The sequence below is a fragment of the Rhinoderma darwinii genome, chromosome 8 (assembly GCF_050947455.1).
Source record: "Rhinoderma darwinii isolate aRhiDar2 chromosome 8, aRhiDar2.hap1, whole genome shotgun sequence".
In the NCBI taxonomy this organism is placed as follows: Eukaryota; Metazoa; Chordata; class Amphibia; order Anura; family Rhinodermatidae; genus Rhinoderma; species Rhinoderma darwinii.
The window spans coordinates 7,009,683-7,153,861 of NC_134694.1; the positions used below are offsets into that span (position 1 = coordinate 7,009,683).

The window sequence follows — 144,179 nt, forward strand, 5'->3', positions numbered from 1 at the left end:
ATAAACCGTTCACTGGCCCTTATCACAGCGCAAATGTGTAATATTATACTATGCAGCAGGTACAAGATATATATATACATGTACTTTTATTATAATATTCAGCCAAGAAAAATATAAGTATATTCATAGAAAATAAAAATAGATATTTCTATCTATCTATCTATCTATCTATCTATCTATCTATCTATCTATCTATCTATCTATCTATCTATCTATCTATCTATCTATCTATCTATCATCTATCTATCTATCTATCTATCTCATATCTATCTATCTATCTATCTATCTATCTATCTATCTATCTATCTATCTATCTATCTATCTATCTATCTATCTATCTATCTATCTATCTATCTACCTCATATCTATCTATCTATCTATCTATCTATCTCTCTCTCTCTCTCTCTCTCTCTCTCTCTCTCTCTCTCTCTCTCTCTATCTATCTATCTATCTATCTATCTATCTATCTATCTATCTATCTCATATCTATCTATCTATCTATCTATCTATCTCATATCTATCTATCTATCTATCTATCTATCTATCTATCTATCTATCTATCTATCTATCTATCTATCTATCTATCTATCTATCTATCTATCTATCTATCTATCTATCTATCTATCTATCTATCTCATATCTATCTATCTCTATCTATCTATCTATCTATCTATCTATCTATCTATCTATCTATCTATCTATCTATCTATCTATCTATCTATCTATCTATCTATCTATCTATCTATCTATCTATCTATCTATCTATCTATCTATCATCTATCTATCTATCTATCTATCTCATATCTATCTATCTATCTATCTCATATCTATCTATCTATCTATCTATCTATCTATCTATCTATCTATCTATCTATCTATCTATCTATCTATCATCTATCTATCTATCTATCTATCTATCTATCTACCTATCTATCTATCTATCTATCTATCATCTATCTATCTATCTATCTCTCTCTCTCTCTCTCTCTCTCTCTCTCTCTCTATCTATCTATCTATCTATCTATCTATCTATCTATCTATCTATCTATCTATCTATCTATCTATCATCTATCTATCTATCTATCTCATATCTATCTATCTATCTCATATCTATCTATCTATCTATCTATCTATCTATCTATCTATCTATCTATCTATCTATCTATCTATCTATCTATCTATCTATCTATCTATCTATCTATCTATCTATCTATCTATCTATCTATCTATCTCATATCTATCTATCTATCTACTATCTATCTATCTATCTATCTATCTATCTATCTATCTATCTATCTATCTATCTATCTATCTATCTATCTATCTATCTATCTATCTATCTATCTATCTATCTATCGTAAAACTCTGTTCACATTAGTGTCTTCAACTTGCCATCAGGGATTCTGGCATTTTTTATGGCAAGAATAGCGCAGTACCGCAAGCCAGGCAAGAAACCTGACAGAGTCCACTATAAGTCAACAGGATCCATCAGGATTAGTTGGAATATTTTCGCAGACCTGTTGACATCACCTATAAGTAATCTGTCCAGTCCATGTGTCCGCCACGTCTTCTATAAATGAACATTTAATACATTGATAAATATGGCGCACGTTCCGCCTGTCATATTTCTGAACCATCTGCGCTATTCTCCCGCAGTAGGTAAGACCCCTGTGTGCACATCTTGTCATGGTCATATAAGGGGCTGGGACCTGTGATATCATTGTTGTAGAACTACAAGTCCCATCATTGCTCCTGAGCCTTCCTGGTTGGCATTTGGTAATATGCACTGCCCTCATTGGTCATTGGGACTCCGTTAGTCCTGTAGGGAGGGGTTGGTGGTCCGGTAATGATCTGACGGCTTCTCCTTGGTAACTTTGTAGTAACATTTCAGCTTTGTCACCGTCTTCACGGCTCCTCCCAGGGGTTGTCTCCTTCTACCTGGGGACAGGTGCAAGGAACAGGCTGCAACCATATCCAGATCTTCTCTCCAGGGTCCTGCTCTCCTCCAGGATGTCCCATCCAGACTCTGTTCCTGGAGACCACCAGCTTCCACTATGGGCGATCACTGGATCTCATTCCTGGAGTGGATCGGGAAAGCTGGACAGTCCTCAGGATCCTGACAGGGACAGGAAGTCTCCTTTTGCCGTGGAGTGGATCCCTGATGGTCACCTGGCCACCTTATCCCTGGAGGGCTCCAAGGAGGAGACCATTGATCTTGAAGACCACCCATGTCCGGATGAAACGCCCGGAAAGATTGCAATGCAACAGGGACCAGTAGACTGTTCAGTGCCAGACACCTGCAGGGATCATGGGCAGGGACTCAGTCTCTTCTGTTATCAGGAAGACAAGCTCGTCTGTGCCCAGTGTAAATCCCTGGGCACCTGCCAAGCACACAGGACCAAGCCGGTGGAAGAGAGGGCATCTCAGATCAGGGTGAGTAGTGGTCCTGTCCCTGCTGCATTGCAGAACTGTGCCCCTCTGAGTTTAGTGCCATCCTGCAGAGGAGGAGAGCTGTTGGCTATTCAAGGGTTAAAGCTTGAGCACCCTTGTGTGGAGACAGGAGGAGGGGAATGTGTTGCAGCAGAGACCTGACTCATTGCCGCAGAGAGAGAGATTTATTTTCAAGCGATCAAATCATACCAGCCAGGCAGTGCCCATGCCAGCTGGAGGGGGCACACTGTGCGTGGATGCGTGACAGTGGATGTGTACTGGGCAAACTTCTTGTTTTGCAGGTTATATTATCTGTGATGGGTCATATCAGTTTTATCCGTCCCTAGGAAAGCTGGGTGACGTCCAATATGGTCGCCAAAAGGTTGTCACCAGCTTTTCCAATATGGTCGCCAGCTTTTCCATACTCTTGAATGGTGAATCTGTCTATCTATGGGGCAGTGTTGGGATAGGAGTGCATGACTTTGTATCTAGGCAGATTTGCTATTCAGGACTCTAGGAAAGTTGGGTGACAGCCTATTTATAGACGGCAATAACGGGAGAGTAAGAAAAGGAACCACATTGATTTTTCCCTCTTAAATCAGAGTAAATATTCAGCTTACATACCGCTTCCTGGGTGTACGCCCTGATGACACCAGCGGTGCCCGCCTCTGACTCATTCCCTGCACCTTTTAAAATACTTGACTGTCACTTAGGAGCGTTGGGAACGGGCGATGTAACCGTCCAAATCCTGCGCCGGCCAGCAAGTAAAGAGGATGCCATCTGGAAATGCCAAAGAGGGACCGATTTTACCACACTGACACCCACAGTGCCCCCATTACTGTGATAACAGTTCTCCAATAACAGTGACAGCCACAGCACCCAACAACAGTGACAGCCACAGCACCCAACAACAGTGACAGCCACAGCACCCAACAACAGTGACAGCCACAGCACCCAACAACAGTGACAGCCACAGCACCCAACAACAGTGACAGCCACAGCGCCCAACAACAGTGACAGCCACAGTGCCCAACAACAGTGACAGCCACAGTGCCCAACAACAGTGACAGCCACAGCACCCAACAACAGTGACAGCCACAGCACCCAACAACAGTGACAGCCACAGCACCCAACAACAGTGACAGCCACAGCACCCAACAACAGTGACAGCCACAGTGCCCAACAACAGTGACAGCCACAGTGCCCAACAACAGTGACAGCCACAGCACCCAACAACAGTGACAGCCACAGCACACAACAACAGTGACAGCCACAGCACCCAACAACAGTGACAGCCACAGCACCCAACAACAGTGACAGCCACAGCACCCAACAACAGTGACAGCCATAGCAGGCCCACAACAGTGGCAGCCACAGTGCCCCCATAACAGTGACAGCCAGTGCCCTTCGCAACAGTGACAGTCACAGTGCCCCCATAACAGGGACAGCCACAGTGCCCCCATAACAGTGACAGCCACAGTGCCCCCACAACATACACAGCTACAATGCCCGCATAACAGTGACAGACATAATACCCCCCAGAACAATGCTTGCAACAGTGTCCACATTTCAGTGAAAATCACTGCGTCACCATAACATCAGCCACAGTGGCATGAAGGTGGAATTAAATTAATGTGGAGCTCCCCTTTATATAGACAGTAAGGTGGAGCTCCCCTTTATATAGACAGTAAGGTGGACCTCCCCTTTATATAGACAGTAAGGTGGAGCTCCCCTTTATATAGACAGTAAGGTGGAGCTCCCCTTTATATAGACAGTAAGATGGACCTCCCCTTTATATAGACAGTAAGGTGGAGCTCCCCTTTATATAGACAGTAAGGTGGAGCTCCCCTTTATATAGACAGTAAGGTGGACCTCCCCTTTATATAGACAGTAAGGTGGTCCTCCCCTTTATATAGACAGTAAGGTGGAGCTCCCCTTTATATAGACAGTAAGGTGGACCTCCCCTTTATATAGACAGTAAGGTGGAGCTCCCCTTTATATAGACAGTAAGGTGGACCTCTCCTTTATATAGACAGTAAGGTGGACCTCTCCTTTATATAGACAGTAAGGTGGAGCTCCCCTTTATATAGACAGTAAGGTGGAGCTCCCCTTTATATAGACAGTAAGGTGGTCCTCCCCTTTATATAGACAGTAAGGTGGAGCTCCCCTTTATATAGACAGTAAGGTGGACCTCCCCTTTATATAGACAGTAAGGTGGAGCTCCCCTTTATATAGACAGTAAGGTGGACCTCTCCTTTATATAGACAGTAAGGTGGACCTCTCCTTTATATAGACAGTAAGGTGGAGCTCCCCTTTATATAGACAGTAAGGTGGACCTCCCCTTTATATAGACAGTAAGGTGGAGCTCCCCTTTATATAGACAGTAAGGTGGACCTCCCCTTTATATAGACAGTAAGGTGGACCTCCCCTTTATATAGACAGTAAGGTGGACCTCCCCTTTATATAGACAGTAAGGTGGAGCTCCCCTTTATATAGACAATAAGGTGGAGCTCCCCTTTATATAGACAGTAAGGTGGACCTCCCCTTTATATAGACAGTAAGGTGGACCTCCCCTTTATATAGACAGTAAGGTGGAGCACCCCTTTATATAGACAGTAAGGTGGACCTCCCCTTTATATAGACAATAAGGTGGAGCTCCCCTTTATATAGACAGTAAGGTGGACCTCCCCTTTATATAGACAGTAAGGTGGACCTCCCCTTTATATAGACAGTAAGGTGGAGCTCCCCTTTATATAGACAGTAAGGTGGACCTCCCCTTTATATAGACAGTAAGGTGGAGCTCCCCTTTATATAGACAATAAGGTGGAGCTCCCCTTTATATAGACAGTAAGGTGGACCTCCCCTTTATATAGACAGTAAGGTGGAGCTCCCCTTTATATAGACAGTAAGATGGACCTCCCCTTTATATAGACAGTAAGGTGGAGCTCCCCTTTATATAGGCAGTAAGGTGGACCTCCCCTTTATATAGACAGTAAGGTGGACCTCCCCTTTATATAGACAGTAAGGTGGAGCTCCCCTTTATATAGACAGTAAGATGGACCTCCCCTTTATATAGACAGTAAGGTGGACCTCCCCTTTATATAGACAGTAAGGTGGAGCTCCCCTTTATATAGACAATAAGGTGGAGCTCCCCTTTATATAGACAGTAAGGTGGACCTCCCCTTTATATAGACAGTAAGGTGGACCTCCCCTTTATATAGACAGTAAGGTGGACCTCCCCTTTATATAGACAGTAAGGTGGACCTCCCCTTTATATAGGCAGTAAGGTGGACCTCCCCTTTATATAGACAGTAAGGTGGACCTCCCCTTTATATAGACAGTAAGGTGGACCTCCCCTTTATATAGGCAGTAAGGTGGACCTCCCCTTTATATAGGCAGTAAGGTGGAGCTCCCCTTAATATAGACAGTAAGGTGGGCCTCCCCTTTATATAGACAGTAAGGTGGACCTCTCCTTTATATAGACAGTAAGGTGGAGCTCCCCTTAATATAGACAGTAAGGTGGAGCACCCCTTTATATAGACAGTAAGGTGGAGCTCCCCTTTATATAGACAGTAAGGTGGACCTCCCCTTTATATAGACAGTAAGATGGACCTCCCCTTTATATAGACAGTAAGGTGGACCTCCCCTTTATATAGACAGTAAGGTGGACCTCCCCTTTATATAGACAGTAAGGTGGTCCTCCCCTTTATATAGACAGTAAGGTGGAGCACCCCTTTATATAGACAGTAAGGTGGACCTCCCCTTTATATAGACAGTAAGGTGGACCTCCCCTTTATATAGGCAGTAAGGTGGACCTCCCCTTTATATAGGCAGTAAGGTGGAGCTCCCCTTAATATAGACAGTAAGGTGGGCCTCCCCTTTATATAGACAGTAAGGTGGACCTCTCCTTTATATAGACAGTAAGGTGGAGCTCCCCTTAATATAGACAGTAAGGTGGAGCACCCCTTTATATAGACAGTAAGGTGGAGCTCCCCTTTATATAGACAGTAAGGTGGACCTCCCCTTTATATAGACAGTAAGGTGGACCTCCCCTTTATATAGACAGTAAGGTGGTCCTCCCCTTTATATAGACAGTAAGGTGGAGCACCCCTTTATATAGACAGTAAGGTGGACCTCCCCTTTATATAGACAGTAAGGTGGACCTCCCCTTTATATAGACAGTAAGGTGGTCCTCCCCTTTAAATAGAAAGTAAGGTGGACCTCCCCTTTAAATAGACAGTAAGGTGGACCTCCCCTTTATATAGACAGTAAGGTGGAGCTCCCCTTTATATAGACAGTAAGGTGGAGCTCCCCTTTATATAGACAGTAAGATGGACCTCCCCTTTATATAGACAGTAAGGTGGAGCTCCCCTTTATATAGACAGTAAGGCGGAGCTCCCCTTTATATAGACAGTAAGGTGGAGCTCCCCTTTATATAGACAGTAAGGTGGACCTCCCCTTTATATAGACAGTAAGGTGGAGCTCCCCTTTATATAGACAGTAAGGTGGACCTCCCCTTTATATAGACAGTAAGGTGGAGCACCCCTTTATATAGACAGTAAGATGGACCTCCCCTTTATATAGACAGTAAGATGGACCTCCCCTTTATATAGACAGTAAGGTGGAGCTCCCCTTTATATAGACAGTAAGGTGGACCTCCCCTTTATATAGACAGTAAGGTGGAGCACCCCTTTATATAGACAGTAAGGTGGAGCTCCCCTTTATATAGACAGTAAGATGGACCTCCCCTTTATATAGACAGTAAGGTGGAGCTCCCCTTTATATAGACAGTAAGGTGGACCTCCCCTTTAAATAGACAGTAAGGTGGAGCTCCCCTTTATATAGACAGTAAGGTGGACCTCCCCTTTATATAGACAGTAAGGTGGAGCTCCCCTTTATATAGACAGTAAGGTGGGCCTCCCCTTTATATACAGTAAGGTGGACCTCCCCTTTATATAGGCAGTAAGGTGGACCTCCCCTTTATATAGACAGTAAGGTGGACCTCTCCTTTATATAGACAGTAAGGTGGAGCTCCCCTTTATATAGACAGTAAGGTGGACCTCCCCTTTATATAGACAGTAAGATGGACCTCCCCTTTATATAGACAGTAAGATGGACCTCCCCTTTATATAGACAGTAAGATGGACCTCCCCTTTATATAGACAGTAAGATGGACCTCCCCTTTATATAGACAGTAAGGTGGAGCTCCCCTTTATATAGACAGTAAGGTGGGCCTCCCCTTTATATACAGTAAGGTGGAGCTCCCCTTTATATAGACAGTAAGGTGGACCTCTCCTTTATATAGACAGTAAGGTGGAGCTCCCCTTTATATAGACAGTAAGGTGGAGCTCCCCTTTATATACAGTAAGGTGGAGCTCCCCTTTATATAGACAGTAAGGTGGACCTCTCCTTTATATAGACAGTAAGGTGGAGCTCCCCTTTATATAGACAGTAAGGTGGAGCTCCCCTTTATATAGACAGTAAGGTGGGCCTCCCCTTTATATAGACAGTAAGGTGGACCTCCCCTTTATATAGACAGTAAGGTGGAGCTCCCCTTTATATAGACAGTAAGGTGGGCCTCCCCTTTATATAGACAGTAAGGTGGACCTCTCCTTTATATAGACAGTAAGGTGGACCTCCCCTTTAAATAGACAGTAAGGTGGACCTCCCCTTTAAATAGACAGTAAGGTGGAGCTCCCCTTTAAATAGACAGTAAACAGGACACGGCTGCGTTATATCAGGATGAGTGACAGGAATGTGGAGCAGGTTCTCAGATAAAACTCCACCCGGAGACAGATCCATAGCGGCTTCTTATTGTCTGTGCTACAATACGACATTCTCTGCATCTGGGACGCGCACAATGGCCTCTTTATACCCGGCCTGAATTCTTGGCTCCTGCAGTTCATACCATGGGAAACCTTAGGAGTTGGGTTACTGGCCCTGGCATGTGGCGGCAATTCCCGGGTATCAATTCCATGTAACGACCCGACATAAAAGACTAATCACAGAGCAGAGGCGGAGTATATACTCAGCTGGATGTGCACGGAATGATGGGTACAGGTGTCTGATGTGTCGTCCTTACAGGAAAACTCCAGGCAAACCTAGTGCAGGGTCTGAGGGGGCGGAGCATGACACAGTTTCTCTCTTTGGTGTTCATTGTGTCATGCTCCGCCCCCTCAGGCATTGCTCTTTTTTTTTATTCCACAGAGCTGCTATGTTTGCCAGGGAAACCACCGGTGACCACCTTGATGCCTCCATGTTACAGACAGCTCGAGGAGCCTCCATTTAACTCCTCATATCCTGGATCCCTATGTGTATGACATGAAGGGAGCAGTATATTGGAGAGAACAGTCAACTTAAAGCGTAACTAAACTTTTATAAAACTTTAGACATGTCATAGTGACATGTCAGAAGTTTTGATCGGTGGGGGTCCGAGCACTGAGACCCCCACCGATCGCTAAAAGAAAGCGCCGGAAGCGCTGTGCCGTTTAGTTTCTGATCGGCTTTCCTGGAACTTTCTGTTGAGCTCAGACACCACTCCAAGGAAAGCCGATCAGAAACGAAGCGGCACATCCCTCACCCGAGCGCTTCTGCAGCTCCGTTTCAGCGATCGGTGGGGGTCTCAGTGCTCGGACCCCCATCGATCAAAACTTCTGACGTGTCAAATGTTTTTTAACAGTTTAGTTACCCTTCAACAAGTAAAGCTTGATCATTGTATAATGGAAAGTTCTTCAACTTCAATTCCTCACCACTCAGGTTCTCTGCATGCTGTCAGTGAATGGAAATTTTTTTCTTTAATTTCAGAGACTGAAAACCTGTCCTGATCATGTCGAGCTGACCCAGGTGCAGCGCTCGTGATAGCAGGCGCTTACATAGAGGTGATGGGGCCCCATAGACATGATTCAAATGGGGCCCCCCATCTAGTGTCGGTTAACACCACTACACCCCTAACCACCTGAGACAGGAGGACTTGATGCTTACTTGCCCCATTGCCTTGGATTAATTCCCCACACCCTTGTTTGTAATATCTGTGGAAAAAAGAATCCCTATACAGGTTCTCACCCCCAAACCTGGTCTGGGCCCCGTCTTTCCAGGGGCCCCATAGCCACGTGATCTACCACCATGGTATGTATGCCCTTGCATTAAGAGTGTATCAAACCTCTTTCTTGTAATAAGCCCTACACCTGAGCAGAACATAATCAGGACTCGAATGTTCCCATTCACTGACCAGAAGCAGAGATCTTGAAAACGGTGTAGAATTGAAACACAAAGCATATTAGAAATTGTCAGAACTTTTCCTTATACAACGATTGAGCTTTATTATAATACAGCATTGCTGGTTTCCAGTGAATTTGTCAGGTCTGTGCGCTGCTTGCTATGAAAGGGTTAACAGCGGCGGCGAGATGTGCTGTATTGATCCCGCCGTTATGTGCGGTCGTCAAAGACGTTACTAACGAGGCGCTTCCTTCTCAGAACAAGATAGTCGATCAGTGCGAAAAGCTGCAGCTACACACAGCCGGAATTGAGAAGTTTCTCGCTGACGCGCTTCCAGCCAAGATCCCACGAGTGGCGGTAATTATAAGAACATATCACAGCCGCGTTATCCTGTGCTACGCCATATTCAGGACAGCGCTAGAGTCCTGTGTGACAGTCAGCATGGCGGGAGAGGGAGGGGTATTGATTAGAAATGCATCGGCCGATCAGAAACAGATTAGTATCATATAAAGGGAATTTATAATATTGTCAGCTATGAAAGCACCATAAGCCTGGACTAACACAATGAACTGCGTGATTCAACTACAGCCTGTATTATACTCCAGAGCAGAAGTCACAATTCTGCTAATGGAAACAATCAACAAGCTTGCGGTCAGGCACCCCTAACGGCTTAGGCCTGATTCACATTGCGTTTTAACTATTCCGTCGCAGGTATATGTCAAGAGGATTCCCAATGTATACCTTCGACAGAAGTTAGCGACGTGTTTCAATGTATAGGCATACAGTGAGATACGTCGCCCGAACTCAATGGGCACAGCGCTACTTGAAGCGCTGTGACAGGGGGACCCCCTAACGTCACTGTCCATATATGGATAGTGATGTCAGGGGCTTTCAACTACGGAGTCCATGGCTAGAGAATCGCAAGCGCTCTAGCCGGGGATTCCTATCCTGAGAAAGCCCTTGACGTCACTGTCCATATATGGACAGTCACGTTAGGATCTTTCATCTGCCGGAATCTTTGGCCAGAGCGTCGGCAACGCTCTGGCCAGGGATTCTGCTCCCAGAGGGAGCCCCGGACGCCACTCTACATATATAGACAGTGGCGTCAGGGACGTCTCCAGTCCCAGGGTCCCTGGTCAGAGCACTACCAATGCTTTGGCCAGGGACTCCATAGTTGAAAGCCCTTGACATCAATGTCTATATATGGACAGTGACGTCAGGGGCTTCCCCAAGGCCCGGAATTCCCAGACCGAGTGTTACTTAATGCTCTTCATGGAGACTCCGGCCCTGGGGAAGCCCCTTGGCTATAGCTTTACAGCGGCATCCGTCACACATAGGCTCCCATGTTAAAATAAATGTATACCGCACGATATACGTTTTTTTAGCGTGACCCCTCAGGATGGAATAGCGTTGTCTATGGACATGTTTATCGTGTATGTTGGGAGCTTTCCTGACGTACATGATAAATGTAAGGCACAGACGTGATGTGAATCAGACCTTATCTGAGATTTTTTTCGTATATCAGGTTACTGTGTAAGGACGAGCCAGAATTTATATCACTAGAGCAAGACACTGAACAAGCAGGGGATGCTGGGAGATTTCAGCCTGCAGAATTATCAATACAGCTCTGGATTCACCTTCTTTACAAACTAACAAAAAAAATGATACAGGATTCTTCATTATTTGTGCGTTTGTTACAAGAGAGACGTCTGTAACACTGTAACGAGCCCTGCACCTGTGTTACAGAGCACGGCCAGGGCTGCCCGCGAGCTGATCATCCAGCGACTGAACTTTATTCGTAACGTGTGCGACAACGAAGAGCAGCGCTTGCTGGAGGAGATCCATGCCGAGGAGGAACGGGCGCAGCAAGGGATTCTCACCCAGAAGGCCCACTGGACGGAGTCCACCAAGAAGCTGTCTGGTATCAGGAACTACCTGGTGGACATGCTGACCAACATGGACGACCTCAACCTCATCGTACGTAATAATAGTTAATAATAATATAACATTATACACGAAATTCCTTTAATCCGTCATTAAGTGTTCTGGATTATTGGACGGTAATAAGAGAAGTTTAAAGGCTGAGTCCCCAGTTTGATTTATCATTCTGAGTCAAAAAACATGTGCCGGATTATTAGAATTTCTGGACTGCTGGATGCCGGATTAAAGGAATTTTCTTGTATTTTCTTTCCCTGCAGTAGAGATAAGTAGGTGGGATGGTTCTACATTTCTGTACAGTCCACATCATTACAGTGGTCTCCATTCCCATTTGTCTTTTCTTCTCTCCAGGTTTCCGAAAATAAAATGGATGACAGGTCAGTTCTCAAAAGTCATCACTTTAATATATTGTACTTGTTTAGAGGTCTGTATAAAAGCGTCTGAGGTCTGTATTTAAAGGGCCTGGGGTCTGTATTAGTTTAGGGGTCTGGGAGTCTGTATTAGTTTAGGGGTCTGTGAGTCTGTATTAGTTTAGGGGTCTGTGAGTCTGTATTAGTTTAGGGGTCTGGGAGTCTGTATTAGTTTAGGGGTCTGTATTTAAAGGGCCTGGGGTCTGTTTTTAAATCGCCTGGGGTCTGTATCTAAAGGGCCTACGGTCTGGATTTAAAGGGACTGGGGTCTGGATTTAAAGGGCCTGGGGTTTGTATTTAAAGGGCCTGGGGTCTGTATTTAAAGGGCCTGGGGTCTGGATTTAAAGGTTCTGGGGTCTGTATTTAAAGGGTCAGGGGTCTGTATTGGTTTAGGGGTCTGTGGGATGTATTTAAAGGGTCTTTATTTGTTTAGGGGGTCAGGTCTGAGTTCTGTATTTGATTAGGGGTCCGGTCTAGAGTCTGTATTTAAAGGGTCTTTGGTCTGTATTAGTTTAGGGGTCTGTATTTAAAGGGTCTTTGGTCTGTATTAGTTTAGGGGTCTATATTTAAAGGGTCAGGGGTCTGTATTAGTTTAGGGGTCTGGGGCTGTATTTAAAGGGTCTTTAGTTGTTTAGGGGTCAGGTCTGAAGTCTGTATTTGTTTAGGGGTCCACTATAGGGTCTGTATTTAAAGGGTCGGGGATCTGTATTAGTTTAGGGGTCTGGGGGCTGTATTTAAAGGGTCTTTATTTGTTTAGGGGGTCAGGTTTGAGGTCTGTATTTTCTTAGGGGTCCGGTCTAGGGTCTGTATTTAAAGGGTCTGGGGTCTGTATTAGTTTAGGTGCCTTGGGTCTGTATTCATTTAGGGTGTGATGAAGAAGGGTCATATGCCCTATTTGTGATATTAATGCTGTAGTTTGGAGGCGTGTCCAGTATAAATGGGCGGGGCATATGGTAAAACTTTTCAGAATCCACCCGACGTCCCAAAACTTGGCGAGTATGTTAATAAGTGACCGTAATCTGTGATCGGATTTAACCCCGGAGACCATCTGCGGCTCATACTGACATGTTCTTCGGCTTCTGCTGTAGTGAAATGATTGACTAATTTCTGGCAATCTCTGACAGCGCGTTTCCAAGGTTACAGCAGCAGATTTCAGGCAGAAGTTAATAATATTCTTAAGTGATGTAAGAAGTGGGGGTGTAGCTATAGGGGGTAACAGTCCAACCAGGTCCGTGGCCCCCCAGCCACATAAGACGACATCAGTTTAGAAATAGCACATGGTAGGTGGGGCCCTGCTACAAATTTCAGGGGTGTCTCAGGGTGGACAATAACACTGCTACATGTCTTGAAAACACCCATATCCTTCATTTGTGTTATGCAGTTATGCCCCAGGCTGAGACCTTACGGTCGGCCTTACGTTGGATGTTTCCCTTTGTGGTACCTTCACTTGGCGTGCGGTACAAATAAAGCAGTGCCTAAATATAAGCGCCATACAGTATGGTGCCCTAATAACCATATGTTAGCCAAAAAAAACGTCCATACAGGTGCCTAAGTGACAATACTATAGGGTGCCATCACCGCCGTACACTGGAAAAATAATATACTGTAACGTGCACAAATAGCAGTGCCATACAATGTAAATACCGCCACACTGTGCTCAAATAATACCAACACACAGTGACCTCATAAAGTAACCCAATATACAATTCATATCCAGGCCATCGGAGGAGCCCCTCCAGAAGTTAGCTACTTCCTCCCCCCTCTCTGGGATCACCGTTGTACTACACCTCCCAGTATGCCTGGTTAGTAAGCAATAAATGCTGGAAATTATGGTGACGGCTCTGGGCAGGGGCTCCACGGGAGGCCGAGGAGGAGACAGTAGGTGTATGAACGCACTCAATTAATAAAAAAGCTGAGACTTACCCCGGCCGTAGTCCTAGCAACGCGCGCAGCCCGGCCTCCTGGGATGCTGTTTTATCCCATGTGACTGCTGCAACCAATCAAAGGCTGCAGCGGTCACATGGACAACAAGAGGCGGGGCTACGCTCAGAAGAGCGGCACGTGTCACTAGGACTACAGGATTACCGCAGCGGACATACCACCCGAAAAACTGCACCACTATTTGGTTGCGGTTTTTCAACTTGAATTTCCTGCGGCTTCCAGGACGAATAAGCTGTGTACTTTTACGTAGCGTATCCACCTAGTGTGGTCCGACCCTAGGTGCGCAGGAGGGGAACATAAAAGAAATCATTGCACTGAAGCTGCTTCTTTTACACAGAGTCACTCACCAAGATGCAGTTCTGGCTGATCCTGGCTCCTGCAGGCACTACAGACTTCCAGCGCGGCGGCACATCTGTATGGAGTCTCCGCCTCAAACGTCGTACCCATGTCACCTGCGTAGACACCAGACACAAAATTATTCATATCCCTGACCAAACCCCTAAATTTACTTACACGCCCAAATTAATTCATACTCCCAGCCAGATTCCCAAACTAATTCAGACCCCTAAATTCAGACCCCAGGCCCCTGACTTAATTTACACACCCCATAAGACACCACAGACAAAAAAATAATTCAGACACCTATATACTTAACGCTTCCGGGTCTTCTTGCCTTCACTTCCAGTCAGGGGTCTCTTCCCCTCGGGTGATGGGTGCCTGCTTCACAAAACGGACGCTGGCCTAGTGTCACAATATTTTGTGCGGCGGGGCATATGTCATAATGTCAGCGTCAGTGGGGCCCGTTCTTTTCCCAAAATGAACTTTGGCAGAAGCAGTAGCAGCAGTGGACATTGCTGGCAGGCTGGCCCCTGACGGGAGTACCAGTTGTACTGCCCTGATGGTGGCCCTGACTTCTCTACAGGCATAGATTTAATCAAACATGTCTCTGAACAGTGAGAAGGGAGATCGTTATGTGATTGCCAGGAAAAGCTAAGAGAAGGAGGAGCCTCTGAGTGACCGGGTGACAGAGAAAATAGCCCCATTACAGCTAATATGGCTGGTAATGGTAGCTGGCAGACTGCTACTTTCTGGCCTAGAAACTGAAGAACACACAGCTGAACTTACAAGAGAGAAGCTGCAAACAGTTACTGTACAAAAGTATCTGGACTACAGAACAACTTTGACCTGGTCTTTGTGACACATTGATATGTCATTCAGTTCTTCGTAAACTTAGTCCAGGGTATCGTAGGGACAAGATCCACAAAAAAGCCTTCCGCTTTGAAGTAATTAGTAATGATATAAGCAGAAAAAGCCGCCCTTGGTCCTGAATATATCAAATTTCCACAGCTCCTATGCAGACCTATGTGTCTCCATGGTAACAGACAACAAATCATTTTTGTACCTTTCACTGTTAATAATAAATGTCTTATCAAGTATGTATCATCTAATTGTAGAACAGAAGAAGCAGAAGGAATTCTGGAACCTCAAGAGTCGGAAAAGTTAAACTTTAACATGAATTGTTGTCAGAGTCCATTAATAAATAGATTGTGGGCGCTGTCTGCTCTCTGCTGCACCACCGGTCAGTATAAGACACTTCACCTTCATATATCTTCTCCTCCTGTCCTCTCCTACACCACCGGTCAGTATAAGACACTTCACCTTCATATATCTTCTCCTCCTGTCCTCTCCTACACCACCGGTCAGTATAAGACACTGCACCTTCATATATCTTCTCCTCCTGTCCTCTCCTACACCACCGGTCAGTATAAGACACTTCACCTTCATATATCTTCTCCTCCTGTCCTCTCCTACACCACCGGTCAGTATAAGACACTGCACCTTCATATATCTTCTCCTCCTGTCCTCTCCTACACCACCGGTCAGTATAAGACACTTCACCTTCATATATCTTCTCCTCCTGTCCTCTCCTACACCACCGGTCAGTATAAGACACTTCACCTTCATATATCTTCTCCTCCTGTCCTCTCCTACACCACCGGTCAGTATAAGACACTTCACCTTCATATATCTTCTCCTCCTGTCCTCTCCTACACCACCGGTCAGTATAAGACACTGCACCTTCATATATCTTCTCCTCCTGTCCTCTCCTACACCACCGGTCAGTATGAGACACTACATCCTTAATATTTCTTCTTGTTCCGTTCTCTACCACATCTTCATATATCTTCTTCCGTCTTCTCCTACATCTTCATATATCTTCTTCTCCTATCCTCTCCTACACCACCGGTCAGTATATAACACTACATCTTCATATATCTTCTTCTCCTGTCCTCTCCTACACCACCGGTCAGTATATAACACTACACCTTCATATATCTTCTTCTCCTGTCCTCTCCTACACCACCGGTCAGTATATAACACTACACCTTCATATATCTTCTCCTCCTGTCCTCTCCTACACCACCGGTCAGTATATAACACTACATCTTCATATATCTTCTTCTCCTGTCCTCTCCTACACCACCGGTCAGTATATAACACTACACCTTCATATATCTTCTTCTCCTGTCCTCTCCTACACCACCGGTCAGTATATAACACTACATCTTCATATATCTTCTTCTCCTGTCCTCTCCTACACCACCGGTCAGTATATAACACTACACCTTCATATATCTTCTTCTCCTGTCCTCTCCTACACCACCGGTCAGTATATAACACTACATCTTCATATATCTTCTTCTCCTGTCCTCTCCTACACCACCGGTCAGTATATAACACTACACCTTCATACATCGTCTCCTACACCACCGGTCAGTATATAACACTACATCTTCATATATCTTCTTCTCCTGTCCTCTCCTACACCACCGGTCAGTATATAACACTACACCTTCATATATCTTCTTCTCCTGTCCTCTCCTACACCACCGGTCAGTATATAACACTACATCTTCATATATCTTCTTCTCCTGTCCTCTCCTACACCACCGGTCAGTATATAACACTACACCTTCATATATCTTCTTCTCCTGTCCTCTCCTACACCACCGGTCAGTATATAACACTACATCTTCATATATCTTCTCCTCCTGTCCTCTCCTACACCACCGGTCAGTATATAACACTACATCTTCATATATCTTCTTCTCCTGTCCTCTCTTACACCACCGGTCAGTATATAACACTACACCTTCATATATCTTCTTCTCCTGTCCTCTCCTACACCACCGGTCAGTATATAACACTACATCTTCATATATCTTCTTCTCCTGTCCTCTCCTACACCACCGGTCAGTATATAACACTACATCTTCATATATCTTCTTCTCCTGTCCTCTCCTACACCACCGGTCAGTATATAACACTACACCTTCATATATCTTCTCCTCCTGTCCTCTCCTACACCACCGGTCAGTATATAACACTACATCTTCATATATCTTCTTCTCCTGTCCTCTCCTACACCACCGGTCAGTATATAACACTACACCTTCATATATCTTCTTCTCCTGTCCTCTCCTACACCACCGGTCAGTATATAACACTACATCTTCATATATCTTCTTCTCCTGTCCTCTCCTACACCACCGGTCAGTATATAACACTACACCTTCATACATCGTCTCCTACACCACCGGTCAGTATATAACACTACATCTTCATATATCTTCTTCTCCTGTCCTCTCCTACACCACCGGTCAGTATATAACACTACACCTTCATATATCTTCTTCTCCTGTCCTCTCCTACACCACCGGTCAGTATATAACACTACATCTTCATATATCTTCTTCTCCTGTCCTCTCCTACACCACCGGTCAGTATATAACACTACACCTTCATATATCTTCTTCTCCTGTCCTCTCCTACACCACCGGTCAGTATATAACACTACATCTTCATATATCTTCTCCTCCTGTCCTCTCCTACACCACCGGTCAGTATATAACACTACATCTTCATATATCTTCTTCTCCTGTCCTCTCCTACACCACCGGTCAGTATATAACACTACATCTTCATATATCTTCTTCTCCTGTCCTCTCCTACACCACCGGTCAGTATATAACACTACACCTTCATACATCGTCTCCTACACCACCGGTCAGTATATAACACTACATCTTCATATATCTTCTTCTCCTGTCCTCTCCTACACCACCGGTCAGTATATAACACTACACCTTCATATATCTTCTTCTCCTGTCCTCTCCTACACCACCGGTCAGTATATAACACTACATCTTCATATATCTTCTTCTCCTGTCCTCTCCTACACCACCGGTCAGTATATAACACTACACCTTCATATATCTTCTTCTCCTGTCCTCTCCTACACCACCGGTCAGTATATAACACTACACCTTCATATATCTTCTTCTCCTGTCCTCTCCTACACCACCGGTCAGTATATAACACTACATCTTCATATATCTTCTCCTCCTGTCCTCTTCTACACCACCGGTCAGTATATAACACTACATCTTCATATATCTTCTTCTCCTGTCCTCTCCTACACCACCGGTCAGTATATAACACTACACCTTCATATATCTTCTTCTCCTGTCCTCTCCTACACCACCGGTCAGTATATAACACTACATCTTCATATATATTCTTCTCCTGTCCTCTCCTACACCACCGGTCAGTATATAACACTACACCTTCATACATCGTCTCCTACACCACCGGTCAGTATATAACACTACATCTTCATATATCTTCTTCTCCTGTCCTCTCCTACACCACCGGTCAGTATATAACACTACACCTTCATATATCTTCTTCTCCTTTCCTCTCCTACACCACCGGTCAGTATATAACACTACATCTTCATATATCTTCTTCTCCTGTCCTCTCCTACACCACCGGTCAGTATATAACACTACATCTTCATATATCTTCTTCTCCTGTCCTCTCCTACACCACCGGTCAGTATATAACACTACACCTTCATATATCTTCTTCTCCTTTCCTCTCCTACACCACCGGTCAGTATATAACACTACATCTTCATATATCTTCTTCTCCTGTCCTCTCCTACACCACCGGTCAGTATATAACACTACATCTTCATATATCTTCTTCTCCTGTCCTCTCCTACACCACCGGTCAGTATATAACACTACACCTTCATACATCGTCTCCTACACCACCGGTCAGTATATAACACTACACCTTCATACATCGTCTCCTACACCACCGGTCAGTATATAACACTACATCTTCATATATCTTCTTCTCCTGTCCTCTCCTACACCACCGGTCAGTATATAACACTACACCTTCATATATCTTCTTCTCCTGTCCTCTCCTACACCACCGGTCAGTATATAATACTACATCTTCATATATCTTCTTCTCCTGTCCTCTCCTACACCACCGGTCAGTATATAACACTACACCTTCATATATCTTATTCTCCTGTCCTCTCCTACACCACCGGTCAGTATATAACACTACATCTTCATATATCTTCTTCTCCTGTCCTCTCCTACACCACCGGTCAGTATATAACACTACACCTTCATACATCGTCTCCTACACCACCGGTCAGTATATAACACTACACCTTCATATATCTTCTTCTCCTGTCCTCTCCTACACCACCGGTCAGTATATAACACTACACCTTCATATATCTTCTTCTCCTGTCCTCTCCTACACCACCGGTCAGTATATAACACTACATCTTCATATATCTTCTTCTCCTGTCCTCTCCTACACCACCGGTCAGTATATAACACTACATCTTCATATATCTTCTTCTCCTGTCCTCTCCTACACCACCGGTCAGTATATAACACTACATCTTCATATATCTTCTTCTCCTGTCCTCTCCTACACCACCGGTCAGTATATAACACTACATCTTCATATATCTTCTTCTCCTGTCCTCTCCTACACCACCGGTCAGTATATAACACTACACCTTCATACATCGTCTCCTACACCACCGGTCAGTATATAACACTACACCTTCATATATCTTCTTCTCCTGTCCTCTCCTACACCACCGGTCAGTATATAACACTACACCTTCATACATCGTCTCCTACACCACCGGTCAGTATATAACACTACATCTTCATATATCTTCTTCTCCTGTCCTCTCTTACACCACCGGTCAGTATATAACACTACATCTTCATATATCTTCTTCTCCTGTCCTCTCCTACACCACCGGTCAGTATATAACACTACATCTTCATATATCTTCTCCTCCTGTCCTCTCCTACACCACCGGTCAGTATATAACACTACGTCTTCATATATCTTCTTCTCCTGTCCTCTCCTACACCACCGGTCAGTATATAACACTACATCTTCATATATCTTCTTCTCCTGTCCTCTCCTACACCACCGGTCAGTATATAACACTACATCTTCATATATCTTCTTCTCCTGTCCTCTCCTACACCACCGGTCAGTATATAACACTACACCTTCATACATCGTCTCCTACACCACCGGTCAGTATATAACACTACACCTTCATATATCTTCTTCTTCCGTCCTCTCCTACATCTTCATTTATCTTCTTCTGCCCTTCTCCACCACCAGTCAGTAGAATACACTATATCTTCATCTCCTGTCCTCTTTTACACCAGTGATAGAAATCTTCTCCTTTAACAATAGATTTTAACCTCTCAACACGATGGGACGTAACTCGTGACACTTCTTATTTTCAGCTTGTGAAAGCCTCACGTTTGATGAGAAGACCATGAGCCCCTTACTTTCCTTATCAGACAACAGCCTTAAGTTCCTCCCCAAGAAGGCAAAGGACTATCCAGATGGACCTGAACGATTTGACCATTGGCCAAACTGTTTGGCAGTAGAGTCTTTCCAGAAGGGCATCCATGTGTGGAAGGTTAATGTGGAGACGTGTTGTGCCTACAAGCTTGGCATCACCTACACATCTATCGCACGCAAGGGCTCGGGCAACGATGCCCGGTTAGGATACAATCCCGTTTCCTGGATCTTCTCCCGCTACGATAAAGACTTCCGTTTTTCCCATGACTCTCAGCATTATCTGGTAGAACTTCTCAAAAGTCCCAAACAAGTTGGCATCTTGGTGGATATGGATGCCGGAGAGTTGATATTCTTTGACCCTTGTTCTTGTGTTATTTTGTACAGTCACCAAACACGGTTTTCTGCTCCAGTCAGTCCAGTCTTTGCGGTGGCCGATGAGAACATCAGTCTCGAGAAGTGACCTCAGAAGGAAAAACCAAAAGGTTCCTCAGACCATCCCCTGCGTAAACCTCAAGCTCCTGCGGTGTGCCTGGGCCTCCAACCCCTTGGGTCCCCGTGCAGCTGAACCGGATGCATTGGCATTACGTCCACCCCATTGGTTCTTATTTATAGAGTTACTTGTATACAAGAAACTATTGATGTTTTTTTATATACCGTACCGTTTCTGTGAAGTTCTTACATACGTAATAGAAAAAAGATGAAAAGTTTTCCAGAATTAGAAAAACATGGCCGCTTTCTTCCATAAACAGCGCCACATCTGTCCATGGGTTGTGTCTGCCATTGCAGCTCAGCTCTATTGAAGTGGAGCCGTAATACCAGGCACAACCTGTGGATAAGTGTGGCGCTGTTTTTCTTATCCTATACAATCCCTTTAATGCAGAAGATTACCCTTTTAGGGTTTGGTGTCCTATCTAATGGTTGACAACAGAGCTGCAGAGGATTTTGTGTGTCCCATTATTATCGTCACAGTCTAATAGAAATCTATGTAAATCTTGCGTGACTATTTATGTCCTACAATGTTTACGCAACATTGACATCTGTTCAAAAACTAGTAAAAATGGCATAACGCAAGACTCTGTAGCTTCAATATTCGGGTCAAACTTCTTAGAAGTAGAAGAAGGCTTCCTGATATCCCAGGCAGACCAGAAAAAGTTGATGTTTATGGGATACCACCTTTAAGGGGTTGTCTGGGATTAGAAAAGAGGGTCTGCCTTTTTTTTTTTTTTTTCAGAAACAGTGCCACTCTTGTCTACAGGCGGTGTCTGGTATTGCAGCTCATCTCCAGTCAAGTGAATGGCAAAGCTTCAATATCACAATCCATGGGCAGGAGTCAATGATACATGTCAGAAGATAGCATCCCTTATTGATCTGGAGTTCAGTAAAGCGTTAATATGGCCCCATTTGCTGAAGTGGAACATTGGCCATAGAAAGTTGCATGAATATTTCCTAATTAGGCTTTGTTTAGACAACCTATTTTCAGCCGGCTAAAAATACGGCCTCCAAACATCTGCCCATTTCAATGGGAAAAAACGGCGTTCCGTTCCAAAGCGGCGTTTTTTATTCGACCGTTTTTAAAAACGGCGCGTAAACAAACGCCCCGTAAAAAAGAAGTGCAGGTCACTTCTTGAGCCGTTTTTTGAGCAGTTTTTAATTGGGTCAATAGAAACAGCTCCAAAAATGGCCGTAAAAAAAACGCATAAAAAACTTGATGCTTAAAAAACGGCTGAAAATCAGAGGCTGTTTTCCCTTGAAGAGCTCCGTATTTTGCAGCCGTTTTTTGTTTGCCGTGTGAACATAGCCTTAGAATACTGGTCACGTTAATTTGTATGTTGGTCGCCTTTAAAGGGGTTGAACCAAAATCACCAATGATCACCTATCCACAGGATAGGTGATAATTGTCTGATGGCGGGGTGCCTCACCACTGGGGCGCCCACTGATCGCGAGAAAGGAGATCCCAAACCCCCCCTGTTCCTTCTTACTGAACTTACCGCAGGGATCCATTTAGTGTCTATGAAACTGGCGGAAACAGATGTACGCCATTATTCCCATGGACCTTGATTGGAGCGGCAGTGCGCAGGTTTGACCGTCGCCCCATTTAATATCCCCCTATCAATAAGGAGGAACAGGAGTTTTGGGACACCCATACTCGCAATCGGTGGAGGTCCCATTGGTGGGGCCCCTTGCGATCAAACAATTATTATCTATCCAATTACTCTTCGAATAAAAATATTTTAGCGCCCCCTCCTATCCGCTGTCGCCTTGGAAAGCATAAAGGCCGGGTTCACACAGAGTTTTTTGCAGGCAGAAAATCTGCCTCAATAATGTTTGGAATTTTGAGGCAGATTTTCCTCTGCCTGCACGCCGATTTTCGTGGCGTTTTTTAACCCGCGGCCATTGAGCGCCGCGGGCAAAAAACGCAGCGAAATACGCTTTCTTTGCCTCCCATTGATGTCAATGGGAAGTCAGAGGCGTAAACGCCCGAAGATAGGGCATGTCTCTTCTTTTTCCCACGAGCTGGTTTTTCCGCTCGCGGGAAAAAAGCGCCTCCACCTCCCATTGAAATCAATGGGAGGCATTTTCGGCTGTTTTTTGGCACGTTTTCCGCGATAAGATATTGGGACTTTGTGAAGATTTAATTCTGGAATGAGAAAGCTGGTCTAAATATATTTTCACAAAATGTATAAAAACAAAAAGTGTAATAATGTCATGTAAATGATGTCACGTTGGGCGCATAGTGACGTCACTATTAAACATGACACCGTTTTATTTGGATGACTCATATTTCTATTAGTTATATTTCGATTATTTGTAACGTACGAAGCGACATTTTGGGCATATGATTGAATAATTTTGGAAAACGGCTCGGGCATCCGCCTAGTAACGACAGGGCGCCATGCGGTGGCACATCAAAGGAGAGGTGGAGGTCTTTGGGAACTGTTGCATCCATAGGAAAATATTGGGTGTTACCATTTGATGACGTGTATGAGAATTGCGCCAAAATTGCATGACCTGGGAGAGTCCTGTTATGGTCAGTATGAGTGAAGGAAGACCGGGCTGTCATGTGACTGTCATCCGGAATGGCACGGCCAAAGTTGACCTTTGCCCAAGGAGAAGACCCGCCCAGGGTAGGAGGTTTATGGGTCTCTGAAAAAAATAGTTTGCCAGTTTTTATTTTTCTTACCGCCGATGCCGCCCGCGCATGAACGTGTGATTTGTTTTTTATTGGACTGCCCTCACCTTTAGCTCCTCCATGGTAGAAGAGATAGTAAATCTCTGATTTCCGGTATTTACACAGCAGCGCCCGTCAGCGCTACGAGCCCGGACCTTGTGTGCATTTACTGTTCACTCACCCAGTACTTGACTCAATCCTCTGCAAATAAAAGTCTGATGAAAATGGCCGACTGAGATTTATCTAACCGTGCGTAGGAGAATAACCAAGCCGGACTTTGCCCACGACAACAGCGATAAAGGGCGCCTTCGAAAATAAAAAACATTGACAGTAAATCCTCTATGAGCAGTCTCTTATCTGTATCTGGGAACGCTGGGTGACATGACATATGGCTCACACTGAGTTATCACTCTGCTTTTCCAGACTCCTGAACAGCAAACACGCCTAGCTGGGACATAACCTTGCCCTTCTGGTCTCGGGGAAAGCTGGGTAACAACGGAGGCCAAAAAGGTTGTCAGTTAGATCAATATTTCATTTATTGGATTTTTTAAGAGATTCTTCCCCTAAATTAAATGTCAGATTTATACGGCAGCCGTTCTCCTCTTCTCAGTCTACCTTTGTCTGACAGTCTGGTTGCTACGATACACTGCCTAGTAACCAGTCTTTTCAATAGGGTTGTCAGGCAGCGCATCCCTAGCAACCAGGTCCCCGATTACTCAGGTCTTCACAAATATTTTCATTAAACTGGCAGCAGAGAAGGGGCAAGGAGGCTCGGCCGTGGTCATGTTATGCCTTTGTCTTCATCATGTCTTTAGGCGGAGAACCCCTTTAAGATTATTTCATAAGCCCATGTAGTCTGAGGATGAGCTGATCTAGTGACTGGATCAAGTGACCTGGAGGTACGGCCTCCCTAAGATGTCCAGTGTCCGGCTGGAGGAGAAGGCTAAACATCCCGGCTTCTCTCGCTGCCTTATAATCGTTCACATAATCATCCCCGATGTGAGCAGCGCACTGCGGCAAGACGTCCGCCATCTTAAGAGCCTTGTGAAAAATTCCTAAATCCGGTTTAGATACACCGGCACTCTCGGAGGTCAGCACAAAGTCAAAATGTCTGTCTAAGTCAACCTGCCTGAGGACGTCCTCCAGCCTCCGGTCAAAGTTGGAGATCACCGCCATCTTGAGACCCAGATCACCACATCCTTTCAGAGCTTCTCTGGCGCCGGGCAACACCTCCCAGTACTTGGCGGTGGAGAAGTCTCGGTAGAGCTTTTCAGCCAGCGGTTGTAGGATCTTCTCGTCTCGGACGCCGGAGAGGCGGAATGTCTGAGATACCACGTCCAGCCACCACCGGTGGGAAGTCATGCCCTGGGACGAGCCATAGTTGGGAAACAGACGACAATGGTTACGGTAAACTTGTCGAAAGGAAGACTCCAGAGTGGCCGAGTCGACTCGAAGGCCATTGTTCTTGGCCTCGGCCTGGTACTGTTGGCCAACGGGAAGACGTAGACGGAGCAAAGTGTCTTTCACGTCCCAGGTTAGAAGCTTGAGTTTCATGTTTGATCTTCTTTTCAATCTGTGAACTGAAGCGTATAAGAAATAATACGTGCAGGATCCCAATGTAGCAGAGTTACTATTTAAAGGGCCACCAACCCTCATAAAAAGTTCAAGGTTCTCAGCACTGGAGATAAGTGACCATCAACGTGCCAGATCAGCGTCAGGGTATGTTCACACGCAGTGTTTTCAGACGTAATTCGGGCATTTTACGCCTCGAATTACGCCTGAAAAAGCGGCTCCATTACGCCTACAAACATCTGGCCATTGCTTGCAATGGGTCTTACGATGTTCTGTTCCCACGAGGTGTAATTTTACGCGTCGCTGTCAAAAGACGGCGCGTAAAAAGACGCCCGCGTCAAAGAAGTGCATGTCACTTCTTGGGACGTTTTTGGAGCCGTTCTTCATTGACTCCATTGAAAAACTGCTCCAATAACGGCTGTAAAATACGCCGCGAAAAACGCGAGTAGTCACAAAAACGTCTGACAATCAGGAGCTGTTTTCAGGCGAATAACAGCTCCGTAATTTCAGACGTATTTTGCTGCTGCGTGTGAACATACCCTAAGAAGTGTGCGCCCGCGCAAAGTGGCAAATGATCATCCGTAAGTGTCCGCTCACTCCATACACGTTTAGTTTCAGCCGATAAGGGACGAAAAAATCCAACACCACTGATCACATTTTGGCAGAAGGGAGTCAGCCGCCGGGAACGATCGCTCGTGTATAAATCTAAATCGATGGTCATGATCGGCTATTTCGGCTGACTTTCATCTTGCGTGTATGTCCCTTTAACACCATACTGACTGCCAATCCTCTGATAATGGGCGATACTACCGAGGTATGGGATGTTCTCAATGGCCCAACCTGTCCCCATTGTTTCTGTCTCTCGGCGATGAGAGAAGGTGGAACAGTCACCTTTCCTAAATTACACGTATACTCTGGAATTTACCCGCTCCACCTTATTGGACTCCACCCTCAATTCCCATAAATTTCATCGGTCATAAACATTCTGGTTCTCCTATAGGAGTCGCCAGGCTTTATCCCTGCGCTATAAACTAATTTCCCTTCTCAATGGGCACAGGCAGATCTCATGGTCGCCGTCATTGTTGGGGTGGCGGGGGGATGCTTACCCCTATATCCAGATCATATGACTCTATGTATGTACAGACTCCATCTTGGCGCATATCATCATCCCCGTCCCAGTCCTGTAACCCCCCCCCCTCCTCCGGTTATGGTGGCGGCAGTATGTACCTAGTGTATAGTTATGATACGAGTGCCTACAGCCTGAGTGACAGCGCGCTGCCAGGTGCGTAACCAGAGGATTAACTGTTGGAGAACATTTTTTTTGTCTGAGGTGCGAGCCCCAACACCTTCCCCGCTATAGTCAGGATAAGGTATTTCTATTTCTATACAGCTATGTAGCGTCAAAATAAAAGATATGGCATATACGTGGTACTTGAGAATCTTTATGGTAGCAACTTATTTAACCATGTAGTCACCTCTCCCCGATCCTGCAGACATCGTCACTCCCAGGCGCCGCCGCCGCACACAATGTCCCGACGCAATCCTGGGTATCTACACGTCTGTACTGTTCTGTCATTATTTAGTGGGTTTGGTCTGAGGTCTGCATTTATTTTGGGGGGGGGGGGGGGTCTGATCTGGGGTCTGCATTAGTTTAGGGGTCTGATCTGGGGTCTGCATTAGTTTAGGGGTCTGATCTGGGGTCTATATTAGTTTATGGGTCTGATCTGGGGTCTATATTAGTTTAGGGGTCTGATCTGGGGTCTGTATTAGTTTATGGGTCTGATCTGGGGTCTATATTAGTTTAGGGGTCTGATCTGGGGTCTGTATTAGTTTAGGGGGTCTGGTCTGGGGTCTGTATTAGTTTAGGGGTCTGATCTGGGGTCTGCATTAGTTTATGGGTCTGATCTGGGGTCTATATTAGTTTAGGGGTCTGATCTGGGGTCTGTATTAGTTTAGGGGGTCTGGTCTGGGGTCTGCATTAGTTTAGGGGTCTGGTCTGAGGTCTGTATTAGTTTAGGGGTCTGGTCTGGGGTCTGTATTAGTTTAGGGGTGTAGTCTGGGGTCTGTATTAGTTTAGGGGTCTGGTCTGGGGTCTATATTAGTTTAGGGGTCTGATCTGGGGTCTGTATTAGTTTATGGGTCTGATCTGGGGTCTATATTAGTTTAGGGGTCTGATCTGGGGTCTGTATTAGTTTAGGGGGTCTGGTCTGGGGTCTGTATTAGTTTAGGGGTCTGATCTGGGGTCTGCATTAGTTTAGGGGTCTGGTCTGAGGTCTGTATTAGTTTAGGGGTCTGGTCTGGGGTCTGTATTAGTTTAGGGGTGTAGTCTGGGGTCTGTATTAGTTTAGGGGTCTGGTCTGGGGTCTATATTAGTTTAGGGGTCTGATCTGGGGTCTGTATTAGTTTATGGGTCTGATCTGGGGTCTATATTAGTTTAGGAGGTCTGGTCTGGGGTCTGTATTAGTTTAGGGGTGCAGTCTGGGGTCTGTATTAGTTTAGGAGGTCTGGTCTGGGGTCTGTATTAGTTTAGGAGGTCTGATCTGGAGTTTGTATTAGTTTAGGGGTCTGGTCTGGGGTCTGTATTAGTTTAGGGGTCTGGTCTGGGGTCTGTATTAGTTTAGGGGTCTGGTCTGGGGTCTGTATTAGTTTAGGGGTCTGGTCTGGGGTCTGTATTAGTTTAGGGGTCTGGTCTGGGGTTTGTATTAGTTTAGTAGGTCTGGTCTGGGGTCTGTATTAGTTTAGGAGGTCTGATCTGGAGTTTGTATTAGTTTAGGGGTCTGGTCTGGGGTCTGTATTAGTTTAGGGGTCTGGTCTGGGGTCTGTATTAGTTTAGGGGTCTGGTCTGGGGTCTGTATTAGTTTAGGGGTCTGGTCTGGGGTCTGTATTAGTTTAGGGGTCTGGTCTGGGGTCTGTATTAGTTTAGGGGTGTAGTCTGGGGTCTGTATTAGTTTAGGGGTCTGGTCTGGGGTCTATATTAGTTTAGGGGTCTGATCTGGGGTCTGTATTAGTTTATGGGTCTGATCTGGGGTCTATATTAGTTTAGGAGGTCTGATCTGGGGTCTGTATTAGTTTAGGGGTGCAGTCTGGGGTCTGTATTAGTTTAGGAGGTCTGATCTGGAGTTTGTATTAGTTTAGGGGTCTGGTCTGGGGTCTGTATTAGTTTAGGGGTCTGGTCTGGGGTCTGTATTAGTTTAGGGGTGTAGTCTGGGGTCTGTATTAGTTTAGGGGTCTGGTCTGGGGTCTGTATTAGTTTAGGGGTCTGGTCTGGGGTCTGTATTAGTTTAGGGGTCTGGTCTGAGGTCTGTATTAGTTTAGGGGGTCTGGTCTGGGGTCTGTATTAGTTTAGGGGTCCGGTCTGGGGTCTGTATTAGTTTAGGGGGTCTGATCTGGAGTCTGTATTAGTTTAGGGGGTCTGTATTAGTTTAGGGGTCCGGTCTGGGGTTTGTATTAGTTTAGTAGGTCTGGTCTGGGGTCTGTATTAGTTTAACGGGTCTAGTCTGGGTCTGCATTTATTCAGGGATCTTTCTGGGGTCTGTATTAGTTTAGGGAGACCGGTCTGGGGTCTGTATGTGCTTATGGGGTTTAGTTGGGGTAGGGTCTGCATTTATTTACAGGGTCTAGTGTCGGGGTTGTAGTGGGATCTGTATTTATTTAGGTGGTTCATATTAGTTTAGGGAGTCTAATGTCTGAATTTAGAGGATCTGTATTTGCGTCAGTGATCTGGTCTAGAGTTTCTATTTGTTCAGGGGGTCTGTGTGTGTATATATATATACACATACACATACATACAGGGTCCAGTCTCGTGTCTGAGGTCTGAATTTATGTGGTTCGTATTATTAGTTTAGGATGTCCGGGGTCTGTATTATTTTTGGGGGTCATATGCACTAATTGTGATTCAAATGTCGCGAGCTGGGGCGTGTCCTATATAAATGGGCGGGGCATACGGTAAAACATTATGCTTCATCCATCGCTTTTCAGAATCTCCCTCATGTCTCTTCTCGTAAGTTGGCGTGTCTGATTATTTAAGTGTTTGCCATGTTTTGTGTCCTACGCAGTCGGACATATTACCCCATTGGTGTGTATCACAGCACACAGTGTTGTCTATCCTGACACAATACAATTCTGCATATGTGCTGTTGCCCATAGCAACCAATCAGATTACAGCTCTTATTCCCTTAGAGCAGGATACGAAATACAAGCCGCCTCCTGATTGGTTGCTATAGGCAACACGTTGCCCCCCCCCCCCGCCCTTACCAGCTCACATGTACAACCCCCAGCCCCGTGTATCAATGTGCGAGCCCTGTCACATGACCTCTCTGTTCCCTCAACCTCACTTACCGGAAACAGCTTCTGGAACTGTGATGAGAGGACTTGGGTCCGGAAAAATAATCTTCCCCCCCTGCACTGGAAACAAGAGCAGTGAATATGGTTCCGCCTATTCTTTACACAGAGGAGAAATGTGATCCAGTATATGCAGCGTCTCTCCTCTTATTAGATAATAATCCCCTATCATGTAATAATGATCAGAAGAAATCCATATACAAGTCTAGACGGATTATTAGGGTATGTTCACACTACAGCGTCCGTAACGGCCGAAATTACAGGGCTGTTTTCAGGAGAAAACAGCCCCATCATTTCAGCCGTAACGGCATGTGCAGGCGCTTGAACGCCGCGTCCATTACGGACGTAACTGGAGCTGTTTTTCTATGGAGTCCATGGAAAACGGCTCCATTTACGTCTGAAGAAGGGACATGACACTTCTTTGAAGCAGGCGTCTTTTTTACGCCCCGCCTTTTGACAGCGGGGCTTAAAAAAAATGACCGTCTGAACAGAACATCGTAAGACCCATTCAAATTAATGGGCAGATGTTTGCCGACGCTATTGAGGCGCATTTTCGGACGTAATTCGGCGCTAAAACGTCCGAATTACGTCCATAAATAGTGTGTGTGAACATACCCTTAGGCTCACATGTAGCGTAAATACTGTGGATTGTCCACAACGGATTTCGTTGTGAAAAATCTTCAGCATAAGGCGAGATTCACACGAACGTGTGCGTCTTGCGCGCGCAATAAACGCAGTGTTTTGCGCGCGTTGCAGTTCCGTGTGTCAGAAGTGTTTGGTGCGTGGCTGCGTGATTTGAACATTTGCATAAACGCAGAGCGGAAAAAAGTCAATTCAAATAGGAAAGTAAAACCCGCAACAAATAGAAGATTTCGTGTTTTTTTTTGTGGCGTAAAAGCAGCAAAAATCGCAATGCTTTTCCGGAATTCTTTGCTTCTTCGTCAAGGCCGGCCTCCTGGGATGACGTTTCATCCCATGTGAACGCTGCAGCCAATCACAGGCTGCAGCGGTCACATGGGATGAAACGTCATGTCAGAAGGTCGGGCTGCAGGACGGCAGAGGGTAAGTATGGACGGTTCTTTTTTTCTTATGTTCTCCGCAGCGGACATTCTGGCCGAAAAACTGCACCACAATTTGGTGCAGTTTATTGTCCGAAATTCCCTGCGGCCGCCAGGGCGGATACTCTGTGTACCTTTCCGTAGCCTAAGGCCCCATGCACACGAGCGTAGCCATAAACCCGGTCTGTGATCGCAGCCCTGGACAGCCGTGCTCCCTTTATAAAGTATGGGAGTATGGTCTGTAAAATATAAAAATAGGACATGTCCTATTTTTTACGGACGCTTTCTACGGCCCGGACATCTTCCCGTCAATACATGGTAAGGTGTCTGTCGGCCATAGAAATGAATGGTCCCGTAATTACGGAGAAAATCTACGGTCGTGCGCATAATGGAGCAGTCACACGCGGCAGATTTTGTTGCAGAAATTTCTGCAACAAAATCTACCTCATGTAACTGCACCCCGACAGTTTACCGATTATCGAATCTAATTTCCCCCATCATCCTGTGGTGGGTTCAGATTGCTCCTGCAGTTTATAGGAGAGATTATAGTAATAAAATTCCCTCCAACATAGGTATATGGTCCTATACCACCAAAATCTGCAGAGTAAGGCCTCATGCACATGACCTTAGCCATGTGCACGGCTGTGATTTTCAGGTCAGCCGGGGGCGGAGTGTCACCCGCGAGCCACCCCACAATTTGCGGGCCATGAACACGGCCGAGTCCATTATTTTCTATGAGCCTGGACCGCAGAACACGGCCGTAATAAGACAAATCCGTTCTTTCGGCAGTCCAGGGTCCAGGGTCCTGGGCCATGCACGGACCGTGGAAACCATGGTCGTGTGCATGGCCCATAGAAAAGAAAGGGGCCGCAATTTTCCCGTGGATTTTCAGGGGAATTGCGGCCACAAAAGCACATTCGTGTGCATGGGGCCTAAGTCCTCATCCAGATGGCCGCATTTTAGCGTTCATGTTACGCTCGCAAGTCCCAGACGACCGCGGGCCTATTAAGACGAAGTAACAGCATCATAGAGATCTAATGCTGCTAAAATGCGGCCACAATGCAGTTGTCTGAATGAGGCCTTAGAAGGTACCACATATTCGTTAACTGCCATATAATCATATCTCGCCAATTTACTCGCACCGCATGACAATAAACCTGGCTTCATGCGTATTACACTGGCACTGCTCATTTACAAGAAGCCGGTTTCAAATATTTTATCCGCGGCTGGCCGTAGCCGTAATCTCGACCGTAGATTTCGTCCGTAATTACGGCCCCATTCATTTCTATGGCCGAAATTAAAACAGGTATAAAAAGGTGATAGCGAAGAAATGAGCCCCATTCACATCACTGTTAAACCTACATCAGGAGATCTAAGTCCATTAATCATCCAGAATTTTTTCCGGAAACTGTTTTAATGTAAATAAAGTTCTATCACGATATAATGAAAAGTTCTGCAACTTTGTGATATATTCTGTGTTTCAATTTATCAATACGCACAAGATCTCTGCTTGCTGTCAGCGGATGGGCAGACCCATCCTAAATTAATATTTTCACAGCTGAGGATTTGTTTCAATTGTATCCAGTCTAGATAATCATCTGTTCACTATCAGACTCACAATTCTCTCCCTAAGGGTATGTTCACACGCAGTAGAAAATACGGAGCTGATTTTCAGACGTTTTTGCAAGTACTCGCATTTTTCATGGCATATTAAACAGACGTTATTGGAGCGGTTTTTCAATGGAGTCAATGAAAAACCGGCTCCAAAACATCCCAAGAAGTGACATGCACTTCTTTGACGCGGACGTCTTTTGACAGCGACACGTAAAGAAACAGAACATCGTAAAACCCATTGAAAGCAATGGGCAGATGTTTGTAGGCGTAATGGAGAAGTTTTTTTCAGGCATAAAATGCCCGGATTACGTCTGAAAACAGTGCGTGTGAACATACCCTAAAAGAGATCTATACCAGTGGCCCCCTGGTGATAAAGGGCTTTGTTTTCAAGGTCATTAAGATATACCATTACTTTCTGATCAGTGGGCATCCAGGCTCTGGGACCCCCACAGATCCTGATGGGGGGGCCACAGCACTGGTTTTACTTGAATGGCACTATGTTGCATTTCTCTGCACAGCGGGTGGCTACACAACTAGCAGCAGTTTCAATCTCAGGATTAGTGGGGGTGCCAGAGGTCAGACCTCCACCGATCAGAAACCGCTGGCATATCCTAATGAGCATGCAAGAAGAAAGCCACTGCCAGACACCACTAGGAACCGCTCATTTCCCACGAGGACAAAGTATTGCTGAAATCCAACATGCCCGATTCCTCCCCGACATCTGTAGCTGGGGAGAGCCGGATGGCCTTCATACACAGAAAATTGTTGTCCAACCCCAGTAACATTCGCCGACTTGTGTACGGCCAGCTTTAAAAGGGGTTTTCCACCTTCTGACAACTAACGACCTATCCCCCAGATAGGTCATCAGTACATGATCTGTGGGGGCTGACACCAGGACCCCGCACAGATCAGCTGGTCCAGTGCCTCTGTGCACCGGACGTACATGTCGGAAGCAGTTGGCTCCGGTCACGGATTAGCGGCCGATCTTCAGTATTCAAGTGAATAGGAGCAGAGCTGCAGTTCTGCAGCACGGCCACTATGCTATGTACAGAGAGCCAACTGCTTCCGGCTCCATACATAGCAATATCTGCCATAAAATCCGGTGCCCGCAGCCCACCGGAGCGGCTGATAGGTGCGGGGTCCGGGTGTTAGACCCGCACTGATGACCTATCAGTTGTCAAAGGGTGGAAAACCCCTTCAATAACAGAGTGATAAGTTTACTGTGCTGCCTGAACCAAGATAAGCAACTTTTACAATGACAACAACAAAGGGCTGAAACTGAGCAGACTGAGAGGGCAGGGTTATATGTAAAGGGCTGACCATGCCACGGGCCATCTCCAGACCCCAGTGCTTCTACTGTAAAAACATGCCTCTAATGTAAAGGGAGGGTAAGGCAAGATTCATGCAGAACAATGAGGCAATTTTTATTTTTGCCAGAACAAGGGGATAAAAGAAAAATAACTGCACCAAAGTGCCCGGCCTGAATCTGTGCCAAGGCAGCAGTTCTATTAACCATATACGCTCAGGAAGGAAATAAAAGCAAACACAAAAACGAATAGAATTCCAGAAAAGTTTACAGCCCCATTATTTATTTAACTATTTAAAGAAAATTGGTGCAATAATACAATAATTTATAATATTTATTATCTTATTTTATAAACCGACTGCTGCTTAGAAGACCTTTGTAGCACAACATCCTACTCTCAAATAGACAAAACAACGCAGTAAAATGAAAGTATAATATCATCTGTATTTACACTAAAAGCAGACTTAAAAACAAAAAGCAGCATCTGAACGCGCCACGTGTGAATAAGGCCTTAGTTTTTACTTTACCAACTAATAAAACAAAAACAGATTAAAAAGGAACACTCCAGGCCAAACCGAGTGGGCAGTGTTAATTCTAGTGCAGTTCCTGAGGGGGCGGAGCATGGCAGGGATTCTCTGAATCAGTGTCATGCTCCGCCTCCTCAGGTCCTGCACTAAGCATTACACTATCATTTTGCCCTGGAGTTAACCTTCAAAGTCTAAAATTTCCAAAATTTGTAAAATAAAAATTAGCATGACCCAAGTATTTGGCAACGGTCCACACGTTACGAACCAATTCTCAAGTTTTCTATTGTAATTGAGAAGTCAGAGTTTTGCGACATCTCTTCAGGCGGCTGCTTCGCAACGGGTGACGCAACCCACAGGAGACCACGCGGGATCTGAACACCATTGTAGGGACCCGGCGTTGTCACTCATAGACCACAAGTGCTGGTACAGTTCATTTATAATGGCTAACAGAGATTTAGATCGCGGCTGCCAGGAAGGGAGCAAGATGGCGGCCGGTCTTCGGAACTAGATCACCGAGTGGTCAATTTATGAATATGCTTCTATTATCGCTATTTTAGATTTCGAGGTTATTTGCCAGTCCCTAATAGTGAAATGACCCCAGTAATATCAGGAATGGTCAGTCTGGTAATTATATCTCCGGGCTGCAGCTGGATGCGGGTAGGTTGGTTCTGTTTCCTCACAATTCCTTGAACCATTTGAGGAGTTGTGGGGTGTAATAAGTTATTATTATATCAGCGCCTGCAAAAAAAAATAAAAAAATCTGTACAATGATAGTTACTTGGCATTAAGAAGAAAGCATAAACTAAAAAATTATTTTGTCGATCGAAGTGATCCGATATGTCCTTAGAGACGTTGTACATGATTAACAGCGCCACCCTTATCCACAGGCTGTGTGTGGTATTGCAGCTCACTCCGATTTACTTTAATGGAGCTAAGCTGCGATACCAGACACAACCCATGGAGAGGCGTGGCACTGAAGGGGCTTACCTGCAATAAAGCAGCCATGTTTTTCTCTAATCATGTACAACCCCTTTAAAAGGTAAACAGAAAAAAAAAAAAAAGCTGGGTGACAACCAACATGGCTGCCATGACAGATTTCACAGGGAATCAGTCTACATATGCAGCAGTACATCCCCCCACTCCATTGTCACTGCATAACTAGAAGCCTATAATCAGGATAAATCAAGGACTTGTATGCACTGGGGATCTTTATATATACACAACGATGAAGTGGCCATTACACTTACCCGCTCTCCTGAATCCAGTCATGGTTTCTAATACCGCCACCTTGAGGTCAAAGGCTCCGGCCTGGGCTCCGTGCCACAGCATGGCATACTCCCCTGACACGTGATACACGGCTAGTGGGTGGTCAGGGTGCTGAAATATTGAGATGAAACAGATTACTTACATGAAGTCTGCCGCTCCCATCATTACTGAAAACACGTAACAACGCCGTTTTCAGGTCAAGTATTCCTTAATATATCTACATAGTGGTTGGAGTCTTTTTTCTGATACAGAGATCCAAATCCCCCGCATAGACAGAGCTAACTAATACAACGCTTTATTCCTGCAGCCACCACTAGAGGGAGCTTACTGCATGCGGTGTTAATACGGAGCTCTATGTGCAAGCAATACGCAGTGAGCTCCTTAGCTCCCTCTAGTGGTGGCTGCAGGCAGCTAGAATTTTATCATGTAACGGTCTCTGCAGGGGATTTGGCGCTATGTACCAGTATAAAGATATATTATGTAATTAACCAACGCAGAATTATGGTCCCAAAAACGACATGTTATAAGGCGCCGTTCATGCTTGAGATTGTGCATTGCTGTTCCGTTTTTGGTCACAAGAGTCCTACCTTGTCCTTAACTTCTCTAACAAGGTCCAAATACGGCATTCCGGGCTTCACCATCAGCATGTCGGCACCTTCACGAACATCACGGTCCTGTCCGGAGGAGAAAACATGGTCAGAAGAGCCTAGTTTGTGCGCGCATCTTATAACTGGGTGCTCACTGATACGTATTCACTTGCACGTCACTTTAAATAAAAAACGAGACTGGACATTCTGGTAAATGAATATTGTGGCCTCCTTACCACCGCCCTGCTGGCCAGTCCCCTTGCTCCAGGAGGTAACTGGTAACATTTCCGGTCACCGGATGCAGGTTTGGACTGAGCTGCGTCTCTGTGATTGAGAAAAAAAAAAAAAGATAATGAATAAAAATATCTAACCCCGTGACAGCACACAAACTCCCTGACCTGGTGCCGGTCTTAGGGGAACCCCACTAATTATGATTGCAGACATATCTCTCGGATCACATGTGATCGGGGTGGATCTGCTGTCCTGTGTCTGACGAAGTACCAGGTGGAGCAGCATCGTTATTCTCACGATCGATTGTGGTCCTAGAAGTTGGACTATGCAGAGAGACTATAGGGAGCAAGAAGCTTCTGTCCACAGGTAATATATGGAAGCAGAGGGAGGGGATTTGGCATCACGTGCCGCCATGACTGCCCTGAATTACCCTAATAAGTCAGGCTCAAATTTCACTCTTGTATATTTTACAAGGCACTGACAACTGATGACCTAGCCACAGGATTTTGGACCCCCACTGATCATATATTCATGACCAATCCTGACCACGCACCGATCAGCTGCTCTGGCTGCCTCTGGGCACCGGATGTCCATGCCGGAAGGAGATGGCTCCGGTCCACGCCCGGACTACTCCTTTAAAGTAGCCAGACTATTCTTGGAGATACACCTCCATAAAAAAAAAAAAAGTTACGTGACCCCCATCGATCAGCTGTGATCTGTGGGGAATCCTGTCAGTAAATGTTCTATTTCCCTGCAGCGCCACCACAGGGAAAATAAAGCATTACAGTGTCTATTCATATAAATGGCTATAATACAGGACAGGAGATATATGTAACTGCTCTCCACTCGGTCCAAGAGATTAGGACCCCCTCTGTTACTCGAGAATACCCTAATAGGGTGTAGAATAGGTTTTCTAAACTGGACAACCCCTTAACTACAACAAACCGCTCAGCAGGACATTGGGACAACCGCTGTCCGTATGCCCTGTTAAAGTATATGGACGTCATAGAGGAGGTGGCCCCACTCAGGACCCCCTCTTTATAAGGCAGAGTGTAGAGCAGCGTTTCTCCCTCTAGTGGTCAGCTTAATAATACATTCCCCTGCAATGCTAAGGAGGTGAAAATAATCAGCCGGCCGCAACATCCCCCGCCAAAATCAGCTGTATGGCGGGGTCTTAGGATTGCGCTCCGTGAGTTTAATAACAGCATTGATTGTCTCCAACAGCTTCCCCGTCCTTTACAGCTCAACTACTCGGAGTATAAAGTCCACCAGGGCACAGCTAGGCGGTTAACCCTCTATTCACTGGAGAACCGAAACGCACTACGAAATAAAGATGGCTGCACGCAGAAGTGAAAGTACAATCCCAATGTCAGACAGGAAGCGTTGTCATTATATAGAGAATTATTTTTAACGTGACCCAGTGGTTCTCCCCTACACCCTGGACGGCAGAGATACGGCCCAGTGACCCCAAGAATCCCCAGAGCGACAGTCTAACACTTACCGGAACGGGCCATAGAAGCAGGAGGCAAATTTTGCGCTGTAACTTAAAACCGAAACCTGGGTAAAAAAAATAAATAAAGAAAATGGTTTCTTCATGTCATTTACCGCCAAGAGATTTTCTGTGATAAACGTTAGACCTCGCTTTTTCCAAAAACAGCACCACTTTTGTTCACAGGCTGGGTCTAGTATTGCAGGTAAGCCCCTTTAAATGAGATGGGACTGACTTGCAATACCAGACACTGCCTGTGAACTAGGGTGGCGCTGTTCCTGGAAAAAGCAGAGCCTTTTAATCTCCACTTAAAAAAAATTGTCCAATGAAATCTGATTTGTTGTTAAAGGCAACTCCCATGATGCTTTGACCTACATTTTTATTTTTATTTTTTTTAAAGTATTAAAAAAAATATATATACACTCACCCTATTCCCGAAGTCATTGGATATTAAAGCCTTCTTAATGGCCCCAATTCTCCCGTCCATCATATCGGAGGGCGCAATTACGTGACACCCTGTAGTACAGAACAATACATTGAACCGGGAAATAGTGAGGGGGGAGGGGTGTGGAGGGAAAAAAACAAACAAACACTTCTTTACTGTACCTGCACGTGCATATGCCAGTGCTACCTCTGCCAGTCGCTGACAGCTGCTCTCGTTCTGGATGCTGCCATCATCTCGCAGGATTCCTACAGAAACAGAGAACATGGCATTTAAAGGGCACGGACGTAATACCACCCTGGCCTGAAGAGGCATTATGGGAACGCTGTACGGGGCACTATCCGCAGCCATCATTGCGGGGGTACCCGAACCCATAAAATATTAGACTTGAAGCCGAAGGCCGAGACGCACCGCAATGCCCATGGGACGTGTAGGGACACAGGCACACATCACAAGCTATGAGCAGCTGAGGGAAGACTGCGCGGATCTTCCGGATAGCCAGGATCGCTGGTGTGTCGTCTGCGTCAGCCCCAGATCCTCGATCATCCTGAGAACGGAAAATAATAAATTGCCATTATTGTGAGCCACTAACCACTAGGACCGCTCCCAATCTTCAGGATGAAGGGGTCGGGATGTACCGGAATATGGTACTGCACTGGTCTATACATCTGAACGGGGCTGAGCAGTGATATATTCAGCAGCGTAGCTATAGCTATATCAGGATTGCTTGTGTGACGACCAACATGGCAGCCAATACCGATCAAACAGCTGCTGTCGCCCATCTTTTCCACATTCATGACAGGAAATAAGGTCCCCCCTCATCTATAGCCCTGAACTCCATTACCTTTGTGATGTTGCCAGGGACACCAAAGATCAGCACGCACTTAAGGCCATCCTCCACCAGGGGGCGCAGCATCGCCTCCAGTTTGTTTACTCCATATCTGCAAAGAAAAACACAAAAATTCTCACCCAAATATCTACCAGTCACGTCCCCATTAATAGATGAATTAGGACACGGTTGTATATCAGAGCCAAGCAGCCGGGCTCCTGGCTCCAGTCGCCTTATCTGTAACCACGCCGGGGAGGGCGAACACGCTCAGCAGATATCAGGGTGTACATTACAGCCGATGCAGGAGGAGGATTGATAAGACCTATGATCCTGACCTACCGAGCTTGCAATCAAATTCAGTAACATCACGAATTCCTATGAGAGTTAGGGAAACAGCCGAAAATATCACTGTGCACCCCCCCCCCCCCCCATTAACAAGGGAATGGTAAAATGCAGTTGTCAATTTATTCCTGCACTTCCAGGAGGAGTGACAGAGGAACAGCACAATACATGCTAAACGCTGACAGCTCCTCTATACTACACCACACAGGAGAGCTGACAGATCCTCTATACTACACCACACAGGAGAGCCGACAGATCCTCTATACTACACCTCACAGGAGAGCTGACAGCTCCTCTATACTACACCACACAGGAGAGCTGACAGATCCTCTATACTACACCACACAGGAGAGGGGACAGCTCCTCTATACTACACCACACAGGAGAGCTGACAGCTCCTCTATACTACACCACACAGGAGAGCTGACAGCTCCTCTATACTACACCACACAGGACAGCTGACAGATCCTCTATACTACACCACACAGGACAGCTGACAGATCCTCTATACTACACCACACAGGAGAGCCGACAGATCCTCTATACTACACCTCACAGGAGAGCTGACAGCTCCTCTATACTACACCACACAGCAGAGCTGACAGCTCCTCTATACTACACCACACAGGAGAACTGACAGATCCTCTATACTACACCACACAGGAGAATTGACAGATCCTCTATACTACACCACACAGGAGAACTGACAGCTCCTCTACACTACACCACACGAGAGCTGACAGCTCCTCTATACTACACCACACAGGAGAGCTGACAGCTCCTCTATACTACACCACACACGAGAGCTGACAGCTCCTCTATACTACACCACACAGGAGAGCTGACAGCTCCTCTATACTACACCACACAGGAGAGCTGACAGCTCCTCTATACTACACCACACAGGAGAGCTGACAGATCCTCTATACTACACCACACAGGAGAGCTGACAGCTCCTCTATACTACACCACACAGGAGAGCTGACAGCTCCTCTATACTACACCACACAGGAGAGCTGACAGATCCTCTATACTACACCACACAGGAGAGCTGACAGATCCTCTATACTACACCACACAGGAGAGCTGACAGCTCCTCTATACTACACCACACAGGAGAACTGACAGCTCCTCTATACTACACCACACAGGAGAACTGACAGATCCTATATACTACACCACACAGGAGAGCTGACACATCCTCTATACTACACCACACAGGAGAGCTGACAGATCCTCTATACTACACCACACAGGAGAGCTGACAGCTCCTCTATACTACACCACACAGGAGAGCTGACAGCTCCTCTATACTACACCACACAGGAGAACTGACAGCTCCTCTATACTACACCACACAGGAGAACTGACAGATCCTATATACTACACCACACAGAAGAGCTGACAGCTCCTCTATACTACACCACACAGGAGAGCTGACAGCTCCTCTATACTACACCTCACAGGAGAGCTGACAGCTCCTCTATACTACACCACACAGGAGAGCCGACAGATCCTCTATACTACACCACACAGGAGAACCGACAGCTCCTCTATAGTACACCACACAGGAGAGCTGACAGCTCCTCTATACTACACCACACAGGAGAGCTGACAGCTCCTCTATACTACACCACACAGGAGAGCTGACAGCTCCTCTATACTACACCACACAGGAGAGCTGACAGCTCCTCTATACTACACCACACAGGAGAACTGACAGCTCCTCTATACTACACCACACAGGAGAACTGACAGCTCCTCTATACTACACCACACCGGAGAGCTGACAGATCCTCTATACTACACCACACAGGAGAACTGACCGCTCCTCTATACTACACCACACAGGAGAGCTGACAGCTCCTCTATACTACACCACACAGGAGAGCTGACAGATCCTCTATACTACACCACACAGGAGAACTGACAGATCTTCTATACTACACCACACAAGAGAACTGACATCTCCTCTATACTACACCACACAGGAGAGCTGACAGATCCTCTACACAACACCGCACAGGAGAGGTGACAGATCCTCTATACTACACCACACAGGAGAACTGACAGATCCTCTATACTACACCACACAGGAGAGCTGACAGATCCTCTATATTACACCACACATGAGAACTGACAGATCCTCTGTACTACACTACACAGGAGAACCGACAGCTTCTCTATACTACACCACACAGGAGAACTGACAGCTCCTCTATACTACACCACACAGGAGAGCTGACAAGCCCTCTATACTACACCACACAGGAAAACTGACAGATCCTCTATACTACACCACACAGGAGAACCGACAGCTCCTCTATACTACACCACACAGGAGAGCTCACAGATCCTATATACTACACCACACAGGAGAGCTGACAGCTCCTCTATACTAAAACACACAGGAGAGCTGACAGCTTCTCTATACTACACCACACAGGAGAGCCGACAGCTCCTCTATACTACACCACACAGGAGAACTGACAGATCCTCTATACTACCCCACACAGGAGAGCTGACAGCTCCTCTATACTACACCACACAGGAGAGCTGACAGCTCCTCTATACTACACCACACAGGAGAACTGACAGCTCCTCTATACTACACCACACAGGAGAACTGACAGCTCCTCTATACTACACCACACAGGAGAACTGACAGCTCCTCTATACTACACCACACAGGAGAACCGACAGCTCCTCTATACTACACCACACAGGAGAGCTCACAGATCCTCTATACTACACCACACAGGAGAGCTGACAGCTACTCTATACTACATCACACAGGACAGCCGACAGCTCCTCTATACTACACCACACAGGAGAGCTGACAGATCCTCTATACTACATCACACAGGACAGCCGACAGCTCCTCTATACTACACCACACAGGAGAGCTGACAGCTCCTCTATACTACACCACACAGGAGAGCTGACAGATCCTCTATACTACACCACACAGGAGAGCTGACAGCTCCTCTATACTACACCACACACGAGAGCTGACAGCTCCTCTATACTACACCACACACGAGAGCTGACAGCTCCTCTATACTACACCACACAGGAGAGCTGACATCTCCTCTATACTACACCACACAGGAGAGCTGACAGATCCTCTATACTACACCACACAGGAGAGCTGACAGATCCTCTATACTACACCACACAGGAGAGCTGACAGATCTTCTATACTACACCACACAGGAGAGCCGACAGATCCTCTATACTACACCACACAGGAGAGCTGACAGATCCTCTATACTACACCGCACAGGAGAGCTGACAGCTCCTCTATACTACACCACACAGGAGAGCGGACAGCTCCTCTATACTACACCACACAGGAGAACTGACAGCTCCTCTATACTACACCACACAGGAGAGCTGACAGCTCCTCTATACTACACCACACAGGAGAACTGACAGCTCCTCTATACTACACCACACAGGAGAGCTGACACATCCTCTATACTACACCACACAGGAGAGCTGACCGCTCCTCTATACTACACCACACAGGAGAGCTGACAGCTCCTCTATACTACACCACACAGGAGAGCTGACAGCTCCTCTATACTACACCACACAGGAGAACTGACAGATCCTCTATACTACACCACACAGGAGAGCTGACAGCTCCTCTATACTACACCACACAGGAGAACTGACAGATCCTCCATACTACACCACACAGGAGAACTGACAGATCCTCTATACTACACCACACAGGAGAGCTGACAGATCCTCTATACTACATCACGCAGGAGAGCTGACAGCTCTATACTACACCACACAGGAGAGCTGACAGCTCCTCTATACTACACCACACAGGAGAGCTGACAGCTCCTCTATACTACACCACACAGGAGAGCTGACAGCTCCTCTATACTACACCACCCAGGAGAACTGACAGCTCCTCTATACTACACCACACAGGAGAACTGACAGATCCTCCATACTACACCACACAGGAGAGCTGACAGATCCTCTATACTACACCACACAGGAGAGCTGACAGCTCCTCTATACTACACCACACAGCAGAGCTGACTGCTCCTCTATACTACACCACACAGGAGAGCTGACAGAAGGCAATTTCTACGTTAGACACAAGTCAGCGACTACTCACCTCGCTTGCCCCGGTAGACTGTTGATTGGTTCTACAGCATCAGCATTACCTCTGTAACATAAACATAAAAAGCAATAAAGTACAAAATAACCACAAGAGACAGATCACCGGGGGGGGGGGGGGGGGGTCACTCACGTGATGAAGATGGGGTAGATGAGATTGGAGGCATTGAGGCTGGTCGCCGTGGTTTGCCAGGCCCGGAGGACAGGGTGGAAGTACCCACTGTGTAATTTGGAGTCGACTTGCATTCTGTCTGTAACGATGCTGTGAATCAATGAAGGAAAAACTATAAAACTACGACTCTGATAAAGAATAAATAGAAGATGTCCCCGGAGGAGATAAAGTTTGTTATTTTCACTGCAGTTTAGAAAATGAAAGCAAAATTGTTGCTATGGGCAACTACTCGTCTTCCTGCACCCTCTTCAATAAACTTTATTTATACAGTCCCGGAATGAACAGATGACGATTCTCCCATGGAAATGACCCTGAATCTGAGAATATTCTGGTTTACCAGACAAACAAGGTCAATGAAGAGTTCATCTAAAGTAAACAATCAGTTTTGGGCCCAAATTTTTTTTACCCCCCCCCCCACGCAAAAAAACAACATATTTAAAGGGGAAATGCAGAAAAAAAAAAAAAAAGGAGTAGCCCATTCTAATCAATCATTAGGGACTACCTGATTAGGCTCCGCGCCTTTGCCGAGTTTGTCGCATATCGACGACACACGCAGGTCTCCGTAACCCGTATTTACTCGGCAGTTATGATGCACCCCCAAAACTGAAAAAAAGCAATATGGCTGCCATCCCCCAACTCAGGATTGAGGATATTTTAGTAAACCCAGGTTGCCATGCGAGTTGGGTGGGCTCTGCACTTTTCTATCATCTTTCCAACAGAGGTTACGTTCTGGAGGGATTAGATAAGGGAAATGCTGAGTGCGGGGAATTGCATGAACGGTTAAAAGATTAGACGCGGTGCAGGCTCGTGACAGGGGGAGGGGCGGTTATAAAAGCGGCTATTGTCAAAATGTAAAAATTTTTATAATAAAACGTTGAAATTATAAATAAAGTTTTAGTACTTTGAAGAGTTTCCGATGCGTCTAAGAAACCACGTTTTCCATTTAATGCTGCATGCGGCGCTATTCTGCCCGTGAAAACGACGGAAACCACGCCGGAAGCCGACGAACCTCATAAATTAAACGTTTCCCATTCGGCGCTGGTGACCAGAAGTGTGAACTTGACACGCAGACCAACGTGACGCAATAACGAAAAAAGCTGTGGTTTACAAACCACGACGAAAGGAAACGAAACTGCAATAATGTCACATCTGTAAACGAAGCGGCGTCCGATAATCCAGAAAGTCTAATAAACCGGACAGAACTGCAATACAATGTGGCGTTTTTTTGCAAATCGCGCGTTTTACCATCTGGGTTTGTTGTTTTAGGAGTTTTTCACATTGCAAATCATGTGACGCAAAGATTCTGCTACAAACAAACGCCACAAAAAACGGGACGCACATTGACATTTAGGGTATGTGCACACACACTAATCACGTCCGTAATTGACGGACGTATTTCGGCCGCAAGTAGTGGACCGAACACAGTGCAGGGAGCCGGGCTCCTAGCATCATAGTTATGTACGACGCTAGGAGTCCCTGCCTCTCCGTGGAACTGCTGTCCCGTACTGAAAACATGATTACAGTACGGGACAGTTGTCCCGCAGCGAGGCAGGGACTCCTAGCATCGTACATAAGTATGATGCTAGGAGCCCAGCTCCCTGCACTGTGTTCGGTCCGGGACTTGCGGCCGAAATTCGTCCGTCAAATACGGACGTAATTAGTGTGTGTGCACATACCCTTACGTTTTAAAAAAAAAACAAAACAAAAAAAAACCTAAGCGGATCTATGTGAGAAAAACGCTGCAGAAGAAATATGTGATGATTGTGGGTGTCCCAGCACCCGGACACCCCATCCTACACGACCCCCTCTATAATTATATACCCCCCGCATGTCACTGGGCTTTACAACGTTTCTATATAGGAACATATAGAGCAGGTATAGAAGTATGACACAGCGGACATGCGCAGCACACTCACCCGCTCCCTGCAGAGATCACCGTCCACTGACTGCACTGACATGTCACCCGGAAACTGCCTGCAGCCCCTTTATTACCATACACCACGCCCCCTAACCCAGCACGTGTCCTCACCACTGACACCCAGTGGCCATCTGCGGGTACTGCATCTCAATATCAACTAGTTACAGCAAAAGTACAAACTCTCTAGTAATATCTATCTATCTATCTATCTATCTATCTATCTATCTATCTATCTATCTATCTATCTATCTATCTATCTATCTATCTATCTATCTATCTATCTATCTATCTCATATCTATCTATCTCATATCTATCTATCTCATATCTATCTATCTATCTATCTCATATCTATCTATCTATCTATCTATCTATCTATCTATCTATCTATCTATCTATCTATCTATCTATCTCATATCTATCTATCTCATATCTATCTATCTCATATCTATCTATCTATCTATCTCATATCTATCTATCTATCTATCTATCTATCTATCTATCTATCTATCTATCTATCTATCTATCTATCTATCTCATATCTCTCTCTCTCTATCTATCTAGTGTGGCAGCTCCTTTGGACAATCAGTGTCATTAAAAGAACTGTCACTGTCACTGATTGGTTAATGAAAAGTTCCAAGTATTTTTCAGTGCGGCACCAACCACAGTACAAACCCCCAGAACACTTGTAGAGGTTGTTTAGGATTAGAAAAACATGGCTGCATTTTTCCAAAAACAGCACCATTATTGTCTACAGGTTGTTTCTGGTACTGCAGCTCATCTCCATGGAAGTGAAAGGAGCTGAGCTGCAATACCACATACAACCTGTGGACAAGTGTGGCGCTGTTTTTGAAAAAATGCAGAAACAAAGACCCAATAGGAGCTTTACTACAAATCTTTTGGTATTCGTGGGTACAGCTGCAACAAGACAGGTCACGTCTTCCAGTTACAGGCGTGGTGGTAAATCTTTCGCGATGCCGGAAAACTAGAACCAGTTTTCCCACTCTAGATTATAACCTAGGATTTATGGCTGCAGACAGAACATAGTGGGAGTGGTAGTTCTACAGCAAATCCAACCGAACACAGATAATTGTATAATTTGGGAGATTTGGCACTGGTTGACAACCTGTGTGGGAGTCGGATAGGCAGCCATACTGGTGGTCACCCAGCTTTCCAAGCATCCTGCATGGCTAATAATCAGTAATAAGGACGCGGGTGACAAGACTTGACATAACTAGGCAGATTTACTATTCAGGAGTCTGTGACAGCTGGATGACAATTGCCGTGGGAGAATAGTTGTCAGCCAGCTCAGTTTATTTTAGCAGGAAACCCTCATTAATCCTGTTTTCTGAGAACATGAGGAATCTGCTGACAGATCAAAATACAAGCGGCGCTGCATTTGGTTCAGATGACTGGATGTGAATGATGGGAACTCCGAGCAGCCGCTGTGCCCAGAAGAGTTGTCAGATGGGATTAGGAGGTGCGCGTGGTCACATTATACACAAACACAATGGGAAATAAAACATGGGAACCCACTGGGCAGGATTCATGATGTCGGTGCGGAAAACATTATAAAAACCGTCCAGAAAGTTGCCCCTCCCCCTTTGTTGTAGCCGGAGTTAGTAGAAATAATGGCGCTTCCTTTATAGTGACAGGTAATACTCCGACCTTCCCCATGGGGACTGACATGTAGCTTTTCATGCCGACCATTGAGATCGGGTGCTGCTATCCATTCTGGCTTATAGAGCCGGGCCCGGTTTGGGGGACCCCCTTAAAGGGGTGCTTCAGGCATTTTATATTTATGGCTTATTCTTAGAATAGGCCATACATTTCAGATCGGTCAGCTGATCTGCGGGGGAGCCGGGCCACAACCGATCTGACATTGATGATCTATCCGAAGAATAACCCTAAATATAAAATGCCTGGACATCCACGGCCCTAATCACATGATCCCTCTGAGCCAATCAGCAGTTCTGAATAAGATCATACAGGTGATGCAGTCTGTGCCTCCTGGAGATCTTGTCATATGATCCTTAGCAATGCTGCTGACTGGCTGAGAGGAAACATGTGATGCATCATGTGACTCCACAGAACCAGGAAGTGCTCATTTCACCCCCCCAATTGGCACTTTCGAGGGGGGCTGTTTAGTGGATATAATTAGTTATTAGGGCATCACACTGATACGTTATCAGTCATAGTGCCTCATCCGAATACATATAATGGGCATCACCAGCCGCACGCCCAAAATTAAGCCCACTTTTGGCATATTTCCTAAAGCGATCGTCCAGTTATGGAAATAAAACCTAATCATTGTATAATAAAAAGCGACACTACTTTCCAATTTATTTCTGGTATCAATTCTTTAGCATTTTCAAGATCCCAGCTTGCTGTCAGTGACCAGAAAAATTCTTGCTTGCAGCCAAAGGCTGAAAAACCCACCCAGATCATTACCAAATCATTTTCAGATCCCAAGACATCACCTGACAACCCACCCTCCCCCATAACAAAGCCGCACGGATAACAAGCAGGGCAGTAAAAATATTGCTTTCATATGAAGGCAGTGACCTGGTGTGAGGACGTCGGGTCGATGGCAATTCCCTACATGAGGATATTTAAGGGTCGGTCCTGCAGTTCTGATTCTAGGCATCTATTAGGTCTGCAAGCTGTGGCCCTCCACCTGTTGTGGAACTACAACTCCCAGCAGGAGGGGCCACAGGTTGAAGATCAGTGCCGTAGTGGTTGATGTTCTACCTGCAGGCTGAATACATAAATACATATAGCAAACATCTCCTCCGGGTTTATTAACGAACTTAATATTATACCAAAAACCACATTGGAAGGTCTGACTGTGGACAAACCTATTATAGCAACCCTGTATTTACTCCCTAAGGCTCACAAAAATCTAGTGGATCCCCCGGGTAGACCGATAGTCTCGGGCAATGGGAGTTTGTATGAAACAGTGTGTCGCTTCATTGATCATTGTGGCGTCCATGACCGCGGGCCGTCGGGTTTACTCACCTCCCGACGCCCGCAGCCATGAATCCGTGAGCGCTGATCCCCATTTCCTTCCTAGGAGACGCCAGCGCTCACTTCCGCTCCGGTCTGCTGTGTCCGGTAGGGTGCGCGCGCACGCTCGTGCCCGGCCTTAAAGGGCCAGCGTGCGCACCAAGGAGATCGTCATCATCATCAACTGCCACGATTTCCTGGTCTATAAGAAGGCCCCAGGCCTTCTGATCCTTGCCTGAGCGTTGTTAGTTTTCCCAGTCTGCCTTGCAAATGGTCCCTTAGTGTTTCCCGTTCCATTTGTTACCCGTGCCTTGTTTCCTGTTCCTGTTTCCCGTGCTGTGCCTTTAGTATCAAGTCTGCCACGTCCGGAGGAATCCGCCACGCCCTGTGTCATCTGCCACGTCCGGAGGAATCCGCCACGTCCTGTCATCTGCCACGTCCGGAGGAATCCGCCACGTCCGGAGGAATCCGCCACGTCTGGCGCAACCTGCGGCACCTGAGTCATCCGCCACGTTTGGCGTTATCTGCTGAAACCGTCTCCATCTGTGCCAGAGCTGTGGCCACCATCTGGACTATCCAGGTACCCTTGTGCGTGACATTGTATTGCTGGGGTTTCCTGTTGTTTGGCCAGCTGCCTCCCCGCAACGGCGGTACGGCCTAGTGGGTCCACTACCTGCTTCGTGACAGTCATTATCTTAAACCCCTGGTAAGTGAATTACCCTCATACATTCGGGATTCTACGGATGTTCTTAAAGGGAATGTGTCGCTATACATTTTTTTTTTTTTTTGTTGTTAAACAGTTAGTATATAAATGATTACACATTGTTCTAATTTTTTCACAAGTCAGGAAATATTATAAATTAGATTGTAATTCATAACATTTCCATGTGCTGGTCACTAGGGGGAGCAATTCCCAAAATTGCAGCATTGGCATGTGGTAAAGCAACCGCATTGCTTTATGCTGCAAAATTGGAGAAGACACACTCGCTCTAGTGAGCTCACAGAATCCCCCCTCCTATATCCTGGCTAGTGCCAGGAGAAAGGAGGGGGTTGAATGTTCAAACCTCCTACACTGTGTGCCGCCATTTTTTGAGCGAATGCACAGTGTAGGATTAGATACAGTGGTAATCAGACAGTATAACACGAACATACACAAACACAACTTACCTGCTCCTGCCGCCGCTCCCTGTCCTTGCTTCTTAACATATGGACGGAAGCCGCGACCAGAAGTAGTCATCTTACTGTCCGGCCGCGGCTTCCGGTCCACATGAAAATGGCGCCGGATGTCGCCCTGCCGAAGACCTTCCTTTTGGTCTGTGTGGGAGCGGCGTGACACCTTCCCTTTAATAGATTAGAGGGGGTTTTCATGGGACATAACGACTTTTTTGTGACATGTGAAGTGGAGTCACTTTATACTGCAATCGAACACAAACATGATATTGAAGCTGCTAGGTTTTATTGAAATGGGACCAATTTAGAACCTGATCTCAATGAACTGCTGATGATATTGTTGGATTTTATATTACATCGTAACCTATTCCTATGTAAAGATCGCTATTTTTTACAGAAGAGCGGTGTGGCAATGGGGGCGACTTGCGCGCCCTCCTATGCCAACCTTTTTCTTGGGTATTGGGAACAGAGTTTACAATGACCTGATGCTGATGATGGAGGAGTCCTGATTTGGATGCGTTTCATCGATGACATACTTTTCCTTTGGCATGGTGAGAGAGAAAAGTTGGATAGTTTCCTTGCGGGTCTGAATGTCAACTAGCTTAATATCCGCCTGACTTCCAATGTGACTCAGACGGATATTGAGTTTCTTGACATCAGATTTACTAGTGATATAGATGGATTGATGGTCACTGACATCTTCAGAAATACAACATCTGTCAATTCGTTCCTTTATGCCATCTCATCATCATGCAATCATCTCATCCCCCACAAACCCCGATGTAAGTTCCAACGGGACAATTCCTAAGAGCGCGTCGGATTTGTTCCACTGAGTCGGCTTTTGAGAATCCGGCCTCTGACCTTTCAAAGAGATTTCGTGCTAGAGGACATAAAACTATGGATATTGAGCAAGGATATGTGAGAGCTAAAAATATGCAAGGAAGTGATTTAGGGCCTGTTCACATCACCTATCGCTTTCTGTTGCGGGGTTCGGTCGGAGGTTTCCATCGGGTGAACCCCCGCAACGGAAAGTGAAACCACAGCTTCCGTTTCAGTCACCATCATTGATCTCAATGGTGACGGAAACATCGCTAATGCTTTCCGTTCGTCACCATTCCGGAAGGTTTCCGGTTTTCCGACTGACTCAATAGCGCAGTCGACTCCGCTATTGATTCCGTCGGAAAACCGGAAACCTGCCAGAATGGTGACGAACGGAAAGCATTAGCGATGTTTCCGTCACCATTGATATCAATGGTGACTGAAACGGAAGCTGTGGTTTCACTTTCCATTGCAGGGGTTCACCCGATGGAAACCTCCGACAGAACCCCGGAACATCCTCTGGACAAGTAAGTGGGGTTCACTCTCAGCTGTGTACGGACTATATAAGTCCTCCTGTCACACTCCCTCAGCACCCCCTGAAGAAGCCAGGTGCGAAACGCGCTTTTGGGTATTCTGACAGTGTTGTGGCAGTGGAATGGCTCATGGTGGGTTAAGTATTGCGTGTCATGAGGTTTCATGGTTCACTTATAATTGTTGCCATTTATGATATTGTGGTTTTACGCCTTATGATCAACACTGTCTATTTCTTGTACATTGTTTTTATGGAAAATAACTTTTTCAATAGTCTTGACGAACTATATTGTTTGTCTTCAATAAAGATTGTTGTATTTTTCGATGATACGATTGATTTGGTCTTATTGCAGCATTTGAGGAAAAAAATTTTGGGTGTTTATTAACAGACAGGCCTCAGGATACGAACCAGCGCCTCTCACCACCACGGGTGCCAATCCTCTCACACGTGACTCCAACATGGCCAGTGAGCAATCCGGGAGGACGACGGGTCTGGCGGGTGAGGGGGCTGCACCGGACACAACGCCGGGACCATCAAACTCAGTCACCGCAAATGTCCTGCTATACATAGACGGAGTCCCGGCTCAGTTCTCCGCCTCCTCGTCTTCTACCGCCTGATCCTCCTCCATCTTCCCCTCCTCGTCCTCCGCCTCCTCTTCTCGGCTTCTGTCCTGGTCCTCTCCATCCGTCTTCTTGTCTTTGCTGTCCTTCTTCTTTAATTCGGTGGCCTCTTTCTTTCCTTTCTGTTCCAGTCTGTAAGCTGCGGGGGAAGGGAGAGGATGAAGCTGCGACGTGGAACTGACCGCAATGCGATAGTCTTAAAGCGATAGTCCGGGATTGGAAAATCTATCTTTCTTAATGGGGGCGCCCCTTCCCTCTACCACCCATCTTTCTTGTCTATGGAAATATGAAAGCTCGGCCGCACTGTATTGGGCCCTGTTCACACAGAGGTTTTTGACAAGGTATTTTCAGCGGAAACCGCGGCAAAAAACGGCCGAAATTGCCTTCCATTGATTTCAATGGGAGGTGGAGGAGTTTTTTTCCTGCGAGCTGAAAGAAAACTCTCGCGGGGAAAAAGGAGCAGCATGTCCTATCTTGAGGCGTTTTGCGCCTCAAAAAGCTATTGGGAGACAGAAAAAAAACACTGCGAGCTGCCACGGTGATTTTTGACGCGTTTCATGGCAAAAACCTTTTGAAGAGGTAAAAAAAAAAAAACGCCCAAAAAATTTACATCAAAACGCGCCTGTGGTGCAAAACATGTAAAAAAAAAAAAACCTAGCTCGTTTTTCCAGGCGGAATTTTCTGCCTGCAAAAAAAACTCTGTGTGAACAGGGCCTTAGTCTCAACCGATGCAAATATTGTGTCGCGCACACTCGCCCATAGACACGTCTTGCCCTTTAAAGATATAGGGGTCTTCGGAGGCCTCCTTTTCATTGAGGTCCCCCAGCAAGTAGATGAATGTGGGGCGCTGCTGTTACCCATCACCCACTGAAATCAATGTTTATCCATGTAATGCGCAGACCCCCATAAGGAAAGCCGCTCTGTGCAGTGATTAGGGGGACCCCTCTCTATTGCCTCTATTTGCCCTAAGAGAAGGACCCCCCCCCCACCCCAATAATAAGGAAGTGAATGAGAACTTGGACTCCGCAGCGCTCACCTTCCAGGGCCTCTTTTAGTGGAGCGAGGAAGCGCTGAAACTCCATCTCCTCCATGGCGGCCAGCACGTCCGTGACGCTCAGGGTCTTCCTCTTCCCCTTCATTGCAAAATTATTGGCGCTGTAAACATAACAGAATGGGAGGGGAGTTGGGGCATAAGCTTTACAATACGATCACGGGGGTCTTCCTGTCATTTTGCAGAGGGCTTCAACTTGTGGCACTTCAGCTGTTGCAAAACTACTACTCCCGGAATGATGGAAGTTGTAGTTCTGCAACAGCTGGGGGCCGCAGGTTGTAGACCATTGCTACACAGCCCCTCTACATTCCCCGAGGCTTTAAATAAAGTTCTACAACTTTCCAACAGACTGTGTGTCAATTCCTCTCCATCTGTAAGATCTCCGCTTGCTATAAATGAACGATAAAACGGGTTTACACTCAGAGGCAGCAAACCTGTACATAGCGAGCGCATGCACTTGTATCAGTCTGGACAATGCTCTGTAAACTCAACAGCCTGGGCTGCACTGATACATTGTAGCAAAATACCAGAGTTCTGTTCAGATCACAGAGCATTGTCCGGACTGGTACAATTATCACCACTTCTCAGCAGGACTAGATCTGTACCTGTTTGTAGCCTCGGAAAGTAAACAAAGTTTTCATTCACTGACAGCAAACAGATTGTAAATTTCAGGGAAAATATATTAGAAAGTTGAAGAACATTTTATTAATAGTGACCATGCATTACTTCTATAAAACCCCTTGAAGTAGGTGCTATTCACTTCTCCCCAATCCAGTGGGGATTTCTGTTGGCAGCCCCTCTGCCTCCAGTTGCCGTGGCAACAGGTGGACCCTGACGACGTCGGACGTGGTGGGCTATTTTAAAGAGGAATTCGGCCCACACCATCACAAGTGCATTAAATGGGTTTCCCCACAAAACACACGCATCCCCGATCCATAAGATCTGTGTGTGATCGCTGGGGGTCATCCGCACCAGCGTTACATTCTCATGGGGGGTACTCAAGTCTCCCATTCTCTTCATCACTGGGGGTCCCAGTGGTCGCACATGTATCCCCTATATTGTGGATAGGGGGATACATGTGTTTGTGGGAAAACCCATTTAACCCCTTAATACCGAAGGTATTTGAAACCTTAAAGGACCAGTGTCACGAAAAAAAAATTTTTTAGACCAATTTTACTTTAGTGTGTTATTAAACATTTTTTTATTCATTTGTGTGTTTGTGTTTTACTTTTTCTTATTTTTACACTTTTTCTTCCCTATGGGGGCTGCCATTTTTTTTCCATTTCTGTATGTGTCGATTAACGACACATACAGACATGGAATACGGCAGCTCCAGTCCCATAGTGAATGCGAACGGGGCCCGTTCCATTCACTATGGTGTACGCCGTCTGTGTGGGAACTGCGCATGCGCCGCTCCCACACAGTCCAAATTGAACTGTGCGACGTCCGGCGCCATTTTCCTGTGGACCGGAAGTCGCGGCCGGACAGTAAGATTACTACTTCCGGTCGCGGCTTCCGGACTTGTGCACTTGGAGCGGGAGGTAGCAGATGGAGCGGACGGACCGGCGGCGGCGGGAGCAGGTAAGTGATTTCTATGTATGTTCGTGTTTCAGTGTGTGTTTACTACTGTATGTAAACCTACTACACGGTGTGTTAGCTCAAAAAATGGCGACACACAGTGTAGGAGGTTAGACCGTTGAAACCCCTCGTTTCTCCCGGCACTAGCCAGGATAAAGGAGGGGGGGATGCTGAGAGCTCACTAGAGCGAGGGATTTTTACCCAATTTTGCAGCATAAAGCAATGTGGTTGCTTTACCACATGCAATGCTGCAATTTTGGGTATTGCTCCATCTAGTGACCAGTGCTGGGAAATATTATAAATTAGAATCTAATTTATAATAATTCCTGACTCGTGAAAAAAATTAGAACAATGTTTAATCACCTACACACTAATTGTTTAACTAAAAAAAAAAAAAATGTTTTTCTAGCGACACTTTCCCTTTAATGACCAAGCCATTTTTTAAGTTTTTCCATCTATAACTTTTTTTTTTTTTGATCACTTTTTTTTGAAGGCTGGATGAAGAGAAAACAGCAAATCTTGCATTGTTTGTTATTTTATTTTTTACAGCGTTCACCGTGCGGGTTAAATAACGTAATCGTTTTATAGTCGGGGTCGTTACGGACGCGGCGATACCAAATATGAGTAACTTTTCGCTTTTTTTCGTAATAAAGCATTTTGTAAGGGGAAAAAGTGGCTTTTTAATTTTTTTTACTTGGGTTTTTATTTATTTATTTCAAACTTTATTAAACTTTCTTTTGAGTCCCGCTGGGGAACTTTACTATGTGATCTTTTGATAATAGCCGGAAATACTTCTGTATTGGAGTGTATTATTGCCTAACGGGCATTAACTACAGGTAGACCTGGGGGTCTTTGTTAGGCCCCCAGGTTGCCATAGAAGCCATTGGCACCCCACGATACACTTGGGCTGCCAGTGGGGTGAGAGAGGGAGCACCCTCCCTCTAAAACCACTCAGATGCGGCGCTCGCTATTGAGCGCCGCATCTAAGGGGTTAAACCAGAGACCACTGATCGATGCCCCGAAGCCCGAGGCTCTTAGCAACAGCCCGGGCTTCAGGAGATCACCGCCCGATGCAGGAAAACTTATTCTGAAGCGCCGACGTGAAAAGCTGGCGCTTCATACGAACTGCCCTGAACGGCCGACGTAGAAACACTATACACCGGCCGTTAAGGGGTTAAGGTATATTCTACTCTAGGGTTTATATTGAACCGGACTGACCCGATCCTCGTCTCCGGACTTGGTCTGAGATCTGGGTTAAGAATATGTACTCGGCACACCTTGCTTGTGTTACAAAAATATATTTTTATTTTTATTATGGATGCCAGAGGCTGTATGTGCGACGTCGACGTTTCGGTCAGACAGACCTTCGTCGGGCACTGAGCCGTGCTGGGGACTGGATCGGTACAAAATTATGCGTGTATAGCGCTGCTGTGGTCAGTAACCGGCGGCTTACCGCTCTGTGTTGGCGCTCTGTGTTGGGACCCTACCTCGAGCACCCAAAGAAACCAGTGCCATCTGAACACAACCATATATTGGTCTGAGATCTGTCGCCTGGGACTTGTAGTTCCACTTTCTGGCCCGTCTTCTGCTCAACTGTTACCGACTCCGTTCTGGACTGCGCCTCAGCGATTCCCATAGCGCACCTACCAGCAATCAGGGACTACTCTGGGGACCGGGACATCTGACCAGCACAGTCCACACCTCCTCGCAGGGGTTCTAGTGTGAAGAACGCGGACAATTCTTAGACTTGGCGCCAAACCGGCAGCGGAACAAGGATCCACTTCTGTTTTGGTTCTCACCGGAGAAGGGCATCCGATGGGCGTCCGAGTCTAAAGAGCACGGCCCCAAGACAAACCCTTAAATCTTCCCAAGCGGTCACGATGTAAGACACAGAGGCTCAGGATCGTGACCGCGGTCACACGTCTTCTAGCTCTGACAACCTTGTTATATACGTATTACAGTGAAATTCCTTTAATCTGGCATCTGGTAATCCGGAAAGATAATTAGTAATCACAGACTCCAGCGCCATCCTCCGTGCTACGGTCCCGGTCATCTCCATCCGGCCCCTCGTCCTGCTCCTCCATAGTTTCCTACGACTTCCAATAATCCGGCATCTCCAAGTCCCTGCTAAGGGACGTTTACTGTATTATTACATAAACTCACCAGGACGTGGCGTACAACACGAAGACGCTGGCTGCCCGCGATATGGCACTGCGCGCTTCCTTGGACACGTTGACCCCGTCTGGAATCTGAGGAAAAAGCAGAACGTCCATCAAATGTCGGAAACCTGGGAAAGCGGGAGGAGGGGGGACGCCGGCGGAGATGGGAGAGGATCGGGTGCCGACGAAGGCGGGATTGGGGGCTCTTCTAACAACATGATAACACTTACGGCTTCCTTAATGATCCGCGTGATAACGGCATTCGGTAAATTCAGATCCTCTGGTCTCTCCGCCATCTTGTTCGGCTACAAGAAGAGTTGACATGGGGATTATTTATTTCATGAATGGTTCTGCACCTTTCTAATAGATTGTGTGTTTCAATTTCTGATTTCAAGATCTCTGCTTGTTGTCAGTGAATATAAACAGTCATGGATAACATTCAGATGCTAAAAACCATCCAGCATGTCCAGCACCAGGGCTCGTTACAGTGTATAAGAACTCTCTCCTGACCTGGGTCTACTAGACGTTGGAGGTTTTTAGTCTTTGAATGTAGAAAAAGGGTTGCTGCTTCTATGGGAGGTTCGGAGACAACTTAACAGTGAGCTCAGAGGTTTGTGTAATTCCCGGCCACCGATCCATTGATTCTCCTCCTGGACACGGCAGGACGGGGTCCGGGCACCTCCATTCTGGAGAGGGGTGCACATCACACAGGTGCCATAAATGTAGAAGATTGGTAAAGCCCTTTAAATTGCTGTGACTGTTGCATAGCAACCACTCATACATGATCTCCATCATCGGGTGTGTTCAACAGTTGTCACCGAGAAATCCAGCAACATTAGGACCAAGGGGTCATGTGATTGGCTGAGAGGTCATGTGATTGGTTGAGGAGGTCATGTGATCGGTTGAGAGGGCTCGCAGATCCGCAATGTTAGAAGAGCCAACATGTGAACGGTTTAAGGCTTCTGATTGGCTGAGACAATTACCATAAAGTACTTGCCACCCCCCACCATTAGTGTCCGAATATTAAAACTATCCCAATTGACTTATTATGGAGATAAAATGACCTGTACACACTTATCACAGACTACTGCGGCACTACAAGTCTCAGCATGTACTACAGAAGATATGCTGGGACTTGTAGCTCCTCATAAGCTTATGCCCGGAACTACTGACCCTCCCCGACAGCGACACAGAGCGGCGTTACCACCGTGAAGTCATACCCGTAATACAGTGAGCGTCGGTTCAGTTCTGCTGGATCACAGTTCCCGCCAAGACCCTCGAAAGCGGCTTCCGTACACCACGTGTTCTGCAGGCCCCACCCCTTCACGTTCAGCATGCGTTCCACGTCGCCATCTTCTTGATATGCGTTCCACATCTTAGCCGCCATTATACGTCAGAAAAGAGCAGCCAATCAGCATGAGTGAGGCGTGGTCAGTGTATCCGGAAGGCGTGTCGGCGTCCCCTGTTGTCATGGTGACCAGGGCTTGGTAAGTCGTTAATGATTATCGAGCGTTATCTCTCCATATTAGTGGGGTGCACAGGAAAGTGTCAGGGGACTTGGGGGTCTACGTCAGCATGGGACTTCCTAAAGCTTGCTGGGATTTGTAGTTACATCACAGAAAGAGAAGTGCATGTGTCTAATATGTTGAAAAGTTTTCAATTTTTAAGATCTCTGCTTAGTGTCAGTGAATTGAGACATTCTTGTTTACACCGGAGACTTAGATCTAAGGATCTGTACACATCTGTGTTGTGGCGTTGCATCCGTCATACAAAGAAAACTAATAGCGGCCATGGGACCCCATTGTAAATCAGGGGGTTCATCGTGGTGTCCTTCGCTTTGGCGGGAAGAATAACGCTGTTTGGAGTCTGTGATCAGAGCCTAACGCATCTCACAGCTGAGGGTTTGTTACAGTCTAGATTCTAGACATACCTCCCAACTGTCAAGTATTGCAGGGGGACAACAGACGCGGCGCACAAAAATATTTCCCCTTTAACATGCCTCTAACCCCGCCCACACAGCCGATTCAGTATAATACCCCATAGTGCCCCCCACAGTATAATGCCCCATATTGCCCCCCCACAGTATAATGCCCCATAGTGCCCCCCACAGTATAATACCCCATAGTGCCCCCCACACAGTATAATGCCCCATAGTTCCCCCCACAGTATAATGCCCCATAGTGCCCCCCACAGTATAATGCCCCATAGTGCCCCCCACAGTATAATGCCCCATAGTGCCCCCCACAGTATAATGCCCCATAGTGCCCCCCACAGTATAATACCCCATAGTGCCCCCCACAGTATAATGCCCCATAGTGCCCCCCACAGTATAATGCCCCATAGTGCCCCCCATATTGCCCCCCCACAGTATAATGCCCCATAGTGCCCCCCATAGTGCCCCCCACAGTATAATGCCCCATAGTGCCCCCCACAGTATAATGCCCCATAGTGCCCCCCACAGTATAATGCCCCATAGTGCCCCCCACAGTATAATGCCCCATAGTGCCCCCCACAGTATAATGCCCCATAGTGCCCCCCATAGTGCCCCCCACAGTATAATGCCCCATAGTTCCCCCCCCCACACACAGTATATTGCCCCATAGTTCCCCCCCACACAGTATAATGCCCCATAGTTCCCCCCCCACACAGTATATTGCCCCATAGTTCCCCCCCACACAGTATAATGCCCCATAGTTACTCCCACACAGTATATTGCCCCATAGTTCCCCCCCACACAGTATAATGCCCCATAGTTACTCCCACACAGTATATTGCCCCATAGTTCCCCCCCACACAGTATAATGCCCCATAGTGCCCCCCACACAGTATAATGTCCCATAGTGCCCCCCATACAGTATAATGCCCCAGTGTCCCCCCATACAGTATAATGCCCCATAGTTACTCCCACACAGTATATTGCCCCATAGTTCCCCCCCACACAGTATAATGCCCCATAGTGCCCCCCACACAGTATAATGCCCCCATAGTGCCCCCCACACAGTATAATGCCCCCATAGTGCCCCCCACACAGTATAATGCCCCCATAGTGCCCCCCACACAGTATAATGCCCCCATAGTGCTCCCCACACAGTATAATGACCCATAGCTCCCCCACACAGTATATTGCCCCATAGTGCCCCCCACACAGTATATTGCCCCATAGTTCCCCCCACAGTATAATGTCCCCATAGTGCCCCCACACAGTATGATGCCCCATAGTTCCCCCCACACAGTATAATGCCCCATAGTGCCCCCCACACAGTATAATGCCCCATAGTGCCCCCCACAGTATAATGCCCCATAGTGCCCCCCATATTGCCCCCCCACAGTATAATGCCCCATAGTGCCCCCCATAGTGCCCCCCACAGTATAATGCCCCATAGTTCCCCCCCCACACACAGTATAATGCCCCATAGTTCCCCCCCCACACACAGTATAATGCCCCATAGTTACTCCCACACAGTATATTGCCCCATAGTTCCCCCCACACAGTATAATGCCCCATAGTGCCCCCCACACAGTATAATGCCCCCATAGTGCCCCCCACACAGTATAATGCCCCCATAGTGCCCCCCACACAGTATAATGCCCCCATAGTGCCCCCCACACAGTATAATGCCCCATAGCTCCCCCACACAGTATATTGCCCCATAGTGCCCCCCACACAGTATATTGCCCCATCGCTCCCCCCACACAGTATAATGACCCATAGTTACTCCCACACAGTATAATGCCCCATAGTGCCCCCCACAGTATGATGCCCCATAGTTCCCCCCACACAGTATAATGCCCCATAGTGCCCCCCACAGTATAATGCCCCCCCACAGTATAATGCCCCATAGTGCCCCCCACAGTATAATGCCCCCCACACAGTATAATGCCCCATAGTGCCCCCCACAGTATAATGCCCCCCCACAGTATAATGCCCCATAGTGCCCCCCACAGTATAATGACCCATAGTGCCCCCCATACAGAATACTGTCCCTATATTTCCCCCACACAGTATAATGCCCCATAGTGGCCCCCCACAGTATAATGCCCCATAGTGCCCCCCACAGTATAATGACCCATAGTGCCCCCCATACAGAATACTGTCCCTATATTTCCCCCACACAGTATAATGCCCCATAGTGCCCCCCCACAGTATAATGACCCATAGTGCCCCCCATACAGAATACTGTCCCTATATTTCCCCCACACAGTATAATGCCCCATAGTGGCCCCCCACAGTATAATGCCCCATAGTGCCCCCCCACAGTATAATGACCCATAGTGCCCCCCATACAGAATACTGTCCCTATATTTCCCCCACACTGTATAATGCCCCATAGTTCCCCCCACACAGTATATTGTCCTATAGTTCCCCCCACACAGTATAATGCCCCATAGTTCCCCCCACAGAGTATAATGCCCCATATTTCCCCCCACACAGTATAATGCCCCATAGTTCCCCCCACACAGTATAATGCCCCATAGTTCCCCCCACACAGTATATTGCCCCATAGCTCCCCCCACACAGTATAATGTCCCATAGTGTCCCCCCATACAGTATAATGCCCCATAGTGCCCCCCACACAGTATAATGTCCCATAGTGCCCCCCATACAGTATAATGCCCCAGTGTCCCCCCATACAGTATAATGCCCCATAGTTACTCCCACACAGTATAATGCCCCATAGTGCCCCCCACACAGTATAATGTCCCATAGTGCCCCCCATACAGTATAATGCCCCAGTGTCCCCCCACACAGTATGATGCCCCATAGTTACTCCCACACCGTATAATGCCCCATAGTCCCCCCCCCCCCCCACACAGTATAATGCCTAATAAAATAAATACTCCCCTAGCCCTGTTCCCCTGACGAGTGGAGGTTGTCCCTCTGCTCCTCCGCTCTGTACTATGAGCGGCTTGGTGCAGACATGTGTGATGATGTCACTGCATCGCGCCTGTTTTTGCCGAGCTGGTCACACAGTGAGTGCTGAAGCAGGAAGCTGACAGCTACCTGCTCCACCATTGGGTTCAATGGGTCCTGAGGACCCAGATACAGTTAAAACCGTGCCGACCAGGATAGTGGGACACCGCCCAGAATCTGTGACTGTCCTGCCGGATCCGGGACGGTTGGGAGGTATGTCTAGACAATCTATTTTATCTGCACTGATACATTGTAGCAAACTGTCAGCTTAGGAGAGAGATTTCTGTGAAACAGTGTATGGCTGCATTATAGCTCCAGCTGTCCCAGACTCCTGAATGGTACGACATTTTAGAAAGCCTGGTACAATTCATTGTATGTCCCGTTATTTCAGAGGTGCGGTGCGGCAGGTGTAGTGCGGGCTCCGTGGATATGTCACATATAGGCATACAGATGGAGCTGGATGAGACGATATGTAAGAGACCTGTGTGCCCACATCCGCAGTGCTGGGTGACCCTGCGGAGGATAGAACAGGGCAACCCCCGATACCGGACGCCCCCATCTATCTCCAGACATCCCGTCCAACATGAAGGTACAGTGTATACTGACACCACGGCATTACGTTCTGAGCAGTTACTGATCATCAGCTGCTTCAGTCATGAATGAGAAGTAGAAATCACTTATTCCAATCATATAATAATATTCCTGATGTAGATAAAGCGGGAGGACTCCCAGTCCTGAGTGTGACCACCCTGCCGAGCAACAGAGTCCTGAGTGTGACCACCCTGCCGAGCAACAGAGTCCTGAGTGTGACCACCCTGCCGAGCAACAGAGTCCTGAGTGTGACCACCCTGCCGAGCAACAGAGTCCTGAGTGTGACCACCCTGCCGAGCAACAGAGTCCTGAGTGTGACCACCCTGCCGAGCAACAGAGTCCTGAGTGTGACCACCCTGCCGAGCAGCAGAGTCCTGCATAAAAGAAGAGACAGTCAGCACAGCCTGCTAATAGACCGCACAAGAGAAACCTCCCCAACTACAGTGTACAATATGTATAACAGTGCTGCCACCTGCAGGTGTGTATAGGAAATGTAACATCTATCTATCTATCTATCTATCTATCTATCTATCTATCTATCTATCTATCTATCTATCTATCTATCTATCTATCTATCTATCTATCTATCTATCTATCTATCTATCTATCTATCTCATATCTAATCTATCTATCTATCTATCTATCTCATATCTATCTCTCTATCTATCTATCTATCTATCTATCTATCTATCTATCTATCTATCTATCTATCTCATATCTATCTATCTATCTATCTATCTATCTATCTATCTATCTATCTATCTATCTATCTATCTATCTATCTATCTATCTATCTATCTATCTATCTATCTATCTATCCATCTATCCATCTTTGTGTTCTTAGTATGGAGCAAGTCTTCTTTCCGGGTGGGAGCTCATACAGGGAGATCACTGCACCTTCGATGAGTTCGGGCTCCTTCTTCTCCCCTCGGAAGGTAAGTAACAAGATGGCGACCCGCCTGTAACATATTCCTTGTAAGACCTCTGCCCGTGCTGTCATGTCCCTTCTTTCAGGGATCTACTTGTTGTTAGGGATCTGGCTGCTGATTATTTGCTCAGGATACAGCATCACCGCCACTAGATCTCAGATGGGGGCTGCCACCCAGCTTTCCCAGCATCCTGAATGGCATATCTGACAATACAGGATCAGGATTAGGGGAAGGAATGTATAATGGCATAGCGACATAGATTTCCCATATGGAGATACACACGTGGCTGCTTTATTTAGGGTTACCCACAATGCATTGCTTTTTCAGGTGGAGATCCTTCATCCTTCCTTTCAGGATACCAGCAGAGACCTGACTATGGTATGGGTGCCAAATACCCAGCAGAAGCCTCCGAAAACAGAAGACAGGTATGTATGGGGGATCCTGCGCAGGTATAGATCACATGGAGATCTGTAGTCATTGATAACGACCAATCACAGTCTGGAAAAGCCTGTCAATCACTTTTGTAGCAGAGGTTGATTGGTTGGTGTAGTTGAGATCACACTCCTCCTTGGAGATCTAGTAACCAGATACTCCTGATTCCATATGAGACTGCAATTAACCCCAATATCCCATTCCCCTCCCCCATGTCACATTCTGGGGGTCCGGGAGCTGAGATACGGGGTGCTGTTTGCTGGGTCTTCAGACTGTAGTGCTGCTTAAGCCGGACTTGGTAACCGGGAGTTTGACAATTGGGAGGGGGAGGATTAGGATATTGAGGTTCACTGCGGGATTTTTCGGATCTTGAGCTGGTTTGGCTTCAAGGTTTGAAACTTGAAAAAGATCCAAGATACGAAAATCATGAAGATCAGAAAATCAGGGTGAAAAATGTTCTGTCCGCTCTGTTCTCAGAGGAAAAACACTGAAAGTTTGGATCAAAGATCTTTCACTTACCGATCCATTGGGAGGAAAGAAGAGGGAAAAACAGAATCCAGGACTGGTGAGAAAACCCCAAAGTGTAATATCCTGCAATACATCAACTACTCATATTCTTCTACGTAGGGGGCAGTATTGTAGTAGTTATATTCTTGTATATAGGGGCAGTATTATAGTAGTTATATTATTGTATATAGGGGGCAGTATTATAGTAGTTATATTCTTGTATATAGGGGGCAGTATTATAGTAGTTATATTCTTGTATATAGGGGCAGTATTATAGTAGTTATATTCTTGTATATAGGGGGCAGTATTATAGTAGTTATATTCTTGTATATAGGGGCAGTATTATAGTAGTTATATTCTTGTATATAGGGGGCAGTATTATAGTAGTTATATTCTTGTATATAGGGGGCAGTATTATAGTAGTTATATTCTTGTATATAGGGGGCAGTATTATAGTAGTTATATTCTTGTATATAGGGAGCAGTATTATAGTAGTTATATTCTTGTATATAGGAGCAGTATTATAGTAGTTATATTCTTGTATATAGGGGCAGTATTATAGTAGTTATATTCTTGTATATAGGGGGCAGTATTATAGTAGTTATATTCTTGTATATAGGGGAGCAGTATTATAGTAGTTATATTCTTGTATATAGGGGGCAGTATTATAGTAGTTATATTCTTGTATATAGGAGCAGTATTATAGTAGTTATATTCTTGTATATAGGGGGCAGTATTATAGTAGTTATATTCTTGTATATAGGAGCAGTATTATAGTAGTTATATTCTTGTATATAGGGGCAGTATTATAGTAGTTATATTCTTGTATATAGGGGAGCAGTATTATAGTAGTTATATTCTTGTATATAGGGGGCAGTATTATAGTAGTTATATTCTTGTATATAGGAGCAGTATTATAGTAGTTATATTCTTGTATATAGGAGCAGTATTATAGTAGTTATATTCTTGTATATAGAGGCAGTATTATAGTAGTTATATTCTTGTATATAGGGAGCAGTATTATAGTAGTTATATTCTTGTATATAGGGACAGTATTATAGTAGTTATATTCTTGTATATAGGGGTCAGTATTATAGTAGTTATATTCTTGTATATAGGGACAGTATTATAGTAGTTATATTCTTGTATATAGGGGCAGTATTATAGTAGTTATATTCTTGTATATAGGAGCAGTATTATAGTAGTTATATTCTTGTATATAGGGGCAGTATTATAGCAGTTATATTCTTGTATATAGGAGCAGTATTATAGTAGTTATATTCTTGTATATAGGGGGCAGTATTATAGTAGTTATATTCTTGTATATAGGGGCAGTATTATAGTAGTTATATTCTTGTATATAGGGGCAGTATTATAGTAGTTATATTCTTGTATATAGGGGCAGTATTATAGTAGTTATATTCTTGTATATAGGGATAGTATTATAGTAGTTATATTCTTGTATAAAGGGAGCAGTATTATAGTAGTTATTCTTGTATATAGGGGCAGTAATATAGCAGTTATAATTCTTGTATATAGGGGCAGTATTATAGTAGTTATATTCTTGTATATAGGAGCAGTATTATAGTAGTTATATTCTTATATATAGGAGGCAGTATTATAATAGTTATATTCTTGTATATAGGGAGCAGTATTATAGTAGTTATATTCTTGTATATAGGGGGCAGTATTATAGTAGTTATATTCTTGTATATAGGGGCAGTATTATAGTAGTTATATTCTTGTATATAGGGGGCAGTATTATAGTACTTATATTCTTGTATATAGGAGCAGTATTATAGTAGTTATATTCTTGTATATAGGGGGCAGTATTATGGTGGTTATATTCTTGTATATAGGGGGCAGTATTACAGTAGTTATATTCTTGTATATAGGGGCAGTATTGTAGTAGTTATATTCTTGTATATAGGGGAGCAGTATTATAGTAGTTATATTCTTGTATATAGGGGTCAGTATTATAGTAGTTATATTCTTGTATATAGGGGGCAGTATTATAGTAGTTATATTCTTGTATATAGGGGGCAGTATTATAGTAGTTATATTCTTGTATATAGGGGGCAGTATTATAGTACTTATATTCTTGTATATAGGAGCAGTATTATAGTAGTTATATTCTTGTATATAGGGCAGTATTATAGTAGTTATATTCTTGTATAGTGGAGGCAGTATTATAGTAGTTATATTCTTATATATAGGAGCAGTATTATAGTAGTTATATTCTTGTATATAGGGGGCAGTATTATAGTAGTTATATTCTTGTATATAGGGGGCAGTATTATAGTAGTTATATTCTTGTATATAGGAGCAGTATTATAGTAGTTATATTCTTGTATATAGGGGGCAGTATTATAGTAGTTATATTCTTTTATATAGGGGGCAGTATTATAGTAGTTATATTCTTGTATATAGGAGCAGTATTATAGTAGTTATACTCTTGTATATAGGGGGCAGTATTATAGTAGTTATATTCTTGTATATAGGGAGCAGTATTATAGTAGTTATATTCTTGTATATAGGGGCAGTATTATAGTAGTTATATTCTTGTATATAGGGCAGTATTATAGTAGTTATATTCTTGTATATAGAGAGCAGTATTATAGTAGTTATATTCTTGTATATAGGGGCAGTATTATAGTAGTTATATTCTTGTATATAGGGACAGTATTATAGTAGTTATATTCTTGTATAAAGGGAGCAGTATTATAGTAGTTATATTCTTGTATATAGGGGCAGTATTATAGTAGTTATATTCTTGTATATAGGGGCAGTATTATAGCAGTTATATTCTTGTATATAGGGGGCAGTATTATAGTAGTTATATTCTTGTATATAGGGGGCAGTAATATAGTAGTTATATTCTTGTATATAGGGGCAGTATTATAGTAGTTATATTCTTGTATATAGGGGGCAGTATTATAGTAGTTATATTCTTGTATATAGGGGGCAGTATTATAGTAGTTATATTCTTGTATATAGGGGGCAGTATTATAGTAGTTATATTCTTGTATATAGGAGCAGTATTATAGTAGTTATATTCTTGTATATAGGGGGCAGTATTATAGTAGTTATATTCTTTTATATAGGGGGCAGTATTATAGTAGTTATATTCTTGTATATAGGAGCAGTATTATAGTAGTTATACTCTTGTATATAGGGGGCAGTATTATAGTAGTTATATTCTTGTATATAGGGGGCAGTATTATAGTAGTTATATTCTTGTATATAGGGGGCAGTATTATAGTAGTTATATTCTTGTATATAGGGCAGTATTATAGTAGTTATATTCTTGTATATAGAGAGCAGTATTATAGTAGTTATATTCTTGTATATAGGGGCAGTATTATAGTAGTTATATTCTTGTATATAGGGACAGTATTATAGTAGTTATATTCTTGTATAAAGGGAGCAGTATTATAGTAGTTATATTCTTGTATATAGGGGCAGTATTATAGTAGTTATATTCTTGTATATAGGGGCAGTATTATAGCAGTTATATTCTTGTATATAGGGGGCAGTATTATAGTAGTTATATTCTTGTATATAGGGGGCAGTAATATAGTAGTTATATTCTTGTATATAGGGGCAGTATTATAGTAGTTATATTCTTGTATATAGGGGGCAGTATTATAGTAGTTATATTCTTGTATATAGGGGCAGTATTATAGTAGTTATATTCTTGTATATAGGGGGCAGTATTATAGTAGTTATATTCTTGTATATAGGGGGCAGTATTATAGTAGTTATATTCTTGTATATAGGAGCAGTATTATAGTAGTTATATTCTTGTATATAGGGGGCAGTATTATAGTAGTTATATTCTTGTATATAGGGGGCAGTATTATAGTAGTTATATTCTTGTATATAGGGGCAGTATTATAGTAGTTATATTCTTGTATATAGGGGCAGTATTATAGTAGTTATATTCTTGTATATAGGGGCAGGATTATAGTAGTTATATTCTTGTATATAGGGGGCTGTACTATAGTAGTTATATTCTTGTATATAGGGGAGCAGTATTATAGTAGTTATATTCTTGTATATAGGGGTCAGTATTATAGTAGTTATATTCTTGTATATAGGGACAGTATTATAGTAGTTATATTCTTGTATATAGGAGCAGTATTATAGTAGTTATATTCTTGTATATAGGGGGCAGTATTATAGTAGTTATATTCTTGTATATAGGGGCAGTATTATAGTAGTTATATTCTTGTATATAGGAGCAGTATTATTGTAGTTATATTCTTGTATATAGGGGGCAGTATTATAGTGGTTATATTCTTGTATATAGGGGGCAGTATTACAGTGGTTATATTCTTGTATATAGGGGCAGTATTGTAGTAGTTATATTCTTGTATATAGGGGAGCAGTATTATAGTAGTTATATTCTTGTATATAAGGGTCAGTATTATAGTAGTCATATTGTTGTATATAGGGGGCAGTATTATAGTAGTTATATTCTTGTATATAGGGGGCAGTATTATAGTAGTTATATTCTTGTATATAGGGGGCAGTATTATAGTACTTATATTCTTGTATATAGGAGCAGTATTATAGTAGTTATATTCTTGTATATAGGAGGCAGTATTATAGTAGTTATATTACTGTATATAGGAGCAGTATTATAGTAGTTATATTCTTGTATATAGGTGCAGTATTATAGTAGTTATATTCTTGTATATAGGGGCAGTATTATAGTAGTTATATTCATGTATATAGGGGCAGTATTATAGTAGTTATATTCTTGTATATAGGAGCAGTATTATAGTAGTTATATTCTTGTATATAGGAGCAGTATTATAGTAGTTATATTCTTGTATATAGGGGGCAGTATTATAGTAGTTATATTCTTGTATATAGGAGGCAGTATTATAGTAGTTATATTCTTGTATATAGGAGCAGTATTATAGTAGTTATATTCTTGTATATAGGGCAGTATTATAGTAGTTATATTCTTGTATAGTGGAGGCAGTATTATAGTAGTTATATTCTTATATATAGGAGCAGTATTATAGTAGTTATATTCTTGTATATAGGGGGCAGTATTATAGTAGTTATATTCTTGTATATAGGGGGCAGTATTATAGTAGTTATATTCTTGTATATAGGAGCAGTATTACAGTAGTTATATTCTTGTATATAGGGGGCAGTATTATAGTAGTTATATTCTTGTATATAGGGGGCAGTATTATAGTAGTTATAGTCTTGTATATAGGAGCAGTATTATAGTAGTTATACTCTTGTCTATAGGGGGCAGTATTATAGTAGTTATATTCTTGTATATAGAGAGCAGTATTATAGTAGTTATATGCTTGTATATAGGAGCAGTATTATAGTAGTTATATTCTTGTATATAGGGGGCAGTATTATAGTAGTTATATTCTTGTATATAGGGGGCAGTATTATAGTAGTTATATTCTTGTATATAGGGGGCAGTATTATAGTAGTTATATTCTTGTATATAGGGGGCAGTATTATAGTAGTTATATTCTTGTATATAGGGGCAGTATTATAGTAGTTATATTCTTGTATATAGGGGCAGTATTATAGTAGTTATATTCTTGTATATAGGGGGCAGTATTATAGTAGTTATATTCTTGTATATAGGGGCAGTATTATAGTAGTTATATTCTAGTATATAGGGCAGTATTATAGTAGTTATATTCTTGTATAGTGGAGGCAGTATTATAGTAGTTATATTCTTGTATATAGGGGGCAGTATTATAGTAGTTATATTCTTGTATATAGGAGCAGTATTATAGTAGTTATATTCTTGTATATAGGGGGCAGTATTATAGTAGTTATATTCTTGTATATAGGAGCAGTATTATAGTAGTTATACTCTTGTCTATAGGGGGCAGTATTATAGTAGTTATATTCTTGTCTATAGGGGGCAGTATTATAGTAGTTATATTCTTGTATATAGGGAGCAGTATTATAGTAGTTATATTCTTGTATATAGGGAGCAGTATTGTAGTTATATTCTTGTATATAGGGAGCAGTATTATAGTAGTTATATTCTTGTATATAAGGGCAGTATTATAGTAGTTATACTCTTGTATATAGGGGGCAGTATTATAGTAGTTATATTCTTGTATATAGGGGGCAGTATTATAGTAGTTATATTCTTGTATATAGGAGCAGTATTATAGTAGTTATATTCTTGTATATAGGGGCAGTATTATAGTAGTTATATTCTTTTATATAGGGGGCAGTATTATAGTAGTTATATTCTTGTATATAGGAGCAGTATTATAGTAGTTATACTCTTGTATATAGAGGGCAGTATTATAGTAGTTATATTCTTGTATATAGGGAGCAGTATTATAGTAGTTATATTCTTGTATATAGGGGGCAGTATTATAGTAGTTATATTCTTGTATATAGGGCAGTATTATAGTAGTTATATTCTTGTATATGGAGAGCAGTATTATAGTAGTTATATTCTTGTATATAGGGGCAGTATTATAGTAGTTATATTCTTGTATATAGGGACAGTATTATAGTAGTTATATTCTTGTATTAGGGCGGGTTCACACATAGCGGAATTTCACTTAAATTCCGCTGCGGACACTCCGCAGCGTTAATCCGCAGCGGAGCCGTTTCTCCATTGACTTTCACTTTAATTTAGCATTGTTCGTTTACACGATGCGTACAATTCCGCTGCGGAGCATAGGCTGCGGAGCGGAATTTGGTGTCCGCAGCATGCTCTGTCTGTTGCGGAACAGTGGCGGACTGGTTGCGGACTCATGGCGGAATTTCTCCATTGACTTCAATGGAGAGTCAAAATTCCGCAATGAAGTCCGCAGATCTTATGTGTGCTGCGGAGCGTATTGTTTTTACTACCATGACATTTCTTCATTCTGGCTGGACCTATGTATTTCTAGGTCTACAGCCAGACTGAGGAAGTCAATGGGGCTCCCGTAATGACGGGAGCGTTGCTAGGAGACGTCTGTAAATAGTCACTGTCCAGGGTGCTGAAAGAGTTACGCGATCGGCAGTAACTGTTTCTGCACCCGGGACAGTGACTACCGATCTCAATATACATGTATCTGTAAAAAAACATATAAGTTCATACTTACCGAGAACTCCCTGCGTCTGTCTCCAGTCCGGCCTCCCAGGATGACGTTTCAGTGTAAGTGACGGCTGCAGCCAATCACAGGCCAAGCACAGGCTGCAGCGGTCACATGGACTGGAGCGTCATCCAGGGAGGTCGGGCCGGATGCCGAAAGAGGGACGCGTCACCAAGACAACGGGCGGTAAGTATGAATTTCTTTGACTTTCACTAGGGAAAGTGCTGTCCCTTCTCTCTATCCTGCACTGAATAGGGAGAAGAGAAGCACTTTTCCTGCAGTCCGCAGCGGCCAGTCCGCATCAATTTTCTGCACATTTTGTGCAGATCCGCTGCAGAATCTGCAACGCAGATTCTGTGCGGCATTGATGCGGACAGTTGCGGAGGAATTCCGCCATGTGTGGTCATGCCCTAAAGGGAGCAGTATTATAGTAGTTATATTCTTGTATATAGGGGCAGTATTATAGTAGTTATATTCTTGTATATAGGGGCATTATTATAGGAGTTATATTCTTGTATATAGGGGGCAGTATTATAGTAGTTATATTCTTGTATATAGGGGGCAGTAATATAGTAGTTATATTCTTGTATATAGGGGCAGTATTATAGTAGTTATATTCTTGTATATAGGGGGCAGTATTATAGTAGTTATATTCTTGTATATAGGGGCAGTATTATAGTAGTTATATTCTTGTATATAGGGGGCAGTATTATAGTAGTTATATTCTTGTATATAGAGAGCAGTATTATAGTAGTTATATTCTTGTATATAGGAGCAGTATTATAGTAGTTATATTCTTGTATATAGGAGGCAGTATTATAGTAGTTATATTCTTGTATATAGGAGCAGTATTATAGTAGTTATATTCTTGTATATAGGGCAGTATTATAGTAGTTATATTCTTGTATAGTGGAGGCAGTATTATAGTAGTTATATTCTTATATATAGGAGCAGTATTATAGTAGTTATATTCTTGTATATAGGGGGCAGTATTATAGTAGTTATATTCTTGTATATAGGGGGCAGTATTATAGTAGTTATATTCTTGTATATAGGAGCAGTATTATAGTAGTTATATTCTTGTATATAGGGGGCAGTATTATAGTAGTTATATTCTTGTATATAGGGGGCAGTATTATAGTAGTTATATTCTTGTATATAGGAGCAGTATTATAGTAGTTATACTCTTGTCTATAGGGGGCAGTATTATAGTAGTTATATTCTTGTATATAGGGAGCAGTATTATAGTAGTTATATTCTTGTATATAGGAGCAGTATTATAGTAGTTATATTCTTGTATATAGGGGGCAGTATTATAGTAGTTATATTCTTGTATATAGGGGGCAGTATTATAGTAGTTATATTCTTGTATATAGGGGCAGTATTATAGTAGTTATATTCTTGTATATAGGGGCAGTATTATAGTAGTTATATTCTTGTATATAGGGGGCAGTATTATAGTAGTTATATTCTTGTATATAGGGGCAGTATTATAGTAGTTATATTCTTGTATATAGGGCAGTATTATAGTAGTTATATTCTTGTATAGTGGAGGCAGTATTATAGTAGTTATATTCTTATATATAGGAGCAGTATTATAGTAGTTATATTCTTGTATATAGGGGGCAGTATTATAGTAGTTATATTCTTGTATATAGGGGGCAGTATTATAGTAGTTATATTCTTGTATATAGGAGCAGTATTATAGTAGTTATATTCTTGTATATAGGGGGCAGTATTATAGTAGTTATATTCTTGTATATAGGAGCAGTATTATAGTAGTTATACTCTTGTCTATAGGGGCAGTATTATAGTAGTTATATTCTTGTATATAGGGAGCAGTATTATAGTAGTTATATTCTTGTATATAGGGAGCAGTATTGTAGTTATATTCTTGTATATAGGGAGCAGTATTATAGTAGTTATATTCTTGTATATAAGGGCAGTATTATAGTAGTTATACTCTTGTATATAGGGGGCAGTATTATAGTAGTTATATTCTTGTATATAGGGGGCAGTATTATAGTAGTTATATTCTTGTATATAGGAGCAGTATTATAGTAGTTATATTCTTGTATATAGGGGGCGGTATTATAGTAGTTATATTCTTTTATATAGGGGGCAGTATTATAGTAGTTATATTCTTGTATATAGGAGCAGTATTATAGTAGTTATACTCTTGTATATAGGGGGCAGTATTATAGTAGTTATATTCTTGTATATAGGGAGCAGTATTATAGTAGTTATATTCTTGTATATAGGGGGCAGTATTATAGTAGTTATATTCTTGTATATAGGGCAGTATTATAGTAGTTATATTCTTGTATATGGAGAGCAGTATTATAGTAGTTATATTCTTGTATATAGGGGCAGTATTATAGTAGTTATATTCTTGTATATAGGGACAGTATTATAGTAGTTATATTCTTGTATAAAGGGAGCAGTATTATAGTAGTTATATTCTTGTATATAGGGGCAGTATTATAGTAGTTATATTCTTGTATATAGGGGCATTATTATTGGAGTTATATTCTTGTATATAGGGGGCAGTATTATAGTAGTTATATTCTTGTATATAGGGGGCAGTAATATAGTAGTTATATTCTTGTATATAGGGGCAGTATTATAGTAGTTATATTCTTGTATATAGGGGGCAGTATTATAGTAGTTATATTCTTGTATATAGGGGCAGTATTATAGTAGTTATATTCTTGTATATAGGGGGCAGTATTATAGTAGTTATATTCTTGTATATAGAGAGCAGTATTATAGTAGTTATATTCTTGTATATAGGAGCAGTATTATAGTAGTTATATTCTTGTATATAGGGGGCAGTATTATAGTAGTTATATTCTTGTATATAGGGGGCAGTATTATAGTAGTTATATTCTTGTATATAGGGGCAGTATTATAGTAGTTATATTCTTGTATATAGGGGCAGTATTATAGTAGTTATATTCTTGTATATAGGGGCAGGATTATAGTAGTTATATTCTTGTATATAGGGGCAGTGTTATAGTAGTTATATTCTTGTATATAGGGGGCAGTATTATAGTAGTTTATATTCTTGTATATAGGGGAGCAGTATTATAGTAGTTATATTCTTGTATATAGGGGTCAGTATTATAGTAGTTCTATTCTTGTATATAGGGACAGTATTATAGTAGTTATATTCTTGTATATAGGAGCAGTATTATAGTAGTTATATTCTTGTATATAGGAGCAGTATTATAGTAGTTATATTCTTGTATATAGGGGGCAGTATTATAGTAGTTATATTCTTGTATATAGGGGCAGTATTATAGTAGTTATATTCTTGTATATAGGGGCAGTATTATAGTAGTTATATTCTTGTATATAGGGGCAGTATTATAGTAGTTATATTCTTGTATATAGGGATAGTATTATAGTAGTTATATTCTTGTATAAAGGGAGCAGTATTATAGTAGTTATTCTTGTATATAGGGGCAGTAATATAGCAGTTATATTCTTGTATATAGGGGGCAGTATTATAGTAGTTATATTCTTGTATATAGGGGGCAGTAATATAGTAGTTGTATTCTTGTATATAGGGGCAGTATTATAGTAGTTATATTCTTGTATATAGGGGGCAGTATTATAGTAGTTATATTCTTGTATATAGGGGCAGTATTATAGTAGTTATATTCTTGTATATAGGAGCAGTATTATAGTAGTTATATTCTTATATATAGGAGGCAGTATTATAATAGTTATATTCTTGTATATAGGGAGCAGTATTATAGTAGTTATATTCTTGTATATAGGGGGCAGTATTATAGTAGTTATATTCTTGTATATAGGGGCAGTATTATAGTAGTTATATTCTTGTATATAGGGGGCAGTATTATAGTACTTATATTCTTGTATATAGGAGCAGTATTATAGTAGTTATATTCTTGTATATAGGGGGCAGTATTATGGTGGTTATATTCTTGTATATAGGGGGCAGTATTACAGTAGTTATATTCTTGTATATAGGGGCAGTATTGTAGTAGTTATATTCTTGTATATAGGGGAGCAGTATTATAGTAGTTATATTCTTGTATATAGGGGTCAGTATTATAGTAGTTATATTCTTGTATATAGGGGGCAGTATTATAGTAGTTATATTCTTGTATATAGGGGGCAGTATTATAGTAGTTATATTCTTGTATATAGGGGGCAGTATTATAGTACTTATATTCTTGTATATAGGAGCAGTATTATAGTAGTTATATTCTTGTATATAGGGCAGTATTATAGTAGTTATATTCTTGTATAGTGGAGGCAGTATTATAGTAGTTATATTCTTATATATAGGAGCAGTATTATAGTAGTTATATTCTTGTATATAGGGGGCAGTATTATAGTAGTTATATTCTTGTATATAGGGGGCAGTATTATAGTAGTTATATTCTTGGATATAGGAGCAGTATTATAGTAGTTATATTCTTGTATATAGGGGGCAGTATTATAGTAGTTATATTCTTTTATATAGGGGGCAGTATTATAGTAGTTATATTCTTGTATATAGGAGCAGTATTATAGTAGTTATACTCTTGTATATAGGGGGCAGTATTATAGTAGTTATATTCTTGTATATAGGGAGCAGTATTATAGTAGTTATATTCTTGTATATAGGGGCAGTATTATAGTAGTTATATTCTTGTATATAGGGCAGTATTATAGTAGTTATATTCTTGTATATAGAGAGCAGTATTATAGTAGTTATATTCTTGTATATAGGGGCAGTATTATAGTAGTTATATTCTTGTATATAGGGACAGTATTATAGTAGTTATATTCTTGTATAAAGGGAGCAGTATTATAGTAGTTATATTCTTGTATATAGGGGCAGTATTATAGTAGTTATATTCTTGTATATAGGGGCAGTATTATAGCAGTTATATTCTTGTATATAGGGGGCAGTATTATAGTAGTTATATTCTTGTATATAGGGGGCAGTAATATAGTAGTTATATTCTTGTATATAGGGGCAGTATTATAGTAGTTATATTCTTGTATATAGGGGGCAGTATTATAGTAGTTATATTCTTGTATATAGGGGGCAGTATTATAGTAGTTATATTCTTGTATATAGGGGGCAGTATTATAGTAGTTATATTCTTGTATATAGGAGCAGTATTATAGTAGTTATATTCTTGTATATAGGGGGCAGTATTATAGTAGTTATATTCTTTTATATAGGGGGCAGTATTATAGTAGTTATATTCTTGTATATAGGAGCAGTATTATAGTAGTTATACTCTTGTATATAGGGGGCAGTATTATAGTAGTTATATTCTTGTATATAGGGGGCAGTATTATAGTAGTTATATTCTTGTATATAGGGGGCAGTATTATAGTAGTTATATTCTTGTATATAGGGCAGTATTATAGTAGTTATATTCTTGTATATAGAGAGCAGTATTATAGTAGTTATATTCTTGTATATAGGGGCAGTATTATAGTAGTTATATTCTTGTATATAGGGACAGTATTATAGTAGTTATATTCTTGTATAAAGGGAGCAGTATTATAGTAGTTATATTCTTGTATATAGGGGCAGTATTATAGTAGTTATATTCTTGTATATAGGGGCAGTATTATAGCAGTTATATTCTTGTATATAGGGGGCAGTATTATAGTAGTTATATTCTTGTATATAGGGGGCAGTAATATAGTAGTTATATTCTTGTATATAGGGGCAGTATTATAGTAGTTATATTCTTGTATATAGGGGGCAGTATTATAGTAGTTATATTCTTGTATATAGGGGCAGTATTATAGTAGTTATATTCTTGTATATAGGGGGCAGTATTATAGTAGTTATATTCTTGTATATAGGGGGCAGTATTATAGTAGTTATATTCTTGTATATAGGAGCAGTATTATAGTAGTTATATTCTTGTATATAGGGGGCAGTATTATAGTAGTTATATTCTTGTATATAGGGGGCAGTATTATAGTAGTTATATTCTTGTATATAGGGGCAGTATTATAGTAGTTATATTCTTGTATATAGGGGCAGTATTATAGTAGTTATATTCTTGTATATAGGGGCAGGATTATAGTAGTTATATTCTTGTATATAGGGGGCTGTACTATAGTAGTTATATTCTTGTATATAGGGGAGCAGTATTATAGTAGTTATATTCTTGTATATAGGGGTCAGTATTATAGTAGTTATATTCTTGTATATAGGGACAGTATTATAGTAGTTATATTCTTGTATATAGGAGCAGTATTATAGTAGTTATATTCTTGTATATAGGGGGCAGTATTATAGTAGTTATATTCTTGTATATAGGGGCAGTATTATAGTAGTTATATTCTTGTATATAGGAGCAGTATTATTGTAGTTATATTCTTGTATATAGGGGGCAGTATTATAGTGGTTATATTCTTGTATATAGGGGGCAGTATTACAGTGGTTATATTCTTGTATATAGGGGCAGTATTGTAGTAGTTATATTCTTGTATATAGGGGAGCAGTATTATAGTAGTTATATTCTTGTATATAAGGGTCAGTATTATAGTAGTCATATTGTTGTATATAGGGGGCAGTATTATAGTAGTTATATTCTTGTATATAGGGGGCAGTATTATAGTAGTTATATTCTTGTATATAGGGGGCAGTATTATAGTACTTATATTCTTGTATATAGGAGCAGTATTATAGTAGTTATATTCTTGTATATAGGAGGCAGTATTATAGTAGTTATATTACTGTATATAGGAGCAGTATTATAGTAGTTATATTCTTGTATATAGGTGCAGTATTATAGTAGTTATATTCTTGTATATAGGGGCAGTATTATAGTAGTTATATTCATGTATATAGGGGCAGTATTATAGTAGTTATATTCTTGTATATAGGAGCAGTATTATAGTAGTTATATTCTTGTATATAGGAGCAGTATTATAGTAGTTATATTCTTGTATATAGGGGGCAGTATTATAGTAGTTATATTCTTGTATATAGGAGGCAGTATTATAGTAGTTATATTCTTGTATATAGGAGCAGTATTATAGTAGTTATATTCTTGTATATAGGGCAGTATTATAGTAGTTATATTCTTGTATAGTGGAGGCAGTATTATAGTAGTTATATTCTTATATATAGGAGGCAGTATTATAGTAGTTATATTCTTGTATATAGGGGGCAGTATTATAGTAGTTATATTCTTGTATATAGGGGGCAGTATTATAGTAGTTATATTCTTGTATATAGGAGCAGTATTACAGTAGTTATATTCTTGTATATAGGGGGCAGTATTATAGTAGTTATATTCTTGTATATAGGGGGCAGTATTATAGTAGTTATAGTCTTGTATATAGGAGCAGTATTATAGTAGTTATACTCTTGTCTATAGGGGGCAGTATTATAGTAGTTATATTCTTGTATATAGAGAGCAGTATTATAGTAGTTATATGCTTGTATATAGGAGCAGTATTATAGTAGTTATATTCTTGTATATAGGGGGCAGTATTATAGTAGTTATATTCTTGTATATAGGGGGCAGTATTATAGTAGTTATATTCTTGTATATAGGGGGCAGTATTATAGTAGTTATATTCTTGTATATAGGGGGCAGTATTATAGTAGTTATATTCTTGTATATAGGGGCAGTATTATAGTAGTTATATTCTTGTATATAGGGGCAGTATTATAGTAGTTATATTCTTGTATATAGGGGGCAGTATTATAGTAGTTATATTCTTGTATATAGGGGCAGTATTATAGTAGTTATATTCTAGTATATAGGGCAGTATTATAGTAGTTATATTCTTGTATAGTGGAGGCAGTATTATAGTAGTTATATTCTTGTATATAGGGGGCAGTATTATAGTAGTTATATTCTTGTATATAGGAGCAGTATTATAGTAGTTATATTCTTGTATATAGGGGGCAGTATTATAGTAGTTATATCTTGTATATAGGAGCAGTATTATAGTAGTTATACTCTTGTCTATAGGGGGCAGTATTATAGTAGTTATATTCTTGTCTATAGGGGGCAGTATTATAGTAGTTATATTCTTGTATATAGGGAGCAGTATTATAGTAGTTATATTCTTGTATATAGGAGCAGTATTGTAGTTATATTCTTGTATATAGGGAGCAGTATTATAGTAGTTATATTCTTGTATATAAGGGCAGTATTATAGTAGTTATACTCTTGTATATAGGGGGCAGTATTATAGTAGTTATATTCTTGTATATAGGGGGCAGTATTATAGTAGTTATATTCTTGTATATAGGAGCAGTATTATAGTAGTTATATTCTTGTATATAGGGGGCAGTATTATAGTAGTTATATTCTTTTATATAGGGGGCAGTATTATAGTAGTTATATTCTTGTATATAGGAGCAGTATTATAGTAGTTATACTCTTGTATATAGAGGGCAGTATTATAGTAGTTATATTCTTGTATATAGGGAGCAGTATTATAGTAGTTATATTCTTGTATATAGGGGGCAGTATTATAGTAGTTATATTCTTGTATATAGGGCAGTATTATAGTAGTTATATTCTTGTATATGGAGAGCAGTATTATAGTAGTTATATTCTTGTATATAGGGGCAGTATTATAGTAGTTATATTCTTGTATATAGGGACAGTATTATAGTAGTTATATTCTTGTATTAGGGCGGGTTCACACATAGCGGAATTTCACTTAAATTCCGCTGCGGACACTCCGCAGCGTTAATCCGCAGCGGAGCCGTTTCTCCATTGACTTTCACTTTAATTTAGCATTGTTCGTTTACACGATGCGTACAATTCCGCTGCGGAGCATAGGCTGCGGAGCGGAATTTGGTGTCCGCAGCATGCTCTGTCTGTTGCGGAGCAGTGGTGGACTGGCTGCGGACTCATGGCGGAATTTCTCCATTGACTTCAATGGAGAGTCAAAATTCCGCAATGAAGTCCGCAGATCTTATGTGTGCTGCGGAGCGTATTGTTTTTTACTACCATGACATTTCTTCATTCTGGCTGGACCTATGTATTTCTAGGTCTACAGCCAGACTGAGGAAGTCAATGGGGCTCCCGTAATGACGGGAGCGTTGCTAGGAGACGTCTGTAAATAGTCACTGTCCAGGGTGCTGAAAGAGTTACGCGATCGGCAGTAACTGTTTCTGCACCCGGGACAGTGACTACCGATCTCAATATACATGTATCTGTAAAAAACATATAAGTTCATACTTACCGAGAACTCCCTGCGTCTGTCTCCAGTCCGGCCTCCCAGGATGACGTTTCAGTGTAAGTGACGGCTGCAGCCAATCACAGGCCAAGCACAGGCTGCAGCGGTCACATGGACTGGAGCGTCATCCAGGGAGGTCGGGCCGGATGCCGAAAGAGGGACGCGTCACCAAGACAACGGGCGGTAAGTATGAATTTCTTTGACTTTCACTAGGGAAAGTGCTGTCCCTTCTCTCTATCCTGCACTGAATAGGAGAAGAGAAGCACTTTTCCTGCAGTCCGCAGCGGCCAGTCCGCATCAATTTTCTGCACATTTTGTGCAGATCCGCTGCAGAATCGGCAACGCAGATTCTGTGCGGCATTGATGCGGACAGTTGCGGAGGAATTCCGCCATGTGTGGTCATGCCCTAAAGGGAGCAGTATTATAGTAGTTATATTCTTGTATATAGGGGCAGTATTATAGTAGTTATATTCTTGTATATAGGGGCATTATTATAGGAGTTATATTCTTGTATATAGGGGGCAGTATTATAGTAGTTATATTCTTGTATATAGGGGGCAGTAATATAGTAGTTATATTCTTGTATATAGGGGCAGTATTATAGTAGTTATATTCTTGTATATAGGGGGCAGTATTATAGTAGTTATATTCTTGTATATAGGGGCAGTATTATAGTAGTTATATTCTTGTATATAGGGGGCAGTATTATAGTAGTTATATTCTTGTATATAGAGAGCAGTATTATAGTAGTTATATTCTTGTATATAGGAGCAGTATTATAGTAGTTATATTCTTGTATATAGGAGGCAGTATTATAGTAGTTATATTCTTGTATATAGGAGCAGTATTATAGTAGTTATATTCTTGTATATAGGGCAGTATTATAGTAGTTATATTCTTGTATAGTGGAGGCAGTATTATAGTAGTTATATTCTTATATATAGGAGCAGTATTATAGTAGTTATATTCTTGTATATAGGGGGCAGTATTATAGTAGTTATATTCTTGTATATAGGGGGCAGTATTATAGTAGTTATATTCTTGTATATAGGAGCAGTATTATAGTAGTTATATTCTTGTATATAGGAGCAGTATTATAGTAGTTATATTCTTGTATATAGGGGACAGTATTATAGTAAGTTATATTCTTGTATATAGGAGCAGTATTATAGTAGTTATATTCTTGTATATAGGGGACAGTATTATAGTAAGTTATATTCTTGTATATAGGAGCAGTATTATAGTAGTTATATTCTTGTATATAGGGGACAGTATTATAGTAAGTTATATTCTTGTATATAGGGGCAGTATTATAGTAGTTATATTCTTGTATATAGGAGCAGTATTATAGTAGTTATTTCTTGTATATAGGGGACAGTATTATAGTAAGTTATATTCTTGTATATAGGAGGCAGTATTATAGTAGTTATATTCTTGTATATAGGAGCAGTATTATAGTATCTATATTCTTGTGTATAGGAGCAGTATTATAGTAGTTATAGTCTTGTATATAGGGGCAGTATTATAGTAGTTATATTCTTGTATATAGGGGCAGTATTATAGTAGTTATATTCTTGTATATAGGGGCAGTATTATAGTAGTTATATTCTTGTATATAGGAGCAGTATTATAGTAGTTATATTCTTGTATATAGGAGCAGTATTATAGTAGTAATATTCTTGTACATAGGGGCAGTATTATAGTAGTTATATTCTTGTATATAGAGGGAAGTATTATAGTAGTTATATTCTTGTACATAGGGGGCAGTATTATAGTAGTTATATTCTTGTATATAGGAGCAGTATTATAGTAGTTATATTCTTGTATATAGGAGCTGTATTATAGTAGTTATATTCTTGTATATAGGAGCAGTATTATAGTAGTTATATTCTTGTATATAGGGGGCAGTATTATAGTAGTCATATTCTTGTACATAGGGGGCAGTATTATAGTAGTTATATTCTTGTATATAGGGGCAGTATTATAGTAGTTATATTATTGTATATAGGAGTAGTATTATAGTAGTTATATTCTTGTATATAGGGGCAGTATTATAGTAGTTATATTCTTGTATATAGGGAGCAGTATTATAGTAGTTATATTCTTGTATATAGGGGGCAGTATTATAGTAGTTATATTCTTGTATATAGGGGGCAGTATTATAGTAGTTATATTCTTGTATATAGGGGCAGTATTATAGTAGTTATATTCTTGTATATAGGGAGCAGTATTATAGTAGTTATATTCTTGTATATAGGGGGCAGTATTATAGTAGTTATATTCTTGTATATAGGGGGCAGTATTATAGTAGTTATATTCTTGTATATAGGGGCAGTATTATAGTAGTTATATTCTTGTATATAGGGAGCAGTATTATAGTAGTTATATTCTTGTATATAGGGGGCAGTATTATAGTAGTTATATTCTTGTATATAGGGGGCAGTATTATAGTAGTTATATTCTTGTATATAGGGGCAGTATTATAGTAGTTATATTCTTGTATATAGGGGGCAGTATTATAGTAGTTATATTCTTGTTTTGTTTTTTTTCTTTTTTAAGACCATAAATAAAAAGAAGAAGAAACCTCCTACAGGTGGTTTTCCTCTTAATCAGACACTGGTTAGGTCACCATCGTCACATACAAAAAACGGCATGGCAGCTGGGTAGGTAAATTTTTCCTTGTTTCGTGATGAGGGTCAGAGGATTATTATTTGCTTGTCTTTTACTTTCCTACAGACCTTAACCCCATTGTCAGCACTACTTCAATCTGATACCAGTAGGGGGCAGCAGTCCGATCCCGTTATATCTTACATTTTTTTCACTATTAATTGCCACTGGGCATTTTGGCATTTGTTTCCTGGCGCCACAATGCCAATTAACAAAATCCATCGAAAGGACCAGATCCCTTCACTGGGACATAAAATGAGCATTGAGGAGCTTGAATCTAATTTTCTGCTTTTTCAGGAAATTGCAAGAACAGCCGAATGAAGCATCAAAGTGCGGGAGAAGACAACACGAGCAGTGGCCAGAGGTTGACCCTCCACCTTCTCCATCTCCCGGTGGGATAATAGTGGAGAACCGACGGGTCGTCCTGCATGATACCAGAGAGAAGTGCCTGGTCGTCCCCCACGTCGGCCCAGTGTACAGACTGGACGAGCAGGTCGGTTCTCTATACGTGGAGTCTGACTGTAGTGATGAGTAAAGAGACTCCAGATAAGTCCCTGCCCCCCCCCCCGATCACTACTTTACATCACATATCTTCTATCCTATAACGCTCCTGTACTATTATAACCTGTCAAATTTCTGTCATCCCCTCACATTTGACTTTGACTCCCAGCAGTCTGCAGCTCTGAACGACATGGAGATCGACTTGGAAGGAATCAGGAACCAGTATTACCTGTGGAAGAAATACATTAACCTTGCCGGTCCCAGACGCAGGATCAAACCGCCAGGTAAATCTTGATGACTTACCAGTTTCATGGTCATCAGATTACCCCAGCAGGACTCGATATGACCATGTATTATATGATCACCCAATAATATTTCATACTACATTTCCCCTGCAAAATGGGTGACTGTCCCTTTAATTCAATGACATGTACTGACCGGTCCTGAATGATAATTCACAGGGGATACATCAACTTACGGATCAGCAGAAATTGTCGCTTATATCTGTCATATTATTTCTGCCTGAATCTACCTCTTTAGAACTAGGAAACAAACTGCAGCGTCCATGGGGCAATATTGGAGTCCCTGTATGTAAAGAATTAATGATTCCATAGATACAACCGTCACGAAGGAAGGTGACGGATATACCCCCGCTGTCACAGGATAGGTTAGCTGTGTTTCTGAGGATATTCCAGGTAGACACAGGATCGGTTCTTGAGCCGTGATACAGAGCAGGGTTGCTGCAGAGATCAGATATTTATGGACCGTCTTCATTTTCAGATCACAGAACAAGCAAATCTCAAAGATCCGCCAAATCAATGGCTCCTGATCAGCTCAGCCACATAGGACTGTTCCCCTATGACCCCGATTCTGCCCTCAGCTACTACAAGTCCCAAGCCTTAGAGACCCCCTCAGGTACTGGGATGAATGGAGAACATTTGTGTGTCTCTAGTATATACTGCTATCCACTGTCCACATAACACGGCCACCCAGTGCTCACATAACCCTGCCACCCAGTGCTCACATAACCCTGCCACCCAGTGCTCACATAACCCTGCCACCCAGTGTTCACATAACCCTGCAACCCAGTGCCCACATAACACTGCCACCCAGTGCTCACATAACCCTGCCACCCAGTGCTCACATAACCCTACCACCCAGTGCTCACATAACCCTGCCACCCAGTGCTCACATAACCCTGCCACCCAGTGCTCACATAACCCTGCCACCCAGTGCTCACATAACCCTGCCACCCAGTGCTCACATAACCCTGCCACCCAGTGCTCACATAACCCTGCCACCCAGTGCTCACATAACCCTACCACCCAGTGCTCACATAACCCGGCCACCCAGTTCTCACATAACCCGGCCACCCAGTGCTCACATAACCCTGCCACCCAGTGCTCACATAACCCTGCCACCCGGTGTTCACATAACCCTGACACCCAGTGTTCACATAACCCTGCCACCCAGTGTTCACATAACCCTGCAACCCAGTGCCCACATAACACTGCCACCCAGTGCTCACATAACCCTGCCACCCAGTGCTCACATAACCCTACCACCCAGTGCTCACATAACCCTGCCACCCAGTGCTCACATAACCCTGCCACCCAGTGCTCACATAACCCTGCCACCCAGTGCTCACATAACCCTGCCACCCAGTGCTCACATAACCCTGCCACCCAGTGCTCACATAACCCTGCCACCCAGTGCTCACATAACCCTACCACCCAGTGCTCACATAACCCGGCCACCCAGTTCTCACATAACCCGGCCACCCAGTGCTCACATAACCCTGCCACCCAGTGCTCACATAACCCTGCCACCCGGTGTTCACATAACCCTGACACCCAGTGTTCACATAACCCTGCCACCCAGTGCTCACATAACCCTGCCACCCAGTGCTCACATAACCTTACCACCCAGTGCTCACATAACCTTACCACCCAGTGCTCACATAACCCTGCCACCCAGTGCTCACATAACCCTGCCACCCAGTGCTCACATAACCCTGCCACCCAGTGCTCACATAACCCTGCCACCCAGTGCTCACATAACCCTGCCACCCAGTGCTCACATAACCTTGCCACCCAGTGCTCACATAACCCTGCCACCCAGTGCTCACATAACCCGGCCACCCAGTGCTCACATAACCCTGCCACCCAGTGCTCACATAACCCGGCCACCCAGTGCTCACATAACCCGGCCACCCAGTTCTCACATAACCCGGCCACCCAGTACTCAAATAACCCTGCCACCCAGTGCTCACATATCCCTGCCACCCAGTGCTCACATAACCCTGCCATTCAGTGTTCACATAACCCTGCCACCCAGTGTTCACATAACCCTGCCACCCAGAGCTCACATAACCCTGCCACCCAGTCCTCACATAACCCTACCACCCAGTGCTCACATAAACCTGCCACCCAGTGCTCACATAACCCTGCCACCCAGTGCTCACATAACCCTACCACCCAGTGCTCACATAACCCTGCCACCCAGTGCTCACATAACCCTGCCACCCAGTGCTCACATAACCCTACCACCCAGTGCTCACATAACCCTGCCACCCAGTGCTCACATATCCCTGACACCGTGCCCACATAACACTGCCACCCAGTGCTCACATAACCCTGCCACCCAGTGCTCACATAACCCTGCCACCCAGTGCTCACATAACCCTGCCACCCAGTGCTCACATAACCCTGCCACTCAGTGCTCACATAACCCTGCCACCCAGTGCTCACATAACCCGGCCACCCAGTGCTCACATAACCCTGCCACCCAGTGCTCACATAACCCTACCACCCAGTGCTCACATAACCCTGCCACCCAGTGCTCACATAACCCTGCCACCCAGTGCTCACATAACCCTGCCACCCAGTGCTCACATAACCCGGCCACCCAGTTCTCACATAACCCGGCCACCCAGTACTCAAATAACCCTGCCACCCAGTGCTCACATATCCCTGACACCGTGCCCACATAACACTGCCACCCAGTACTCACATAACCCTGCCACCCAGTGCTCACATAACCCTACCACCCAGTGCTCACATAACCCTGACACCCAGTGCTCACATAACCCTGCCACCCAGTGCTCACATATCCCTGCCACCCAGTGCTCACATAACCCTGCCACCCAGTGCCCACGTAACCCTGCCACCCAGTGCCCACATAACCCTGCCATCCAGTGCCCATGTAACCCTGCCATCCAGTGCCCACGTAATACTGCTATCCAATACCCACATATTTCTGCCATCCACTTTCCACGTAATACTGCCATCCAGTGCTAACGTAATACTGCCACCCAGTGCCCACATAAAACTACCACCCAGCACCCAAATAATACTGCCATCCACTGTCCACATATTTATGCCATGCAGCTAACGCATTAATACCTCCATCCAGTGGTCATATAATACTGCCAAACATATAGCCTTCACCATGACCACAGTGACCGGTTGCCATGTGTGTAATGTATGGGATGGACAGTGTGATAATTTCCTTTATGTCATCTGTAGGGTCTGTGATTTGCGACACAACAAGGTCACGTGACTCTGAGAGCAGAAATTCTCCATCCTTGACTGGATTTTCGCAAAACTCCTGGACAGATGAAGAACTTTCAAAAACAGTGAGGAATTCTCTACAAGCCGCCGGAGTTTTATATGTCGGGTTTTGTGTTTTAAGGTTGGAGATAGACATCAGGTGTTAAGTGGCAGATTCAGGCTATTTCAGTGGGATCTGCGACAAGCAGATCGCTATGAGCTCTAAAAGGGAGATAAGTGGCCGCCAAACACTTCTGGCGAGTGACCTCAAGGAGTTTCCAACCCGGACTTGTAGTTCTGTATTTGTAGAAATACATATATCTTTAACCTGTTATTCTGTTAGCCAGCAGAGATGGATGTCAGCAAGAGAGTCCAGCAGCAAATCCCTGGAGAGAGAAGAAAAGAGGCGCAGCCCGCAAAGCTGTCAGAGGCCCGGGACGTCGCTCCAGAGCTTCCAGGTCAGTCAGATCCCATTTGTGGCATGTATTCTCTCTAATTGTAATATATAGGATCAGCATTGTGACCGCTATAGCTGCCATTTATAATATAGATTCCTGATCTATTGAATATGTAAATGATATGTCAGTTCTTCCGAGGCCGCCCATCGTTATAAAGGTGTCTGCTAACTAAGCATCAATACGAGCACACTCACAGCAGTGGCCCCCCATGTAATAAATAATGCTTATAGTCAAACTGTAGCGAATGTGCCCATGTAATGGTTTACAAAAAACTGCCATCCAGTGCCCACATAATACTGACATACAGTGCCCACATAATACTGCCATCCAGTGCCCACATAATACTGCCATCCAGTGCCCACATAATACTGCCATCCAGTGCCCACATAATACTGCCATCCAGTGCTCACATAATACTGCCATCCAGCACTCACATAATACCGCCATCCAGCGCTCACATAATACTGCCATCCAGTGCCCACATAATACTGCCATCCAGTGCCCATATAATACTGCCATCCAGTGCCCACATAATACTGCCATCCAGTGCTCACATAATCCTGCCATCCAGTGCCCACATAATACTACTATCCAGTGCTCACATAATACTGCCATCCAGTGCCCACATAATACTACTATCCAGTGCTCATATAATACAACTATCCAGTGCTCACATAATACTGCCATCCAGTGCCCACATAATACTACTATCCAGTGCTCACATAATCCTGCCATCCAGTGCCCACATAATACTACTATCCAGTGCTCACATAATACTGCCATCCAGTGCTCACATAATACTACTATCCAGTGCTCACATAATACTGCCATCCGGTGCTCACATAATACTGCCATCTGGTGCCCACATAATACTACTATCCAGTGCTCATATAATACAACTATCCAGTGCTCACATAATACTGCCATCCGGTGCGCACATAATACTGCCATCCGGTGCGCACATAATACTGCCATCCAGTGCTCACATAATACTGCCATCCGGTGCGCACATAATACTGCCATCCAGTGCCCACATAATACTGCTATCCGGTGCTCACATAATCTGCCATCCAGTGCTCATATAATATAACTATCCAGTGCTCACATAATACTGCCATCTGGTGCTCACATAATACTGCTATCCGGTGCTCACATAATACTGCCATCCAGTGCTCACATAATACTGCCATCCAGTGCCCACATAATACTACTATCCAGTGCTCATATAATACAACTATCCAGTGCTCACATAATACTGCCATCCAGTGTTCACATAATACTGCCATCCGGTGCTCACATAATACTACTATCCAGTGCTCATATAATACTGCCATCCAGTGCTCACATAATACTGCCATCCGGTGCTCACATAATACTGCCATCCGGTGCTCACATAATACTGCCATCTGGTGCCCACATAATACTACTATCCAGTGCTCATATAATACAACTACCCAGTGCTCACATAATACTGCCATCCGGTGCTCACATAATACTGCCATCCGGTGCTCACATAATACTGCCATCCGGTGCTCACATAATACTGCCATCCAGTGCTCACATAATCCTGCCATCCAGTGCCCACATAATACTACTATCCAGTGCTCATATAATACTACTATCCAGTGCTCATATAATACAACTATCCTGTGCTCATATAATACTGCCATCCAGTGCTCACATAATCCTGCCATCCAGTGCCCACATAATCCTGCCATCCATTGCCCACATAATCCTGCCATCCAGTGCCCACATAATACAACTATCCAGTGCTCACATAATACAACTATCCAGTGCTCACATAATACTGCCATCCGGTGCTCACATAATACTGCCATCCGGTGCTCACATAATACTGCCATCCAGCGCTCACATAACACTGCCATCCAGTGCCCACATAACACTGCCATCCGGTGCTCACATAATACTGCCATCCGGTGCCCACATAATACTATTATCCAGTGCTCACATAATACTGCCATCCAGTGCTCACATAATACTGCCATCTGGTGCCCACATAATACTATTATCCAGTGCTCACATAATACTGCCAACCGGTGCCCACATAATACTGACATCCAGTGCCCACATAATACTGACATCCAGTGCTCACATCATACTGCTATCCAGTGCCCACATAATACCGCCATCCAGTGCTCACATAATACCGCCATCTAGTGCTCACATAATACCGCCATCTAGTGCTCACATAATACCGCCATCTAGTGCTCACATAATACCGCCATCTAGTGCTCACATAATACTGCTATCCAGTGCTCACATAATACCGCCATCCAGTGCTCACATAATACCGCGATCTAGTGCTCACATAATACCGCCATCTAGTGCTCACATAATACCGCCATCCAGTGCTCACATAATACCGCCATCCAGTGCTCACATAATACCGCCATCTAGTGCTCACATAATCCTGCCATCCGGTGCTCACATAATCCTGCCATCCGGTGCTCACATAATACTACTATCCAGTGCTCACATAATACTGCCATCCGGTGCGCACATAATACTGCCATCCAGTGCTCACATAATACTGCCATCCGGTGCCCACATAATACTGCAATCCGTGGCCCACATAATACCGCCATCCAGTGCCCATATAATGCTGCCATCTAGCACAAACACAATACTGCCATCCAGCACCCACACAATACTGCCATCCAGTACCCACATAATACTGCCATCTAGTATCCACATAATACTGCCATCCAGCACCCACACAATACCCTCATACAGTGCCAGCATCACAGCCATTAAACACACAAATAGTACTGACATCCAGCACCCACATAACATGGTAATCCGGCACCCAAATAATGCTGCCATACAATGCCGACCTAATACTGTCATCCAGCTATTACATAATACTGCCACTGAATGACCGCAAAGTACTGCCTTCCAGCATAGTGATATGCAGCCCACATAATGATACCTTCATACAGTACTTATATAATACTACCAAACTGTGCCTATATAATACTGCCATACAGTGCCTATATAATACTGCCATACAGTGCCTATATAATATTGCCATACAGTGCCTATTTAATACTACCGTACACTGCTCATATAATACCACCGTACACTGCTCATATAATACCACCGTACACTGCTCATATAATACCACCGTACACTGCTCATATAATACCACCGTACACTGCTCATATAATACCACCGTACACTGCTCATATAATACCACCATACACTGCTCATATAATACCACCATACACTGCTCATATAATACCACCATACACTGCTCATATAATACCATCATACACTGCTTATATAATACCCCCATACACTGCTCATATAATACCACCATACACTGCCCATATAATACCACCATACACTGCTCATATAATACCACCATACACTGCCCATATAATACCACCGTACACTGCCCATATAATACCACCATACACTGCTCATATACCACCATACACTGCTCATATACCACCGTACACTGCTCATATAATACCGCCATACACTGCTCATATAATACCCCCATACACTGCTCATATAATACCACCGTACACTGCTCATATAATACCGCCATACACTACTCATATAATACCACCGTACACTGCTCATATAATACCACCGTACACTGCTCATATAATACCACCATACACTGCCCATATAATACCACCGTACACTGCTCATATAATACCACCATACACTGCCCATATAATACCACCGTACACTGCTCATATAATACCACCATACACTGCTCATATAATACCACCATACACTGCCCATATAATACCACCATACACCGCTCATATAATACCACCATACACTGCTCATATAATACCACCATACACTGCTCATATAATACCACCATACACTGCTCATATAATACCACCATACACTGCTCATATAATACCACCATACACTGCTCATATAATACCACCATACACTGCTCATATAATACCACCATACACTGCCCATATAATACCACCCTACACTGCCCATATAATACCGCCATACACTGCCCATATAATACCTCCATACACTGCTCATATAATACCACCATACACTGCTCATATAATACCATCATACACTGCTTATATAATACCCCCATACACTTCTCATATAATACCGCCATACACTGCTCATATAATACCACCGTACACTGCCCATATAATACCACCGTACACTGCTCATATAATACCACCACACACTGCTCATATAATACCACCACACACTGCTCATATAATACCCCCATACACTGCCCATATAATACCATCATACACTGCTTATATAATACCACCATACACTGCCCATATAATACCACCGTAGACTGCTCATATAATACCACCATACACTTCTCATATAATACCACCATACACTGCCCATATAATACCACCATACACTGCTCATATAATACCACCATACACTGCTCATATAATACCACCATACACTGCTCATATAATACTACCATACACTGCTCATATAATACCACCATACACTGCTCATATAATACTACCATACACTGCTCATATAATACCACCATACACTGCCCATATAATACCACCATACACTGCTCATATAATACCGCCATACACTGCCCATATAATACCCCCATACACTGCTCATATAATACCACCATACACTGCTCATATAATACCCCCATACACTGCTCATATAATACCACCATACACTGCTCATATAATACCACCATACACTGCCCATATAATACCACCATACACTGCTCATATAATACCACCATACACTGCTCATATAATACCACCATACACTGCTCATATAGTACCACCATACACTGCTTATATAATACCACCATACACTGCTCATATAATACCACCATACACTGCTCATATAGTACCACCATACACTGCTTATATAATACCACCATACACTGCCCATATAATACCCCCATACACTGCTCATATAATACCACCATACACTGCTCATATAATACCACCATACACTGCTCATATAATACCACCATACACTGCTCATATAATACCACCACACACTGCTCATATAATACCACCATACACTGCTCATATAATACCACCATACACTGCTCATATAATACCACCATACACTGCTCATATAATACCACCATACACTGCTCATATAGTACCACCATACACTGCTTATATAATACCACCATACACTGCTCATATAATACCGCCATACACTGCTCATATAATACCACCGTACACTGCTCATATAATACCCCCATACACTGCTCATATAATACCACCATACACTGCTCATATAATACCACCATACACTGCTCATATAATACTACCATACACTGCTCATATAATACCACCATACACTGCTCATATAATACTACCATACACTGCTCATATAACACCACCATACACTGCTCATATAATACTATCATACACTGCTCATATAATACCACCATACACTGCTTATATAATACCACCATACACTGCTCATATAATACCACCATACACTGCTCATATAATACCACCATACACTGCTCATATAATACTACCATACACTGCTCATATAATACCACCATACACTGCCCATATAATACCACCATACACTGCTCATATAATACCGCCATACACTGCCCATATAATACCCCCATACACTGCTCATATAATACCACCATACACTGCTCATATAATACCCCAATACACTGCTCATATAATACCACCATACACTGCTCATATAATACCACCATACACTGCCCATATAATACCCCCATACACTGCTCATATAATACCACCATACACTGCTCATATAATACCACCATACACTGCTCATATAATACCACCATACACTGCCCATATAATACCGCCATACACTGCTCATATAATACTATCATACACTGCTCATATAATACCACCATACACTGCTCATATAATACCACCATACACTGCTCATATAATACCACCATACACTGCTCATATAATACCACCATACACTGCTCATATAATACCACCATACACTCCTCATATAATACTACCATACACTCCTCATATAATACCACCATACACTGCTCATATAATACCCCCGTACACTGGCCATATAATACCACCGTACACTGGCCATATAATACCACCGTACACTGCCCATATAATACCACCATACACTGCTCATATAATACCACCATACACTGCTCATATAATACCACCATACACTGCTCATATAATACCACCATACACTGCTCATATAATACTACCATACACTGCTCATATAATACCACCATACACTGCCCATATAATACCACCATACACTGCTCATATAATACCGCCATACACTGCCCATATAATACCCCCATACACTGCTCATATAATACCACCATACACTGCTCATATAATACCCCCATACACTGCTCATATAATACCACCATACACTGCTCATATAATACCACCATACACTGCCCATATAATACCACCATACACTGCTCATATAATACCGCCATACACTGCTTATATAATACCACCATACACTGCTCATATAATACCACCATACACTGCTCATATAGTACCACCATACACTGCTTATATAATACCACCATACACTGCTCATATAATACCCCCATACACTGCTCATATAATACCACCATACACTGCTCATATAATACCACCATACACTGCTCATATAGTACCACCATACACTGCTTATATAATACCACCATACACTGCTCATATAATACCACCATACACTGCCCATATAATACCACCATACACTGCTCATATAATACCACCATACACTGCTCATATAGTACCACCATACACTGCTTATATAATACCACCATACACTGCTCATATAATACCACCATACACTGCTCATATAATACCACCATACACTGCTCATATAATACCACCATACACTGCTCATATAATACCACCATACACTGCTCATATAGTACCACCATACACTGCTTATATAATACCACCATACACTGCTCATATAATACCGCCATACACTGCTCATATAATACCACCATACACTGCTCATATAATACCACCATACACTGCTCATATAATACCACCATACACTGCTCATATAATACCACCATACACTGCTCATATAATACTACCATACACTGCTCATATAATACCACCATACACTGCTCATATAATACCACCATACACTGCTCATATAATACTATCATACACTGCTCATATAATACCACCATACACTGCTCATATAATACCACCATACACTGCCCATATAATACCACCATACACTGCCCATATAATACCGCCATACACTGCTCATATAATACCACCATACACTGCTCATATAATACCACCATAGACTGCTCATATAATACCACCATACACTGCTCATATAATACCACCATACACTGCTCATATAATACCACCATAGACTGCTCATATAATACCACCATAGACTGCTTATATAATACCACCATACACTGCTCATATAATACCACCATACACTGCTCATATAATACTACCATACACTGCTCATATAACACCACCATACACTGCTCATATAATACTATCATACACTGCTCATATAATACCACCATACACTGCTCATATAATACCACCATACACTGCCCATATAATACCACCATACACTGCCCATATAATACCGCCATACACTGCTCATATAATACCACCATACACTGCTCATATAATACCACCATAGACTGCTCATATAATACTACCATACACTCCTCATATAATACCACCATACACTGCTCATATAATACCACCATACACTGCTCATATAATACCACCATACTTCTCATATAATACCACCATACACTGCTCATATAATACCACCATACACTGCTCATATAATACCACCATACACTGCTCATATAATACCACCATACACTGCCCATATAACACCACCATACACTGCCCATATAATACTATCATACACTGCTCATATAACACCACCATACACTGCTCATATAATACCACCATACACTGCTCATATAATACCACCATACACTGCTCATATAATACCACCATAGACTGCTCATATATTACCACCATACACTGCCCATATAATACTATCATACACTGCTCATATAATACCACCATACACTGCTCATATAGTACCACCATACACTGCTCATATAATACCACCATACACTGCCCATATAACACCACCATACACTGCCCATATAATACTATCATACACTGCTCATATAACACCACCATACACTGCTCATATAATACCACCATACACTGCTCATATAATACCACCATAGACTGCTCATATAATACTACCATACACTCCTCATATAATACCACCATACACTGCTCATATAATACCACCATACACTGCTCATATAATACCACCATACTTCTCATATAATACCACCATACACTGCTCATATAATACCACCATACACTGCTCATATAATACCACCATACACTGCCCATATAATACCGCCATACACTGCTCATATAATACTATCATACACTGCTCATATAATACCACCATACACTGCTCATATAATACCATCATACACTGCTTATATAATACCCCCATACACTGCTCATATAATACCACCATACACTGCCCATATAATACCACCATACACTGCTCATATAATACCACCATACACTGCCCATATAATACCACCGTACACTGCCCATATAATACCACCATACACTGCTCATATACCACCATACACTGCTCATATACCACCGTACACTGCTCATATAATACCGCCATACACTGCTCATATAATACCCCCATACACTGCTCATATAATACCACCGTACACTGCTCATATAATACCGCCATACACTACTCATATAATACCACCGTACACTGCTCATATAATACCACCGTACACTGCTCATATAATACCACCATACACTGCCCATATAATACCACCGTACACTGCTCATATAATACCACCATACACTGCCCATATAATACCACCGTACACTGCTCATATAATACCACCATACACTGCTCATATAATACCACCATACACTGCCCATATAATACCACCATACACCGCTCATATAATACCACCATACACTGCTCATATAATACCACCATACACTGCTCATATAATACCACCATACACTGCTCATATAATACCACCATACACTGCTCATATAATACCACCATACACTGCTCATATAATACCACCATACACTGCTCATATAATACCACCATACACTGCTCATATAGTACCACCATACACTGCTTATATAATACCACCATACACTGCTCATATAATACCGCCATACACTGCTCATATAATACCACCATACACTGCTCATATAATACCACCATACACTGCTCATATAATACCACCATACACTGCTCATATAATACTATCATACACTGCTCATATAATACCACCATACACTGCTCATATAATACCACCATACACTGCTCATATAGTACCACCATACACTGCTTATATAATACCACCATACACTGCTCATATAATACCGCCATACACTGCTCATATAATACCACCATACACTGCTCATATAATACCACCATACACTGCTCATATAATACCACCATACACTGCTCATATAATACTACCATACACTGCTCATATAATACCACCATACACTGCTCATATAATACCACCATACACTGCTCATATAATACTATCATACACTGCTCATATAATACCACCATACACTGCTCATATAATACCACCATACACTGCCCATATAATACCACCATACACTGCCCATATAATACCGCCATACACTGCTCATATAATACCACCATACACTGCTCATATAATACCACCATAGACTGCTCATATAATACCACCATACACTGCTCATATAATACCACCATACACTGCTCATATAATACCACCATAGACTGCTCATATAATACCACCATAGACTGCTTATATAATACCACCATACACTGCTCATATAATACCACCATACACTGCTCATATAATACTACCATACACTGCTCATATAACACCACCATACACTGCTCATATAATACTATCATACACTGCTCATATAATACCACCATACACTGCTCATATAATACCACCATACACTGCCCATATAATACCACCATACACTGCCCATATAATACCGCCATACACTGCTCATATAATACCACCATACACTGCTCATATAATACCACCATAGACTGCTCATATAATACTACCATACACTCCTCATATAATACCACCATACACTGCTCATATAATACCACCATACACTGCTCATATAATACCACCATACTTCTCATATAATACCACCATACACTGCTCATATAATACCACCATACACTGCTCATATAATACCACCATACACTGCTCATATAATACCACCATACACTGCCCATATAACACCACCATACACTGCCCATATAATACTATCATACACTGCTCATATAACACCACCATACACTGCTCATATAATACCACCATACACTGCTCATATAATACCACCATAGACTGCTCATATATTACCACCATACACTGCCCATATAATACTATCATACACTGCTCATATAATACCACCATACACTGCTTATATAATACCACCATACACTGCTCATATAGTACCACCATATACTGCTCATATAATACCACCATACACTGCCCATATAACACCACCATACACTGCCCATATAATACTATCATACACTGCTCATATAACACCACCATACACTGCTCATATAATACCACCATACACTGCTCATATAATACCACCATAGACTGCTCATATAATACTACCATACACTCCTCATATAATACCACCATACACTGCTCATATAATACCACCATACACTGCTCATATAATACCACCATACTTCTCATATAATACCACCATACACTGCTCATATAATACCACCATACACTGCTCATATAATACCATCATACACTGCTTATATAATACCCCCATACACTTCTCATATAATACCGCCATACACTGCTCATATAATACCACCGTACACTGCCCATATAATACCACCGTACACTGCTCATATAATACCACCACACACTGCTCATATAATACCACCACACACTGCTCATATAATACCCCCATACACTGCCCATATAATACCATCATACACTGCTTATATAATACCACCATACACTGCCCATATAATACCACCGTAGACTGCTCATATAATACCACCATACACTTCTCATATAATACCACCATACACTGCCCATATAATACCACCATACACTGCTCATATAATACCACCATACACTGCTCATATAATACCACCATACACTGCTCATATAATACTACCATACACTGCTCATATAATACCACCATACACTGCTCATATAATACTACCATACACTGCTCATATAATACCACCATACACTGCCCATATAATACCACCATACACTGCTCATATAATACCGCCATACACTGCCCATATAATACCCCCATACACTGCTCATATAATACCACCATACACTGCTCATATAATACCCCCATACACTGCTCATATAATACCACCATACACTGCTCATATAATACCACCATACACTGCCCATATAATACCACCATACACTGCTCATATAATACCACCATACACTGCTCATATAATACCACCATACACTGCTCATATAGTACCACCATACACTGCTTATATAATACCACCATACACTGCTCATATAATACCACCATACACTGCTCATATAGTACCACCATACACTGCTTATATAATACCACCATACACTGCCCATATAATACCCCCATACACTGCTCATATAATACCACCATACACTGCTCATATAATACCACCATACACTGCTCATATAATACCACCATACACTGCTCATATAATACCACCACACACTGCTCATATAATACCACCATACACTGCTCATATAATACCACCATACACTGCTCATATAATACCACCATACACTGCTCATATAATACCACCATACACTGCTCATATAGTACCACCATACACTGCTTATATAATACCACCATACACTGCTCATATAATACCGCCATACACTGCTCATATAATACCACCGTACACTGCTCATATAATACCCCCATACACTGCTCATATAATACCACCATACACTGCTCATATAATACCACCATACACTGCTCATATAATACCACCATACACTGCTCATATAATACCACCATACACTGCTCATATAATACTACCATACACTGCTCATATAATACCACCATACACTGCCCATATAATACCACCATACACTGCTCATATAATACCGCCATACACTGCCCATATAATACCCCCATACACTGCTCATATAATACCACCATACACTGCTCATATAATACCCCCATACACTGCTCATATAATACCACCATACACTGCTCATATAATACCACCATACACTGCCCATATAATACCACCATACACTGCTCATATAATACCGCCATACACTGCTTATATAATACCACCATACACTGCTCATATAATACCACCATACACTGCTCATATAGTACCACCATACACTGCTTATATAATACCACCATACACTGCTCATATAATACCCCCATACACTGCTCATATAATACCACCATACACTGCTCATATAATACCACCATACACTGCTCATATAGTACCACCATACACTGCTTATATAATACCACCATACACTGCTCATATAATACCACCATACACTGCCCATATAATACCACCATACACTGCTCATATAATACCACCATACACTGCTCATATAGTACCACCATACACTGCTTATATAATACCACCATACACTGCTCATATAATACCACCATACACTGCTCATATAATACCACCATACACTGCTCATATAATACCACCATACACTGCTCATATAATACCACCATACACTGCTCATATAGTACCACCATACACTGCTTATATAATACCACCATACACTGCTCATATAATACCGCCATACACTGCTCATATAATACCATCATACACTGCTTATATAATACCCCCATACACTGCTCATATAATACCACCATACACTGCCCATATAATACCACCATACACTGCTCATATAATACCACCATACACTGCCCATATAATACCACCGTACACTGCCCATATAATACCACCATACACTGCTCATATACCACCATACACTGCTCATATACCACCGTACACTGCTCATATAATACCGCCATACACTGCTCATATAATACCCCCATACACTGCTCATATAATACCACCGTACACTGCTCATATAATACCGCCATACACTACTCATATAATACCACCGTACACTGCTCATATAATACCACCGTACACTGCTCATATAATACCACCATACACTGCCCATATAATACCACCGTACACTGCTCATATAATACCACCATACACTGCCCATATAATACCACCGTACACTGCTCATATAATACCACCATACACTGCTCATATAATACCACCATACACTGCCCATATAATACCACCATACACCGCTCATATAATACCACCATACACTGCTCATATAATACCACCATACACTGCTCATATAATACCACCATACACTGCTCATATAATACCACCATACACTGCTCATATAATACCACCATACACTGCTCATATAATACCACCATACACTGCTCATATAATACCACCATACACTGCTCATATAGTACCACCATACACTGCTTATATAATACCACCATACACTGCTCATATAATACCGCCATACACTGCTCATATAATACCACCATACACTGCTCATATAATACCACCATACACTGCTCATATAATACCACCATACACTGCTCATATAATACTATCATACACTGCTCATATAATACCACCATACACTGCTCATATAATACCACCATACACTGCTCATATAGTACCACCATACACTGCTTATATAATACCACCATACACTGCTCATATAATACCGCCATACACTGCTCATATAATACCACCATACACTGCTCATATAATACCACCATACACTGCTCATATAATACCACCATACACTGCTCATATAATACTACCATACACTGCTCATATAATACCACCATACACTGCTCATATAATACCACCATACACTGCTCATATAATACTATCATACACTGCTCATATAATACCACCATACACTGCTCATATAATACCACCATACACTGCCCATATAATACCACCATACACTGCCCATATAATACCGCCATACACTGCTCATATAATACCACCATACACTGCTCATATAATACCACCATAGACTGCTCATATAATACCACCATACACTGCTCATATAATACCACCATACACTGCTCATATAATACCACCATAGACTGCTCATATAATACCACCATACACTGCTCATATAATACCACCATACACTGCCCATATAATACCACCATACACTGCTCATATAATACCACCATACACTGCTCATATAATACCACCATACACTGCTCATATAATACCACCATACACTGCTCATATAATACTACCATACACTGCTCATATAATACCACCATACACTGCCCATATAATACCACCATACACTGCTCATATAATACCGCCATACACTGCCCATATAATACCCCCATACACTGCTCATATAATACCACCATACACTGCTCATATAATACCCCCATACACTGCTCATATAATACCACCATACACTGCTCATATAATACCACCATACACTGCCCATATAATACCACCATACACTGCTCATATAATACCGCCATACACTGCTTATATAATACCACCATACACTGCTCATATAATACCACCATACACTGCTCATATAGTACCACCATACACTGCTTATATAATACCACCATACACTGCTCATATAATACCCCCATACACTGCTCATATAATACCACCATACACTGCTCATATAATACCACCATACACTGCTCATATAGTACCACCATACACTGCTTATATAATACCACCATACACTGCTCATATAATACCACCATACACTGCCCATATAATACCACCATACACTGCTCATATAATACCACCATACACTGCTCATATAGTACCACCATACACTGCTTATATAATACCACCATACACTGCTCATATAATACCACCATACACTGCTCATATAATACCACCATACACTGCTCATATAATACCACCATACACTGCTCATATAATACCACCATACACTGCTCATATAGTACCACCATACACTGCTTATATAATACCACCATACACTGCTCATATAATACCGCCATACACTGCTCATATAATACCACCATACACTGCTCATATAATACCACCATACACTGCTCATATAATACCACCATACACTGCTCATATAATACCACCATACACTGCTCATATAATACTACCATACACTGCTCATATAATACCACCATACACTGCTCATATAATACCACCATACACTGCTCATATAATACTATCATACACTGCTCATATAATACCACCATACACTGCTCATATAATACCACCATACACTGCCCATATAATACCACCATACACTGCCCATATAATACCGCCATACACTGCTCATATAATACCACCATACACTGCTCATATAATACCACCATAGACTGCTCATATAATACCACCATACACTGCTCATATAATACCACCATACACTGCTCATATAATACCACCATAGACTGCTCATATAATACCACCATAGACTGCTTATATAATACCACCATACACTGCTCATATAATACCACCATACACTGCTCATATAATACTACCATACACTGCTCATATAACACCACCATACACTGCTCATATAATACTATCATACACTGCTCATATAATACCACCATACACTGCTCATATAATACCACCATACACTGCCCATATAATACCACCATACACTGCCCATATAATACCGCCATACACTGCTCATATAATACCACCATACACTGCTCATATAATACCACCATAGACTGCTCATATAATACTACCATACACTCCTCATATAATACCACCATACACTGCTCATATAATACCACCATACACTGCTCATATAATACCACCATACTTCTCATATAATACCACCATACACTGCTCATATAATACCACCATACACTGCTCATATAATACCACCATACACTGCTCATATAATACCACCATACACTGCCCATATAACACCACCATACACTGCCCATATAATACTATCATACACTGCTCATATAACACCACCATACACTGCTCATATAATACCACCATACACTGCTCATATAATACCACCATACACTGCTCATATAATACCACCATAGACTGCTCATATATTACCACCATACACTGCCCATATAATACTATCATACACTGCTCATATAATACCACCATACACTGCTCATATAGTACCACCATACACTGCTCATATAATACCACCATACACTGCCCATATAACACCACCATACACTGCCCATATAATACTATCATACACTGCTCATATAACACCACCATACACTGCTCATATAATACCACCATACACTGCTCATATAATACCACCATAGACTGCTCATATAATACTACCATACACTCCTCATATAATACCACCATACACTGCTCATATAATACCACCATACACTGCTCATATAATACCACCATACTTCTCATATAATACCACCATACACTGCTCATATAATACCACCATACACTGCTCATATAATACCACCATACACTGCCCATATAATACCGCCATACACTGCTCATATAATACTATCATACACTGCTCATATAATACCACCATACACTGCTCATATAATACCATCATACACTGCTTATATAATACCCCCATACACTGCTCATATAATACCACCATACACTGCCCATATAATACCACCATACACTGCTCATATAATACCACCATACACTGCCCATATAATACCACCGTACACTGCCCATATAATACCACCATACACTGCTCATATACCACCATACACTGCTCATATACCACCGTACACTGCTCATATAATACCGCCATACACTGCTCATATAATACCCCCATACACTGCTCATATAATACCACCGTACACTGCTCATATAATACCGCCATACACTACTCATATAATACCACCGTACACTGCTCATATAATACCACCGTACACTGCTCATATAATACCACCATACACTGCCCATATAATACCACCGTACACTGCTCATATAATACCACCATACACTGCCCATATAATACCACCGTACACTGCTCATATAATACCACCATACACTGCTCATATAATACCACCATACACTGCCCATATAATACCACCATACACCGCTCATATAATACCACCATACACTGCTCATATAATACCACCATACACTGCTCATATAATACCACCATACACTGCTCATATAATACCACCATACACTGCTCATATAATACCACCATACACTGCTCATATAATACCACCATACACTGCTCATATAATACCACCATACACTGCTCATATAGTACCACCATACACTGCTTATATAATACCACCATACACTGCTCATATAATACCGCCATACACTGCTCATATAATACCACCATACACTGCTCATATAATACCACCATACACTGCTCATATAATACCACCATACACTGCTCATATAATACTATCATACACTGCTCATATAATACCACCATACACTGCTCATATAATACCACCATACACTGCTCATATAGTACCACCATACACTGCTTATATAATACCACCATACACTGCTCATATAATACCGCCATACACTGCTCATATAATACCACCATACACTGCTCATATAATACCACCATACACTGCTCATATAATACCACCATACACTGCTCATATAATACTACCATACACTGCTCATATAATACCACCATACACTGCTCATATAATACCACCATACACTGCTCATATAATACTATCATACACTGCTCATATAATACCACCATACACTGCTCATATAATACCACCATACACTGCCCATATAATACCACCATACACTGCCCATATAATACCGCCATACACTGCTCATATAATACCACCATACACTGCTCATATAATACCACCATAGACTGCTCATATAATACCACCATACACTGCTCATATAATACCACCATACACTGCTCATATAATACCACCATAGACTGCTCATATAATACCACCATAGACTGCTTATATAATACCACCATACACTGCTCATATAATACCACCATACACTGCTCATATAATACTACCATACACTGCTCATATAACACCACCATACACTGCTCATATAATACTATCATACACTGCTCATATAATACCACCATACACTGCTCATATAATACCACCATACACTGCCCATATAATACCACCATACACTGCCCATATAATACCGCCATACACTGCTCATATAATACCACCATACACTGCTCATATAATACCACCATAGACTGCTCATATAATACTACCATACACTCCTCATATAATACCACCATACACTGCTCATATAATACCACCATACACTGCTCATATAATACCACCATACTTCTCATATAATACCACCATACACTGCTCATATAATACCACCATACACTGCTCATATAATACCACCATACACTGCTCATATAATACCACCATACACTGCCCATATAACACCACCATACACTGCCCATATAATACTATCATACACTGCTCATATAACACCACCATACACTGCTCATATAATACCACCATACACTGCTCATATAATACCACCATAGACTGCTCATATATTACCACCATACACTGCCCATATAATACTATCATACACTGCTCATATAATACCACCATACACTGCTTATATAATACCACCATACACTGCTCATATAGTACCACCATATACTGCTCATATAATACCACCATACACTGCCCATATAACACCACCATACACTGCCCATATAATACTATCATACACTGCTCATATAACACCACCATACACTGCTCATATAATACCACCATACACTGCTCATATAATACCACCATAGACTGCTCATATAATACTACCATACACTCCTCATATAATACCACCATACACTGCTCATATAATACCACCATACACTGCTCATATAATACCACCATACTTCTCATATAATACCACCATACACTGCTCATATAATACCACCATACACTGCTCATATAATACCATCATACACTGCTTATATAATACCCCCATACACTTCTCATATAATACCGCCATACACTGCTCATATAATACCACCGTACACTGCCCATATAATACCACCGTACACTGCTCATATAATACCACCACACACTGCTCATATAATACCACCACACACTGCTCATATAATACCCCCATACACTGCCCATATAATACCATCATACACTGCTTATATAATACCACCATACACTGCCCATATAATACCACCGTAGACTGCTCATATAATACCACCATACACTTCTCATATAATACCACCATACACTGCCCATATAATACCACCATACACTGCTCATATAATACCACCATACACTGCTCATATAATACCACCATACACTGCTCATATAATACTACCATACACTGCTCATATAATACCACCATACACTGCTCATATAATACTACCATACACTGCTCATATAATACCACCATACACTGCCCATATAATACCACCATACACTGCTCATATAATACCGCCATACACTGCCCATATAATACCCCCATACACTGCTCATATAATACCACCATACACTGCTCATATAATACCCCCATACACTGCTCATATAATACCACCATACACTGCTCATATAATACCACCATACACTGCCCATATAATACCACCATACACTGCTCATATAATACCACCATACACTGCTCATATAATACCACCATACACTGCTCATATAGTACCACCATACACTGCTTATATAATACCACCATACACTGCTCATATAATACCACCATACACTGCTCATATAGTACCACCATACACTGCTTATATAATACCACCATACACTGCCCATATAATACCCCCATACACTGCTCATATAATACCACCATACACTGCTCATATAATACCACCATACACTGCTCATATAATACCACCATACACTGCTCATATAATACCACCACACACTGCTCATATAATACCACCATACACTGCTCATATAATACCACCATACACTGCTCATATAATACCACCATACACTGCTCATATAATACCACCATACACTGCTCATATAGTACCACCATACACTGCTTATATAATACCACCATACACTGCTCATATAATACCGCCATACACTGCTCATATAATACCACCGTACACTGCTCATATAATACCCCCATACACTGCTCATATAATACCACCATACACTGCTCATATAATACCACCATACACTGCTCATATAATACTACCATACACTGCTCATATAATACCACCATACACTGCTCATATAATACTACCATACACTGCTCATATAACACCACCATACACTGCTCATATAATACTATCATACACTGCTCATATAATACCACCATACACTGCTTATATAATACCACCATACACTGCTCATATAATACCACCATACACTGCTCATATAATACCACCATACACTGCTCATATAATACTACCATACACTGCTCATATAATACCACCATACACTGCCCATATAATACCACCATACACTGCTCATATAATACCGCCATACACTGCCCATATAATACCCCCATACACTGCTCATATAATACCACCATACACTGCTCATATAATACCCCAATACACTGCTCATATAATACCACCATACACTGCTCATATAATACCACCATACACTGCCCATATAATACCCCCATACACTGCTCATATAATACCACCATACACTGCTCATATAATACCACCATACACTGCTCATATAATACCACCATACACTGCCCATATAATACCGCCATACACTGCTCATATAATACTATCATACACTGCTCATATAATACCACCATACACTGCTCATATAATACCACCATACACTGCTCATATAATACCACCATACACTGCTCATATAATACCACCATACACTGCTCATATAATACCACCATACACTCCTCATATAATACTACCATACACTCCTCATATAATACCACCATACACTGCTCATATAATACCCCCGTACACTGGCCATATAATACCACCGTACACTGGCCATATAATACCACCGTACACTGCCCATATAATACCACCATACACTGCTCATATAATACCACCATACACTGCTCATATAATACCACCATACACTGCTCATATAATACCACCATACACTGCTCATATAATACCACCATACACTGCTCATATAATACTACCATACACTGCTCATATAATACCACCATACACTGCCCATATAATACCACCATACACTGCTCATATAATACCGCCATACACTGCCCATATAATACCCCCATACACTGCTCATATAATACCACCATACACTGCTCATATAATACCCCCATACACTGCTCATATAATACCACCATACACTGCTCATATAATACCACCATACACTGCCCATATAATACCACCATACACTGCTCATATAATACCGCCATACACTGCTTATATAATACCACCATACACTGCTCATATAATACCACCATACACTGCTCATATAGTACCACCATACACTGCTTATATAATACCACCATACACTGCTCATATAATACCCCCATACACTGCTCATATAATACCACCATACACTGCTCATATAATACCACCATACACTGCTCATATAGTACCACCATACACTGCTCATATAATACCACCATACACTGCTCATATAATACCACCATACACTGCCCATATAATACCACCATACACTGCTCATATAATACCACCATACACTGCTCATATAGTACCACCATACACTGCTCATATAATACCACCATACACTGCTCATATAATACCACCATACACTGCTCATATAATACCACCATACACTGCTCATATAATACCACCATACACTGCTCATATAGTACCACCATACACTGCTTATATAATACCACCATACACTGCTCATATAATACCGCCATACACTGCTCATATAATACCACCATACACTGCTCATATAATACCACCATACACTGCTCATATAATACCACCATACACTGCTCATATAATACCACCATACACTGCTCATATAATACTACCATACACTGCTCATATAATACCACCATACACTGCTCATATAATACCACCATACACTGCTCATATAATACTATCATACACTGCTCATATAATACCACCATACACTGCTCATATAATACCACCATACACTGCCCATATAATACCACCATACACTGCCCATATAATACCGCCATACACTGCTCATATAATACCACCATACACTGCTCATATAATACCACCATAGACTGCTCATATAATACCACCATACACTGCTCATATAATACCACCATACACTGCTCATATAATACCACCATAGACTGCTCATATAATACCACCATAGACTGCTTATATAATACCACCATACACTGCTCATATAATACCACCATACACTGCTCATATAATACTACCATACACTGCTCATATAACACCACCATACACTGCTCATATAATACTATCATACACTGCTCATATAATACCACCATACACTGCTCATATAATACCACCATACACTGCCCATATAATACCACCATACACTGCCCATATAATACCGCCATACACTGCTCATATAATACCACCATACACTGCTCATATAATACCACCATAGACTGCTCATATAATACTACCATACACTCCTCATATAATACCACCATACACTGCTCATATAATACCACCATACACTGCTCATATAATACCACCATACTTCTCATATAATACCACCATACACTGCTCATATAATACCACCATACACTGCTCATATAATACCACCATACACTGCTCATATAATACCACCATACACTGCCCATATAACACCACCATACACTGCCCATATAATACTATCATACACTGCTCATATAACACCACCATACACTGCTCATATAATACCACCATACACTGCTCATATAATACCACCATACACTGCTCATATAATACCACCATAGACTGCTCATATATTACCACCATACACTGCCCATATAATACTATCATACACTGCTCATATAATACCACCATACACTGCTTATATAATACCACCATACACTGCTCATATAGTACCACCATATACTGCTCATATAATACCACCATACACTGCCCATATAACACCACCATACACTGCCCATATAATACTATCATACACTGCTCATATAACACCACCATACACTGCTCATATAATACCACCATACACTGCTCATATAATACCACCATAGACTGCTCATATAATACCACCATACACTGCTCATATAGTACCACCATACACTGCTCATATAATACCACCATACACTGCTCATATAATACCACCATAGACTGCTCATATAATACTACCATACACTCCTCATATAATACCACCATACACTGCTCATATAATACCACCATACACTGCTCATATAATACCACCATACTTCTCATATAATACCACCATACACTGCTCATATAATACCACCATACACTGCTCATATAATACCACCATACACTGCCCATATAATACCGCCATACACTGCTCATATAATACTATCATACACTGCTCATATAATACCACCATACACTGCTCATATAATACCGCCATACACTGCTCATATAATACCACCATGCACCGCACACACATTACATTAGTAGAGTTTCTAACTGTAATAAATGACTGGGTCTATGGGATGATTTTCTCGGTGTGTTTTTTCTTCTACAGAGTTAGACCAGAAAGATGTCCCCGGAGAGGAGGAATCCACAAAACAAAATTCATCACCTGGCCCCCCAGAATCCACAGGGGAAAGTACAGACGTCCGAGAAAATCTAGAGATGAGAACTTCTTCTCCACAACCAACCCCACCACCCCCTTCCCCAATGCATTAAGAAAAGCTGCACTACCCCCAGCTGAATGTCCGAAGCCACAAAATGCCATGCGTCCTTCTCTAACCAACGCCAACCAACGCTAGGTAATACCACTCTCCCACCAGGAGGGCTTCATATAGGGCCACTTGTCCTGCTTTTGCCCCCCAAATACAGCAGATATGTGCAGTCCTCGCTGTTGTGTGGTCTCCAACCTATGGCGCTCCAGCTACTGCAAAACTACAACTCCCAGCATGTCTGTCAGGGTTTTGCAACCACTGGAGAGCCACAGGATGGAGACCTCTTAAAGTGACTGATTTGGGTTAATTCCTCATGTTGAACACTAGGGGGCAGCACAGCATGAGGAGATTATAAGACATTGTACATTCATCAGCGGCTGTCAGCTGTTAAAAAGATTCTACAGCCGATTATACCAGAATAACTTCACCGCCAACCCAGCTCCGCCTGGACAGAAAAGTCAAGTCTTTGAGTCGTTCTAAAGGTTCTATCTAACATTCCGCAGTCACGTCTGGGAAAGCTGGGTGACGTTCAGGACGGCTGTCATTCAGCTCCCATAGCGATTGTCACTCTACTTTCCCAGTCTCCTGAAAGGTAAATCTGCCTGATGTGATGTATCCGCTGCCCTGGTATGTGCCATTCGGGCCCCTTGGAAAGCGGGGTGACATCAACTAAGTTATTGGTTGTTTTAATTATGTCTAGGTGGAAAGGAAAAAAAAATCTTGATTTTTACTGAACTTCATATCACAATTTCGTTAATAAAAAAGGTCAATGATTCTTCCATGATGGTTGTGATTGTAGGGGGAAGCTATTTCCCTACGCGCAGGAGACTTCCTGTCAGCTATCACTGGGGTTATGATGTATCCTCCAGTTCAGTCCTTTTCTATAGCCGGGTATACACCACTGTCAGTGAGACATCCTCCGCTGCCCATGATCCCTGTGGCATTGACAGCACAGGGTACAATCCGATTGGTCAATTTGCTTTTCCATCTTGTTAGAAAATTTGTCTGTAGCAATTCAAAGATGCCCCCTACCAGCACCCCCAGTAGCTACGCCCCTGCCAGCACGCCCAATAGCTATGCCCCTGCCAGCACGCCCAATAGCTATGCCCCTGCCAGCACCCCCAATAGCTACGCCCCTGCCAGCACCCCCAATAGCTACCCCAGCAAGCCCAATAGCTACGCCCCTGCCAGCACCCCCAATAGCTACGCCCCTGCCAGCACCCCCAATAGCTACGCCCCTGCCAGCACCCCCAATAGCTACACCCCTGCCAGCACCCCAATAGCTACGCCCCTGCCCCCTGCCAGCACCCCCTATAGCTACGCCCCTGCCAGCACCCCCAATAGCTACGCCCCTGCCAGCACCCCCAATAGCTACGCCCCTGCCAGCACCCCCAATAGCTACGCCTCTGCCAGCACCCCCTATAGCAATGCCCCTGCCAGCACCCCCTATAGCTATGCCCCTGCCAGCACCCCCTATAGCTACACCCCTGCCAGCACCCCCTATAGCTACACCCCTGCCAGAACCAATAGCTACGCCCCTGCCAGCACCCCCAACAGCTACGCCCCTGCCAGCACCCCCTATAGCTACGCCCCTGCCAGCACCCCCAATAGCTACGCCCTTGCCCCCTGCCAGCACCCCCTATAGCTACGCCCCTGCCAGCACCCCCAATAGCTACGCCCCTGCCAGCACCCCCTATAGCTACGCCCCTGCCAGCACCCCCGATAGCTACGCCCCTGCCAGCACCCCCAATAGCTACGCCCCTGCCAGCACCCCCTATAGCTACGCCCCTGCCAGCACCCCCAATAGCTACGCCCCTGCCCCCTGCCAGCACCCCCTATAGCTACGCCCCTGCCAGCACCCCCAATAGCTACGCCCTTGCCCCCTGCCAGCACCCCCTATAGCTACGCCCCTGCCAGCACCCCCAATAGCTACGCCCCTGCCAGCACCCCCTATAGCTACGCCCCTGCCAGCACCCCCGATAGCTACGCCCCTGCCAGCACCCCCTATAGCTACGCCCTGCCAGCGCCCCCAATAGCTACGCCCTTGCCCCCTGCCAGCACCCCCTATAGCTACGTCCCTGCCAGCACCCCCAATAGCTACGCCCCTGCCAGCACTCCCAATAGCTATGCCCCTGCCAGCACCCCCTATAGCTATGCCCCTGCCAGCACCCCCTATAGCTATGCCCCTGCCAGCACCCCCTATAGCTACGCCCCTGCCAGCACCCCCTATAGCTACGCCCCTGCCAGCACTCCCAATAGCTATGCCCCTGCCAGCACCCCCTATAGCTATGCCCCTGCCAGCACCCCCTATAGCTATGCCCCTGCCAGCACCCCCTATAGCTATGCCCTTGCCAGCACCCCCTATAGCTATGCCCCTGCCAGCTCCCCCAATAGCTACGCCCCTGCCAGCACCCCCAATAGCTACGCCCTTGCCCCCTGCCAGCACCCCCTATAGCTACGCCCCAGCCAGCACCCCCAATAGCTACGCCCCTGCCAGCACCCCCTATAGCTACGCCCCTGCCAGCACCCCCGATAGCTACGCCCCTGCCAGCACCCCCTATAGCTACGCCCCTGCCAGCGCCCCCAATAGCTACGCCCTTGCCCCCTGCCAGCACCCCCTATAGCTACGTCCCTGCCAGCACTCCCAATAGCTATGCCCCTGCCAGCACCCCCTATAGCTATGCCCCTGCCAGCACCCCCTATAGCTATGCCCCTGCCAGTACCCCCTATAGCTACGCCCCTGCCAGCACCCTCTATAGCTACGCCCCTGCCAGCACTCCCAATAGCTATGCCCCTGCCAGCACCCCCTATAGCTATGCCCCTGCCAGCACCCCCTATAGCTATGCCCCTGCCAGCACCCCCTATAGCTATGCCCTTGCCAGCACCCCCTATAGCTATGCCCCTGCCAGCAACCCCAATAGCTACGCCCCTGCCAGCACCCCCAATAGCTACGCCCCTGCCAGTACCCCCTATAGCTACGCCCCAGGCCTCATGACTGGACAGAAGCTTCTTCCCGTGTATGTGAAGCTTCAGGTCTCTCATTAAACATCTTCATTTCAAATAAATACATTGAATAAAATGAGTTATTTCTCCAAATATTTCTCAATGTTTTCCTCTAAATACCTCAAAGCTCTCGGGTCCCACCCAATACTAAATCTGTACCAGGGACCCCCAATAATTATGTCATTCCAGATATTAGATAGATAGAGTCCGGGGGGCGGAGCTCACATCTTCTGTTGCCCTAATTAATGATTTCTAGGGCATTGTATGGGGTGTAATGTGAAGAAAGAATCATTAGATAAATCTACAGAGACTTCTAGAAGTCCAATGTTACCCCAGGATTGTAGTGATGGCGCCGTGGACGGTTCATGTGTCATGTCACAGGGTCTCCCACAAAGGCTGCCGAAAGATGCTACAATTATACAAGGATGTAACAGGCTGGCAGTGTGTGCCCCGTAACTAATCCTGCCAGCTCAAATACCCACCTGCTGCGCGTCCGACACAACCCGGCCAGCTCTGCTCAACATTACTGACATCCGGATCCTGGACAAGTTCCGCCCACAATGAGGATTCACATTATAATAATCCATTACATCAAGTGTCATTATCCTGTACCCCAAGTGTCAGTGTCTCATTATCCTGTACCCCAAGTGTCAGTGTCATTATCCTGTACCCCAAGAGTCAGTGTCATTATCCTGTACCCCAAGTGTCAGTGTCTCATTATCCTGTACCCCAAGTGTCAGTGTCATTATCCTGTACCCCAAGAGTCAGTGTGTCATTATCCTGTACCCCAAGTGTCAGTGTCTCATTATCCTGTACCCCAAGTGTCAGCGTATCATTATCCTGTCCCCCAAGTGTCAGTGTATCATTATCCTGTACCCCAAGTGTCAGCGTATCATTATCCTGCACCCCAAGTGTCAGTGTATCATTATCCTGTCCCCCAAGTGTCAGTGTGTCATTATCCTGTCCCCCAAGTGTCAGTGTATCATTATCCTGTACCCCAAGTATCAGTGTATCATTATCCTGTACCCCAAGTGTCAGTGTATCATTATCCTGTACCCCAAGTGTCAGTGTATCATTATCCTGTACCCCAAGTGTCAGTGTGTCATTATCCTGTCCCCCCAAGTGTCAGTGTATCATTATCCCGTCCCCCAAGTGTCAGTGTATCATTATCCTGTCCCCCAAGTGTCAGTGTATCATTATCCTGTACCCCAAGTGTCAGTGTATCATTATCCTGTACCCCAAGTGTCAGTGTGTCATTATCCTGTACCCCAAGTGTCAGTGTATCATTATCCTGTACCCCAAGTGTCAGTGTATCATTATCCTGTACCCCAAGTGTCAGTGTGTCATTATCCTGTACCCCAAGTGTCAGTGTATCATTATCCTGCACCCCAAGTGTCAGTGTATTATTTTCCTGTACCACAAGTGTCAGTGTATCATTATCCTGTCCCCCAAGTGTCAGTGTATCATTATCCTGTACCCCAAGTATCAGTGTATCATTATCCTGTACCCCAAGTGTCAGTGTATCATTATCCTGTACCCCAAGTGTCAGTGTATCATTATCCTGCACCCCAAGTGTTAGTGTATCATTATCCTGTACCCCAAGTGTCAATGTATCATTATCCTGTCCCCCAAGTGTCACTGTCATTATCCTGTACCCCAAGTGTCAGTGTCATTATCCTGTACCCCAAGGGTCAGTGTATCATTATCCTTTACCCCAAGAGTCATTATCCTGTACCCCAAGTGCCAGTGTATCATTATCCTTTACCCCAAGAGTCAGTGTATTATTATCCTGTACCCCAAGTGTCAGTGTGTTATTTTCCTGTACCCCAAGTGTTAGTGTGTCATTATCCTGTACCCCAAGTGTCAGTGTATCATTATCCTGTCCCCCAAGTGTCAATGTATCATTATCCTGTACCCCAAGTGTTAGTGTATCATTATCCTGTACCCCAAGTGTTAGTGTATCATTATCCTGTAACCAAAGTGTCAGTGTCATTATCCTGTACCCCAAGTGTCAGTGTATCATTATCCTGTCCCCCAAGTGTCAGTGTGTCATTATCCTGTCCCCCAAGTGTTAGTGTGTCATTATCCTGTACCCCAAGTGTCAGTGTATCATTATCCTTTACCCCAAGAGTCAGTGTATCATTATCCTGTACCCCAAGTGTCAGTGTATCATTATCCTGTACCCCAAGTGTCAGTGTATCATCCTGTACCCCAAGTGTTAGTGTGTCATTATCCTGTACCCCAAGTGTCAGTGTATCATCCTGTACCCCAAGTGTTAGTGTGTCATTATCCTGTAACCCAAGTGCCAGTGTATCATTATCCTGTACCCCAAGTGTCAGTGTATCATTATCCTGTACCCCAAGTGTCAGTGTATCATTATCCTGTACCCCAAGTGTCAGTGTATCATCCTGTACCCCAAGTGTTAGTGTGTCATTATCCTGTACCCCAAGTGTCAGTGTATCATTATCCTGTACCCCAAGTGTCAGTGTATCATTATCCTGTACCCCAAGTGTCAGTGTATTATTTTCCTGTACCCCAAGTGTTAGTGTGGTTTGTTCCTTTTTTGGGGGGTTTCATTGGGTCTCAGCTCAGCTCAGCACAGATGGTACTGTAGTCAGCGTCCCAGGCTAATGAGTCTAATAAAGAGGGCCACTTTTGCCTTAAGTGGTTGAGTGGTGGGTGGCAGGATCGCCTGCCACCCACCACTCTAGTGTCACACATCAGACCCTTTAGGTTAATGGGCTCCATTTAATAGGAAATAATATGCAGACATCCGTCCTGTTCACTTCACCGGCCCCAGAAAATCTGTCCCAGGGGCGCACCATTTACAATACGGGCACATATCATTCCCTCTTGCAATCCTCCAGAGGGCCCCACAATTTTGTAATCTATATATTTGGAGTCTAGAAGATATGGGGGGGCCTGACCTTTTGTATTTACGGGCCCAGATATGACTGGACAAGGACCGGCTCTGGTATCTTCTCCTTTCCGGACTCCCATCATTTCTCATGCTCGGTGGTAACATGTAGAGTGATGTGAGTATCAGGATGCTGAGCGTCCATTCCTGCAGTGTACAAGGTGTTACGTGCTCCTGTGATGCTGGATGTTGGCAGCGTATAAAGTAGTGCCCGCCGTCGCAGTTTTCTTGCAACTCTGCATTGAGGCCTGGGCTGGCAGCCAGCACTCGATACGCTGAGGTCACCCTTGTCAGCGGGCATGGCCGGGCAGGGTGTGTCTCGCTGCAGCACCCATTTGGCTGCACAAGCTCCAGAGATGTAATCTGGAACAGCAGTAGTGTCTGGTACATTAGCCGGCAGCTGCCATTTACACGTCTGGCCCTGGAGCCCGCCGACACTGTCTATGCACAGCAGATGTATATATATATTTATATATTTCTATTACCTTTGAGTGTGACAAAGTTGATTGCCCTCTGGAAACCATCAACAAGCAGGCTAGCTGCTGATGACAGATCCTAATATGGCATTACTTGTATGCAAATATGGTTTGTAAATATTCAGGGCTAGTGGTGTACAAAGACGAAAGGAGGTCCCATAGCAAGGATCAAAATGGTGCAAGTTTTGCCACCCAGGACAAAGGGTCTGGTGTTTGTTTTTGAGTTGGGGTATAAATGTGTAAGGGGGTATCGTAGAAGCACAGCCCAAACGCAACAGTCCACACTTATGTACTTAAAATACTAAATAGAGACATTTATTAAGAATAATGGATCCGTCAACAGCAGTTTTGCTGCGGTTTCCATTTAAAATAGTTTATAATTATGACTACAGAGTCAATGTTAATTTAGAAAAATAAGAATGATATGAACCTCCTTCCCGGGACCCTTAATATTTCGTAACAAAAGGGGGTTGGTTTATTTTTATAAAGGGGTACATTTATATTTTGTAATTAGCCCAGACATGCCCGGCACAACATACAACGCGTTATACCTAGTGCAGAACCTAAAGGGGGTGGAGCATGACACAGGTAAACACCAAAAAGAATCAATGTGTCATGCACCGCCCCTTAAAGCACTGCACTTGGCATTAGATAATGCATTATATTTGTCCGGAGTGTTCCTTTAAGTTCACAGTTGATGTTTTGGTAGCCAATCAGAAAGTATAATTTTTCTCTAAACTGCCCTGAAAATGTATTGACTCTTAGAGGCTACATTCACACGAGCGTAAAAATTACTGGATGCTATGAGCAAAACGGACATTTTTCTTCTTTGACACAAGAAGATACAAGAAGAAGATGATGTGATGCAGGAAGAGCAAATAAAAGAGGAACATTGTGAAGGTTACAAACGACATAGTGTGAAAAATGGGCAAATATGCCAAGATCTCATTGTTCTGGTTGTAATCAAATAATCCGTATATACAAAGAGGTAAACAGCGGAAATACTAAGAAAGGAATAATAAGCAATAACCCGGGCATCTCCTCTATAGAATTATATATGTACAGCTGGTATAAGTTATACATCTTCTTGTATATAGTGTTATGGAGCATGCTGGTATAACCTGAGTATCTTCTGTATATAATTATATATGTACAGCTGGTATAAGTTATACATCTTCTTGTATATAGTGATATGGAGCATGCTGGTATAACCTGAGTATCTTCTGTATATAATTATATATGTACAGCTGGTATAAGTTATACATCTTCCTGTATATAGTGATATGGAGCATGCTGGTATAACCTGGGTATCTTCTGTATATAATTATATATGTACAGCTGGTATAAGTTATACATCTTCTTGTATATAGTGATATGGAGCATGCTGGTATAACCTGGGTATCTTCTGTATATAATTATATATGTACAGCTGGTATAAGTTATACATGTTCTTGTATATAGTGATATGGAGCATGCTGGTATAACCTGAGTATCTTCTGTATATAATTATATATGTGCAGCTGTTATAAGTTATACATCTTCTTGTATATAGTGATATGGAGCATGCTGGTATAACCTGGGTATCTTCTGTATATAATGATATATGTACAGCTGGTATAAGTTATACATCTTCCTGTATATAGTGATATAGAGCATGCTGGTATAACCTGGGCATCTCCTCTATAGAATTATATATGTACAGCTGGTATAAGTTATACATCTTCTTATATATAGTGATATGGAGCATGCTGGTATAAGCTGGGTATCTCCTGTATATAATTATCTATGTACAGCTGGTATAAGTTATACATCTTCTTGTATATAGTGATATGGAGCATGCCGGTATAACCTGGGTATCTTCTATATATAATTATATATGTACAGCTGGTATAAGTTATACATCTTCTTGTATATAGTGATATTGAGCATACTGGTATAATCTGGGCATCTTCTGTATATAATTATATATGTACCGCTGGTATAAGTTATACATCTTGTATACAGTAATATGGAGCATGCTGGTATAGCCTGGGTACCTCCTGTATATAATTATCTATGTACAGCTGGTATAAGTTATACATCTCCTTGTATATAGTGATATGGAGCATACTGGTATAATCTGGGCATCTTCTGTATATAATTATATATGTACCGCTGGTATAAGTTATACATCTCCTTGTATATAGTGATATGGAGCATACTGGTATAATCTGGGGATCTTCTGTATATAATTATATATGTACAGCTGGTATAAGTTATACATCTTCCTGTATATAGTGATATGGAGCATGCTGGTATAACCTGGGTATCTCCTGTATATAATTATATATGTACAGCTGGCATAAGTTATACATCTCCTTGTATATAGTGATATGGAGCATACTGGTATAATCTGGGGATCTTCTGTATATAATTATATATGTACAGCTGGTATAAGTTATACATCTTCTTGTATACAGTAATATGGAGCGTGCTGGTATAACCTGGGTATCTTCTATATATAATTATATATGTACAGCTGGTATAAGTTATACATCTTCTTGTATATAGTGATATGGAACACGCTGATATAACCTGGGTATCTTCTATATATAATTATATATGTACAGCTGGTATAGGTTATACATCTTCTTGTATATAGTGATATTGAGCATGCTGGTATAACCTGGGTATCTCCTGTATATAATTATATATGTACAGCTGGTATAAGTTATACATCTTCTTGTATACAGTAATATGGAGCATGCTGGTATAACCTGGGTATCTTCTGTATATAATTATATATGTACAGCTGGTATAAGTTATACATCTTCTTGTATATAGTGATATGGAGCATGCTGGTATAACCTGGGTATCTTCTGTATATAATTATATATGTACAGCTGGTATAAGTTATACATCTTCTTGTATATAGTGATATGGAGCATGCTGGTATAACCTGGGTATCTCCTGTATATAATTATATATGTACAGCTGGTATAAGTTATACATCTTCTTGTATACAGTGATATGGAGCATGCTGGTATAACCTGAGTATCTTCTGTATATAATTATATATGTACAGCTGGTATAAGTTATACATCTTCCTGTATATAGTGATATGGAGCATGCTGGTATAACCTGGGTATCTCCTGTATATAATTATATATGTACAGCTGGTATAAGTTATACATCATCTTGTATATAGTGATATGGAGCATGCTGGTATAGCCTGGGTATCTCCTGTATATAATTATATATGTACAGCTGGTATAAGTTATACATCTTCTTGTATACAGTAATATGGAGCATGCTGGTATAACCTGGGTATCTTCTGTATATAATTATATATGTACAGCTGGTATAAGTTATACATCTTCTTGTATATAGTGATATGGAGCATGCTGGTATAACCTGGGTATCTCCTGTATATAATTATATATGTACAGCTGGTATAAGTTATACATCTTCTTGTATATAGTGATATGGAGCATGCTGGTATAGCCTGGGTATCTCCTGTATATAATTATATATGTACAGCTGGTATAAGTTATATATCTTCTTGTATATAGTGATATGGAGCATGCTGGTATAACTCGGGTATCTTCTGTATATAATTATATGTGTACAGCTGGTATAAGTTATACATCTTCTTGTATATAGTGATATGGAGCATGCTGGTATAATCTGGGTATCTTCTGTATAGAATTATATATGTACAGCTGGTATAAGTTATACATCTTCCTGTATATAGTGATATGGAGCATGCTGGTATAACCTGGGTATCTTCTGTATATAATTATATATGTACAGCTGGTATAAGTTATACATCTTCTTGTATATAGTGATATGGAACACGCTGATATAACCTGGGTATCTTCTATATATAATTATATATGTACAGCTGGTATAGGTTATACATCTTCTTGTATATAGTGATATTGAGCATGCTGGTATAACCTGGGTATCTCCTGTATATAATTATATATGTACAGCTGGTATAAGTTATACATCTTCTTGTATATAGTGATATGGAGCATGCTGGTATAACCTGGGTATCTTCTATATATAATTATATATGTACAGCTGGTATAAGTTATACATCTTCTTGTATATAGTGATATGGAACACGCTGATATAACCTGGGTATCTTCTATATATAATTATATATGTACAGCTGGTATAGGTTATACATCTTCTTGTATATAGTGATATTGAGCATGCTGGTATAACCTGGGTATCTCCTGTATATAATTATATATGTACAGCTGGTATAAGTTATACATCTTCTTGTATACAGTAATATGGAGCATGCTGGTATAACCTGGGTATCTTCTGTATATAATTATATATGTACAGCTGGTATAAGTTATACATCTTCTTGTATATAGTGATATGGAGCATGCTGGTATAACCTGGGTATCTTCTGTATATAATTATATATGTACAGCTGGTATAAGTTATACATCTTCTTGTATATAGTGATATGGAGCATGCTGGTATAACCTGGGTATCTCCTGTATATAATTATATATGTACAGCTGGTATAAGTTATACATCTTCTTGTATACAGTGATATGGAGCATGCTGGTATAACCTGAGTATCTTCTGTATATAATTATATATGTACAGCTGGTATAAGTTATACATCTTCCTGTATATAGTGATATGGAGCATGCTGGTATAACCTGGGTATCTCCTGTATATAATTATATATGTACAGCTGGTATAAGTTATACATCATCTTGTATATAGTGATATGGAGCATGCTGGTATAGCCTGGGTATCTCCTGTATATAATTATATATGTACAGCTGGTATAAGTTATACATCTTCTTGTATACAGTAATATGGAGCATGCTGGTATAACCTGGGTATCTTCTGTATATAATTATATATGTACAGCTGGTATAAGTTATACATCTTCTTGTATATAGTGATATGGAGCATGCTGGTATAACCTGGGTATCTCCTGTATATAATTATATATGTACAGCTGGTATAAGTTATACATCTTCTTGTATATAGTGATATGGAGCATGCTGGTATAGCCTGGGTATCTCCTGTATATAATTATATATGTACAGCTGGTATAAGTTATATATCTTCTTGTATATAGTGATATGGAGCATGCTGGTATAACTCGGGTATCTTCTGTATATAATTATATGTGTACAGCTGGTATAAGTTATACATCTTCTTGTATATAGTGATATGGAGCATGCTGGTATAATCTGGGTATCTTCTGTATAGAATTATATATGTACAGCTGGTATAAGTTATACATCTTCCTGTATATAGTGATATGGAGCATGCTGGTATAACCTGGGTATCTTCTGTATATAATTATATATGTACAGCTGGTATAAGTTATACATCTTCTTGTATATAGTGATATGGAGCATGCTGGTATAACCTGGGTATCTTCTGTATATAATTATATATGTACAGCTGGTATAAGTTATACATCTTCTTGTATATAGTGATATGGAGCATGCTGGTATAACCTGGGTATCTTCTGTATATAATTATATATGTACATCTGGTATAAGTTATACATCTTCTTGTATATAGTGATATGGAGCATGCTGGTATAACCTGGGTATCTTCTGTATATAATTATATATGTGCAGCTGGTATAAGTTATACATCTTCTTGTATATAGTGATATGGAGCATGCTGGTATAACCTGGGTATCTTCTGTATATAATTATATATGTACAGCTGGTATAAGTTATACATCTTCTTGTATATAGTGATATGGAGCATGCTGGTATAACCTGGGTATCTTCTGTATATAATTATATATGTACATCTGGTATAAGTTATACATCTTCTTGTATATAGTGATATGGAGCATGCTGGTATAACCTGGGTATCTTCTGTATATAATTATATATGTACAGCTGGTATAAGTTATACATCTTCTTGTATATAGTGATATGGAGCATGCTGGTATAACCTGGGTATATTCTGTATATAATTATATATGTACAGCTGGTATAAGTTATACATCTTCCTGTATATAGTGATATGGAGCATGCTGGTATAACCTGGGTATCTTCTGTATATAATTATAGATGTACAGCTGGTATAAGTTATACATCTTCTTATATATAGTGATATGGGGCATGCTGGTATAACCTGGGTATCTTCTGTATATAATTATATATGTACAGCTGGTATAAGTTATACATCTTCTTGTATATAGTGATATGGAGCATGCTTGTATAACCTGGGTATCTTCTGTATATAATTATATATGTACAGCTGGTATAAGTTATACATCTTCTTGTATATACTGATATGGAGCATGCTGGTATAACCTGGGTATCTTCTGTATATAATTATATATGTACAGCTGGTATAAGGTATATATCTTCTTGTATACAGTGATATGGAGCATGCTGGTATAACCTGGGTATCTTCTGTATATAATTATATATGTACAGCTGGTATAAGTTATACATCTTCTTGTATATAGTGATATGGAGCATGCTGGTATAACCTGGGCATTTCCTGTATGTAATTATATATGTACAGCTGGTATAAGTTATACATCTTCTTGTATACAGTGATATGGAGCATGCTGATATAACCTGGGTATCTTCTGTATATAATTATATATGTGCAGCTGGTATAAGTTATACATTTTCTTGTATACAGTGATATGGAGCATGCTGGTATAACCTAGGTATCTCCTGTATATAATTATATATGTACAGCTGGTATAAGTTATACATCTTCTTGTATATAGTGATATGGAGCATGCTGGTATAACCTGGGCATTTCCTGTATGTAATTATATATGTACAGCTGGTATAAGTTATACATCTTCTTGTATACAGTGATATGGAGCATGCTGATATAACCTGGGTATCTTCTGTATATAATTATATATGTGCAGCTGGTATAAGTTATACATTTTCTTGTATATAGTGATATGGAGCATGCTGGTATAACCTAGGTATCTCCTGTATATAATTATATATGTACAGCTGGTATAAGTTATACATCTCCTTGTATATAGTGATATGGAGGATGCTGGTATAACCTGGGTATCTTCTGTATATAATTATATATGTACATCTGGTATAAGTTATACATCTTCTTGTATATAGTGATATGGAGCATGCTGGTATAACCTGGGTATCTTCTGTATATAATTATATATGTACAGCTGGTATAAGTTATACATCTTCTTGTATATAGTGATATGGAGCATGCTGGTATAACCTGGGTATATTCTGTATATAATTATATATGTACAGCTGGTATAAGTTATACATCTTCCTGTATATAGTGATATGGAGCATGCTGGTATAACCTGGGTATCTTCTGTATATAATTATAGATGTACAGCTGGTATAAGTTATACATCTTCTTATATATAGTGATATGGGGCATGCTGGTATAACCTGGGTATCTTCTGTATATAATTATATATGTACAGCTGGTATAAGTTATACATGTTCTTGTATATAGTGATATGGAGCATGCTGGTATAACCTGGGTATCTTCTGTATATAATTATATATGTACAGCTGGTATAAGTTATACATCTTCCTGTATATAGTGATATGGAGCATGCTGGTATAACCTGGGTATCTTCTGTATATAATTATAGATGTACAGCTGGTATAAGTTATACATCTTCTTATATATAGTGATATGGGGCATGCTGGTATAACCTGGGTATCTTCTGTATATAATTATATATGTACAGCTGGTATAAGTTATACATCTTCTTGTATATAGTGATATGGAGCATGCTGGTGTAACCTGGGTATCTTCTGTGTATAATTATATATGTACAGCTGGTATAAGTTATACATCTTCTTGTATATAGTGATATGGAGCATGCTGGTATAACCTGGGCATTTCCTGTATGTAATTATATATGTACAGCTGGTATAAGTTATACATCTTCTTGTATACAGTGATATGGAGCATGCTGATATAACCTGGGTATCTTCTGTATATAATTATATATGTGCAGCTGGTATAAGTTATACATTTTCTTGTATACAGTGATATGGAGCATGCTGGTATAACCTAGGTATCTCCTGTATATAATTATATATGTACAGCTGGTATAAGTTATACATCTTCTTGTATATAGTGATATGGAGCATGCTGGTATAACCTGGGCATTTCCTGTATGTAATTATATATGTACAGCTGGTATAAGTTATACATCTTCTTGTATACAGTGATATGGAGCATGCTGATATAACCTGGGTATCTTCTGTATATAATTATATATGTGCAGCTGGTATAAGTTATACATTTTCTTGTATATAGTGATATGGAGCATGCTGGTATAACCTAGGTATCTCCTGTATATAATTATATATGTACAGCTGGTATAAGTTATACATCTCCTTGTATATAGTGATATGGAGGATGCTGGTATAACCTGGGGATCTTCTGTATATAATTATATATGTACAGCTGGTATAAGTTATACATCTTCTTGTATATAGTGATATGGAGCATGCTGGTATAACCTGGGTATCTTCTGTATATAATTATATATGTACAGCTGGTATAAGTTATACATCTTCTTGTATATAGTGATATGGAGCATGCTGGTATAACCTGGGTATCTTCTGTATATAATTATATATGTACATCTGGTATAAGTTATACATCTTCTTGTATATAGTGATATGGAGCATGCTGGTATAACCTGGGTATCTTCTGTATATAATTATATATGTGCAGCTGGTATAAGTTATACATCTTCTTGTATATAGTGATATGGAGCATGCTGGTATAACCTGGGTATCTTCTGTGTATAATTATACATGTACAGCTGGTATAAGTTATACATCTTCTTGTATATAGTGATATGGAGCATGCTGGTATAACCTGGGCATCTTCTGTATATAATTATATATGTACAGCTGGTATAAGTTATACATCTTCTTGTATATAGTGATATGGAGCATGCTGGTATAACCTGGGTATCTTCTGTGTATAATTATATATGTACAGCTGGTATAAGTTATATATCTTCTTGTATATAGTGATATGGAGCATGCTGGTATAACCTGGGTATCTTCTGTATATAATTATATATGTACAGCTAGTATAAGTTATACATCTCCTTGTATATAGTGATATGGAGCATGCTGGTATAACCTGGGTATCTTCTGTGTATAATTATATATGTACAGCTGGTATAAGTTATATATCTTCTTGTATATAGTGATATGGAGCATGCTGGTATAACCTGGGTATCTTCTGTGTATAATTATATATGTACAGCTGGTATAAGTTATATATCTTCCTGTATATAGTGATATGGAGCATGCTGGTATAACCTGGGCATCTTCTGTATATAATTATATATGTACAGCTGGTATAAGTTATACATCTTCTTGTATATAGTGATATGGAGCATGCTGGTATAACCTGGGTATCTTCTGTATATAATTATATATGTACAGCTGGTATAAGTTATACATCTTCTTGTATATAGTGATATGGAGCATGCTGGTATAACCCGGGTATCTTCTGTATATAATTATATATGTACAGCTGGTATAAGTTATACATCTTCTTGTATATAGTGATATGGAGCATTCTGGTATAACCTGGGTATCTTCTATATATAATTATATATGTACAGCTGGTATAAGTTATACATCTTCTTGTATATAGTGATATGGAGCATGCTGGTATAACCTGGGTATCTTCTGTATATAATGATATATGTACAGCTGGTATAAGTTATACATCTTCTTGTATATAGTGATATGGAGCACGCTGGTATAACCTGGGTATCTTCTGTATATAATTATATATGTACAGCTGGTATAAGTTATACATCTTCCTGTATATAGTGATATGGAGCATGCTGGTATTACCTGGGTATCTTCTGTATATAATTATATATGTACAGCTGGTATAAGTTATACATCTTCTTGTATATAGTGATATGGAGCGTGCTGGTATAACCTGGGTATCTTCTGTATATAATTATATATGTACAGCTGGTATAAGTTATACATCTTCTTGTATATAGTGATATGGAGCATGCTGGTATAACCTGGGTATCTTCTGTATATAATGATATATGTACAGCTGGTATAAGTTATACATCTTCTTGTATATAGTGATATAGAGCATGCTGGTATAACCTGGGTATCTTCTGTATATAATTATATATGTACAGCTGGTATAAGTTATACATCTTCTTGTATATAGTGATACGGAGCATGCTGGTATAACCCGGGTATCTTCTGTATATAATTATATATGTACAGCTGGTATAAGTTATACATCTTCTTGTATATAGTGATATGGAGCACGCTGGTATAACCTGGGTATCTTCTGTATATAATTATATATGTACAGCTGGTATAAGTTATACATCTTGTATATAGTGATATGGAGCATGCCGGTATAACCTGGGTATCTTCTGTATATAATTATATATGTACAGCTGGTATAAGTTATACATCTTCCTGTATATAGTGATATGGAGCATGCTGGTATAACCTGGGTATCTTCTGTATATAATTATATATGTACAGCTGGTATAAGTTATACATCTTCTTGTATATAGTGATATGGAACATGCTGGTATAACCTGGGTATCTTCTGTATATAATTATATATGTACAGCTGGTATAAGTTATACATCTTCTTGTATATAGTGATATGGAGCACGCTGGTATAACCTGGGTATCTTCTGTATATAATTATATATGTACAGCTAGTATAAGTTATACATCTTGTATATAGTGATGCGGAGCATGCTGGTATAACCTGGGTATCTTCTGTATATAATTATATATGTACAGCTGGTATAAGTTATACATCTTCTTGTATATAGCGATATGGAGCATGCTGGTATAACCTGGGCAAATGTAATGAATTGCATATGTGCCAAGCTTTAAAAAAAAGTCTAGGTAGTCCACTGATTGTTAAGTACTAATAAGCTTAGTCACATAATTTCGCAGCTCCGAGTTTGCAGATAATAAATGATTAAAAATCGACATTAAATATGTAGTATATAAAATTGTCCTTTTTTAAAACTGACCTGCATATCCTTTACAGGACTTTACACTAACCTTATAGTTCCTTCCTCTCTTTACCTTTGTTCATCCTGAACTTCCTGGTTCATGAATAGAATGACAGTACAGTGAAGACTGACACAACTACACAATTATATATGTAACCTTTGCCTAGGAATACTGCCTTATGTGATGCCTCTCTGACTCTTCATTAAGCTGGGTGATCATCTTTATGTTATGGAGAGTGTTTTGGAGAATCTGCTGCAGTCCAGAACCCGGCAATTTCAAACTGAGGACTCGTTGATGTGTGAGTGGCTGGAGATGTTCTTGGGAAGGTGAAAGGCTGCAGTATATACATAGTAATGGTGTGTATGCGGAGAGCGGCCCACTCACTCCTACCGGTGTGGCTGCATTCCTCTGATATCAAAGACTCCATTCAAAGCTGCTGAGTACTAGAGGGCGGCTGCTTACATCATCGTCTTATACAAAAACAAGTCAATGTGCCCCGGCCCAACACACAAGGGGCATCTGCTGTGTGCAGCGCAGGAATTCAGGATCATCTTATATATTTACTAGCTAATGACACTATTATGAATGATGGGGGTGGTAGTCATCCACTGCACATCAGTCATCGAAGCCCGGCCCCAAATCCAACCAAGAGGAAAGTAGAGCTATTCCCAATGAATGTACTGAGTTACCGCAGCAAAGCCCTGGGGCATGGGGGACAGGGTAGTGGCGAGTGCTAGAAAAATTCAGTGTTAGAATAAGCTGTTTTATTGTCTTACTGTAGTTTAGTTCCCAGTACCTGGTACTCAGTGGTTTAGTGCCCCCAACCCTGGTGTCCAGTGTTTTATTATCCCTTTCCCTGGTGTCCAGTGTCTTAGTCCCTCATTCCCTGGTGTCCAGTGTTTTATTATCCCATTCCCTGGTGTCCAGTGTCTTAGTATCCCATTCCCTGGTGTCCAGTGTCTTAGTATCTCATTCCCTGGTGTCCAGTGTTTTAGTCTCACGTTCCCTGGTGTCCAGTGTCTTAGTCTCTCATTCCCTGGTGTGCAGTGTCTTAGTATCTCATTCCCTGGTGTCCGGTGTCTTAGTCTCTCATTCCCTGGTGTCCAGTGTCTTAGTCTCTCATTTCCTGGTGTCCAGTGTCTTAGTCTCTCATTCCCTGGTGTCCAGTGTCTTAGTCTCTCATTCCCTGGCGTCCAGTGTTTTAGTCTCTCATTCCCTGGTGTCCAGTGTCTTAGTCTCTCATTCCCTGGTGTCCAGTGTCTTAGTCTCTCATTCCCTGGAGTCCAGTGTTTTAGTCTCTCATTCCCTGGTGTCCAGTGTCTTAGTATCTCATTCCCTGGTGTCCAGTGTTTTAGTCTCTCATTCCCTGGTGTCCAGTGTTTTAGTCTCTCATTCCCTGGTGTCCAGTGTCTTAGTCTCTCATTCCCTGGTGTCCAGTGTCTTAGTCTCTCATTCCCTGGTGTCCAGTGTTTTAGTATCTCGTTCCCTGGTGTCCAGTGTCTTAGTCTCTCATTCCCTGGTGTCCAGTGTCTTAGTCTCTCATTCCCTGTTGTCCAGTGTCTTAGTATCTCATTCCCTGGTGTCCGGTGTTTTAGTATCTCATTCCCTGGTGTCCAGTGTTTTAGTCTCTCATTCCCTGATGTCCAGTGTTTTAGTCTCTCATTCCCTGGTGTCCAGTGTCTTAGTCTCTCATTCCCTGGTGTCCAGTGACTTAGTATCTCATTCCCTGGTGTCCAGTGTCTTAGTCTCTCATTCCCTGTTGTCCAGTGTCTTAGTATCTCATTCCCTGGTGTCCGGTGTCTTAGTATCTCATTCCCTGGTGTCCGGTATTTTAGTCTCTCATTCCCTGGTGTCCAGTGTCTTAGTCTCTCATTCCCTGGTGTCCAGTGTTTTAGTATCTCGTTCCCTGGTGTCCAGTGTTTTAGTCTCTCATTCCCTGGTGTCCAATGTTTTAGTATCTCATTCCCTGGTATCCAGTGTCTTAGTCCCTCATTCCCTGGTGTCCAGTGTCTTAGTCTCTCATTCCCTGGTGTCCAGTGTCTTAGTCTCTCATTCCCTGGTGTCCAGTGTTTTAGTATCTCGTTCCCTGGTGTCCAGTGTCTTAGTCTCTCATTCCCTGGTGTCCAGTGTTTTAGTATCTCGTTCCCTGGTGTCCAGTGTCTTAGTCTCTCATTCCCTGGTGTCCAGTGTCTTAGTCTCTCATTCCCTGGTGTCCAGTGTTTTAGTATCTCGTTCCCTGGTGTCCAGTTTCTTAGTCTCTCATTCCCTGGTGTCCAGTGTCTTAGTCTCTCATTCCCTGGTGTCCAGTGTCTTAGTCTCTCATTCCCTGGTGTCTAGTGCCCATACACTTTAGATAGCTGTCGTCCAAATGTTATTCCTTCATACTCCCCCATACCTAATAATTTTTCATGGGAAGTGGTGTATACCTCTGGCAGCGGCTTATCTTCTGTGGTAACAAAGGATCGGGTATGTTGAAATCCTACATACCCGATCCCTTTTTCCCCCAACATCTGCCATCGGGGAGACAGAAAACCCCCTGTGCACATTAGATAGTTGTTTGGTCCTGCTGACTTTCATCTAATATATATGGGCACCATAAGTATCCCATTCTATAGTGTCTATTAGTCCTAGTGCCCCATTCTCTGGGGTCAGGTAGTCCCTAAGGTCCATTGGTCTAAGGCCTAGGTGTCAGTGTCTCATTATTCCTTGTGTATTTTTTTGGCTCATCCCCTAACAGTCGCTGGACATACCCCCCCCCCACATTCAGCCGTGGCTCGCAGGTGTGTTATGGTGACGGTGACTATAGACATGGATTGGTGCAGGTGATGCTGTAGATCAGCAGTCCCTCATGAGGTGATGTTAAAAGTTCAGCTGCATTTCCTATGAAGAAAACTATGTGCCTAAAGCCATCTGAGACCTAGGTGAGGTTCATAGGTGTGACCGCAGCTCGGTGTGAGGTTGTGCTCCCCTATCGGCGCCCTCACATTCCTCTGCTCCAACCTGGAAATGCTGGGAACATGAGATCCATTCAACCAACACAAGACGCCTTCATGATGGCAGCTCTGCCCCCACCCCGGAGAAACATGCTGCCCATACTGAGGGGGAATAAATAAAGCTGATAAATTCTTGTATGATATGAAATGTTCCGCAGTTTTCCTTTATATTTCGTGTTTCATTGCTTCACCATTTTTAAAATATCTGCTTGCTGTCAATGAATGAATGTAGTATTCTAGAGGCTAAAAACCAGTACAGCACTACCTCTCACAGCTGAGAGTTTGCTACAGTTGTATCCAGTCTTTACCATCCTCTGTGAGCTAAATACATCAGCTAGCGCAAATCTCTCTCCTGTTTGTTGCAATGTAGCAGTGCAGGTAAAGTGACTCAGTCCAAAGTCCAGCTCACAGAGGATTGTTTAGACTGGATACAATTGTATCAAACCCTCATCTGTGAGAAGTATCTGGTCAGAACATGAACATGAGTGTTTCCATTCACTGACAGCAAGCATAGATCTTGAAAATTGGGAGGAATTAAAAACACAGCGTATTAGAATGTTGCAAAAGTTTCCATTATAGAATGTTTAAAGGGTAACTAAACGTTCGACACACTTCTGACATGTCAGATGTGTTGATTGATGGGGGTCCGAGAACTGAGACCCCCACCAATCGCTATAATGAAGCGACAGAAGCGCTCAGCCGCTTCGTTTCTGTTCGGTTTTTTCCGGAAATTAATGTAGCGGAATACAGGCTCATAGACTTTCTATTGAGTCCATCCTCCGATACATTGATTTACGGAAAAAGCCGAACAGACAGGAAGCGGCTGAGCGCTCACATGAGCGCTTCTGCTGCTTTGTTTTAGCGATTGGTGGGGGTCTCAGTGCTCGGACCCCCACCATCTGATGCGCCGACTGAAACGGGCAACCTCACCCTCATCTCCCCGATCCAGCGACGATCTCTTGCTTCCCTGTTGCCGGCCATTATTAGGTTGCCATGGCAATAAGCATACAATTCCGTCGGTCCTGGTGGGTTATTTAAAGAGCAATCCGTCCTGACACCATCGCCTGTGGATTAAGGTACATCCTACTCTAGTGTTTGTCTGGACCTGACCGCAGCCTTGCCTCTGGACTTCACCACATCACTCCTTTGAATGTTAGCTGGTTTTAAATCCTGGCCCGTCTTCTGATTACGTCTTTGTCTCGTCCTCTGGTTTGTCGCATCTTGTCCGCACTTTCGGATATGAACCCTAATTCCGATCCGTACTTTGTCTCTGTCTTGTTCCAGACATTCCAGTAGCTACCCGCCACCAAATGGGTGACTATTCTGGGGATCGCGACCTGACTGGGAAAGTATAAACATCCTTTTAGGGGTTAAAAGGGTTGTCCGGTTTCATGTGGTACAGCGTGTTTGGGCGGAATTTCTGCTGCGGAAAGAAAAAATAGTTCATACTTACCCCGGCCGTAACCATGGCGACGCGTCCCACTGGCGTCCTGCAGCCCGGCCTTCTAGAATGACCTTATCCCATGTGACCGCTGCAGCCTGTGACATGGGATGAAACATCATCCCCGGAGGCCGGGCTGGACATAGGAGCAGAGGGTTCTGGGTAAGTTTGAGATTTTTTTTTTCCTAAGGTGCCATCTTTGCGGCGGAATCGCAGCTTTTCCGCCGCAAGAATCGCAACATCTGCTACTTGTTGCGAATTTCACCTCCCTTGAATTCAATGGGGAAACTCGCAACGGAAAAGCAGCGATTCCGCGACATAAATGAACATGCTGCGGGTTAAAAAACTGCACCGCAGGTCAATTTATGGCCGTTTTTTCGCCATTTTTTTACGCCATGTGTTGATGAGATTTGTTCAAAGATCATCCATTCTGCTGCTACTGTATTACGCTGCGGATTTTCCGCAATGAAACCCGTTGCGGAAAATCCGTGCGAACCCGGCCTGAGGTGCGCTCAGCCCGTGAGACTGCTGGGTACTTTCCCTTGGCGGCTGCCACGTTAATACCCCCTGCCCACATCTATAACAATTTAGAAACGGAGGAATATTCATGGGGGTGGCAGGAGGTAAAATATAAACGTGACATTTTGCCTAATTTGAGGGTGTAAGATGGTGTTACATCGGCGATACTTTATATGCTGGCGCTGAGGTGTTGGTGGAGGAACCCGAGCGTCGTCTCCTGGAGATGGGCTCAGTTCCTAAGGAGCTCCGAACACAACGGAGCTTTTGTTTGCAAACATTGTATCCAGCTGGTATCATCGGTGCATGACCACAACACCGGTCTCCTCGCTAATGTGTAACGTTACACTGTATCCCGGCAGGATCAGATACATTTCACTGGGTCACTTTACTTATGGAGCCCCTGCAGCCTTCATTTAACCCCTGACGCACTGGAGACGGATTCTCCATATTTTCCCTAATTTTTCCTCCCCCCCCTCTGGAACGACATAGGTGATTCTGTGCTTTCGATCTTGTATTAGGGTCAGTTCACACGTAGGGTAAATACTCCGGATTTTGGTGCAGAAAATCGGCAGCGTAATACAGTAGCAGCGGAGTGGATGAGATATGAACAAATCTCCTTCGCACGCGGCGTAAATGCTGAGCGGAAAAAACACGTTTTTTTTTTCTTAATCTGCAGGATGTCAATTGTATTTGCGTAATCGCTGCGGGTTTTCAATGTGGAGGTAAAACATGCAACGAATAGCAGATGTTGCCTTTTTTTTTTGCGGCGGAAAATCGGCGATTCTGCCGCAAAAAACGCAACTCGAAAAAAAATAAATCTTATACTTACCCAGAATTCTGTGTTTCTTCCTCCAGGCCGGCCTCCTGGGATGACGTTTCATCCCATGTGATCGCTGCTACCCAGGAGGCCGGCCTGCAGGACGGCAGGGGGACGCGTCGCCAAGGCTTCGTAGGTATCAAACATTTTTTTTTTTTCTACGTGCAGTTTATCGCAGCGGACATCCCGGCCGAAAAACGGCACCACAATTTGGTGTGCTTTTTCAGCCGGAACTCGCTGCGGCGCTCAGGGTGGATATGCTGTGTGCTTTAACGCAGCGTATCCGCCCTGTGTGAACAGACCCTTAGAGTGGTTGTCCATCTTTTCACATGGGGGGAGGGTAATTTTTCAATAGCTTTGTGCCTATTTTTTTTTACTTTACTAAGTCGCAAATTATGGTGTACGCCATATTTGCGCAAAGAATTTGTAACTTTTCTTGAGACACGCTATTTTTTAAGAAGTGGCGAGAAAAAAGGGCGATGTTTACTACGAATGAGCGCGGCCTCCACCTACTCGACAGGTTTATTAACACTAATGCCAGATAATGGCGCAAATCATTCAATTTCCTTATTTTAGGACAATCCAAAATGTTCCAAATCTATCCAGAGGCGCGTACTTTTTTTCAGACTCGCTAGTGAAACGCCAGTCCTAATAAATCTGCCCCATTTCCCTTTTAGAGGCTCATTCATTTCTTAATATATCTTTATAGCAGTCGGAGCTCCTTTTTTTTGATACAGAGCTCCAAATCCCCTGTGTATTCATAGAGTTACATGATAAAATTCTGTCTGCCTGCAGCCACCACTAGAGGGAGCTCACTGCCTATTGTGTTATTATTGAGTTCAATGTATAAATCCCCCTAGTGGTGACTGTAGGTAGCCAGAATTTAAAGGGGTTGCTCCCTTGAAGTGAATGGGGCTGAGCTGCAATACCTCACATAACCTGTGGACAGGTGTGGTGCTGTTTTTAGTAGAAGCCGTGTTTTTCTAATCATATACAACTTCTTTGACTATATCTTTCCACAACTGTCGTCAACATTCAAGGGCGGCGTCTGGGAAGAACTGGTCATGCTGCCCGTTCCGTCTGCTAAGGATTAGAAGCAGAGGGTTGGCAAACACGTGCTGCTCTATGGTGACTCTATAGGGTCATACAATGGACGCTGACCATAATTATATGACCTGAGATCCCCCTCCCGCAGGATGAACATCTGTTATTTACCACTGAACAGCTCCGATAACTAAGACGCAGCTCATGTAAAGGGGAAGTTCATGGGAAAAATTCAGAAGGACTTTTATAGGTGCCATAAAAATGTGTCTGCCACTGAGAAAATTGATTGTTGTGAGAATTATGGCTAATTTGTATGGGTGCAGGGCTTCCCGTTTACAAAGACAGAGCAACATTAGCAAACGAAGGAACCAGCCCAAGAGTCATACCGCTCTCCTCTCCAACAAGGGACGGGAAGTGGAGCCAAGAGGTACCGGACCCTCCGGCCCTGGAATAGGGACTGTGTGATGTCATACCATTTCTACCATGAGTCCCCCATGTAGACCTTGATCTCCATCTACATCAATACTCACGGTTATACTGACCCCTATCAAAGCCAGGCAGGATGTAGATATTGATGCAGATGGTGATTGAAGTCCCTATGACATCACTCAAAATCAGAAGGGAAGATGATGTCATCGGAATGTCTCTGTAGTCCCCTCCTCCACGTCCATTGCTTGATGGCATTGATACAAGTTGCTTTCCGCCTTGGATTTGGACACTTGTGTTTGTTTGGAAACAGACGAGACAGGAAACAATTGTCTTCAGCTCTGATGATGGTGGTTGCCTCACAACCAGCAACAAATAATGCCCGTGGCTCCGTAACAGCGACGTCTAGTCTATTATACCAAATACAAACATCAGAATTGGGCATTTATACAATGTCCTATCAAAGGTGAACTTGATGACCCCTACAAAAGAGCCCCCAAAGGGTTAATTGGGGCAAAAAGTAGTGAGCCCCCCCATCTTCCTGCATGGCAGCTTGGGTCCGTTGTAGCGCCATGGTATGGTAGGGCGCTGTCCTGTGCCATGATGCCATTTCCTAGTTATATATGTTTATGGGAAAGATGAGTGGCACACAAAAAAGTGGCCATTACAGCTTTTACTGGGGTGGTCGGTCACACAGCTTTCCCAGAATCCTGAACGAGCTGAATACAGTTAACACCAGACAGATAGAAGAGGTGACATGTAAGACGCGGCATTATACAAGTTCAGCGCCAGCCCCACAGCAATGAACATGAAGCTTGTCCTATCAGCAATATCCCCGGCACGTCAAAGCTTGCTCTCATGTGATGTACATTCCTGCTGAGATACAGCCCGGTCCCCCCGCAGATATAACACGCCGGACCGCCACATATATGTACAGGACTGACAACCAGCGGGCAGACCCTGTACTGTGGGGGCGCGGGGCAGGTGACAGTATCACATAGGATTAGATACAGCGGCTCAGCAGACAGTATCACACATGATAGGATTAGATACAGTGGCTCAGCAGACAGTATCACACATTATAGGATTAGATACACAGCTCAGCAGACAGTATCACACATGGTAGGATTAGATACAGCAGCTCAGCAGACAGTATCACACATGATAGGATTAGATACACAGCTCAGCAGACAGTATCACACATGATAGGATTAGATACACAGCTCAGCAGACAGTATCACACATGATAGGATTAGATACACAGCTCAGCAGACAGTATCACACATGATAGGATTAGATACAGTGGCTCAGCAGACAGTATCACACATTATAGGATTAGATACACAGCTCAGCAGACAGTATCACACATGGTAGGATTAGATACAGCAGCTCAGCAGACAGTATCACACATGATAGGATTAGATACACAGCTCAGCAGACAGTATCACACATGATAGGATTAGATACACAGCTCAGCAGACAGTATCACACATGATAGGATTAGATACACAGCTCAGCAGACAGTATCACACATGATAGGATTAGATATAGCGGCTCAGCAGACAGTATCACACATGATAGGATTAGATACACAGCTCAGCAGACAGTATCACACATCATAGAATTAGATACAGCATCTCAGCAGACAGTATCACACATGATAGGCTTAGATACATCAGCTTAGGAGACAGTATCACACATGATAGGATTAGATACAGCAGTTTAGCAGACAGTATCACACATGATAGGATTAGATACACAGCTCAGCAGACAGTATCACACATCATAGAATTAGATACAGCGGATCAGCAGACAGTATCACACAGGATAGGATTAGATACACAGCTCAGCAGACAGTATCACACATCATAGAATTAGATACAGCGGATCAGCAGACAGTATCACACATGATAGTCTTAGGGTATATTCACATGGGCTATTTTCAGCCGTTTCTCGGGCCGTAAACTTCCTGAAAACCGGCTTAAAAATCGGAAGCAGAACGCCTCGTTTTCCAAAAATGGCACGTAAAAAGACGTCCGTGAAAAAGAAGTGCATGTCACTTCTTGGGACGTTTTTGGAGCAGTTTTTCATTGACTCTATAGAAAAACTGCTCCAAAAATGGCCGTAAAAAACGCAGCGGAAAAACGCGAGTTGCTAAAAAAAAGTCTTAAAATCAGGAGCTGTTTTCCCATGAAAACAGCTCCGTATTTTCAGACGTTTTTGGTTAAGTGTGTGAACATGGCCTTAGAGATACTTGGGTAGCAGCAGTGTCCACCAGAAGAGCGTGCACGAGTTCTCTATAGAGAGGGGGGTCTGGCAGCGGCGCATCTCCTGTGAGAATCTAACATTCCCCATCTTTCTATCCCCCATTGGGGGAGATTCGGCCGATGTTCATCTTGTGCATGGGGGCCACTAAACACTGTCAGGTCTGTCCTGTAATCAGTAATTACAAGTTACACTAATTACCATTTCCTTTGTCCCGTTATTGTGTGAGCTCCGGTGGGGTTACTATAGCAGCCGAATGTAGACGTATGCAATCAGCGCAACGCACCAGCAGCCACGCTGGTCACTGTGTATGGTCCTTTCTGGGCCACGTCCGAGACCAGGTCTCCCTCCTGACTGTAGGCCCCGACTCCCAGCAGATCCATTCTATAAAACACAATCAGTCACGGTCAGGATTTTCTGCTGATACACGAGATGTACAGGAATAGAACGACATTGATAGAATTGTTATAAAGTTTCACAAAGGTCTCAAGGAAACCGCACGAAGCGGACACAAGTGTAATATCGAGATAAAATGACCAAATTCGTGTGTGTGTGTGTGTGTGTGTGTGTGTGTGTGTGTGTGTGTGTGTGTGTGTATACACTGGTCCTTCTCAATGAATTAGAAGATCATCAAAAAGTTAATTTATTTCCGTAATTCAATTCAAGAAGTGTCTCATATTCTATAGATTCATCACGCACGGAGGGATCTATTTCCAGCATTGTTTTCTTCTAATGTTGATGATTATGGGAACAGTTACTGAAAACCCAAAATTTAGTCTTTCAGCAAATGACAATATTGGGTGTTAGTTGCAGATTGTCGCCTCCTGGTGACGCTCTAATCAGCGAATCAACACAAAACACCCGCAAAGGTTTCCTAAGTCTTTACAATGACGGGTCTGCTGCTCCGTGTCCACCGTCCTGTTATCAGATGACGGTAAGGCTGGGTTCACACGAGCATGTTCGGTCCGTAAAGGACGGAACGTATTTCGGCCGCAAGTCCCGGACAGAACACAGTGCAGGGAGCCGGGCTCCTAGCATCATACTTATGTACGATGCTAGGAGTCCCTGCCTCTCTGCGGGACAACTGTCCCGTACTGTAATCATGTTTTCAGTACGGGACAGTAGTTCCAAGGAGAGGCAGGGACTCCTAGTGTCGTACAGAACTATGATGCTATGAGCCCGGCTCCCTGCACTGTGTTCTGTCCGGGACTTGCGGCCGAAATACGTTCCGTCCATTACGGACCGAACATGCTTGTGTGAATCCAGCCTTAATGTTGCATTTCATTTGGAAATCTCAGTCCCGGATTCTGGAGGAAGAGTGGAGAGGAGTCAGTCCTGCGGTCCAGTGTGAAGTGTCCGCAGTCAGTGATGTTTGGGGCCGTGTCATCTGCTGGTGCCGGTCACTGTGTTATATCAGGTCCAGAGTCAGCGCAGCGTCTAGCAGGACATTTCCCGGCACTTCATGCTTCCGTCTGCTGACAGCTTTATGGAGATGCGGATTTCATTTTCCAGCAGGACTTGGCACCTGCCCACACTGCCAAAAGTACCAACACCTGGTGTAATAACCACAGGATCGCTGCGCCTGATTGGCCAGAAAACTCCATAGAGAATCTACAGGGTATTGTCAGGAGGAAGATGAGACCCCAGACCCGCAGAGGAGCTGAAGCCGCTATCAAAGCAACCTGGGCTTCCATAACACCTCAGCAGTGTCACAGGCTGATCGCCGCCATGCCACGCCGCATTGATAACCCCTCCGCAGTGCCACAGGCTGATCGCCGCCATGCCACGCTGCATTGATAACACCTCAGCAGTGCCACAGGCTGATCGCCTCCATGCCACGCTGCATTGATAACACCTCAGCAGTGCCACAGTCTGATCACCTCCATGCCACGCCGCATTCATAACACCTCAGCAGTGCCACAGGCTGATTGCCCCATGCCACGCCGCATTGATAACCCCTCAGCAGTGCCACAGGCTGATCGCCCCCCATGCCACGCCGCATTGATAACCCCTCTGCAGTGCCACAGGCTGATCACCGCCATGCCACTCTGCATTGATAACCCCTCCGCAGTGCCACAGGCTGATCGCCGCCATGCCACGCTGCATTGATAACACCTCAGCAGTGCCACAGGCTGATCGCCTCCATGCCACGCAGCATTGATAACCCCTCCGCAGTGCCACAGGCTGTTCACCTCCATGCCACGCCGCATTCATAACACCTCAGCAGTATTGAGGGCAGATACTGGACAGACTTTTCAGTAGGATAACATTTCCGTATTAAAAATAATTTTTGAAATTGGGCTTATATAATATTCTCATTATCTGAGACACTAGAGGGGGTCCTATTAAGTCCCACAGAAACTTTACCGAAGTGTCGGGAGTGTGAATAGACATTGCGTCCTGGCTGGAGGCGATGTCTATTCACTCTCAAGACACCTCGGTAAAGTTAATGTGTGAGTATGTGACTGCACATCATGATCTCGCGAGATCACGCTGTGGTGCAAGAACTGCTAAAAATTAATGGATAGAAGTGTATGACGCTGATTAGTCACTGATTGGTCAGCCTCATACACTCCTCTGTACCCCGCCCAGTTGGTATAAAGGTAAAACACGCCCACTTGTCTATTAAGAAACGAATTAGCATAAATCTAAAATAGGTCATAACTTGCTCAAAAATGATCGTTTTTCACATTATGTAGGAGACAGGGCACTTATAATCTGGTGACAGAGTCTCTTTAAGGCCTGTTCACACGAGCGTATCAGATTCACACGCGTGAAAAACACGCGTGAATCGGGTCCGTGTGTGTTGCGTTATGCACCAGCGTGCTTTGCGAGGGGCATGCGTTATTCACTCGCAAAGCACGTCTTTTTTTTTTAATTATTATTTTCAATCGATTTGATGTGTAAATCACGCACCGCACACGGGTGTGCGATGACTTCAACGGGCGCGTAGGTGCGTGGTAACGCACCAATATAGGACATGCAGTGAGTTTTACGCGACGCACTCACACTGCGTGAAAAATCACATGTGTGAATGGCTCCATTGAAAACAAAATACTGGAAACTAAGCATGCTGCGCCATTGTTTCTGGTAAAACTGTAGACACCGTGACGGAAACCCAGAAGAACCCATTAAAGTCAATCGGTTCCGACAGGCGCCGATGGTGTCCGTCATGCAACGGAGCCCCCGCTACCAGTATTTTCGCTGTTCGTCTCCTCTGACGGAGCAGAACAACGGAATCACAAACGCAGATGTGAACAGGACCTTACGGATTTTTTGTTACCTTAACCCACAAAATGTCAGCCTGGGCTCTAGGGATCCGTACGGTGATATTATTTTAACTTTCTCATCTGAAACTTTTTTTTATTTTTGCAATGTTGTCCCTATGTTGTCCCTATGTAAACACTTGCCACCTTTGCTGGAAGCCGGATCCCGTGCCGGGCAGGGATACAAAGCGTTGCCAGGTATTAAGAAATGACCTGACAGACAAATGCTAATTGTTCGGTTGCTAACGGCTTCTGTTTGACATGACGACGGTCCACTATGCAGGTTTCTGTAGATGTCACACTGTAGGTATGTGATACGGGATATTAACCACTATGGCTGCCATAGGGGCTCCCACGGGGGTATGCCCCAGTCCTATATGGTAAATTGCCTCGTTTTGTATCCCCTGCTCTTGTATCACTGAACATAAAACCGTATCTCCCTCCCTTAGCTTTAGCCGCAGCCTCTATACACGGGGGATAATCACCTAAGTACAGACATTTTTTTAAAAAAAACGACCAACATTAGCGTGGCGCCGACCAGGGTCCTAAAGGCACCAGAACAAGTTTTGCACCCATATAGTAGTTAGGCCCCCCATATTGTGGTTAGCCCCCCATATATTGGTTGGCCCGCCATTTAGTGGTTAGCCACCCCCCATAAAGTGGTTAGCCACCTCCCATTTATTAGTTAGGCCCCCTTATATAGACTATAGCTTCCCATATAGTAGTTAGCTCCCCATATAGTAGGTAAGCCCACCATATAGTGGTTAGCCACCCCCCATTTATTAGTTAACCCCCTCCTATAGTAGTTAGGCCCCCATATAGTGGTTAGCCCCCCTTATATAGACGATAGCTCCCCATATAGTAGGTAAGCCACCCATATAGTGGTTAGCCCCCCAAATAAAGTAGTTAGGCCCCCCCATACAGTAGTTAGGCCCCATATAGTGGTTAGTCCTCCCTTATATAGCGGTTAGCTCTCCATATTGTAGTTAGGCCCCCATATATAGTGGTTACACACCCCATGTAGCAGTTAGGCACCCCCATATAGTAGATGGCCCCACCCATATAGTGGTTAGCACCCTATAGAGCAGTTAGGTGCCCCCATATAGTGGTTAGTCCCCCATATAGTAGTTAGGCGCCCATATAGTGCTAGGCACCCCTTATACAGTAGTTAGCCCCCCAATATAGCAGTTATGCACCCATATAGTGGTTACCCACCTTATATAGTGATTAACACCCCCATATAGTAGTTAGGCCCCCATATAATGGTTAGCCCCCTTATATAGAGGTTAGCTTCCCATATATTACATAGTTACATAGTTACATAGTACGGCTGAAAAAAGACACATGTCCATCAAGTTCAACCAAGGGAAGGGAAAAGGGAAGGAAAAATTTCTACACATAGGAGCTAATATTTTTTTGTTCTAGGAAATTATCTAACCCTTTTTTAAAGCCATCTACTGTCCCTGCTGCGACCAGCTCCTGCGGTGTCTCCTGTCCCTGCTGTGACGGCTCCTGCGGTGTCTCCTGTCCCTGCTGTGACGGCTCCTGCGGTGACTATTCCATAGATTCACAGTTCTCACTGTAAAGAAGCCTTGTCGCCTCTGCAGGTTGAACCTTTTTTTCTCCAGACGGAGGGAGCGCCCCCTTGTTTTTTGAGGGGGTTTTACAAGGAACAGGATATCACCATATTTTTTGTATGTGCCATTAATATATTTATATAAGTTAATCATGTCCCCCCTTAGTCTTCTTTTTTCAAGGCTAAATAGGTTTAGTTCTTTCAATCTTTCCTCATAACTTAAATTCTCCATGCCCCTTATTAGCTTCGTTGCTCTTCTTTGTATTTTTTCCAACTCCAGGGCATCCTTTCTATGAACTGGAGCCCAGAACTGAACTGCATATTCTAGATGAGGCCTCACTAATGCTTTGTAAAGTGGCAATATTACATCCCTGTCCCGCGAGTCCAGGCCTCTATAATACACGACAATATCCTGCTGGCCTTTGAAGCAGCTGATTGACACTGCATGCTGTTATTGAGTTTATGATTTACAAGAACACCCAGATCCTTCTCAACAAGTGAATCCGCCAGTGTAGCGCCCCCTAGGACATATGATGCATGCAGGTTGTTGGTACCCAGATGCATAACTTTACATTTATCTACATTAAACTTCATTTGCCAAGTGGATGCCCAAACACTTAGTTTGTTTAAATCTGCCTGTAATTCATGAACATCTTCCATAGTCTGAACTATATTACATAGCTTGGTGTCATCTGCAAAAATAGAAATAGTGCTATTAATCCCATCCTCTATATCATTAATAAATAAGTTGAATAATAGGGGTCCCAGCACTGAACCCTGGGGTACACCACTTATAACCGGGGACCATTCAGAGAAGGAATCATTGACCACAACTCTCTGGATACGGTCCTTGAGCCAATTCTCAATCCAATTACAAACTATATTTTCTAAACCTATAGTCCTTAATTTACCCATTAGGCGTCTATGGGGGACAGTGTCAAATGCCTTTGCAAAGTCTAAAAACACTAAATCCACAGCGGCCCCTCTGTCTAGACTTCTGCTCACCTCTTCATAAAAACAGATTAGGTTAGTTTGACAACTTCTGTCCTTAGTAAAACCGTGCTGGCTGTCACTTATAATGCTATTTATTGTCACATAATCCTGTATATAGTCCCTCAATAGCCCCTCAAACATT

The 144,179-nt window shown here is 42.6% G+C and overlaps 6 protein-coding genes across 13 annotated transcripts in view; 2 read left to right on the top strand and 4 right to left on the bottom strand.

Moving 5' to 3' along the window:
- WDR31 (WD repeat domain 31) overlaps positions 1–14,364 on the bottom strand; it is a 45,672-nt gene extending 31,308 nt beyond the window's left edge. Inside the window, exon 1 of one of the 2 annotated variants that reach the window (XM_075834818.1) lies at positions 14,282–14,364. The gene's annotated coding sequence lies outside the window, so the exon portion shown is untranslated. Of the gene's footprint in view, positions 1–3,054; positions 3,128–14,281 lie in introns of those variants that run through there. The other variant, XM_075834817.1, reaches the window with a different exon arrangement.
- Positions 1,377–24,120, top strand: BSPRY (B-box and SPRY domain containing). The gene is made up of 6 exons (XM_075834812.1): positions 1,377–2,433; positions 9,904–10,002; positions 11,392–11,622; positions 11,935–11,960; positions 15,389–15,513; positions 20,591–24,120. Exons 1-6 carry the CDS (start codon positions 2,011–2,013, stop codon positions 21,109–21,111), a joined length of 1,425 nt encoding a protein of 474 aa, XP_075690927.1. The 5' UTR covers positions 1,377–2,010; the 3' UTR covers positions 21,112–24,120.
- On the bottom strand, positions 23,333–29,784 carry HDHD3 (haloacid dehalogenase like hydrolase domain containing 3). The gene is made up of 2 exons (XM_075834823.1): positions 29,731–29,784; positions 23,333–25,400 (listed from the first exon to the last, which is right to left on the bottom strand). The coding sequence occupies exon 2, from the start codon at positions 25,372–25,374 to the stop codon at positions 24,655–24,657; it is 720 nt and encodes a 239-aa protein (XP_075690938.1). The 5' UTR covers positions 25,375–25,400; positions 29,731–29,784; the 3' UTR covers positions 23,333–24,654.
- Positions 29,785–33,966: 4,182 nt separating this feature from the next.
- ALAD (aminolevulinate dehydratase) lies at positions 33,967–45,733 on the bottom strand. Of its 2 annotated transcripts, none has more exons than XM_075834825.1 (12): positions 45,656–45,733; positions 43,701–43,829; positions 43,566–43,616; positions 39,098–39,194; positions 38,665–38,800; positions 38,418–38,501; positions 38,239–38,327; positions 37,824–37,879; positions 36,328–36,415; positions 36,092–36,178; positions 35,486–35,615; positions 33,967–34,976 (listed from the first exon to the last, which is right to left on the bottom strand). In XM_075834825.1, the coding sequence occupies exons 2-12, from the start codon at positions 43,811–43,813 to the stop codon at positions 34,915–34,917; spliced, it is 993 nt and encodes a 330-aa protein (XP_075690940.1). In that variant the 5' UTR covers positions 43,814–43,829; positions 45,656–45,733; the 3' UTR covers positions 33,967–34,914. The 2 variants fall into 2 exon arrangements, with proteins under 2 accessions (XP_075690940.1, XP_075690941.1); XM_075834826.1 differs by lacking the exon at positions 45,656–45,733 and adding an exon at positions 44,242–44,265.
- A 5,803-nt stretch (positions 45,734–51,536) lies between these two features.
- Positions 51,537–57,922, bottom strand: POLE3 (DNA polymerase epsilon 3, accessory subunit). Of its 2 annotated transcripts, none has more exons than XM_075834834.1 (5): positions 57,764–57,922; positions 56,821–56,895; positions 56,595–56,680; positions 52,839–52,957; positions 51,537–51,941 (listed from the first exon to the last, which is right to left on the bottom strand). In XM_075834834.1, exons 2-5 carry the CDS (start codon positions 56,884–56,886, stop codon positions 51,766–51,768), a joined length of 447 nt encoding a protein of 148 aa, XP_075690949.1. In that variant the 5' UTR covers positions 56,887–56,895; positions 57,764–57,922; the 3' UTR covers positions 51,537–51,765. The 2 variants fall into 2 exon arrangements, with proteins under 2 accessions (XP_075690949.1, XP_075690948.1); XM_075834833.1 differs by having other exon boundaries at positions 57,811–57,921.
- On the top strand, positions 57,798–112,065 carry C8H9orf43 (chromosome 8 C9orf43 homolog). Of its 5 annotated transcripts, none has more exons than XM_075834831.1 (13): positions 57,798–58,077; positions 61,894–62,091; positions 62,214–62,571; positions 62,938–63,028; positions 63,350–63,447; positions 63,932–64,019; positions 82,816–82,919; positions 83,221–83,416; positions 83,594–83,708; positions 84,205–84,339; positions 86,952–87,061; positions 87,323–87,433; positions 111,127–111,209. In XM_075834831.1, the coding sequence occupies exons 2-13, from the start codon at positions 61,932–61,934 to the stop codon at positions 111,130–111,132; spliced, it is 1,572 nt and encodes a 523-aa protein (XP_075690946.1). In that variant the 5' UTR covers positions 57,798–58,077; positions 61,894–61,931; the 3' UTR covers positions 111,133–111,209. The 5 variants fall into 5 exon arrangements, with proteins under 5 accessions (XP_075690946.1, XP_075690947.1, XP_075690943.1 ...); XM_075834828.1 differs by having other exon boundaries at positions 57,874–58,077; positions 87,319–87,433; positions 111,127–112,065; XM_075834830.1 differs by having other exon boundaries at positions 57,886–58,077; positions 83,597–83,708; positions 87,319–87,433; positions 111,127–112,065.
- The last annotated feature ends 32,114 nt before the right edge of the window (positions 112,066–144,179 follow it).

Excerpts from the sequence above, each read along its gene's own strand:
- BSPRY (XM_075834812.1), top strand. The coding sequence starts at position 2,011 with ATGTCCCATCCAGACTCTGTTCCTGGAGACCACCAGCTTCCACTATGG. Across the intron at positions 11,961-15,388 it reads GAAAATAAAATGGATGACAG|AACAGAAGAAGCAGAAGGAA; the intron begins GTCAGTTCTCAA and ends ATCTAATTGTAG. Across the intron at positions 15,514-20,590 it reads TGCTCTCTGCTGCACCACCG|CTTGTGAAAGCCTCACGTTT; the intron begins GTCAGTATAAGA and ends TCTTATTTTCAG.
- HDHD3 (XM_075834823.1), bottom strand. The coding sequence starts at position 25,374 with ATGAAACTCAAGCTTCTAACCTGGGACGTGAAAGACACTTTGCTCCGT.
- ALAD (XM_075834825.1), bottom strand. The coding sequence starts at position 43,813 with ATGCAAGTCGACTCCAAATTACACAGTGGGTACTTCCACCCTGTCCTC. Across the intron at positions 43,617-43,700 it reads ATCTACCCCATCTTCATCAC|AGGTAATGCTGATGCTGTAG; the intron begins GTGAGTGACCCC and ends TTTATGTTACAG. Across the intron at positions 37,880-38,238 it reads CCAATGACTTCGGGAATAGG|GTTTCGGTTTTAAGTTACAG; the intron begins GTGAGTGTATAT and ends TTTTTTACCCAG.
- POLE3 (XM_075834834.1), bottom strand. The coding sequence starts at position 56,886 with ATGGCGGAGAGACCAGAGGATCTGAATTTACCGAATGCCGTTATCACG. Across the intron at positions 52,958-56,594 it reads GTGTTGTACGCCACGTCCTG|CGCCAATAATTTTGCAATGA; the intron begins GTGAGTTTATGT and ends TTATGTTTACAG. Across the intron at positions 51,942-52,838 it reads ACTAAAAGAGGCCCTGGAAG|CTTACAGACTGGAACAGAAA; the intron begins GTGAGCGCTGCG and ends CTTCCCCCGCAG.
- C8H9orf43 (XM_075834828.1), top strand. The coding sequence starts at position 61,932 with ATGTCACATATAGGCATACAGATGGAGCTGGATGAGACGATATGTAAG. Across the intron at positions 63,029-63,349 it reads CCTTCTTCTCCCCTCGGAAG|GTGGAGATCCTTCATCCTTC; the intron begins GTAAGTAACAAG and ends TTGCTTTTTCAG. Across the intron at positions 84,340-86,951 it reads AGCCTTAGAGACCCCCTCAG|GGTCTGTGATTTGCGACACA; the intron begins GTACTGGGATGA and ends TGTCATCTGTAG.